At 39.1% G+C, this 104,313-nt stretch overlaps 9 protein-coding genes and 1 pseudogene across 11 annotated transcripts; 5 read left to right on the top strand and 5 right to left on the bottom strand.

Annotated features, from left to right (window-relative positions):
* Positions 1 to 6,719: 6,719 nt before the first annotated feature.
* On the bottom strand, positions 6,720 to 10,502 carry LOC121754932 (annotated as a pseudogene).
* Positions 10,503 to 15,759: 5,257 nt separating this feature from the next.
* Positions 15,760 to 16,829, bottom strand: LOC121754883 (uncharacterized protein At4g06744-like). The gene is made up of 2 exons (XM_042150174.1): positions 16,302 to 16,829; positions 15,760 to 16,212 (listed from the first exon to the last, which is right to left on the bottom strand). Exons 1-2 carry the CDS (start codon positions 16,827 to 16,829, stop codon positions 15,760 to 15,762), a joined length of 981 nt encoding a protein of 326 aa, XP_042006108.1.
* A 2,708-nt stretch (positions 16,830 to 19,537) lies between these two features.
* On the top strand, positions 19,538 to 22,987 carry LOC121753604 (probable inactive receptor kinase At5g67200). The gene is made up of 2 exons (XM_042148821.1): positions 19,538 to 21,020; positions 22,211 to 22,987. Exons 1-2 carry the CDS (start codon positions 19,631 to 19,633, stop codon positions 22,771 to 22,773), a joined length of 1,953 nt encoding a protein of 650 aa, XP_042004755.1. The 5' UTR covers positions 19,538 to 19,630; the 3' UTR covers positions 22,774 to 22,987.
* Positions 22,988 to 30,416: 7,429 nt separating this feature from the next.
* On the bottom strand, positions 30,417 to 39,198 carry LOC121755241 (kinesin-like protein KIN-4A). Of its 3 annotated transcripts, XM_042150521.1 has the most exons (25): positions 38,940 to 39,198; positions 37,713 to 37,859; positions 37,453 to 37,602; positions 36,734 to 36,987; positions 36,153 to 36,340; positions 35,960 to 36,084; positions 35,703 to 35,739; positions 35,470 to 35,561; positions 35,227 to 35,337; positions 34,547 to 34,660; positions 34,362 to 34,449; positions 34,059 to 34,171; positions 33,514 to 33,612; positions 33,305 to 33,418; positions 33,081 to 33,197; positions 32,908 to 32,976; positions 32,695 to 32,766; positions 32,337 to 32,430; positions 32,182 to 32,219; positions 32,004 to 32,101; positions 31,772 to 31,870; positions 31,468 to 31,689; positions 31,190 to 31,352; positions 30,967 to 31,113; positions 30,417 to 30,870 (listed from the first exon to the last, which is right to left on the bottom strand). In XM_042150521.1, exons 1-25 carry the CDS (start codon positions 39,054 to 39,056, stop codon positions 30,655 to 30,657), a joined length of 3,084 nt encoding a protein of 1,027 aa, XP_042006455.1. In that variant the 5' UTR covers positions 39,057 to 39,198; the 3' UTR covers positions 30,417 to 30,654. The 3 variants fall into 3 exon arrangements, with proteins under 3 accessions (XP_042006455.1, XP_042006453.1, XP_042006454.1); XM_042150519.1 differs by lacking the exons at positions 37,713 to 37,859; positions 38,940 to 39,198 and having other exon boundaries at positions 36,734 to 37,112; positions 37,491 to 37,602; XM_042150520.1 differs by lacking the exons at positions 37,453 to 37,602; positions 37,713 to 37,859; positions 38,940 to 39,198 and having other exon boundaries at positions 34,547 to 34,651; positions 36,734 to 37,413.
* Positions 39,199 to 42,800: 3,602 nt separating this feature from the next.
* LOC121754882 lies at positions 42,801 to 44,128 on the bottom strand. Its single transcript, XM_042150173.1, has 2 exons — positions 43,771 to 44,128; positions 42,801 to 43,132 (listed from the first exon to the last, which is right to left on the bottom strand). The coding sequence occupies exons 1-2, from the start codon at positions 44,126 to 44,128 to the stop codon at positions 42,801 to 42,803; spliced, it is 690 nt and encodes a 229-aa protein (XP_042006107.1).
* Positions 44,129 to 52,606: 8,478 nt separating this feature from the next.
* LOC121754043 (ethylene-responsive transcription factor ERF011-like) lies at positions 52,607 to 53,366 on the bottom strand. Its single transcript, XM_042149371.1, has one exon. The coding sequence runs from the start codon at positions 53,197 to 53,199 to the stop codon at positions 52,786 to 52,788; it is 414 nt and encodes a 137-aa protein (XP_042005305.1). The 5' UTR covers positions 53,200 to 53,366; the 3' UTR covers positions 52,607 to 52,785.
* A 9,822-nt stretch (positions 53,367 to 63,188) lies between these two features.
* On the top strand, positions 63,189 to 65,720 carry LOC121755205. Its single transcript, XM_042150490.1, has 3 exons — positions 63,189 to 63,264; positions 64,667 to 65,509; positions 65,617 to 65,720. Exons 1-3 carry the CDS (start codon positions 63,249 to 63,251, stop codon positions 65,643 to 65,645), a joined length of 888 nt encoding a protein of 295 aa, XP_042006424.1. The 5' UTR covers positions 63,189 to 63,248; the 3' UTR covers positions 65,646 to 65,720.
* Positions 65,721 to 73,475: 7,755 nt separating this feature from the next.
* LOC121754975 (WUSCHEL-related homeobox 4-like) lies at positions 73,476 to 74,615 on the top strand. Its single transcript, XM_042150262.1, has 3 exons — positions 73,476 to 73,703; positions 74,012 to 74,248; positions 74,317 to 74,615. The coding sequence occupies exons 1-3, from the start codon at positions 73,485 to 73,487 to the stop codon at positions 74,452 to 74,454; spliced, it is 594 nt and encodes a 197-aa protein (XP_042006196.1). The 5' UTR covers positions 73,476 to 73,484; the 3' UTR covers positions 74,455 to 74,615.
* A 6,748-nt stretch (positions 74,616 to 81,363) lies between these two features.
* Positions 81,364 to 84,961, top strand: LOC121756459 (polyadenylate-binding protein 2-like). Its single transcript, XM_042152010.1, has 9 exons — positions 81,364 to 81,756; positions 82,093 to 82,211; positions 82,575 to 83,231; positions 83,347 to 83,424; positions 83,513 to 83,602; positions 83,796 to 83,927; positions 84,006 to 84,179; positions 84,257 to 84,454; positions 84,543 to 84,961. Exons 1-9 carry the CDS (start codon positions 81,492 to 81,494, stop codon positions 84,768 to 84,770), a joined length of 1,941 nt encoding a protein of 646 aa, XP_042007944.1. The 5' UTR covers positions 81,364 to 81,491; the 3' UTR covers positions 84,771 to 84,961.
* A 342-nt stretch (positions 84,962 to 85,303) lies between these two features.
* Positions 85,304 to 89,533, top strand: LOC121756458 (polyadenylate-binding protein 8-like). The gene is made up of 9 exons (XM_042152009.1): positions 85,304 to 85,757; positions 86,328 to 86,446; positions 86,889 to 87,545; positions 87,655 to 87,732; positions 87,822 to 87,911; positions 88,245 to 88,379; positions 88,572 to 88,745; positions 88,826 to 89,020; positions 89,098 to 89,533. Exons 1-9 carry the CDS (start codon positions 85,481 to 85,483, stop codon positions 89,332 to 89,334), a joined length of 1,962 nt encoding a protein of 653 aa, XP_042007943.1. The 5' UTR covers positions 85,304 to 85,480; the 3' UTR covers positions 89,335 to 89,533.
* The last annotated feature ends 14,780 nt before the right edge of the window (positions 89,534 to 104,313 follow it).

Raw genomic sequence — 104,313 nt, 5'->3', positions numbered from 1 at the left:
TATAGTGTAGAATTTGTTTTGATTAATTAGTTCCGTATATCACCGACACGAAAAATGAAAATAAGTGAGAATCAATGTTGGGTAGAAGAGTTTGGTTTGCGGAATTTGGAATTTTAGAGACTTCTGATACTGAAGATTAAGAAAATGACTCAGAGCTGATTCTATGCTACTTCATCCAATTTTCTGAGGATTATTTTAAATTGGCTGACATATTTATTATTAGAGCAACTATAATAAGAATAGCCCAGCCACAAATTGCCACATCATCAGCACTAAAACTCCTCCTATCACATCATCAGGACAAATAACTAGACAATCAATAGCCCAGTCACAATAAACAAAATTATTAAAAATAAATAATTAACAATCACACAAAATACGGAATTAAATTTACGACACGTATACGATAAAATTCAATAATTTCATTTAAATTAAAAAAAGTTCATTAAAAAAATTACATAATTAAAAAACTCCTCTTCCACACACGAATTACGGAATTACAAAATTAAAAATTACAATCACGCAAATACAGAATTAAATTTATGACACAGATACGGGAAAATGCAATAATTTTATTTAAATTAAAAAAAGTAAATTATAAAAAAATTACATAATTAAAAAAAAATCGGCTAGCCGATTCCGGGCCTACAATGGTGGCTAGCAGATCGGCTATCGGCAGCTAGAGCCCGCGAATCGGCTAGAGCTCGCCGATCGGCTAGCCGTTTTGCCGCTCGTCGCCTACAATGGTTCGGCTAGCGACCGGCCAGCGCCGGGATCGGCTAGCGATCATTGGAGATGCTCTTACTAGTCCTTATTATAGGTATTTTATTACGATTATCTATGAATTTCCTGAGCGATTAAGTATGCATGTGTGACAACTTAAAATAGATTTCAGTTGTGTGTACATCTATAAATTTGATCAAATTTGTAATATAGTGTAGAATTTGTTTTGATTAATTAGTTCCGTATATCACCGACACGAAAAATGAAAATAAGTGAGAATCAATGTTGGGTAGAAGAAAGTCTGCGACAGCTGCGTTACAGCTGGCAATTAGCTTTCTTTAAAGAGTTGGTATACTTTTTTTTATTTTTCTTTCCATATTATGTTTTCATTCTTGAGTTTGATCTCCTTTCATATTAATCTAATTTCATAATTATTTCGATTCTATGTATTAAAGAGTCCATTTTGCTATTGTAATGTCAATGGATGGTTGAGCAATCAACTTCATTGATCGTTTACCTTTTTAAGTCGATCTTTTTATATTAGAGTACAAATATTATAATATGGAAAGTTGTTACACTAATTTAGGGTGAGAAGAAAAAATTGCAACACATGGAGACACGCGAATCCCAAATTAACGTGTTTTTCATAAAGTTGGAAATATATAAAGAAAAAAATGCTTTTAATTTATTTTCCTTGGGTCTAAAGGCATTAGGCCACCCGCAACGCGTCTCGCGGGTGGCTCGTATCTCGTCCCGCCGAGACGAGACGGGGGCGAGACGCGTTGCAGCGCCCTGTCTCGTCCCGGTCTCGCCGAGTCGCCCATCCCACCGAGACACCTCGCGGGCTGTCACGCCACGTGCTTGCGCGACGTGGCGCGCTCCAGCGCCTTGCGTGACGCCCACTCTCGCCTGTCCGCGAGTGGGCTTCGTCACGCTAACGCAATAAATCATTTTTTTAAAAAAATTGAATTAAATTAAAATAAATAAATAAATAAATAATTGAAAACGGTAATATTACCGTTTTTCGACCGTTTTCCTTTTTTTTATATTTTTTTACTCTATAAATACTCCGATTTCATCCTCATTTCACAAACAAATACACATCAAGTCCTCCAAATCATCTCCATTTCCTCTCCAATTTTCATCTAACTCTCATCACAAAATGTCCGGCGAAGGAAACTCTGGTGGTGGCGGCTCCGGCGGGTTTGACATCAATGTGTTTGGCGACTGGGGGGCATGAACAACGTGTTGGGTGGTTCCGGTTCCGGTTCGTCTACGCCGCGCACCCAGGGCTCGTCGACGCCGGGGGTACCAACCACCCCATTTTGATGTGGATGCATACGCTCGTCCCTCCGCACCGAGGTATTCGCAGGGATTATCCCAAATTCGGGATGATTATCCGGATGAACCCCATCCGGAAGGAGGACGAGATGATGGAAGCTCCAGGGCTTTCGACGCCATGGAGGAAGAGGCGGCCGAGGAGGATGAGGATGTAGGCCGGCATCCGTACAGCCCCAAGGACACGATAGCTGTGTACAACGCCTGGATCAACGTCTAGTACGATCCCATCGTCTGGAATCAACAATCCCAGAAGTGCTTCTGGGAAAAGGTCACCAAGGCCTACAACGAGATCAAGCCAAGAGGGTCCCGCCGCTGCACATTGAAGATGCTCCGCGCTCACTTTGACAGAGTCGACAGGGAGGTCAAAAATTCTGCGGCATCTACAAGAACGAAGCGGCTCATTACCAAAGCGAAGCCACGGGAGCCAACATTCTGAGATCGGCTTTGCGAGTCTACTTCGACGACACTGGCAAAGAATTCAGACATGTCGATGTCTGGGAGCCCGTCAAAGACGAGGAAAGGTGGGTCGACGGTGTGCGGTCCAGCTCGGGCTTGACCTCGAAGCCCACGAAGCACATGGCGGGTGGTCAATACTCGTCTAGTGGGGACGGTTCGGGCAGCGCCGCACAAGAGGCTGCCTCGCAGGAGGTTGAGGGCACGGGAGACGATGCTGGGGGGTCCTCCCGTGTGCGCCGTCGGCCGCAAGGGACCAAGGCGGCGAAGGCAGCTAGAGGGAGGAGGGGTCGAGGCGAATCAAGCCAGGCGGGCTCGGGCTCGAACACCCTATTGTCCATGTACTTGACCGCCACGATGGCGGACACTTCCCGCATGACGCCTCCACAATACCAAGCCCATCTTGCCGGAATTGAGTATATGGCAAGACAAATTGGTATTCCGCCTCCAGGTAGCTTGAGTGCACTGCCACTGCCTTCGGGAGATGATTCGCCGGCGGAGTAGTTTTTTTAATTTCTATAAAATTGTATTTTAAATTATGTTTTTTTAATTTATTTTACCACGGATTTAATTATGTACTCCCTCCGTCCCGTGCTACTCGCACGTTTGCTTTTCGGCTCGTCGCAAAGTCCTTACACTATTTATAATTTAAGTTATAATTAATGCATTTAATTAATATGTTAGTTTAAGTTAAGAGCTCTTTTATTAAGTGATGTCTTATTACACCTAAAATTCTTTTTTAATTACACAAAAAAATCAATCCCAAATTTACGGCCTAAAATGAAAAGTGCGAGTAGCATGGGACGGAGGGAGTATTTTTTTAAAGGATTTTAAGTTGTATTTTTATTTTATTTAATTAAGTGTGTTTTTTATTAATTGAATTTGTTGGAAAAAAAATAAAAAATGAAATTGAATGAATAGTAAGTTAAGAGATGGTTAAGAAACGGATAAGAGATGGAAGGTTGCAGGTTCTGTCTCTTAGTTAAGAGATAGAGTGAAAAGTACAGTGAGACCCATGAATAGTTAAGGGATGAGACGGTTAAGAGACAGATAAGAGACAGCGTTGCGGATGGCCTTAGTATTAATTTATTAGGCCACCCGCAATGCGTTACGCGGGTGGCTCGAATCCCGTCCCTCCGTGACGAGACGGGCGCGGGACGCGTTGCAGCGTCCCGTCTCGTCCCCAGCCCGCCGAGACAGCCCGCTAGCTGTCTCGCCACGCGCCCGCGCGACGTGGCGCTCTCCGGGGCGATGCGTGACGCCCATCGCCGGCCCGCGAGTGGGTTTCGTCAAGCTGACGCAATAAATCATTTTTAAAAATGATTTATTTAATAAAAAAATTAAAATTCAAAACGGTAATATTACCGTTTTTCGACCGTTTTCCCAATTTTTTTATATATTTTTTTATTCTATAAATACTCTTATTTCATCCTCATTTTACACACAAACACACATCTATTCTTCTCAAATCATCTCTCTTTACACTCCAATTTTCATCACAAATCAACTTTTTTATTCTTCCCCCAAAGTTAATCGATCTAATGGATCCATATGAGCAAATGCGTTGAATAATGGAAGAATCACTTGAAGAAGATCGACGCCGGGAGGCGGAGGAAGCCGCCCCACCCCAAAGACGTTCCCGGACTTACATCCATCGTAACCGGGAGGAAGCTGCCGCAAGGTTAGTACTCGACTACTTCTGTGATAACCCGGTTTGGGGAGATACCTACTTCTGTGGTTGTTTCCGCATGCGAAGACCGCTATTTCTCCACATCGCAAATACATTGGCAGCCCGGGAAGAGCTCTTCCAAGAAAGGTTCGACGTCGTCGGCCGTCCCAGTCACACGACGCTGCAGAAATGTACTGCAGCAATCCGTCAGCTTGCGACTGGACAAACGGCGGATGTGTTCGATGAATACCTCCACATTGGAGAAAGCACTAGGAGAATGTGCTTGATCCAATTTTGCAAAGGCGTCAAGACAGCCTTCACCGACGAATTTCTCCGGAAGCCAAGCACGACAGATTGTCAGTTTCTGCTCCACCTTCACGAAGAAGTGCACGCATTCCCCGGGATGCTCGGTAGGGTCGGTTGCATGCACTGGCAATGGAAGAATTGCCCTGTGGCGTGGAGGGGGTCGTACACGAGCGGCCACAAAGGCACCCACCCCACCGTTATACTCGAGGCCGTTGCCGACTACCGGCTATGGATCTGGCATGCGTACTTCGGGGTCCCCGGATCGAACAACGACGTAAACGTGCTCCACCAATCCGACCTCTTCTCCGAAGTTTTGGATGGTAAAGCGCCGGCCATCAACTTCATCGCTAACAACCGATGGTATAAAATGGGGTACTATCTTGCCGACGGCATCTACCCGAAGTGGCCAACCTTCGTGAAGACGTGCAGCAGGCCTGTGAACGCAAAGCGGGCTCTTTTTGCGGAGAAGCAGGAGGCTGCTCACAAGGATGTGGAGAGGGCGTTCGGGGTTCTCCAAGCGCACTTCAACATTATCAAAGCCCCGGTTCGTACGTGGTTTATGGAGAGTATGGTCGACATCATGTATACGTGCATAATCTTGCACAACATGATTGTCCAAGACGAAGGACCTGAGGCGGGAAACTGGTTCGACCCTGAAGCCCCCGGAAGCTCTACCGCAAGTAGTCCGCCTCGCAGTGGAGTGCTTCCGTCTATACAAGAACGGTTGTCTATTCGAGCAAGTCACGTGACTCTACCGCCCACGCCCAACTCTAAGATGATCTAATTGAGCACATTTAGGCATAATTTGGCAACCGGTAGACGCACATCATCACCGTTCTTCTGCTTCTTTGAGCTTTAAAGATTTTGAATTTAGTGAGAGTGAGCGGAAGAAATTAAATTATGTATTTTTTATTTTTTAGGATTTTTAATTATATTTTTTTATTTTTTTAAGAATTTTATGTTGTAAATTTATTTTATTTAATGAAATGTTATTAATTGAATTTGTTGGAAATAAAAATAAAAAATGAAAATGAATGAATAGTAATTTAAGAGATGGTTAAGAGACGGATAAAAGATGGAGGGTTGCAGGTTCTGTCCCTTAGTTAAGAGATGAAATAAAAAGTACAGTGGGGCCTAAGAATAATAATTTAAGAGACGATTAAGGGACGAATAAGAGACAGCGTGGCAGATGGCCTTATGCTTTGGACAACCATAAATGTAATAGACTAATAAGGTTCATGGGCTTTGCCCCTTTAATTTTGGACGTGTGAATCAATTTCTTTTAAACTTAACTAGTACTCATAATTGTGGAAGTACCTTCCTACATTCTTAATCTGATTTGTGGAAGTACCTTCCTACACTCTAATTATGTATGTTTACAATCATATATATTTATTTTTAAAAGATCTTCTAACAATTTAGCAGTATATACGATTGAAATATTGTTGAAAATAGCATTACGTATGTTGTAATTTTGACCTTTCAAAATTATATTCCAAACCACCTACCCATCCCAAAAAATATATATTAAAAAATCAAGATTTTAAGCATCGTTTAACGGGCCTCATTGGAAATTCTATCCATCAAGTTATATGAGTCGAATTAGAACTAGTCCACTTAATCCTTGGCCCATACTATCAACTTTTATAATTTGTTTTCTTGGAAGAAATATTTATTCTTGTTAGTCATATAAATATATGATCCTCCCTCCCCTCCGTTTTATATTAGTTGTTCATATTCCTTTTTACAATGTTGTAAATGAAATGACTCATCTTCCGGTTTAACTTTATATGAAGTAGTACTTAGTAGTACATATTTCAATTTGTATGTCAAATGAAATGTTTTATGTAAATCAGGATGAAAAGACTAATACGGAGTATATTAATTCCCATCACTGACGTTCAACTTTTCCATAACCAAGTACTCCCTCCATCCGTGATTAAATGTCCTATATTTGACCGGCATGGGTTTTAAGAAATTGTTTGATTTTATTAAGTAGAGTGAGTGGGTAGAAAAGTTAGTGAAATGTGAGACATGTTTTTATATATTAGTTTTACAATAAAATGTGAGTGAAATGAGTTTGTGGAATGTAGAGTCCACTTACCAAATATAATAAAATGAAATGAGATATTTATTGGTGGACGGACAAAAAAAATGGGACATTTAGTGGCGGACAGAGAGAGTAATAAAAAAGAAAGCTAAAGTGAAGAGAGATGTGCATATCAAATACTAACAAAGTGATAGGACATGTAATAAAATGATAAGAGGCCATTAAACAATACATACCCTAGCCTTGGTACACCTGACATCAAGCAACCATACATCCAAATAAAAACAAAAGGAGTAATACCATAGAAAATTATGAATAGCAATACTAGTAAAGTAAAAGTAAGCACTACACCTATCTGTGGACTCTACTGATCCCAAATCCCAACTTCCATGAACCCATCCTGATTAGCACACCCTCTAAACATCCCATTGGAATTGAACCCACACGCCACCTCCCCTTTGCTCGACACCGCGATGAGCCCGGCCTGGCCGCCTCCGCTCGAGCCTCCGCTCGAGCACGAAGTCCACCGCCTCCTGCAGCTCCATCCCCTTGTACTCCATCACCGCCGCCACGTCGCGGGCCAGCGTGCCGCGTATGATGGCCTCGCCCTCGCCCGTGCACGAGACCGCGCACACGTCGCAGGCGTACGTGCCCGAGCCAATGAGCGGGGAGTCCTCGATCCGACCCGACATCTTGCTCATCAGCCCGCCCGTGGATGTTCCCGCTGCGCACCGACCCTCCCCGTCTACCACCACGCACCCCACCGTCTCCGGGGCGTACACGCTGATTGGAAGCCCGTTCATCTTCAGCGGCGGAGCGTCCGCCGCTGCCCCGCAGCTGTCCGACCCGGTTAGAGGAATCCGATAGTCGAACTGCCAAAATGTAATTAGCTCAATCCTATCAACTTATAATTGCTTAATTAGTAGCTAGAAATTGGACTTACTATGATTGAATTGGCTTCTTTGGCCAATTTCAGCATTCCGAGGTTGTCCTCAGTGATGAAGTAATCATTGTCAACCAACTCCACACCCTTCATTCACCATTTTATAATCCAAAAACAATTAATTAAACAAAAATGGAAACAAGACAAAAAAGGTGGCTAGGCTAACAATAAAGTATCCTCCATCACGTGTAACAAATTCGGACCCGGCCCACAATTATATGTTACTCAAATTTAAAATTATAAGGAGCTGCTAGTATTAGTTGAAGACAGAACCTGTTGTTTGGCGAAGTCCTCGGCTCCGGAGAAAGCAAGATAGGAATGCGGCGATTTATCCATGACGAGACGGGCGAGCGAGATGGGGTTCTTGACGGTGCTCACGCCTGAGACGGCCCCACACCGCCGCCCGACCCCGTCCATGATGCTCGCCTCCATCTCCGCCGTCCCTTCCGCTGTCAGCGCAGACCCGCGACCCGAATTAAACAAAGGATCACTCTCCAGCTCTCGTATCTACAAATAAAAAACACATGCATCTATTCACAAATCGCGATTTAATGTTGCAATTAGGAATATGCTAATGACCTTAACGTCGATTTCCACACAAAATCAAGAAACGAGATTTCGTCGTTGTCGAGCGCCCAACGTTGGGTCGTGACTTGGACGGCAAAAAGGGGCGGTTGAGCGAGAGATCAGCCTCGTCGGCAACTTAGGAGATGTTTCTTGTTTGCTACTCAATTGAGCCAAAAGAATGATAATTTCATATATTGATTGAATGAATAAAAAAGATGACAGTCTATCCTATTTATAATGCTACTGACTTAATGAACAAGAAAACAAAGATATAGAAAAAGATATGCTAAATCCCTATAATATCTAAACTAAATAATAATAATAGAGGTTCGTATCAACTCCCCCACGGTTAAAATCCACCTTGTCCTCAAGGTGGGAACCACGAAGCAAAAAGGAGAGTTGAAAGCAGAAGCTTCAGCGAGGCAACTCCTCCTGGATCAAACACACACCGAACAGATGAACGTCTCCCTTCTTCACTTCCATAAAAAATCAACAAAGGAGACTCAACTTTGTCGGAAAAATTCCTTGCCAAATCGAAAAGCTTGTCCACGCCTCCCAGAATGCCCAAGCATGGCATGTCATTACTCGGAGGGATCTACCTTGCATCTTTGTCGAACGATGTAGATCGATGATTCATACTTGGAACATCACCGACATTCAAATCCACATAGACACAAGCAATTACGGGCAAATCGGTGTAAGCACCATCTCCTTTTTTGCCCCAACAATTTCCAACAACATTTTGGATGACACTTGAACAACATTGAGTGAGGCGATTATCTTCTCCACTTCACCAATAGAACCATCCTCCTCTTTATTTTCTAGCAATGTCTCCTCCTTTTCACCAATCTTCTTATCATATACCCCAACGAGCACTTGCGGTGACTCATTGTCGTTCTTGACAATCCCTTTGTTCTTGACGAACTCTCCAGGGGACTCGTTGTTTGGAACATCAAGAGGAGCACCATCATTGTGAACATCGGTAATGTCATTGGGAACATCATCACCGAATACTATCGTGGGAGTATTATCAGTTTTCTCTTCGGCTAAATTCTCATCTTGAATGTTCTCCTCAAACTCCTCCCCATCATCCGCATAACAGAGAATGCGTTGTTTACACACATGTCCCCTCACCCATTTCTCGGGGCAGTGCTAGCAGAGACCCAACCTGGACCGTTCTGACTTCTCCGCATGGGAGACCCGTATTAGCGGCAGGCGTGGCTGCTCTGGAGTTACTGGTCACACGCGCGGGCTGACTGTACAGGTCCCGCGTTGGCTTTTCGGTGGAGTAGCGGGGCTGGTGGGAGGCGGGCTGGACTCGCGCTCTCACCTCCTCCCGAGGGCGAGGTCGGTCCCAGCACGTCTCCGAGCGTCGGGGCCAGTCAACGGTCGGATATCCGCGGTCCTGCTGTTGAGCCGGTGGGTCCCAACACGTTGGGCGGTGCCGCTGCGTTGCGGTTGGCGGGTAGCGATCAAACCTTAATTGGGTCTGATGATCTCCGCGATCAGATAGGTGGCCACCCCTCTCGACGTAGCCACCGCGGTGTCGGGGCCAAGCGTCTTGCGCGCGATCGTGGTACCCAATGGGCTGGTATCTCGGCCGTGGGCGACGATCAGGTGGATCCAGGTGGTGTGAGTCGTAGGGTGATTCTGGATCAGGCCACTACGGCGGACGGAGTACTTCCACCCGGCTGCTCGGAGGGTCCCAACTGGTTACACGTCGAGGTTGGGCCGGTTGGTGGGGACGAAATGGCTGTGTGGCCTGAGGGAAGTCGTATTTACGACGGCGATAGCCGGCGTGGTCGTATGACATGTTGACGGACTGAATCGTGGTTGCGGTAGAAATGGTGGTGATTTATTTGGGGATATGGATGAACGCAGACGGAGGATGCTGAGCTCTCAATGAAAGCACCAGTTGTTAAGGACCTAAATCCTTAACGTCGATTTCCACACAAAATTAAGAAACGAGATGTCGTCGTTGTCGAGCGCCCAACGTTGGGTCGTGACTTGGACGGCAAAAAGGGGCGGTTGAGCGCGAGATCAGCCTCATCGGCAACCTTAGGAGATGTTTCTTGTTTGCTACTCAATTGAGCCAAAAGAATGATAATTTCATATATTGATTGAATGAATAAAAAAGATAACAGTCTATCCTATTTATAATGCTACTAATTTAATGAACAAGAAAACAAAGATATAGAAAAAGATATTCTAAATCCCTATAATATCTAAACTACATAATAATAATAGAGGTTCGTATCAGAATACTAATAAAAAAGAAAAAGACATACGACAAGCTCGACGACATAAATGGGAGGGAGAGAGGAGCGGAGGGCGGAGATGCCGATGTCGAGGCAACGAGTGAGGAGTTTCTTGGCCACCTCTTGACGCTCCTTAGGGAGGTTTGGATCCACACCAGCGCCGCCGTGCACCGCTATAGCCCAACCGCCCATTTCCTCTCTCTCTTGGGAGTAAAAATTCCATGATCCTTCCATATCAAGTTGGCATGGTGATTTGGTATACCTCACCAATAATTTATTGACAAATAAAAATAAAAAAGCCTTTCATGCCATATCAATTACACACCAATTCAATAAAACTTAACTGCACAAAATAAACGTCCACTAATCATGGAAAGTAACATTTACTACTATTAAATATTGATACATTCATATAATAGGTCCTACATTATGTAATTATGTATGTATATTACTTCTTAATGTAATAATATTTCACGTAAAAAAGTAATCATATTACATGTCAAGAAAAAAAAAGCACATTACAAGTTTACAACTCTTTGATAATACTATTTTAAGATTTTATTAATGAGACCTTTTTTTCTTATTTTATATTTATGTGTATTCAAAAATTTTACACAAATAAAATTTATGACTATAACTAATATATTTTGTTAGCATATTAAGTAATCAGTTATGATTTTCAATATTTTCTTATTACCATGCAAAAAATATCAAGAAATATATTGAAAGTTATTGAAAATATACTTAATTAGTTACTTAAGACTTAGATTATGATAAGAAAATATAATATTATAGTCAGAGTTGTTATTTGTATAAAATTTTCGAATATATATTTAAATATAAAATAAGAAAAAAAGGTCTCACTAATAAAATCTCAAACTAGTACTATCAAGGAATAATTTCTTTCTTTACATAAAAAATAAGTATAATATGATTACTTTTTTGTGTGTAAATATTACTCCTATTATATTAAGAGGTCAATATACATATATATGTCTAGTAATATTGCACGCCTATTCTATTTGGCAATTTCCATAGTTAATAGTGATATAATGCTACTTTCCATGATTAGTGAACGTTTATTTTGTGCAGTTAAGTTTTATTGAATTGATGTGGCATGAGGCCTTTTTTTATTTCCACTTGTCAATAAATTATTGGTGAAGTATACCAAATCACCATGCCAACTTGGTATGGAAGGATCATGGAATTTTTAGAGCGTCCACTATAACGTGGACGCGGCTATAGCCGCGAGCGGGGCGGAAGCGGGGCGGCTTATAGTGTGAAGGGTGTCCGCCGCGGGGGTGGACGCGGCTGGTGGAGGGAGGGGCGGCGGACGCGGAATCGCCGGGTGCGGGGTGAGGACGCGGCGGGGGGCTATAGCCGCGCCTATAGTGGGGGAGGGAGGCCGCGGCGGCTGCTAAGAAAAAAGAAGAAAGTCTTATTCTTTTGGCTGACGATTTTGTTTATTTAGCATTTGACACTTTGTTTATAGTTTTAGACAATGTATTGGCACTTGTATCAAGATTTTATGTTCACTGTATGCTTCTCCAATCCTTTTGTGGATATCTACTAGAAAATCTATTGACTCATTGATAAAATTCTTCTCTCAGTAGTCAGCTTATGGTTGCTTGTTTTTTTAACAACAATCTTGTTTTTTAGTTTTATTCGTATAGTCGGCTTCTTCTAACTACGTATAGCCCGATAAATTTGTTCATAATTACTTGAAATATTATAAAATGAATGTTGATTATAAAATTTGGGGCTATTGGAGGTGTCCACTATAGTGCCGGACACAAATATTTGGGGCTATGGACAAAAAATTGGGGCTATGGACAAAAAACTGGGGCGGGGCTATTAGGCGTGTCCACCTTATAGTGGACACCCTTACTCCTCTCTTGGATGCCAGCCGGCGCGTCTGTGTTTCTCTTTTTAGGAGAGTTTGAGATTTTCTGCGCTTATTTATAGGCGTGACTGATCCATGCCAAAATCAAATCCAACTGCTTAAAATTAAATTACTTTCATTCATTAATTCCATTTTTTAATTACTAGTATCATATACGAGTATTTTACAATTATTTTTGGATACCGTGTCCAACCTTGTAATTTAATAACACTATTTCATTTTGTATAGGTACTTCAGTATCATGTTGTATAAACCTCCTATAATAACAAAATTAATTATCAAAATGTGAGGACCAGGGGAGAACACATAAATTTGTTTTGGTACATGCCATACATTCCCAATTTTAATACGTCAAAAATTTCGCAGACTATCACGGGGATCTGCGGCATTTCATCTCTCGCTGAGATTCCTCCAATCAATTGGCACCGCGGGCATCTCTTGCAAAACTCATAAGCATCTTTATGAATAGAGGGCCAATAAAACCCGTTGTCAAGCACCTTCCTTGCTGTTTTCTTCGGACCGAAATGACCGCCACAAGCTAGTGTGTGGCAGTGGACCAATACGTCCTCTTGATCCCACTCGGGTATACAGCGGCAGACGATTTGATCAGCTCCCATCTTCCACAAGTAAGGATCATCCCAATAGAAGTAGCGGGAGTCGCTTTTGATTTTTTATGGCCGGCGCGCGCCTAGCACATCTGTACTCCATATCGGGATGTGTGTCAACAAGCCTGTTCAAGCTCCTCGAAAGATAATCTGCAGCAAGCACGAACAGCGATGGCGATAACGGATCTCCCTGGCGAAGTCCCCTCGTAGACTGGAAGAAACCTGCCGGAGCCCCGTTCACAAGCACGGAGAACCAGCATGAAGAGATGCATCGGTCGACCATACTCACCCACCCCGGCGGGAATCCCATCCTCTCAAGCACCAGGAGGAGGAAAGTCCACTGCACTCAATCATAGGCCTTAGCCATATCTAGCTTGAGGGCCAGATTAGGCGAGTTTGCCTTCTTAATGAGCGACCTGCCGATATCGTGAATCAATTCCTGAGCCAAGAGCACATTATCACTAAGCAAGCGACCCTTTACAAAACCGCTCTGGTTCGGCGCCAAAACTTGAGGAAGCAACGGCGCCAAACGCGATGTCAAGATATTGGTGATGATCTTGTTGGTCACGTTGCAAAGGCTAATAGGTCTGTACTCTGCCCAGGTCGCCGGGCTTGCCTTCTTCGGCAAGAGTATGATGGTCGTGGCTGTGAAGCTGCGGGGCATAGGAGCTCCTAAGAAGAAGTCCGTCACTGCTGCCACCATCTCTGCTCCAACGATGTCCCAACAGTGCTGGAAGAAAAGAGACGAGAAGCCATCCGGTCCCGAGGCGCTGTCCCCACTGATACCAAAGACCGCCGCCCTCACCTCATCGTAGTCGGGAACTGCACAGAGGCCCTCGCGGTCCACGGTCTCTGGGAGACTGCGCAAGAGATCAAGGTCCGGCTGCTCCAAGTGCTCAACGTCTGACGTGAGAAGCCGCTGGAAGTAGCCAACCGCCGACTGTCTGATGTCTTCCTCTGCCGTGAGAGTATGTCCTCCTGCCTGAATGGCGTGAATCCGGGACTTCACCCGCTTCTGACGCACCCACCCCTGGAAGAATTTGGAATTTCTTTCGCCTTCTGCCGCCCACCGAATGGCAGCCTTCTGCTTCCAGAAATCCTCCTCCATCCTAGTGCGGAGTACGTAGGGGGCGGTGCAACGGCTAAGCTCACTCCTGTGGGCACTCCATAATTCCATTACATATGAAATTTATCTTTTACCTTCGATCTATATTCGGTAGCAAATTGTGACTTAATCAAGATTAACAATGGTATGGTTTTAGTTATTCTAATGATAGGAACAATGATCCTACCGAGAGTTTAGAGCACACGTTGTAGCACAATTAGGAAGCAAAAAGAACCGAGAGCTTGAAGATGAGAAAAAGTGTTTATTCCTTTAATTCTCAATGACTCCATCTATGGGGGTTCTATGGTATTTATAGAGACCCAAAAGACTTGAATCAATCTTAAAAGGAAAAGGATTAATGAAAAATAAGGAAATAACTCAAAAAGAAATCAAAAGAAATCAAAAAGAAATCAAAAAGAATTCCACGCATGTCTATCTCTAATAGCTGACGAAGTCCCGATACAATGGCGGGCCAAGAGGCTGCCCTCTTTGGTCGATCTTTCTTGGACCATCGGTTCTTGGGTCGGCCTCGTGCCTTCGTCTCCCTCTTCTCTCCTTCTTCGGACTCGTCTAGCTGCATGGGCACATGTAGCTCTGCTTCTTCGTCGTCGAGCGGAGCTCTATTGGCGAGGGTCGTATCAACTCCCCCTCCCTTAGCAACGACCTTGTCCTCTAGGCGTAGATGAGGAAAATGAGAGCGAAGCAGCTCCTGCGCCACCCAAGAGGGGGATCCATCAGCGTCGGACGACCATCGAACCAGCCACTGAACTTGTGGAATTTTATTCACCAAGACCGTAAGCTGACCTGTCACCTCCACCGGCGTATCACATGGCTGACTCCGATTGAACTTCGGCAGTAAGGCTACGCCCACTATTGTGCTCGGGACGAACGCCTTTAAGAGCGAAACGTGGAAAACGTTGTGTATTTTGCTATCGGCGGGGAATTGGAGGCGATATGCCACCTTCCCAATACGCTCCAAAATTTCATAAGGACCATAATAACGACGCGCCAGTTTGTTGGATAACGGTTTCCCCACCGATTTATGCCTGTACGGCTGGAGCTTAAGTAGGACGGAACCTCCTACGTTGAACTCCACATCCTTCCGTTTTCGGTTTGCAAATTCTGCCATGGAGAGCTGAGCCTGGTGAATGCGGTGTTTCAAAGTCCGCAACGTCTCCTCACGCTCGTCCAACATTTCCGTCACCTCTTTATTGTGCGACGGTCGCACATATGTATCGAACAAACTCAGTGGTTCCCGGCCATAAAGAGCTTGGAAAGGCGACATGCCGATGCTGGAGTTGAGGCTGCAACTTAGAGCCAGCTCAGCCCACGGCAACAGAGCAAACCAACACTTGGGCCGTCCATACACGAACGCCCGCAGATACTGCTCCAAGGCGCGGTTCGTTACTTCTGACTGGCCATCCGTTTGCGGGTGGTAAGCGGTAGTAAACTGCAACTTAGTACCACTGAGCGAAAGCAACTCATCCCAAAATTCACTCATAAAAATAGAATTGCGATCCGATAAAAGCTTTTTGGGAAACCCATATAAATAAGGAAAGAATAATTATAATTGATTCCATAATCTTTGCATATCTTCCTTGATTTCTTCTAACAGGAGTAATACTGAAGCGTCAAGAAGGAAGGAGCTAAAGCAGAAGGATGATACTGAGGAATCCAACAAGGAATCTTTGAATACGTGTCCGAATAGGGACAATACTTGGGGCGCGCCATGAATGCGGCGCACTCCGCCACCGGCCTCTGCAACGGCTGGCCGGGAATGCAGTTCCCCCTCACATCCATCACCCCAGCAGCGATCAACCTCATGCACGCCGGCGCCTACCCCATGAAGTAGTTCCCCGACAAGGATACATTCCTCAGATTCGCCAACAAACAGAGTGGCTCCGGCACCTGTCCGTACAACTTATTCCCTGCGAGATTGAGCACCTCCAGCTTGTCCAGACACCCCAGCGAGAACGGCAGCGGTCCGGTAAGATCGTTTCCTCCGACGTCGAAAACCACCGCGTCTTTTAACAGCCCCAACTCGTATGGAAGGCAGCCGCTGAGGAGGTTGTTCAGGAGGAGAATTTCCGACAGACCGGATAAGGCTTTTGCTATGCTGCGCGGGATGGGCCCGAAGAATTTATTGTTTGCCAAATTGAGATACGCCACGTGGGCATCGGCGTCGGCGTTGTCGGGGAGGCGCGTCATGAAGTGTTGTTGTTCAGGAAGAGGAGGTCGAGGTCCATGGTGAATAGCTCTGGCGGTACGGCTCCCGTGAAGGAATTGAACCTGATTAAAATCGTAAATTTGAACTATACACTGTTTTTACTTATACAAGAAAAAACATTTGTGTGACCTGATGTCGAGGAATGATAGACCGTCCATGGCAAGGATGGCAGTGGGGAATGGGCCCGAGAGGCGGTTGTTGCTGAGGTCGAGCTCGTAGAGGTAGGGAGGGCGGTGATGGACGAGGCGAAGGCCCCCGAGAAGTAGTTGGAGTTGGCGTGGAACAGAGCGAGGTCAGGGAGCTCGTCGAGGAAGCCGACCAGCGTTGGGGAGGAAATATGGAAGCCGTTGAAGTCGATGGAGGCCACGGTGGTGGCGGAGCGGTTGTCGGGCGGGGTGTCGCAGAAGAAGCCCTTGCTGCCGGTCCACGTGGCAGTCACGTTGAAGGGGGTGTCAGAGGTGATGCTGTCTTTAAATCTTTGGATCACGGGGTACACCGCGGCGAGCCTTTGATCGGCGAAGACTAGTAGGTCTTGCAGAGGGGGGAGTATCGCAGCGCCGCTGGCGGAGATTGGGAGGTTGTTTTTGGCTTGGTGGTGTGTGGGGAAGAGGAGGAGGATGGTGGTGATGAATAATATGATACTAGTTTGGAGTGGAATTGTGAGTGTTTTTACTCTCATTTTGATTGGGTTTTTTTCTAAGTATTTTTTAATGGCGGGGATGAAGCATAAAAAGGGAGAAAACAAAGTGTATGATGAGATTTAAAGTAGTGTGAAGGTTTTGAATGTGGAGTGTGCATTTGCTGTTCCTTAGGTGGCTAGAAGTGGCTTGGTTGGTAGAAATTGGGAATTTTCATTGTTGTTACTATAAGATGTGTGGAGTAAATTACAAGTTTTTAAAAAATACTACTACAATATAAGGAATTACTCCCTCCATCCCCAAAGTTTGTTCATTTTTTCATTTTCGTCCGTCTCACAAAGTTTGTCCCACTTGAAATCTTAGCAAAAATAGACATTAAATACACTCACAATCTCCTCAATATGAGACCCTTATTCCACTACACACATTCATTTAATACAAAGTCATACAATTTCTTAAAACTCATGTCGGATCAAATTGGGACAAACTTTGGGGATAACTAGCAACTAAAAGATTTTGATTTTACTAGTATGTGGTGAATTGGATTCAGAGTTATAATGAAATATATTTTGTATTTTTAGGGTCAAATATTTTTTTTGAGAAAAAAGTGTCAAATATACCTCTTAATGTTTTTCCAAGATTAAAATACTCCTAGTATATTCATGGGGTCCAAATAAGCTATCACTGGTGACATGCATGTCTCCTCATTAACTACTATTTCCATTTCAAAAATAGTTTTATAACAGGTGTTCTTATATAATTTATCAGCATATTTTCTTTAATTTATATTAGTAAAAGGTTAAGATCATTTAATATATTATAATGATATAATTAATAATATTAAAAATATTTCACACAATGAATATCATGTATTTTTTTTAATAATTATGTATATTTCTCATCATAGAGATTATTATATCCTTTACTAAAATATTTTATCTTTATTGGATTAAATTGTAATATAAATAATAAACTTCTATCCAAAAAATTATAGAGTAGTAGTTATTATCTAAAATTATAATAATATTCAAAATATATAAATTTCTCATAATTCCACAAATATTTCTACATGGATTACATCTACAAATAAATACTACTGCTACTATTTCCTTTAGTTTTGGATGGGCCTATAACTGTGGTTTATTTCCAGTCCCTAATTTACTTTTTCCCCCTTTATTTACTTATTGGAGTCCAATTTCTACATTAGGATTCTATTGGGCCGTTTGTTCTTTTCCCTGTTTTCATTTGCTCTTTTAGGTTTGATTATAATTTATCATAGTTAGTTGAGTTGATATTATATTTATTTCTTTACAATTAACAATTAATTTAATGGATACATATGCATCTACTAAGAAGAGGAGATGGAGACACAAATGCAAACGTGTATAGTATTGAAAACCATAATACCAATATTTGAGCTAAAAAAACAATACTACTAAATAGTTTGAGATTATTTTTAATTTTCATTTAGCAAAAACATTTCTTTCCATCTACGAACGTAAATACAAAGTTTTACTGTATATCATAATCTTTATATTCTTAATAATGTTTTATTTGATAAAGAATAACATTAAAATAGTTTTATATATTAATAATTTAAAAAGAAACCTTTAAACACATTAATAATAATATTGTTCGAATAAAGCATTCAATATTTCGCCGTAGAATTTTAGATCTCTCAAGAAGTTTAAGAAACATTTAGTACAATAATAAAGTAAGTATAAATGTATTGATTGAAATGTTAAATTTTATTAATTACTGAAATTATGTAATAGTATAAATATGCTAGTATTATAATAAATCATTTTAGTAAACCAGTAGTAGTAGAATTTCTAATTCGTTTGTCACTTTTCATTCATTTTCTGCACTCGTTTTAAAAAAAACATACTCCCTTCGTCTCGGCTAAGATGACATATTCCTTGGTCGGCAAAAGATTTTAGAAATTACTCCTATTAGTTAATGTGTTTAATTAGAGAGAAAAAATGTGAGTGCAAGTATTAAAATAGAGAGAATGAGAGATGAATATTTTAATAGGAGTGAAATAAAGTGGTTGGGTGTATTAATTGGAGAAAGGAAGTTTCCAAAAAAGGAAATGTGTCATTTTAGTTGGGACAAACTAAAAAAGAAAATGTGTCATCTTAAGTGAGATAAAATGAAAAATAAATAGCTAAGTGAAGAGAATGTAAAGTAACGTAGATGAGAGTCTTCTCTATATTATTTATTTTCTTACTTTATTATTTCTCTTCATTTTAACTATTTATTATTATTTTTTAAAATGAATGAAAAAATGAAATGTGATAAATTTTCAGGGTGGGGTATTAATCAAATAAGGATAACAAGTTTACGACTCCATTTAGAATGTAAAAAAGCATTATAGGTATGATATTTTTGCATCATATTATTTGAAAGGGAAAGAGAGATTCAAAATTCCCCACCTCTGTTTTCGCTTCCTTTATTTGTCACGTGATTACTGACTCTGTTTCCTCATTCCACTCCGACAACTGCCTTTTTCTCTCATACCTTGCATGCTTGTGTCACCGTCCCTTTTTCTTGGTTTTTTATATCTAAATAAACACCCTCTTTAATTCATATTAATACCATATGCTATAATAAATTTATTTATCCTTCATCATACCTCTAATTTAAGTTTAATTTCATAAAAAAATAATAAAAAAACGAAGTAGCAAGTGCACGTGACGAGACTCATACTATACCATAATCCAAAACGGTACGGCCCCAAAACGAAGAGTGTGACCTGTCAACATAAATCTGCTGCTTCTACTTTTTAAACACAAACCTCCATTAACTTCTTCCTCCAAATTAGGTTCCATCGAAGAAGACGATGAAACTCAAACCTCTTCTTCTCATTTTACTATTCCTCGCATTAACTTCTTTCTCCTCTTCTGCTCCCCTTCCTAACGATGCTGCTGCATTGCTCCATTTCAAATCCAAAGCCGATTTGAGGAACCAATTGAATTTTTCGCCTAAATCTAGCTCCGCATTTTGCAAATGGAAAGGAGTCGAATGCTCCGATTCCAGAGCGATTCGACTCATCGTCGAGGATGTACAACTCGGCGGCGTTTTCGCCCCGAACTCGCTGAGTCAGCTAGCCGAGCTCCGAGTCCTCAGCCTGCAGAACAACTCGCTCACCGGTCCAATCCCCGATCTCTCCGGTCTGGTCAATCTCAAAGCGCTTTTTCTCAACCGGAACTACTTCTCCGGCGCAGTGCCTCCCTCCCTCTCCGCCCTCCACCGCCTCAAAACCGTCGATCTCTCCTACAACATGCTCGCCGGCTCGATTCCGGCCTCTCTCAACGGTCTGGACCGGCTCTACTACCTCCGGCTCGATTTCAACCGGTTAAACGGCTCCGTCCCGCCGCTGAACCAGTCCTCGCTCCAGATCTTCAACGTCTCTCACAACGACCTCACCGGCGCGATTCCGATCACTCCGGCTCTGTCGCGGTTCAATTCGTCGTCGTTTTCGTTGAACTCCGGCCTATGCGGCGAGATCATCAACAAGGAATGCCGCTCCGAGCGGCCGTTTTTCGGTTCTCCTGCGAATGCGAAGGCTGCGCCGCCGCATTCGCACGTGGCAGCGCTCGGCCAGACCGCGAAATTGGACGGCGCAGGCAGCGTGATGCGGAGGCATAAGAGAGCGGCGGTGGCGATCGGATTCACGATCGGAGCGTGCATTTTCGCGATTTCGGTGATTTTCGTGGGGATCGCGGCGAGGAGGAGGTGGCGGAGGGCGGCGGGGAAGGGCGAGATGGCGAAGATCGGGCTGGAGCCGAGCGTGACGGGGAACGCGGAGGCGGTTATGAGGATCGAGGAGGAGAACGAGGAGCTTGCGGAGAAGGTGAAGAGAGCGCAGGAGGTGAAGCAGCAGCAGATGATGGTGGGGAAGAGCGGGAGCTTGATGTTCTGCGCCGGCGAGGCGGCGGTGTACACGCTGGACCAGCTGATGCGCGCTTCGGCGGAGCTGCTGGGGAGGGGGACGATGGGAACCACCTACAAGGCGGTGCTCGACAGCCGCCTCATCGTCACGGTGAAGAGGCTCGAAGCTGCGAGGTTTGCCGCCGCCAAGCAGGAGGTCTTCGAGGGGCATATGGGAGCCGCCGGAGGCCTCCGCCACCCCAATCTGGTGGCGCTCAGAGCATATTTTCAGGCTAAGGAAGAACGCCTCTTGATATATGATTATCACGCTAATGGCAGCCTCTTTTCCCTAATCCACGGTAACTACTCTAATCCCATTTAATTCATTACACTCTGACTTAAATTTTGTTTCGAATTCTAAATAGTAGTACTGGAGTACCTTTCTAACTGATTTAATATAATAGTAGTATTATGAATTATGTACGAATGATTAGTCAGTTTAACTTAATAGTAGGTCTATCATAGTTTAAGCTAAATATGTTGAGAATATAAAAAGAAAATACTACTCGATGACTCAATTACATTTAGATCTGTAGGACGAGGATGTAGTAAAATTCAAATTATTGACTCTTTTGGATATGGGCAGCTATGAATTATTGGTGTATGGGTAATGTGAAATTGAAGGGGACAGTAGTAAATTGATGTAACGTATTGAAGCATTTAATAATAAATTGTAAATTGGGCATGGGAACTATAGCATTTGCAGTATGTGGCAACGAATGCCAAATAGATTATGGTATGGAATAAGACATAATAATGTGTTAATCTAGATTGCTATAGTATCTTCTCTCTGGCTTAAGAGAATCTAACAGACCACTTTTAGTTCTAGGGAACTGACACTCATTAATTTATTTATTCATTTTGGGACATAGTTCTAGACTTCTAGGTTTTTATTAATATATTCACTATGCTTAATAGATTATTTTCCATTTAAAAGCTGTATTTTCCATTTTCTTTTCATAATCACATCATGTATATCCAGTCAATACAATGTCTTCCTAGAAAGACCCAATATCCCATGGACCAAATCATTGATTGCAATGTCACGCAATATCCTCTATTGATTGACATGAATCTAAATAACTCAATAACTTCACAAACATTGGAGTATAAAATTTTGCAATTATTTATTCATACCGACAAACTTCTATAAACAAATAGTCTGTTTAAAAATGATGAAGTTCTCATGCAACTTCTTTTTTAAAAAATATTCGTATGAAGTTCACATGCATTTATCTATTTTCTACTGTATTAGTAAGTTTCTCATTTCTTCTTTGAACAACGTGGTTATGATATGATTAAGTTCTTATTAACTGGGCTACACTTTGTAACTTTGATGGTTATGCCTAAGTTCTCATGCATCTTCTCACTCTGATGGTTATATTGTCTTTATACTAGAACATTGAATGAGCTAATCCTATTACTCCTATTATAAAATAAATAAGAAATTTGTTGAAACGAGTTAATTATGGGTGGCAACATTGTACAGGTACGAAGTCAGGAAAGGCCAAACCACTTCACTGGACATCATGCTTGAAAATAGCAGAGGACACAGCTCAAGGCCTCTGCTACATCCACCAAGCCTGGAGGCTCGTGCACGGCAACCTCAAGTCGTCCAACGTGCTCCTCGGTTCCGACTTCGAGGCCTGCCTAACGGACTACTGCCTCATGGCCGTGGCCACCCCGGCCCCTGACGAGGATGCCGACTCCCTGGCCTGCAAGGCCCCGGAGACCCTCCGGGCCCGCCACGGGGAGGCCACTTCCAAGTCAGATGTGTACTCGTTCGGGGTCCTCCTGCTGGAGCTCCTCTCGGGTAGGCCTCCGTCTCAGCACCCGAATCTGGCCCCTGACGAGATGATGAGGTGGCTGAGGTCTGTGAGGGGCGAGGAGGGTGGGGAGAGCCGGCTGGAGATGCTGCTGGAGGTGGCGCTGGCGTGCAGCGTCGCGTCCCCGGAGCAGAGGCCGACGATGTGGCAGGTGCTGAAGATGATACAGGAGATCAAGGAGATGATCTTGATGGAAGATAGTGAGTTCAACCCTAACCCTAATTAATTGCAAATTTTTATGCTATAAATGTGAAGTAAAAATAGGCCAACAACAGCTTAGATATTGTGGTATTGGTGGTCCAATTATGGTTAGCTTTTTGCAATTGAGTTAGAGGATATTAGGTGTTTCCCTATTTAAGACCTAAGACTTTATGCCACCTACAACTATATAAATGAAATTTAACTGCGATATACTAACTCATAGAGGTTGATAGTCATTAGATATATATCATATTAATTCTAAGAAAGATTTACTCTTTCATCTATGGAGCCCAAAGCACACGACGCAATGCAACTAAGCACGCAAGTCAATATGTACTTAGTCCGTGCTCTTCACTGTAATCTTTTTTCATCCACATATATATATATAGTAGTGATCAATGTATAACTAATCTTAAGTGTATAACTAAAGAACAAATCTCAGCCACACATTTTAATGGAACAAATATTATTTAGTTTAATAATATAAAATAGGCCAAGGGTATTTTTTGAAATTAGATCGTTGGGGCGAGGGAGCTCGCAGCGCCTCTTCGCGGAAGCGGCGTGGACGATGTACTGCAACGGGAGAAAGTGCGGCTACGCGGCGGCAAATGACTGAACGGACTCCGACCGCCACGTCGATGAAGGATATGATGGAGCTCTCAAAGTGGAAGGGGATCACCGTGTAAAAGTCCCGCATGCGGCGGAGGGCGCCGACGAGGCGTGGGAGGCGTCGCCGCCACTTGGACCAGGTGTTGAGGTGGCCATGATGGATGAGAATGTGGGCGATCTCCTTGCAGCGGCGGAGGAGGGCCTCCTGGAGGGCATTCCACCCGACAACATTCTGGAGGTAGATGTTGCCCCCCGCTGCAGCGAGGATGCTGGCGGCTTCGACGTCGTTGAGGCGGACGACAATGTGGAGGGGGGTCTCCTTGAGCGGGTTATCGCGACCGTCAAGGGCGGCAGAGATTTTCTCGGCAAGGCGCTTCTCCGCAATGGATTCTGCCTCGGTGTCAATCGAGTTGGCGTCGGAAAGCTTCGGCAGGGTGGAGACGATGTTTGCTGCGGACGGTGCAGAGTGTGTCAGTGGGAGCCGGAGTGATTCCGGTGGAGGACGACGGGAGCGCGGCGGAGAGGGATCTGCTCTATATGAGGGCCCGCTTCGAGAGGGTGGTTGGCAGCCGTGACTCCGAAGCTTTCTACATGTTGAATCTAGATGGAAATGGTGGCCGTGAGCTTTCTCAAATAGGACTACACAAATATTTTGACGATAATTATGTGGAAATGCCAATAATTTCTTTAATTTTAAGGTTAAATATGTACAAATTTAATAGAGGTTGAATACAAACACTATAAACTTATCACATGGGGATAAGGTTAAATATGTACAAATTTAATAGAGGTTGAATACAAAAACAATACACATCACTCTTATTCTGATTTTATTTCACTCTTGTTCACAAAACACATCACTCTTAATTTGATTTTACTTCACTCTTGTTCACAAAACGCATCACTCTTATTCTGATTTTACGTCACTCTTGTTCACAAAACACCTCACTCTTACTCTGATTTTACTTCACTCTTGTTCACAAAACACATCACTCTTATTCTGATTTTACTTCACTCTTGTTCACAAAACACATCACTCTTATTATGATTTTACTTCACTCTTGTTCACAAAACGCATCACTCTTACTCTGATTTTACTTCACTCTTGTTCACAAAACGCATCACTCTTAATCTGATTTTACTTCACTCTTGTTCACAAAACACATCACTCTTACTCTGATTTTACTTCACTCTTGTTCACAAAACACATCACTCTTACTCTGATTTTACTTCACTCTTGTTCACAAAACACATCACTCTTATTCTGATTCTACTTCACTCTTGTTCACAAAACACATCACTCTTACTCTGATTCTACTTCACTCTTGTTCACAAAACACATCACTCTTACTCTGATTTTACTTCACTCTTGTTCACAAAACACATCACTCTTACTCTGATTTTACTTCACTCTTGTTCACAAAACACATCACTCTTAATCTGATTTTACTTTACTCTTGTTCACAAAACACGTCACTCTTACTCTGATTTTACTTCACTCTTGTTCACAAAACACATCACTCTTATTCTGATTTTACTTCACTCTTGTTCACAAAACACATCACTCTTATTCTGATTTTACTTCACTCTTGTTCACAAAACACATCACTCATATTCTGATTTTACTTCACTTTTGTTCACAAAACACGTCACTCTTATTATGATTTTACTTCACTCTTGAAATCACCAAATTGCGTTGAAATTCGTAGCTATGAAATCACCAAATTGCGTTGAAGTGTGACGAGTTCTCACATTTAATCATGCTGTAAGCATTGCTTCTGCTAGTTTCCACTCTCACTGTGTGATTACTGTGTGCCTTTGTGGATATGGTGTTTGATGCTGATTTTGAAGGTGGATTGCGCTGATCGCCGACACGTTGCAGTTATCCTGCAGCCGGAACTTCCTAGTAAGCTTCTGCGGCGACGTCCTCTCCAGCCGTATATACTTGCAACCTTCCTCCTCCTCCCCTTCCTCTCTCTTCCTCTTCCCGTTCCTCTTTATCACCATAGTGTTTTCTTCCTCTACCGTCACCTGTAGCAATTCCGCACCAATTTCATAAATACCTTCAGCTCGAGCGAGCTATTTCGCATCAATTTCATGAATTTCTAAAGAAATTTCATTTCAATCAAGCAACTGAGCTTAATTTCTGGTTAATTTCCAGAGCTGAGAAGAGGAGAAGAGAGAAGAATAATCGCGGTTCTTCTTCAAATGAATTCAAATTGCCGACATAATCTAATTTTGGCTATGCAATGACTATTATACCCCACCTTGTTATTGTGGAGTAAATTTGTGAGTGAGGGGACTAATTTCTCCTTAAATTCAAAAATTACATGTATTAATAATAGCCCTTGATTTTCTTGATCTTGTGGCTCTGATTTGTTCTCTAGTTATGTAGTTAATGGGCACTTGCCCTAGATTACTACTCTATATATATATATATAGGATTGTATTCAAATCCTTTTCCCCTTATTAATCCAATCTCCTTCTTAATCTCATGCGTTGATTTAGGCTGATCCAATGGACTACATTTTTAATTGGAATTATCAGATTTCATGAGTTTTTAACGTGAGAAGGGCATAATAGAGAATATCTATTGTAGTTGGTTATGGAATGCTCCATGATTTCCTCCGTGGAGGATTATTGCAGTTTTTCATCAAAATTCATTCAGATTTCGTTTAATACTTTCTGCTTCAAACCGCGTTTTATCAACATTCGGCCACACGGCGCATAATTGGTGTTTAATAGCTTTATCGAATCTAAATCGAACGCATACAGATTTTCCACGGAGAGCAAGCTCTACGATCTGTTCAGCCACGTTGCGCTCGTCGCCTCCGTCAGGATTTGCAGAGATGTGACGCGTCGATCGTCGCTCGGATATGCCTACGTCAATTTCAATTCTTTGATCGACGGTGATCGTGATTCATTCTGTTTTTTCATTAGCATGCATCTCCAATTCATTACGCCACATATTTTTTTGTTGGAATATCATTGAATTAATAGTGATGATGGCGTGATTTGATTATTTAGGTCCCCAATCTGAATGAATTGTGTGTGTACAATTTTCCAATTCGTATTTCCTCATGAATTATGATTCTCATTTAGCAGCTTATAAGTGATGATAGATACAATTCCTGAGTGAAATGTTTTATGCTTGATGGCTTAAAATTGTGATAATGTGCAGGTTCTAATGCAAAAGATGCTTTGAATTTCACTCATGTCAATGGAAAGCCAATCCGGATCATGTTCTCTCACAGAGATCCTAGCCTCCGGAAAAGTGGATATGCTAATCTCTTCATCAAGAATCTGGATCAAGCAATCGACACAAAGGCGTTCTTCGAGACCTTCTCTGCCTTCGGAACTGTGCTCTCTTGCAAGATCGCAGTCGATCACAACGAGAACTCGAAGGGCTATGGCTTCGTGTAGTTCGACAGGGACGAAGCCGCGCAAAACGTACACATAATGTACATATTGTATAGTATAATGCGTAGTTTAGTTTCTGTAATGCATTATTTGTGATATGTAATGAAGCGATTATACTGACGCGTTTAATTTAAGTTGTGTCGTGTTTCGATGTTTGGCGCACGTTTCTTGTTTTCCCCAAGGGTTTAACAAGCCTAGGGGCTAGGGTGTAGTACGTTCTAAGTCTAAAAAACGTTGTCCAAATACACGAGCTGCGGTAATTCGTCTTGGGTTGCACAAAATGTATATTTTGTATAGTATAATGCGTAGTTTAGATTCTATAATGCATTATTTGTGATATGTAATGAACATTTATCCTGCCCCGTTTAATTTAAGTTGTGTCGTGTGTCGTTGTTTGGCGCACGTTTCTTATTTTCCCTAAGGGTTTGACAAGCCTAGGGGCTAGGGTGTAGTATGTTCTAAGTCTAAAAAAAGTTGTCCAAATACACGAGTTGGAGTAATTCGTTTGGGGTTGCACATGCATAACGCGTAGGTATATTTTAAAACAGATATACATAATGTACATATTATGTAGTGTAATGCGTAGTTTTAGTTTATGTAATGCATTATTTGTGATATGTAATGAACATTTATCCTGACCCGTTTAATTTAAGTTGTGCCGTGTTTTGATGTTTGGCGCACGGTTCTTGTTTTCCCTAAGGGTTTAACAAGCCTAGGGGTTAGGGTATAGTATGTACGACAACAACCACGTGATGCATAAAACAAGATAAATAATGCATTCAAATAGCCGAATAATGTACAGAATCACTCAAGTAATGAACATACAAAGAGTGCATTCATTCTTAAACTCATGTACAACAGCAGTCTAATGATGCATAAAACAGGATAAATAATGCATAGAAATAGCTTAATAATATACAACGGTCAGAAATTCCAATCCCTAGAGATAGGCGACGTTACAACCTCGTATTATGTTGTATGCAATAGGGAAGGCAAGAAGAAGTCGAACGAGGATGACCAATTGAATACCCGAGTTTCACTTATTCATCTAGGGTTCAGATATCATCTCGGCTAGAGAGTAGTTTTTACCTATACACATAATGTACATATATTACTCTGTAATGGTTTTTTTATTTTCAGTTATGGACGATTATGATCTGTAATGTAAATGTTTGCTGAGCACGTTTCATGTATTCCCCAAGGGTTTAGCAATCCTTGAGGCTAGGGTGTAGTATGTATTAAGTTACAAAACCGCCGCCAAAGTCCACGTGTTTCAGTCATTCATCTAGGGTTTATATATCGTCTCGGGTAGGGAAGTAGTTTTTACTGATACATATAATGTTCATATATTACTCTATAATGGTTATTTTAGTTTCTGTAATGGACTATTTATGATATATAATGTAAATGTTGGCTGAGACGTTTTTTTTGGTGATTTTAAACAGTGGTGGTTGTACCAATGTACACACACAGTCAATTAATGCATAATACTCGGTAAATAATGTGTAATACTTGATAAATAGTGTACAGAAGCAATGAAATAATGCACAAAGAAATATGACTTTCACCCATTCACCTATGTACACAGCGGTCAAATAATGCATAATATTTGATACAAAATGTATACTACTAGTTTAATAATGTAAAGATTCATCTACATCCATCTGCTTTCACAGTATTTATCTGGGACTTTTTTCACTTCATTGCTCCTGAATCTCAGCTGCTTCGCTGCTGTCCAACATACAACATCAGAACATTATTTAAATGGGAAGCTATCAATATTGTGTCGCATTGTCATTATATAAGGCACAGTTCACACATGTACACAAGCAGTCAATTAATGCATAATACTTGGTAAATAATGTATAATACTCGATAAATAGTGTACAGAAGCAATCAAATAATGCACAAAGGAATATAACTTTCACTCATTCACATATGTACACAAGCAGTCAAATAATGCATAATATTTGATACATAATGTATACTATTAGTTAAATAATGTACAAATTCAATCAGATATGCACAAAGGAATATTATACAAGCAGATTTGGGAATTCTGGTTTTCACTCATGCACCTATGTACACAAGCAGTCACATAATGCCAATTACTTGATAAATAATGTAAACTACTAGCTATATAATGTACAGTTTCAATCAAATAATGCACATAGGAATATTGCATTCACCCATTCACCCACGTCCCTCAGCAAGCAGTCAAATAATGCCTAATAATTGATAAATAATGTATTCTACTACATAAATAATGGACAGATTCAATCCAATAATGCGCACATTAATATTGCATTCACCCATTTACAAAAATTGTCGACGAATGCGCAAATGAAGACTACTTGATGTAGATCCTAGCCAATGCCATAAGCGAAGGCTCAATGATACCTCCCCTAAGCCTCAATACCAAATGCAGAGTCGGCTCTACAGAATTATTCATCACTCCGCTAATCAGAATACAGAGTGTAACAACATAACTAAATCTAGAAATGGAGAGAGAGAATTACCTTTCTGTATGTTGTAATCAGCAATTGTTAGGCCATCTTCACGCTGCTTTCCGGCGAAAATCAATCGCTTCTGATCCGGTGGGATTCCTATACATAATTTCAAACGTAAATCACATCAATTTACCATCAACAATTCTTCACACCCCATTTTCTTCAAATTAACATCGAACACCATATAAACCTTTTGCAACCCTACCTTGTCGACGCCTTCAACAATTTGTTCGCGCGCTACCGGAGTGAGAGTTGGAGAATGGAACCGACAAAAACGATCACTTTCTAGAGATACCCGACAAAAAACGGTGGCGGCTAGGGCTTGAAGGGTGGTAGAAAATGGGAAGACGAATTGCAGAGACGTGGAGAGAGGGATAGACGTTTGGAGTGGGAGAGAGTGTGAGTAGATGGAAGGTTGTGTCAAATTTCCGCTGAAAATTCGCTCATTCTGTTTTGGGCGTTTTCAATTTAGTTATTTTACTAGTTTACCCTTATAATGCACAAAATCCACCATATAATGCAACACGGGAGTAAAAAATGGGATTTCATCTGGTCCCTCCATCCACCAAATCCAACGACCCAAATTAAGAAGGAACTTAAATCTAAGAGAGGAAAAGGAGATTAACACTACCCTATATATATATATATATATATATATATATATATATATATATAGGGTTTTGATCTATATAAAACTAGATTTAATACAGAAACGCAGAACAATATCATACGCAGGGCACTTTTAGGTCATAGTTAGTTAGTTTTTAGGTCATGCTAACAAAGCATGACCTAAAATGATCTTAGCATGACATTAAACTCAAATATTATAATATGACCTAAAATTGCTTAATTATGACCTTCCGTGTTTTTGGTTAATTATTGACCATTAGATCATCTAATCCTAGGGCCAAGATTTGGGCTGCATTTCTGGATTTAAATGCATTTTTATTTTGATCATTTCCCTATATATATATATATCCATTCACTTCCTACAGTTCACATTTTAATTTTTCACTCCATATTATCAAATTCTCAAGATTTAAATACAATTGCTAGAGATAAGCATTTAGGAAGTTTGCGTGGTCAAATTGGGCTTTTTTTCTTAAAAAATGGAAAGAATCATCCTTGCTAGCATTTGAACTAACCTCTTTTAACAAAATGAATACAATATCCACAAACCTAAAACTATGTACAAGAATGGGGATCTGACACCAGATGCTTCGAGTTGAAGAAAATGGTGAAGGTGAGATGTATTTAAATGTCAAAGGAATAGAGAAAGAATGAATTTCATCTCTACTTATTCCATTGCACAGCCTTGCACCGTGTGTTGTAGCTGGAGCATATATACGTCATTGGGATATACAAAGCTAGCGGCCATTTCTATACACAGCATCGGAGGGAGCTGGACGGGGCCTGCCCCTCGCGATCATCTCATCATTGCGTTTGATTGATTCTGAAAGTCTCCATGGTTTCTGCCACCTCCACTTGAACTGTAAGAGCCACTGATGATGACTCCTTTTCCATCTCCATAGTTTCCCACCGTGTCCCACGACTGCTAGTTTCTTCGTAGACAACTGATCCGTCTGCACTTGAAGCAACAATCTATTGTATTAGAAAAGTGGATGCTGTACTGTAACCTGTAAGCAATGCCGATTTAGAGGTGAGGTGTAGGATTTAACCTTTAGTGATTGACCCGTGAATGCTGCTATTTCCCTCAGCTTCCCATTAGCGATTCCTGCTGTGTATTTGAGCTGTTTTTGTGCCGGAGCTGAAACTGGGGACAGCGGAGCACTCATCTCATCGGCAGTGTGTTTATGAGACTTCACCTGAACCAACAGAACAGTCAAGACACGTTTTGCTCGTAGAGGAGATCGTTTTAAGACAAACAAAAGGAAATCATACTGAGGGAGTTGTCGCCATTGCAACAGGCGCAGCTTGATCTTTGTTTTTCAGGTCCTTTTCAACTTCCTTTCGTCTGAGTTCACTTTGCCGTAATAAGACTACGAGTTCCTTGATCTGCTCTTTCATCTCTTTCGTTTCTGTGTCCTTTTCCCAAAGTTGGCACCTATCAATTCACATAATAATCCACAAAGCTGATTAATTAAGAGCACATATAAGAATCATAATACAGAACAAAATCAGAAATTCTCATCGGGGCGAGGAAACTTGAGTTCACCTACCTTGCATCACTGAGATGATTGAACATATACTGGAGTAGGTTCTTGGCATCCCCTATAGAACGGAGCTGGTTCCAGCGTCCACGGCTACTGATGCTATGCTCACGTTCTTCAGCTTCTGATAGCTGTGAAGCCATTGCAACGAGTGAATTTGATGAAATACTCAGCATGCTTTCAAGAGATGCAATTCTTGACATTCTTGCAGTTGGTGACATCAAAGATACCCCTGATTCAAGAACAATAGTATTATTTTCTAGATTTCTCAGTGCAGTTAAATATATAGTGCAAAAATACGGTTATAGCTCACCTGGAAGCACCATTTTTTTGTCTAGAAGGGCTGACACCCTTGGAAACAATTTCGCCAACTTGTCTCAAAACAGCCAACTCTTCTGCCAATGCAGCTTTTCTGGACATGAGACGAGCAAGGCTTAACAAAATAATGCCGTATTTGGATGTCAAGGACACTCCAGAGGTGTGCTTGAGCCAGGCAAGAATATCCAAAAACTTAAGTGATTAAAAAGAAAGTTAGCATTGCATACACTTGACTTTGTTTGTCATATTCGTGACGAACTTGATGAACATTGACCATTACTTCTAGTTCATGATCAAGCCATCGCTGTGAGGGTTTTTCATTGCTCTGGAAATAAAACCTTATATTAATAGTCTGTTATAATGGTAGAAAAGGAGAAGATACCTAATTTAAGAAAAGTAGTATACCTGCCCACTCATTCCATTTCCATTTCCATTACCATTAACTGCAAAGAATGTCATATTGGTAAGAGGGGACAAAAACAAAAAGAACTAATTTGCTGGATTTTTTTTAAGTTGTACTTATGAAAACATAAACTTATGTATCCAAGAAAAATACCTACCAAAGTTTTCCCGAGTTGAGCATTTACGAACTTCGAGCAATTCTTTTAACCTCTTTGTAGCCATTGCAGCTTCCTCAGTTTTTCTTTGGAGAACCTGAAATAAACGGGTTAGCAAGCTTCCATAATAGGTACAATAATTACTCTTTAGATTTACAGGTAAAAAGTTGATCTTTGGGGACAATACATTACTTAGACTAAAAAAGTAATCTTATTTGCAAAGTCAAACAATAGATGTATAAATTTATGCAAATATGCATTTATCGAAATTCAAGACTTTGGGGAAAAATTCTATTAGCAAAGAGGTTCGAAGCTAGCAGTTATGGGTCCAGGGACACATAAGTCCGACAATTATGCTCACCATTTTCTGGCACTGATTGAGAGCTTGCAATTTATGTCTCTCGTACTCATTTCTTCTGCCCACCTTCTTTAACTGCATACAAAACATTTCCATGCCTAAGTAATAACTAAAAAGATGGTAAGAAGTGGTTCGAAGGAAACATCATCCATGGAGTTTATCGTAGGGGTAGTGCAGCGGAAAATGTACTCCTAAAATCCAGAGCAAGCTGAACACCTGTAGTAATTCCTTTTCTCGAGTTGCCTTCCACTGTCTAAAATTCTCTGCTTCTTGCTTTATCTTATGCTGCAATTGAACTTACGACAGTCAAAATATCAAGAATGTGAATGGAAGAATCATACTAATAAACAATAGAACCCATAATTTTATCTCGAACACCAAAATATGACCTTTTGTGCCTTCATGCATTGTATTTCCTCCTTTAACTTTTTAGCCGCATCGTCACTCTTCTGTTTCTGTTTTATAAGTTGAACCTGATTCTCTTGTTTCTTCTTAAGATCTTGTATCTGATTTGCACATTATGTCATATATATGGGAATTAAATATACAATCACAGTGTGACAAGGTGATGGTTTATTATAAGTTTATGTTGTGAGAGAAAAATGGCCAAAACCTGGTTTTCAAGCGCTTTTAGCTTCTGGGCATGAGCGTCTCGCAGTTTTTGTGCATATCCGTCAGAAGTAGCTGAAAGATTTTCTACTTCTGCCAACAGATGATCCCTCTCACGCTGCAGCCGTCACATACGTTGAAATCATCAAAGACTTATAACAGAAAACAAAAAGATCAAAAAACATAAATACAGTAACTTGTTTCTTGCAAGACCTGCACAGTCCTTTTCTCTTCCTCAAGTTCCAAAATTTTCTTTCCAAAGTGTTGTTTTAGAGCCATAGTGTCGTAGGCTCCAAAAAGTCTCATCTGTGACTGCAATATTGTTATAGTATAACGGTAGTGAGTTACATTCGATCTCGACTCACAAAAAATGGGTACTTCCTACGACTGCTATTAGAAGTCTTACTTTTTTCCAGCACGGGTTATAAGTAAAATGTGAGTTGTAAAAGTTAATGGAATGAGCTTCACACTTTTACATAGTAGTATTAGTTTTATAATGAAATGTGCGTAGAATAAATAAATGGAATGTGGGGCCTACTTAAAATGTATAGTAAAAGTACAATGAGACTTCTATGGCTTACGGACCAAAATGGCAAATTGAGACTTCTATTGGTGGACAGAGGGAGTAAAATGTATGAATAGAATGCTACGTTAACTCCTCTAAACTCAGTTTACTACTCATGCAACTAATGGAGTTATCAGAAAAGAAACAAGAAGTTCTCATAGAGGTTACAACATGAATTGGGAATGGAGAGCACCTCTTTTTGCTCTAGTTCTCGATTTAACTTGTTCAATTCTTTATCCATATTATTCTGAAAGTAGGTATGATCCAATTCTTTTGCTGTGTCTTCATCGACATCTCCAGGATCACCTGCAAACAATATCATTTGAGTCTCAAAATATAATTCCTAAAGTGATTTTATTCTCTCAATGGACATAAAATTTGACTAATAAATAATACAGACTATTCACTTTCTCTATCAATAACTTTAGCTATGTTTCACTGATATGAAAAGAAATAACATCCAGCCGGAAGCTACTTCTAGCAAAGAGAAACATACTGCTCTCACTCATTTGATAATCACAGGACTCCATAGTCTGCAACCCCCTCTTGAGACCTTCGTTTTTGGTGGCACCACTTTTGCGGACCTGAGGATTTGAGTTAGTTTTACTTTTTACACACTAATTTTGTGCTTCTATGTACACATGAAGAGTTTGACATTGCGTGTTTAAGACATTAACTCACTTTAGTTCTTGCTTCACGTTGCTTAACATGACCATCTCCATTACGAAACTGGCTAAGTTCCTGAGACAACTCCTCATTAATGGACTCAAGCCAAGCAATCCTATCCTTAAGAAACTGCATGTCTCAGTCTTAGCACAATTAAAGCTCTACCTGTAGTCTATGGATTTCTCAAATAAATAGATTATTTAGGTGGAAACTTACAATCAAGATAACTCTGATCCCGAATATCACTGGGATAATAAATAACACATATTTTTAAAGATAGTTATCCATTAATCTAAAATTTCTGCAACTGTGGAGAAATATAGAAGTTTTATTGATAAATCAATTTAAATGGAACTATACACTCTTTAGTACAGCCAAAAACCCATCACATAGAACTTAATGTGAAATAAAGTGAACTTTGGTTGAATAACTGAATCCAGAATTAGATGAAAACAGAATATCATAAATTCAAAGTTCTTGAAAGATAAAAATATTATGTGTACTTTTCTGTTATTTAAAGGCATGAGTGGCGGAAAATAAAGAACTGTCTTCTAATTATTAAGTATAAGGAACACAAGAAAATGGTAGAAAAGAAACAAATATAAGCTTTAGACTGGTGGGTCATCCAGTTAGGGAATTTACTTCTCCTAGAAGTCCATACAAAGAAAAAAGTAAAAACTAGATGCTGCACTAACCTGTAATTCATCAAATGAAACTCCACCCCCATGTGCATTGAGTTCTGCATGCAGATATTCTAACTGTTGACGCATCTTCAGCATTTCGCTGGATACTGGATCTCTGTTAATCTGGTAATCGAGAACCAAATGATCACTTGGACACAGCAAACTTCTTCTTGAAAGTATTTAAGTATCCATCTCTATACAGTGGAAATGCCAAACCAAAATATGAGCAGCTTCAAGCAAGAGATATCAACTTACAACAGGTTTGTTTTGGACATTACGAGCACGGTTAGCATACTTGAGAGTGTTGAGAGTTTCTTCCGCATTTATATCTGCGGGGCTGATGCATGCTGTAAAAATGGGTAAACACTGGAGTGAGAAAAAAATGTATAGAAGTGCACCAGATAAGTAAGCCTTAACTAATATGAAATGGGACCATATAAGATTATAACGAACATACTCCTTGAGAACAACTTATAAAATAATATTACCTAGCATTATTGTTCTGCTGTTCCCACCAAGAGAATCCTGCAGATAACCAAATATCTAAGCAACTTTAGCTTAAAAAAGGTTCATGTTGTAGGCACCAAGTTTATATCATATATGATAAACTTGTTATAGAGAAGAACATAAGATTACAGATTTTGAAGCAACAAGAGATGGAGATAGTTTCCTGAAAAAGTTCTTTAAAATATACAGCTATAGTAACACTCTTTTCCTTTGGTAACTGAATCTAGATAGACCAAACCTGCAGAAGCCGCGTAAGTTTGCTGTCTCGATACGGCACATGAAGACCTTCTTTCCGTTTTTTATCATCGCCGAGTGCACTTATAACATTGCCAAGCGCAAGAAGACCTTTGTTGATGTGAACTCCTGTATGTAGAGTTTGCTTCAAAATAAAAGCACATATATTTGCAAGGCATATTTCAAGGGATAGTTACCTTCCTTAAAACGTTGACCGCCAGAGCCTGTTCTCTTGGCACGCTCTGATCCAGCAAGATCCACCAAATGCAACTTGGCACATAGATATTCTTCTGTCATACAATCACTCAGATTGCTGGCACTAGAATCGCCCGGATGAAGCCTGCGCATCTGCTCCATTGTAATGGTGAAGATGGCATGAGAGCGGCTGTGTAAGAGTGTGAAAGAAAGAGAAGGAAAAAAATTATTACTCTCAGAAACTGCTTAAAAAATCTAGGTTAACGGATCCAGCATTAGTTTTCCAAATATATATTGAATGCTAAAGATTTTTGAACATGTCTGAGAATTCCCACTTATGAGATGAAGTTTAGGTTTACTAAAGTAAATTTAAAGACATGTCATGATAGAGCCGCATAAATTTTCATGACTTCGCTTGCATGGACAAATCATCTCATTCAACAACTGAGTATGATTTTCATCTAGAATTTCCACCGTAGCAACTCAAGATAGATTTACTGCTTACTTATTATGAGGTTACAGAATAAGAATAGGAAAAGGCTGATGTGTAGGCGTAACATGAGAAAACAAAATAAATGTATACCTCGATTGGTTATTCATGTTTGTACTCCCAGTTGCCCTGCTTAGTGATCCTTGCTCCAGACAATCAGCCATTTCTTTGAGAGTTTTCACACTGCATTCAGTTGATCCTGCTAGTGTAATCACACCATTTGACGTTTCACGAATTTGAATTGGCGGTTTCCCAGTGGTAGTTATTTTTGCAGCATTTCCATTTGCTGTCTCTTGCTTGCTGGAAGAACTAGGGTCTAGGAGATCTCTTACTTCCTCCTTGTGAATCTTGTATTTAAATAATGATAGTGTCCATCAGAAATCTTGTATTTCTAATGTTGTGTATATCCAAGTGCCATGTATAAATGGGGTGTCAGTATACACCAGGAACAACATAAGACATCCCGACAAGTCTGCACAAACACAAAAGACTCACTTACAAGAAAAACATTGCCATCATTGGTTTTTAGACAAAGTAACTGTATCATTCACGAAACTTCAAGAATATGAACATCAGAACATATATGACTGAGACAGTATAAGTAGAAATCATGAAATCAGAAATCCTAATACAAAAGGTTCAGACAGAGAGGCAAGAAAAAATCATACACTGGTCTAAATGAGATAATCCTAACACAAAAGGTTCAGACATCTGTTAAAAAGAAATGATGTGAAACTGAGCCCATGCCCGTAAACTGACCTGTCCGTACCCGATCAGCTATAGTACAATCTGGAAAGGATTATTGGACAAACCTCAATGAAGGAAACATGCAGTTGAAATTCAGTGTCACCTTTCTGGCTTTCAATCTTGCGGAATAATGCATTCATAACTTTGGGAATTAATCCTGTTTGACATCCGTCTTTGAGACTAGCACCCATGGTATATGTTTTCCCAGACCCCGTCTGCAACATATAGCATTTCAGGAAACTAGAGATTACAGACTAATTGCAGCGACAGGGCATCGTAAAGTTGATTCTCATTCATAAAAAAGTTACACCAGATCGTGACGCACCTGTCCATAGGCAAGAACAGTAGCATTATAACCTTGAAATAGACCATCAACCAAAGGAGCTACGCATTCTTCGTACATTGCCGCTGCAGGAGAACCAGTACTTCCATAAACATGATCAAATGTAAATGAATGGGAGCCAATTTGGACCTACAGCAACCACAAAACCATATTTTTTTAACCAGACAGATATATAACATGTCTTTGTGTTCTTGTATATAGTCAGCAAAGTGAATAAGCAAAAATGTAAAACTACGAATAAGGCACCCAATGTACTAAAGGGGAAACAGAGACAGATACGTCACTAACAATAAAGGGGAAAATAGAGACAGTTACATCACTAACAAGACGGAGAATGGATTAATATAGCTCAAAAGTACCAAGAATACTTATCTCTTGATTTTTACAATACTTTCTATGGATGCCACCTCTAAGAAACTATTGCTTGCCCTTTCTTCTTATTTTCTTATATCACAAAAAACAAAAAACACTTAGTATTATGGGTGAATATGACAAAACAATCCCACCCACACATACATGGATCTAGTTTCTTTCCCACATAAGCATTGAAAAATTTTGCATGAACAAAATGATCGTAGTGTTCCCTCCAGGAAGGGTATGCTTGTAAAACAATAAACAAAGAAAAACGAATGCATAAAATACAAAAAAAAATCTTGTTTCTTTAGTAACATGATAGACATACATTAATCTCAGACTAAAAGAAGACTTTTTTGTGGATAAATTCACATTCTTGCAGCTTAAGTGAAGCATCATATACTCTGAAATTTCACAGCAGAAATAAAAGCAAGATTGCAAGAATAAGCTAAAGGCTTACTGTGTCAGTGTAAACTAGATGTGGAGAGCATAAAGGAACTCTAAACCACATTCATACTAACCCAAAACCGAAATCCTATGCAACTTAGAACAAAATTGGGTGCCAAAATCCAAATTTACTGGTGCAGCTTTTTGTAAAAATTGTGAATTCGAAGAAACAGAACTCTAGCATCATAAAGAGCAACATGCATATCCCATCAAACACTTCCAAAATCGAGAAAAAGCTGAAAATCAGCGTTTCAACAAATCGTGATTTCCAGCATCATAAAGCTGGCCCCATACTCATAGAGCAACCAACAAAGGATCAAATTCATAGCATCAAAATCGCAATTTATTTTCCTCCCGGTGAAAGTGTTGGAAAAAAACCCCAAATTTCATCGAGAGCGATTGTAGTACCTGCGGCTTCCCGGGTAGTACGGAGACACAATCGTTACAACCCTGTAGCTTCTCGAGTCCGATGAGCGGCCTGACGTGGACTGCGACTTTGACACAGCAATCTTCGGCAGCTGCCATCGACGAAGCAAAAATGGTGTATGAATTCAGTTATCAGAATCGCGCGAGTGATTCTCGCAGCAGAAAATGACACAGCATCTATAGACTAGAGAGAGAGAGACAAGTGTTGAAGACAGCCAAATTACACTGTTTACTCTTTAGAGAGAGAGAGATTCTTCATTTCGCGCTTTTGTGTAATTATTTTCTCTTTTTCTTTATTTTGAGTAATTATTTTCAATCAATTACAAAGAATTACTAGTATTTGTTAGAAAATTCGTAAACGCAGACTTCACATTTTTTCTAGTACTTTTTAAAGTTATACTAGTACATAACATTAGCAGACTTTCACTAATTTTATTTTTGGTGATGTCGTAGCTCTGGCTCACCATTTCGATGGTGTAATTTTTGTTTTATTACATTACATAAATTGAAAAGAGAAGTCAACGTTGAGTCTTGAGAATTAGTTAGTATAATGACTTGGCTTACAAAAATTGTTATAAATAACTTACCTTATAATATTAAACGGACAAAAATATTAAACGGTTAGTAGTCTCGACCCCGCTAGCTAGACGACCAGTGTCCACTTTAATAGTAGTATGTTATAAATGCATCATTTATCCTACCTAATTAATGCACCTACTCTTATCTTAAATAATTATATATTGAATCCAATTTGGTCAAAACTTTATGTTGCAATAACGATTTTGAAGCAAAATTTAAAGAAATTAATTGTTCACTTCTTTGTTGAAATTTGAAAATGCAAACCCTACATAATTATGGTTGTGAACTTATGATTTAGGAAGGAAATTTATGGTTTTGAATGTTTCAATTAGAGAAAAAGGAGTAGTAATTAAGATGAAGGAATGCATCTGGATGACTGGATGCATAATGCACATCGGCGCATGTACTAATTATGTATAACATGTTTAACAAATCTTTCTCGAATATTAATTAATTCAGCTGTAATGAAAGTTAGGTGATAAATCCAAATTAAAATCCATCAAGAATATAGAAGTTCTAAATCTTCATCGACTATAACACCTAACTTCGGACTTCAATTGAGAGATCATGACTTATTAATAAAGTAGATAATGGTCATTTGAGTAATCAAATTATTTCGAATATTTATATGTCATGTATTCATAATTTTCTGTTTACACACACATAATCTCATTTTCCTCTCTTCAAACATATTACAAAATGCATTCATTAATGAAAAATAGAAGTTAACCAACGAAATTAAAATTAAGAATATCTTAATTAATTTTCGATGAATTTCTTGGACGGTGCTTTATCGTCTAGTGAATTAAAATTATAGTATATGTAAATAGAAATATTGCTTAATTTTGGATGGTTGGACTTGGAGGGAAGTCAATTCATGACAACAGTAGTTTGAGATGTCGGCACACAAACAATAAATTTATTGATGAATGACACAGTTTTAAAGTGGAATTGGTAAAGTGGGAGAAAAGGGAAAAAAGTAAGAGAGAAATAGTGTTAGTAGAAATGTGGGGTCCATATTATTAGTAAGAGAGAAGGGGAAAAAGTAAGATATAAGAAAAAAATTTATTTTCTTAAATGTGCTCTATTTTTCGTTTAAGGATGAAGTATTTATTAATATGAGCAACCTGTTACATGCATTATGGTGTACGGTTAGTTAATTGCGTACAACCTAAGACTAATTTGTTGGAAATACTAGCAAACAAAAATCAGTAATGATTGATGACTGGTACTCCATAATTAATTAGTTTCTTCCAACTTACATACTTTGTACATACATAATTTCTAGTATCTTAAATTATCAAATGCATCCACCCACAATTTCCATATATTTCGATATGATAATATATATAGTTAATGAACCTAATCTTCAAAACTGCACAACAATGGGAAAATCATATGGAATGTAAGTTTTGGCTCTAAGCATTTTTGGTACTATAAAAATAAAACCATATGGTATCATAATATCTATCACAGTTTCTATCATACACACAGCACAACACAACAATGGATCACTCCTAATTGAAACATTACTAATCCTTTTTCTCTATTTCCCTTTACATATTTCTACCATTTACAACAAGCTTTTTATTGGTTATTTTACATAAATATAAGTTACATACTTACAGGGACGGATCTAGCTACTAGTTAGCATGGGCAAATGCCCCACCTCAAATTTCATCACATATACATAAACTATACATGTAAAATATATTTGTTTTAATTTCTTACTAATTGCCCCTCTTTAAATCTCTTAAATTTTGTGAATACATATTTTTGTCCCTCTTCATATAAATTCTTGGATCCGTCCCTGCATACTTACATATAGCCAGCAAAGCATTATGATTAGACCATGAAGAAAAACCACATGATAACTGATGTGACTAAAATTCTTGAAACAGTGCCATCACCATTACCATTGCCAAATTCTATGATTGGCCACCACCTTTTAGCATGCATGAAAATGCTTTATTCCAACATTCCTAAAACTATAATACCCCTTTTGGCATCACATGATAGTTTTGTTTTCTAATTTCATGGTTAGGATTATGTCTTGCTTCATAATAGGTCTACTTTTGTGAAAACTAATGATTTCATAACATTTAATGTCAACATATATAGTGAAAACTGATATATTAGATCACGCACACAATTAAAACAAAACGAAATGATGATTTAAGATCAATATAATTACATATCCGGTTGTCATAGCTACTTTTTAAAGCAATATATATTGAATTTTGATTAAAGATCATCTCTTTATCATTATTATTATTTTTTTTTTTATATACAAATACTTAGTGACTTACCAATTTAGTCTATACGTAGTGACTTAGTGACTTACCAATTTAGTCTATACTTAGTGATTTTATACAAATACTTACTACATTAGTTTTTCGCCTGGTCTATGGTTTATAAACCTAACAAATACTATAAAATCTCGGTGTTGAACGATTATAATGATATTTGATAGGAGTATTAGATTTTTGGATTTTGGTATTAGATTTTTAAAAAAATTTGTATTTTTGGTGTTGGATTTTTAGGTTTCTTATATATTAATTTTGGAATTTTCAGATCAGATTTCATAGTTTGGATTTTTCAGATTTTCAAACAATTCATACCAAATTAGATTTAGTTTTTATAAAATTTTGGTTTTTGGATCGGATCGGATTTGGCAAGAATCCGAGCCGAAATCCAAATGTTCACTCCTATTCGTCATGCACTCATGCCAATTAATTGATTGTAAAAATATCTTACTGAATAAGTTGCTCAATGATCTAATTAAATTGTCAAAGGTTGCAAACCAATATATTATCCATTACTTGAGAATTTCATATCATAACCCAATCCCTTTTATTTTAATAAATAAAAACAAGCCCAATACTTGGATTTGTTTTAAAGCCTAATCCTATTCTTTTATAGAAATAGAGCCCAATTCTCAGTCTTACCCAATATATATGCATGCGTTACATATAAGCCTATATCCACTTTAATCATTTTCCTTCGAAATACTGCATTTAGAATCAGCCCATACCAATTATATTATTATTATTATTATTATTATTTAATTTCAAATGTTCTGATTTATTTTATCTTTGACAAGTTCACCAACAACATTTAATTTATAACAATTGTAATATGTCCCAAACGTAATAGTAGAAGAAAAATATTCAACATTTACAAAAACGTGGAAAAATAAAATTATTTGGTAACGATTTCAAAGAGATCAGCTTCAGACATCTGATCACATTCTCTTTTATTGTATTATTCGTTACACCATTGCTTCCATTTGCCATCGATTTTTCCCATGGAAAAGAGCTCTTGACTATCCAATTCATTGAACGGCGCCGTATTTGTGCTTGCATTCTTGTTCATGAAGCATGGGTTCTGAATTCTGCGCGAATTCGCGGGATCATGTTTGAAAGGGCTCTGACCAAGATTTACCACGACTGAAACGTCGCCGTTTGCAGTGACCGTCGGATATAGCGGGTGTCCGAATTCCTCCTCTCTTTTATGGTTTGGATCGAAACCACAACCAATCACGTTTCCTGTCCTGCCCCATTCTCCATTTTCGGATTTGCCCACGAGCTTCGTTCCTGTAGGTAGAGAATACTTAGAGGCGCAATTCAATTCTCTTTTAAGAAAAACTCAGCGTGTAACTTCGAGAGAAGCGGTGCCTTGTCACAAAACTTCATTTACAAACTGCGAATTTTAATAGCTTACAAATACTATATACACATTTGGCCCATTTTGTTATTGTAAAGATGATAAGTAATCATAAAAATATAAATGAAAATATTTAGAGTATGGTCAACGAATAAACTAGTTTCTCCTAAAAATTTAGTACGTAGTTGTGGATTGCAGGAAAAAATATGATCAGTTCACAAGCAAAGAGTTTCATGGTTATTCATAATAATGTAAGAGTAACTTTTTTAATCATTTTGCAAATCTTAATAGCCATTATTTACTTTATAATAACAACAGAAAATTTATATTAATTCCCTTTTTCAAATTAGTCAAACCAGATTTTGAATTTCGTAATCTACTCAGCAATAAATTTGACCTAATTCTCCAAGATTTACTATATCAAATGATGATAAATAAAGTTTGACCTAAATGAATAATGTCTCTAACAATTAAAATTCATCTAATGTTTTTAACATAAACCCTCTTTTAATGCAAATAAACCAAAAAAATATTTAAAAAAATAATGTAATCAGGATTGAAGAATTACCATCAAGATAGACTGAACCAGTAGAATCAAAGCCAACAGATCCCAGAAAGCTGCCTGGATTATTCAATGGGAAATGTGAATCACTTCCTCCAATCAAACCTATAGCCACCAAAAAACTCTCATCTTCGACCTCAACCTCTTCCAATTTCTCTTGTGTAATCTTGTTTTTCACCTCCATTTCTTCACCATGATTAGGCAAAACCCTAATCTCAAAATATGCTTCCTTTGGGAAAGATGTATTTGCAAACTGTGGGCCCGGAAACGGCAGTGCTGCGCGGACCAAACAAAACGACGTCGTTTGGGCCAGCCTTATTTTCTGCATATAATCTACGGATTCATCGAAAACCTCCCAACTCATCTCCACATTGCTTCCCTCTCCGTCATCACCTGCAACCAAAGCGAATCTCTGCCATCCATTTTCGACGGCTTCGGCCGAGAGAGAAGGATGGTCGGACCAACTGAAAAACCGTTTCCTTTGTCGGACAACACATGATAGGGTTGCGTTAAAGATAGAACCATTCTTAAGTGTAGAACCTAGAACTCTACATATTTTATTCATTGGATGAGGAAAAAATGACGGTCAAGATTAAAAATCATACATATTAGACTATGTTTTCACGATATTCCGGACTCAACATGTGAAAAAACCCACATGTTGATGGAAGAATGAATGAAACGAAGAAGAGTCCATGCATGCTTTATTCTTTGGCGTGATTTATGGCCTATTTAAAAGGACTAATATACACGTACAAATAGTAAGAAGGCATTCTTTAGGATCAATAAATAAATAATAATCATTTAACTTTGATAAATCGATTTGATCCCTTCATTCATCCTTGATTTCTATTTCCATACTAGCTTTATGAAACTTTCCAACATCCATCACATTGTAGAAAAGGAATCCTGAGATTTTACATTAACTTTCCCTAACATTGAAATTGGAAATTCCGATTATTTTCATTTGAATAATCTGATCTCTAGAAGGCCCATCCCATCAGCCACAAACACTGTCCCTATTCATACATAATTATACCATATTAATTTAGGATTAGGATTTGTTTATCGATGAACCTATCTGTCGCTCTTCTCAGGTTTTTATCGAATTCTTACATCATGTCTATGCAATTTTTGTATGACTTTTGTGAATATATTATTTTAATTCTGTTATCTTTGTTACATACATTCTGTGTGAAAATTAGTTAGTTTTTGTATTGGAAATGAGTTAACCAATCCTTCCCTTTTCTAAAAATTTATGATTTTGTGTAGAAATTGATGGATGGAACCAACTCAAACCAGCAGGAGCCTTGCAAACAACACAAGCATAAGAAAAGAAGTGTTGAATATACGTTGGTGGACATTTATTTGGGCTGTGATTTAATTCTGGCCCAATGCAGAATTGTTTGGGCTTGACCCAAGTGACCGAGCCCTTTAGCCCGTGACTCTTCCTCTCCACCGTTGGATGGCTGCCACGTCGCTCCTTCACTGGGATCATGCTCCTGCATCGTTGGATTGTGAAGTTGTTTGTTATGTGTGATGTGTATGGTTGTTTGCCTCTCACTTTTCACTTGGCTCTCTCTCTATTCACTCGATTTAGTGAATTCTCTCTCTTCTCTCTTCTTTTCCGATGACTTCTCCGCCGGTTTCTCTTGAGTCCTTCACTGTTCCGTGGTGTGATTGACTTTGGTTTTGACCGGTGAAGGCAACTGCTTCGGTTGACGGTTGCGTTTGTGAGACCTAGGGTTTTGTATGGAGAGAATAGGTGTGAGGCTGTGTGTTGCGGCACTAGATCCGGTGTGAAGGGGCTGCGGTGAGTCGGTATTGACGGTGAGAGGTGAATCTCTGGTCAGAGTCGACGATACTCCTTTGGATTTAGGGTTCTGGTGAATAGATCTGGACTATAGGAGGGTGGCTGAGCCATTTGTTGTGATCTATTCAGTTTTCTCTGTGTTTCTTGTTCATTTCAGTTGTAATATCTTAGATCCGAGAGGATCTTGTTTGTTATTACTAACTGGTTTCTTTAAGTGTGCAGGCGGTGATTTCTTAAGGAACTAGCTAGGGTTTCTGTCAAGACTTGTAATAGCTAGGTTATATTACTTGTAATCAAACCTATAATATTGGTTAAATCAGCCGCGTGGTTGAGAGTTTGGCTGAGCTCTTTTGTACAAGAACAAAGAGCTATCGGTAATTAGTAAATCCGGACTAGTCCGATCTCTACAAGAAGGATAGAGGTTAGCTTTCTATTACTAATTGTAGCTGAAATATATGTATAAAAAATGTTGATGATTGTTGATATATGTATTTATATTGTGATAAGGGAGTGGTTGATCGGATAAGTGAGTTACCTGATGAGATCATACAGAGCATACTCTCTCTCCTACCCTTGAAATAAGCTGCTTCCACTAGCCTTGTTTCTCACCGATGGCCGGATTTGTGGAAGCACACTTCTAATCTCGACTTTGTCGACACTAATCGTCATCACAACATCAAAACCACTGAAATCGAGCACGATTCATGGGATGCTTCGACGTGCAAGAATGTCAAAATGGTGAATTCGGTCCTTGAATCGCATCAAACCCTTTTCCTGAAAGAGTTCAGACTCCAATTTTACATAAACAGCTCAGCACACGGCACAATCACCAAGTGGCTCGAATTCGTGTGGTCGAGACAAGTCGAGAGATTGACCTTGAAGTTCATATGTTGCAATAGCCTAAAGCATATGTTAGTGTTGGGGGATTTGTTGGGAGAGATTAGACCTATGCAACATCTCAAGACTTTGTCTCTAAGAAGTGTGAAAGTGAGTGGTGAAGACATCTCCTTGTTCCTAAGAAATTGTCCTTTGTTGAGGGAACTGTCTATCGTAAACTCATCTTTAACGTCTGATGTTCATGTATCCGGTGCAACCCTCATGTTGGAGGATTTTTGGATAAGTGAATGCAGCGTTAACGGAATCCGTTATTAACATATCTGCTCCAAATATTTCTATAGTTAGTGTCGATGCAAGACCGGGGAAACTATGGTTCAAGAATGTTCCAAGACTTAGTGAGGCAACTTTTGGAATTAAAAGTTCAAGATATATTATGCTCCATTTTGCTTCTGCAGTGTCTTGCATTACTTCCTAACTCCAGAAGCTTAGCTTTTCTCTCACATTATACCCTAAGGTAACAAAGACATCACTCACTCACAGATTAATTGTTTATTCTTGTATACATTGGTTGTCTTATTTTGTTAGAAGCTTTTGTGGGGAGGGTTTCCTGAAATGCCTAATCTCAAGGAGTTGGTCGTTAAAGATTGTTAGAAAGGAAAATATGTAAGTAAGGAAAATAGGTAAGCAAGGAAAAAAAATTAATTAGGGAATGAGTATTTTGGCAAATCTTGCCAATTTTATGTAACCCTTGGCCTATTTAAAGGAGGCGTACCCATTGTAATTATATGAACAAGTTGAATGAATAATACTCATATCTTTCAACAAAGATAGCTCATTGTATGAGCACGGCTGTCTCTTGCCACTAACATCTGTAATATCGGCATGCCCTTGTCTTCAGGAGTTCATGTTCGAGGTAGGTATATTCGGAATTTGGTCAAATTCCAGCCTATCACGCAAAGGTTTTAGTAAACTTGCTTTTTTAATGTATGAATGTATGCAGTTTTTTGACAACGTTGAAAATGCAACACCAAATGTTGAAAGATGTCCACACCAACATCTCAAAATGCTAAAGTTTCAAGGGTCTTGTGCGACCGACATCATCAAATCAGTGACCTATATTTCAGATTGTTGCGATGCATTTCAAAAAATAAAAACTTGTACTCCGCTTATGAGTAAGACTGATGTGCAAGCTCATAGGGAGCATATGCATCATCTTCAACTCGAATTATCTTATCAAGTTCAACTCAAGTTTTTTAAGTTCATTGATAAATAGTGAAGAGAGAATTCCCATTCACTAACAATATGTTTATGCTGTGATAATAATTTGTGAAAACATAATTTTCATTGATATACAATTAGTACTTGATGTTCGATTTCCTTGATTAAAATTTCTACAATTCCTCGATTGATATACAATCACATTATAATCCTTTGCAATTCCTCAATTAGTGTGTCTCTATAATTAGATTACAACATGATGTTTTACACGTTGTTTTCCATTCTCATTAACAAATAAATTTGGTACCCCTCCGTTCCCCACTCAAGATGTCCACATTCTCGAGTGACACGAGATTTTAGAAGCCTTACATAGAAGTTAGAGAAAGTTGGGGAAGATAGGGTTAGAGAATAACAAAGAAAAAGGAAAAATAAAAGGAATGTGAGAAAGCGAGTGACGTGTAGGGGTGAGAAAAAAACCGGAAACCAAATATCCGAACCGAACCAAACCGAAATTTTGAAATTCGGTTCGGTTTTTTCAGTTTTTCGGTTCGGTTCGGTTCGGTTTTAAAAATAAACAAAATTCGGTTTTTCGGTTCGGTTCGGTTCGGTTTGGGCGAAGAAAAAAACCGAAAAACCGAAAAACCGAATTATATATATATTCTATTAATTTAATATATTATATTATATTATATTATATATAATATATATATTCTTTTAATATATTCTACTATATAATATATATTATATGTATTATTAATTTTATATTATATATAAATATTTTATTAGTATATATAAAATAAAATAAAATACACATATATAAATATATATTTATATTATATTTAATTTTTCAGGTTTTTCAGTTTTTTTCGGGTTTTTTCGGTTTTGTTCGGGTTTTTAGGTTTTTTAAGTTCGATTTTCGGTTTTTCGGTTTCGATTTTTCGGTTTTTCGGGTTCGGTTCGGTTTGGATTTCGAACTAAATTCGGTTTTTTAGTTTTGGTTCGGTTTTGGTAAAAAATCGAACCGAAACCCGAATGCACACCCTTAGTGACGTGGCTTGTCACCTAAATTGGTCGCTCAGTCTAGGCGCCTAGCAAATCATTACTCACATACTTCAACAAATGTTAAAATTTAATTACACAAAATGATAGTGTTCGGGTGATGGTATTCGTGGATAAGATTGTGACAAAATAAAATTAAGTAAATAAATTATATGTTGTATTAAGAAGATTGATAAAAACATGATCATGATGATGATGATAATAATAATAATAATAATAATAATAATAATAATAATAATAATAATAATAATAATAATTATTATTATTATTATTATTATTATTATTATTATTATTATTATAAAATGCTCAATATATAATTAATTTAAAATCAAAATATTTTGAAATATTAAAATCTTAGTATACACTAACCAATTAAATTATACTCCCTTCATTTGAAGGTAGTTGATTTTTATTCCTACGGACTGTGCCAAGTAGTTAAGTCTGTTTAATTTTTTTGGCAACATATTCTATCCTCTTTTTTATTTTACTCTTTCTTTTCCCCTCGTACTTTTATTATAATACTATATGATAATCATTTATTGAAAAAATTAGTTTGTTAAAAAAAATTATACTTTGAATGTTATGGACTATTTGATTATGCTTTCATTAATCTTCTGAATATATCTATAATTTATTATTTTATAAATATTATTGTTATTAATTTTTTTTATTTAAAGATAATAAAATTGAAAATAAATTCATGTCAACAAACAATACTAATCAACAATTTTTATTTCTTTCGGGTTGTGCCAAAGTAGTTGAGTCATTGTAATAAATACTTATATAATTTAGACTTTAAAGGTATACTACTTTTTAAAAATTGGTTTGTAAATCAAATTTACTGTGGTATAATTAAATTTTTGTAATGAATATTTATAGATACAATTATTTATGCAATTAAATTATTAATCATATTTCTAATACATTCCTTTTTTTTGGGAAGTGCATATAATAATATTATTTTCTTAATTCTTTTTAATTATTTTAAATAATCATATGGCCCATGTCAGTTATAATATTCATTTGCTGATTCGCCACTCCTATTATTTACATTAGGAAATAAATCATTGTTTTGATCCTAAAAACTAACCACTATAATTATTCTTCACATATTTGCAAATAAAATATTTTTCCAACCCTAATACACGAATTCACTCCTTTCCCCCCAAATTTCTCCCTAGCTGAGCCATTGGGGGGTCGTGTATATTTTGCACCACCAATCCCAAAATCATGCTTTTCGGATTTCTTTACAAGTTCTTTTACCCTTTTACATTCAAGGATCGAATCGAATCAAACCAGCAACCCTGTACGAAGAAACAAAAGAAAGAGGTTAGCCTTTTGTAACTCAAAATAAAAATATTCTATAGTTAGTTATAACATTCCATTGCTGATTTTCCTCTCCTATTTTTTACATTAGTAAATAAATCATTGATTTGATTCTTGAAAATCACCAATATAAATAATCTTCACAATTCATACTTGCAAATAAATTTTTATACACGAATTCACTCCTTTTCCCTCAAATTTCTCTATAGCGCTGCGGCTAGAATCAGGAAATTAGGTCAAATATATAGGTAAATTAAAATGCAGATTTAGAGTTTAAGTTGTTACTACGTGAGTTTAGATCCTATATTTTTTTCCCAAAATCATGCTTTTCAGTTTTCTTTACAAGTTCTTTTACCCTTTGGCGTTCAAGGATGGAATCGAATCAAACCAGCAACCCTGTACGAAGAAGCAAAAGAAAGAGGTTAGCCTTTTGTAACTCAAAATAAAAATATTCATGACTAGTGTTAAATTAAGGTGTTTGATTGTTTTGATATATATTGTTGTTTAGGGTTTAGTGTTTGGGGATGACAGGATAAGTGAGTTACGTCATCCTCACTATTCTCTCATTCCTATCCTTGAGAGATGTTGTGTCCACTAGTCTTCTTTCATCCCGATGGAAGCACACTCCTTATCTCGACTTTTTTGACGCTGATGATCTCTACCGAATAAGGAGTTATACAGGGCACGATTCGTGAGATGTGGGGGCGTGCAAGTATTTCAAAATGGTAAATTCAGTTATTGAATCGAATCAAGCCTTCTTCCTGAAACATTTCAAGCTTAATTTCTATGTAAACCAGTCAGCACAAAGCGTAGTCGCCAAATGGCTTGGATTTGTGTGGTCGAGACAAGTCGAAAGCTTGGATTTCAACTTCCGGTGTGAAAGTGTAAAGCATGCGGTTGTGTTACAAGATTTGGTGGGAGAGATGAGACCAATGAAATATCTCCAAAATTTGTCTCTAATGATGATGAAATTAAGGGGTGAAGACATCTCCTTGTTCCTAACAATTTGCCCTTACCTGAGGAAACTGAGAATTCAATTTTGACGTCTGATGTTCATATCTCCGGGGCAACCCTCGTGTTGGAGGATCTTTGGATACTTGCAAGCCACTTTTCGGGATCCGTTATCATTAACATTTCTGCTCCAAATCTTTCTAAAGTTAGTGTCGATGCAAGACTGGGACAACTATGGTTCAAGAATGTTCCAAGACTTGCTGAGGCATGTTTAAGAATATCAGGTCCAAGATATCCAATGCACCATTTTACTTCTACCTTGTCCTGCTTGACTTCCCAACTCCACAAACTTATCTTGAATGGTCCCGATGCCAACAAGCTTTTGGGGAAAGGGTTTCCTCAACTGCCTAATCTCAAAGAATTGTTGGTTGAGCATACCTGTCTTTTGCCAGTGACTCATGTGATATCGGCATGTCCTCGTCTTCAGTGCTTCTTTTTCAAGGTTGCTATATATTTTTAGTACTACTTATCTTCTCAATGTCATATTTTCTGACATACGGATAAATATATATATTTGCAGTGTCCTTATGAAGCCAAAGATGCAACAACTGATTACTCAAAACGATACAAAACGTTAACTTTCAAGGGATCTTGTGCGGAAAATATCATCCAATCGCTGACGTATATTGAAGAAAGCGGCTCACTTCAAAAAATTAAAAATCCTACTTCGCTTATGAGTGAGGATGACCTGAAACAGTTTCAAGCTCAATTATCTCTACAAGTTCGACTCCAGTTTCAAGTTCGACTTTGGTTTCAACTTATTAGCCACTTCATTAGGTATTTATAATACTAGTACTATAATGCATTTTTATGTAATGTTATAGTATAGCATTGAATTTTTGGATTTTTGTTGATGTGATATTTGTTTTTATAGTAATTTTATGTTATATTTAACAATCATTTAAATCGTGAAATTTTATCAAATTTTGGTACTATCTATTCTTTTATTTTCTTATTTATTTAAAACAAGGTTGCTTTTAACAACACATACATCAAAAAAGATTATTGTATGGTAAAATAAACGTACGACGTCTCCTTTTCCACTAACATATAAAGAGGATAGGCCATCTTCAGATTTGCTTTTGATTTCAATTTACAATTTCAAAATAATATAAGTCATATTTATTGTATTATCCAATTATTATAAATTTCAAAAGATTAATGTTTCGAGGCCGAAAAATAGTGTGGCTTATAAATTTAAATTCATTCATCCAAATTTTTATGAGTTGACCAAGTGATAGAGAGGTTAATGATAGTGCTGCCTATAATGTTATTACTATCAGCCATTTTTTTATAATAAAAATAAAAGCAATAATTATTGATTAGTCGTGTCATGCCATACTATTCCCTAATACAACATCATTAGGCACTCTAAATCACAATTTAATTTATCTTAAACTCGCATATTGTGTCAATCACTTTTTCTTTATAGTTCTATTATTATGGAATAGAAAGGAGTATAATATTACTAAAAATTTTGTCTAGCTTATCCTCTCATCAAGTTGCAATCCACAAAAGTAGGCCATCACACACTGAATGGAACAGAGAATTCATCCACATACAAAATATTCCCGTGTATTCATCATAAAATAGCCCATACTATTATTGATCAGAATTTAAATAATTTGGACGCATCAATAATTATTTCCCTACGTACAACCTTTTATACAATTATCTTTTCTTTATATAAATCGAATTCAAGAAAATACAGTTAATTTTCCCGCGAATATTAAAAAAAATCCCATAATCAGACTAATTCAATTTTCCTCCGAGGTCTCCGGGCAGGGAAACTCATTCAAGTCGGGCTTCTCCGAGGCCCGGCCCGATCCAGTTTGCATCGCGTCGACTCTTGCGCCGACCTCGGTGGCTTTTTTCCTGATCGCGGCGGCGGATAGGCCGTCGGCGGCGTCCTTGGAAACGAACTCGGGGAAATTGAGGCGGGCGGAGGGGCCGCGGAGGTGGAATAGGGCGGTGTCGTAGGCACGCGCCGCCGCGACGGGGGAGGAGTAGGAGCCGAGCCAGATTCTGGAGCGCTTGTTCGGCTCGCGTATCTCCGCCACCCACTTCCCCCACTTGCGCATCCGTATGCCTCGGTAGGGCTTCTCCGGCTGCCGCTTCGGAATCTCCGGCGACGACGTTGGGGAAGAAGCTGTGCAGCATGCTCCGTCCATTGATTTCAATCTATTTTAAGGGTAAAGGATGATTTTGTTTTTAGGGAGATTTTCGGGGAAGAATTTATGATTATGGGATTGATTTTAATATTTTTGTGGGAGAGGAAGAATGTAAAGAGGAATTCATTCTGGAAAAGAACTCTTGCTCTTTAATGCGATGCGTCACAACTCACAATATTTATATGGAGGTGCAGGCAGGGATTGGATTTTGATTTTTTAATTATTTAAATATTTATGGAGTAATTAAAATATATACTTTTTGTAGTACTAAAAGTTTTATTAGTTCATGGTGAATGGTGTTTAATACTAGTAATATCTAACAACTATTATACTTATATTACCATATAAATTTGAAAGTTGGGATTTTCATTAAGAATAAATTTACTAGTACAAATGTTGGAGTTAAGAAAGCAATCCGATAAATTTATATAAAAAAAATATTGCAGCAATATAATGTATAGTGAGATGCTACCACTTTTGGATTTTATCTGAAAATAAATATACGATGAAGTAAAGCAATATAATGTATAGTGAGACAATTCTCTAAAGCTACCACTCTGGATTTAAACTAAAAATATATTTTCTAGAGTTGTCCGAAAGGAAATTTTAGACTGAAAATAAATACTAGTAGTAGTACTACTATTTTTAATTTTTCTGTTGAACTCAATTATTTAATAAATGTAATATTTAAATGATAATCAATAAAAATATATTAATTAATTAAAATAAAATTCCACCTGAATGAAATTATTGATTGATAATAATAATAATAATAATAAATCACCATAATTAACGATAAATTTATAATAATTATTATTATACTAATCTGTAATCAAGTCAAATTTTGTGTTGTTTAACATAATTATTTTATTTTAGAGTAAAGGCCAAAATTGGTCCTGAACATATAGCCATTTTACGATTTTGGTCCTAAACATTATCTTTTGGATTTTTTGGTCCTGCACATATGGACATTTGATCATTTTGGTCCTCCGTCAATATTTCCGTTAAAAACTAACGGTCAACATTATCTTTTGGATTTTTTGGTCCTGCACATATGGACATTTGATCATTTTGGTCCTGCACATATGGAATTTTGATCATTTTGGTCCTCCGTCAACATTTTCGTTAAAAACTAACGGTCAACGGCCGATTTTTGACTAAAACAATGGGTTGGGTCGGGTCGTGTTTGGGTCGGGTTTGGGTTATACGTTAAGAAAAAAATAATATTTTCTTAAAATCTAAGCATAATATTTTCGTTAAAATCTAAGCATAATATTCTTAAAAAATTAATTAATATTTTTTAATTAATAAAATTAAAGTATAGTATTTTTTAATTAATTTTTTCATGAATTTGAAGAAAATATTATGCTTAGATTTTATTAAAAATAATTTTTTAATTATTTAATTTTATTATATAGATTTAATATTAATATACTTTAATTTTATTATTTTGATTAAAAAATGATTATTTTAATTTGGTAATTTTTTATTTTATTGTGTAATATCATGTTTAAATCGTATAATAACATCATGTTTTAGTCGTTATAATATTTTTAATCAACAAAAATAACTAAAAATTAAAGTTTTATAATTTTTTAATTAATAAAAAATAATTATTTTTTTTCTTAACGTGTAACCCAAACCCGACCCAAACACGACCCGACCCAACCCATTGTTTTAGTCAAAAATCGGCCGTTGACCGTTAGTTTTTAACGAAAATGTTGACGGGGGACCAAAATGATCAAAATTCCATATGTGCAGGACCAAAATGATCAAATATCCATATGTGCAGGACCAAAAAATCCAAAAGATAATGTTGACCGTTAGTTTTTAACGAAAATGTTGACGGGGGACCAAAATGATCAAATTTCCATATGTGCAGGACCAAAATGATCAAATGTCCATATGTGCAGGACAAAAAAATCTAAAAGATAATGTTTAGGACCAAAATCGTAAAATGGCTATATGTTCAGGACCAATTTTGGCCTTTACTCTTTATTTTATTTTATTTTATTTTATTTTATTTTATTTTATTTTATTTTATTTGTGGAAAAGAATGAAATGAGTTAAGAGGGATACCATACCAACCAACCGTTGTTCGTGATAAGCTGTGGTGGACTAGTGGTGGTGGTGGTGGTGGTGGGGAGGGGAGGGGAGGGGAGGGAATTGGCTGGCTGCTAGCGTGTCATCCATGAACGGTCGACACGTGTTGTGTGATATTAGAGATAACTACTACAACTTCAGCCGACACCACACATCAAATCCAAATATCCCAACTGTTCCGAATAATGTCCTCCAACACAAATTGGACCATGCCATCATCAACAATAATACTCATCCCTTTGTGTACACCCAATCGTTATTTTCGGTTTCTTTTGGATAAATTATCATTTAATTCTTTGATAAATTTCTCATTTAAAACTCTTATTGGACTAAACAACTTTTCTCTTATATATTTATACTGATCAATAACTCTAGGTTCATTTATTTATATTCTATACACCCCCTCTTAAAACAAATTGTCAAAATATATGATAAATAATTGCTCATCATGAAAAATACTTTATCTTTAACAAAAATGAAGGAACATACTAATGGTTCTTTTCTCTTAAATAAATATAATTAATTCTTATAGTCTAGAGGGTATATTAGTTTAAAAAATACAAAAATTCTTCTACCGATATTATATTAATGTCTACAAAATATCTTGTGATAATTTTAGAACATACGAACAACGGATAATATTACTATAATGTCCAAAAACTTAAAATGTAATTCCCTCTTATACACGTGTATGGATATACACTATAGATAAAAAAAATGTGTTTATCCTATTTATTGTAAAGCCCTGTTTTTCGGAACCCTAATTTTCGAACCCTAAAGTACTTGCATTTAATGTTTTCAATGTCGCGAAGTCCGGGGATTAATTGTCGAGTGGAATTGTTGTTGGATACTTTTCGTGACCTAATTTTGAGTTGGAATTTTGACTGGGTCAACTTTGTTGAATATGTGACGTGACTGCTTTGAATAATTGATCATTTATTATTAGAGCTAGAGATTTGTGAAATAAATGACTGCGCGAATTTAATTAATTTCTGTCCGCGAGGAATATTTATTGGACTCAATTCCGTGTTGGATCCGATAAATTAAATAAATATTATAAAAAATCCAGTCCGTGATAAATAAATTGTGGACTGCACAATTTAAAATAATTATAAAGGACCGTGAATTATTTTCCCAGTTGATTTGATCGTCAATCAGCTGTAATTTTATTTAATTAAAGATTCTGTAAAGATATTCCTCCTCCGTGATCTGCAAATAAATACCAAATAAATTCAAATTAATTCAAAGAAGAAAAAGAAAGAGGAATTTCGAATCCTTCCTCCCCTTAACACACGTCAAAACCGTTCTCCCCTCTCTCCCCACTTCTTTAAATCTCTCCCACATCCAAACCACCCATCCCTCTAATTTAATCACCAAATCAATTCAGTCTGCCTATTCTACACGTCCTCTGCAGCAAGAAAACCAAGCCTTCTTCTTCACAACTTCAATTCAAGGTAAACTCTGCAGAATTTTTCTCTCTATTCTACATGCTCTGAAATCAACTCATTCACTGTTCTCTACAGTCAACCAGAACTAAAATCGGGAAAAGATTCATCATCTACTCTTTCAAAATCCGTCTGCAAATCGAAGGCATACCCCTCTCCCATCCAAATTTCCAATGTCATACTACTGCATCCATATATATTTCACCCTACTGTTGCCACAATCTGCGATATATCTCCTAATCGAATGAATCGAAGCAAACTAAACTAAAGAAACAAATTTTAATTCACGAAATCAAATAAAGGACTTACCATCGGGGAGGAATCGGGGGCTGACCGGAGGCGGCACCTCCCGGCAGCGACGGCGGGTACGCGAAAGCAGCGGCTCCTCCCGGCGACGGCTGCACGAAATCAAACAAATTTTGAATACATGGAATTTTACCAGTTTATGTCACACTCTTGGTCGTTTTCTTTGAATATTGATTGTTGGTCAAGCTCGTTATTGAAACACTAGTTCATTTCAACGGTTTATTAATTTCTCTTAATTACGATCGCTCATATTTATTGACCCTAAAAGGGCGATCGTGACATTTATATTTGTGATTCTTATGCATTTACTTCACTATATAACTGTGAATTATATAGCCTGAATTTTGTTAAAAGGCCTTAGTGATATAAGTGGTTTATCATTTGGAAACATTAGTTTGTTGTAGTAGTAATAAGTAATAATACCGACTTTGATTATAATAATAGAAAGTTTGACTATTTATTTTTTATATCAATTATTTATAATATAAATATTCATTGCATAATAATAGTAAGTCCACGTCCACTAATCGATCACTCTTCAGTCTTCAGTTCGCAACAACTGAATGCAGAGGAGTTGTTGCAGAAAAGAATGATAATTTAGCTCTTCTTTTGCTTCTCATTTAAAATTAAATACTACTCCTCATATTAAATGTTCATTTGGTACAATCCCAGGCTGACGACTGCAATGTGGTGAAAGTATTAGTGCACAATATATCTCACTATAAAAGAATTATTTGTTCCCCTTCTTTATATTATAGGTTGAAAATATTAATGCAAAATATATTTTTACTATAAAGGATTCTTTTGTTTATATTTAAGGGTGAAAAAAATACTACTAATATATATACATAGCATATAATCAAATGCAAACTCTAAATATTGTACAAACTCCAAACTATAATTTGGACTATTAGAAAATGTCAACAGATAACAAAATAACAGCAACAAAAAATGTCAACACAGTGTCAACGGTTGACGTTGTATTGATAATGTGTTGACATTTTTTGTTGCTGTTATTTTGTCATTTGTTGACATTTTCTAACGTTCCAAATCATAGTTTGGAGTTTGTCAATATTTAGAGTTTGCATTTTATCACTACCCTCGTATATATAAACATTTATGGTAAAATATATTGTGCATTAATATATATATATATATATGTATAGGGGTGCATTATAATGATAACCCCAATTTCCGTAATAACCCTATAACTAAATCTGGACCACACATTTTTAAAATAACGTGGTCTAGATTCCAACTTAGCTTTCCTTCATAAAAAAGGCGCAGAGGGTAAATATGTCATTTCGCTTATTTAATTTTTGAATTTCGCTCATGATAAAATTTATGTATCCAGATTTCGCTCATTTAAATACGTAAAATCTTATTTCACATGATATACAGATGTATGAGGTTCAGTTACACGTATGTATGAGGTTCAGTTATATGTAAAATCTTATTTCCCATGATATACAAGTTTCGCTCATTTAAATACGTAAAATCTTATTTAAGTATCATTTTATCATTTTATCAGTCAAAAGTATCATTTTATCAACTCAGAGTATCATTCTATCCGGCAAAACTATCATTCTATGCAATAAACCTAACATATATCATTCTATGTTTTCAATGCATAAGATCGGGCATTAAAATACAGATAAGCAGAGTACAACTATGTATTTTTTGAAATGCTTTGTAACTACCTGAAAATTATGTCACCGATTTGATGATATTGGCCGCACAAGACCCTTCAAACTTTAACATTTTCAAATGTTGGTGTGGCCATCTCTCAACTTTGAATTCTTCTAATTCGTCGAGAAACTGCGTATATGTAAGAAAAGCATAAAATGGCAATTAAGTAGCAACGGAAATAGTACTATACGACAATGTCATGCTATTGCTACTCTACTAAAAATATATACCAACCCTGAAGGTGAAGTTTTGAAGACTAGGACATGCCGATATTATGCAAGTAGAAACTCCGGCAACGAATCATTGTTGTAAAGAGCAAACGAAATTGTAAATAAAACCTTACAACTCACGTTAGAAGAAGAAGTAGTTAAAGCTAAACCCTAATTTTGCTTCATCGAAAAAAGAGAAGACACCTTAATGTATACTATCACATTATCACATTAATTAGAAGAGAATAGAACATAAATCGAGAGTTATTTTGAGATAAACGTAAACTCGTAACTGCACGGAAATATATCTTGTGATTTAAAAAATCAAAGGTGTTCTCCCGAAAAATACTTAAGGAAAGTTAGGTTATACTAAATTTATTGGAAAATATAAACATAAAGTTAAAATATATCTTGCGACTTAAAACGGTGTTCTCACGAAAATGTGTATGGAAAGTTAGTTTATATAAAATTTATTTATTAAAGAGAATGAAATATATAAAAAGAACTAATGTCCCAAATTGGAACTTTTTTTTTTATAATAGACAAAAATTTAAAAGTCGTGTTATAATAAACTCAAATCCGAAATACCTAATTGGAATTCTTCATGTTGGTTAACAATTAAATGTGTATAGCTAAAAGTACTACACATGGGCCCCTTAAGCCCAAATGTGGATCCGCTAGTGATCTATAGATTTTTATTTGTTTCCATTATTTATATATATTTTAATCTGTGGTTTATAATTTCGTGGATTCAAATTCGAGATTCTTAGTTTTGAATATTAATCATTTTATTGCTAGATTAACGTATGACATGCTTTGTTTAGTATCTATATTTAATTTGGAACCTTAGATTTAATTTAACGAAAATTATCGATCATTTTCTTAAGAGGAATGCTTTAGATTTTTTTTAAGAAGAAATAGAAAAAGATAAAGAATGGGGATTTCAACATAAAGTCAAGAAGCTAGAAGACGCCAATCTAAATTTATTTATGAATAAATATTCAACCAAGGCTATAATTGCTACTAGTACATTTTTACTTTATCATCCACTAATCCTTTACCATTGCAAACACCAAAGCTTGGCCTACAAATATAAAGTAGGAGTACAAAATAAATGGTGAAAAGAGTCCGAATGTGACAATATTTTATACTACTAATATAATTTGCAACACAAATAGGGATTTTAATTGCAATTTTCGTACATTTAGACCTTTCCTTTTGTATTTCTACATTACATTTAATTTAATAGCAATAGAATGATACAGTATATTACTGTGAGATATAACAAAAATCATATGAATATATTTAATTGCGAATGCATATGTACATACCTTTTGCTAGTCTTAAAATATTAGGGTGTAGGGGTGTGATCAAATACTAACTTTTTACAGTAATAATTAATAACTAAATATCAATTTTGTATGTTAAAAATATCAACACAAAGACACAAATTTATCAATCTTTCTTGTGTTGATAAATTATGTCTTTGTATTTATATTTAAATTTACATGTTGTATTGATATAATTATGTCTTTGTGTTGATAATTTTAATACACCGAATTGAAAGTAATTAGTTATTACTGTAAATTAGTTAGCACACTAACGCAACCCGTAGGTCGTATGTATATATATTTTACTAATTTTTATTTTGTACTACTCTCTCTATATCAAAGTAGTTGAGTTATATTCTTTTTTGATTTATTTTAAGGTAGTGGAGTCATTTCTTTTATTATAAAACTTTATTCTCTCTATTATTTTATTTTCTTTTCATTTTTTTACTTTATTCTATCTATTACTTTACACTTTCTACTTTAACTTTTAATAAATCAGTTTCTTAAATTCTATGCTCAAAAGAAATGTTAAAAATACCTTGGAACGGAGGGAATATAGTTGTCCATTTACTATATTCACACTCATTGATTCTATTGTGTTAATTCGTGTCACTTTTATATTTTTGTTTCAATATATTCTTGTACTCAAATTTCACTTTTTGTTATTCGATTAATAAATTAGATATTCAAGTTATTTTAAAAGAATAATATTCACTTCATGCCTTAAAATAAGAACTATTGAAACAATATGGATTTTAATGTAAATTTATAAAGTAAGATATAAAGAAAAGTGTGCTTAGTGGAAAATAAATTTTATTTTATTACAAAGAAATTAACTTTTTTAAATAAAAAATTTATTTATAGAGAACAAACTGAAAAGGAAATATATTTTAGTTTTAAGAGACAAAAACAATAATTTGCTAGTTGTGACCAAAAAAAATATACTATAATTTGCTAGTGATGGGACCGACAGACACGTGCATAAGAAGGGAATGTGATGTGGTGGAAAATGGTAAATGATGAAGTTCCACCGTTTTGTTCCATTTTGTGGGCTCAACTAATTATCATGCCATCCAACCTTTTTCTTTGACCATCAAGTGTATATTACCACCTCTTATCCATACAATCGTACTAGTCTCATTCTTGTATAGATATTCCATCAACGTGTTTTTCTATAATTTGTATCGAAAATCGAGCTTTCATTAAATTCACTATTCCTACATCAAAACTATAACTAAATTGTGTGCGTTGTTGGCCGTGTTAGAAACTTAGAATAGTTAATATTCTCGGTCGGTCAAAAGTATCAAGAGTACACTATATACGATCTATCTCAAAGAATTAGATCTTCTAGATTTCATTTTAACCAAGACTTATTCTTACAAGTTTGAGATAATCAATCTCATCGATCTACGTATATATTAAAAGATGATCAAATTATAACTAATATTAAATGCATAATTAGAGAATAAATCTCAACCATTACGATCTAGTTCACTATATGGGCGTTTTAGTTCACAATATGAATTTGAAAACAAGGAGTGAACCAAAACACCATTATAGTGAAGTATTTACTCCGTGAAGTATTTAGTTCATTGTAATGACGTTTTGGTTCACTCCTTCGTGTAGTGAACTAAATTCATGTTCTTTAGTTATACATTTAAATAGTGGTTTTCCTAGATCACTACTCTTATATAATAGTATAACGACAAATGATATGCACATTATTGTTCCCAACAAAACAATCAAGGGTTAGGTCTCCACAAAATGCTCCCTCCGTTCCATGTTAATAGAGTCATTTTTCTATTTTGGGAAGTTCCAAGTTAATTGATTCATTTTTATTTTTAGCAAAAAGTAATTCTCACTTTTACTTTATTCTCTCTTACGTTATTCTCTCTTACTTTTTCCACCATCTATTTAACACACTATTATTAAACTACGTGTCGAAAAGAAATGTCTCTATTAATAAGGAACGGATGGAGTAACATATTGCGGTACAAATATACAGTAACAATATCGAGGTAGACAAAATCAAAGGTTTGGATGTAGCACGCCACAAATCTATCACAACCACTCTCTTTTACCAAAGATCGCAAATATCAAAAGACAAAGATACAAATTTTGCTTTGAAACCTAAAACCCTTACCTAATTGCCAAAACCATCTGAGCACAAGCAATGCTCTGGCCAAAACACTCAAACCTAAAATAGAATTGGGACTCAATAATCTTTATAGTCTCATTTGCTAGATCAAAGCGAAGATAACATTAGTGAGCACATATTTTGTGAAACTGTTGTGCCCATAATCAAGGGACAGCAAAGTCAAACTTAGATATAAAAAAAGTCACACTAAATTGTCAAATTCTTTGCATCTCAAACTGCTATAGTTTGAATAGAGATAAATAAGAACACACATTTTTCCATGGAGAACATATATCGTCAAATCTATCATATGATATGTTCCCTCAATAGTTCCCAATCAGAAGACTTGAGAATCATTCAATTTTCAAATATTTTTTTGGTTTTTCCAAATGAAGGGACAACTAACATGGATTTAGGAGAAGAGAATAATGGCCTCTATGAAACTAGGCATGTTGGAACATTTTAATATGGTCCAACATAATAGTCTTAAAGATTGTATAATATTTATGACTATTTATTGAATGACCCGATTACGTGATCTACTAAGTTAATATAACTTATAGGGTCAAACGATCATCTATAAAAGTATGAGGACTATTGTGCAGATACTACTTTTGATAGCTTTAATTTTATTATGGGTGAAATTAGAGTTATAATGAAGTTAGGGACTCGTTCTCTAAATACGGGGTTATGGTCCCCAAGTGCAACATAATAAATACATCGATAGATTCCCATTCCTATCAATGTTACAGAATACAGAAAACATATTCTCTGTAAAAGCGTTGACACTTGGAAGACCAACTTCACGAATCATCAAGAACATCACATCATGAATCCGAATCCATGTACGCTTCCGCTTGTTTATCAATCTTATTCAACTTGTATGATTTATGTGTGAATCATTAATTTGATTCCAACAATTGGTATCAGAGCCAATACATGTTGGAACGAATTGATAATTCGTTGATTTATAATTTTGTTTTGGATTCGATAACTATGTGATCTGTTCGGATGAAAATTCGAAACTGTGTTTAAATTTGTTCAATTCATCCGAAATTGATTGATTCAATTCATTCAATTTTACTGCACGCAAATCGAGATATGATAAGTATAGTTAAGGAATTCTTGTTCTGTGTGCGATTATTTAATCAATCAAATTGAATTTTAATTGTCGGTGGAATTCTTCTTCATCAAATTTCATGTTGGATTCTTAAATTTCTGCATTCGAGAACGGGCCTGAAAACTGATTTCTGTCAAAATTTGAATCTGTCAAATATATATATATATATATATATATATATATATATATATATATATATATATATATTTTTGCTGGAGCATTCCTGTTTCCAAAATTCTCTGACCGCCATTCTTTTATTCCGACGAACGGAGAGTCGGCAAGTCCCGACGATGTCGGAGCAGTTGACGGCGGTTGAGGCGGTGAAACGTTGGCCCTGTTTTGTGAAACAGCGCGTCTGTTTACTTTTAATTCAGTTTCTTGGGGCTGAATAGTTGTGATGTTTTGCAACGAAAGTGATTTGGTCGTTTTCTAAAATATAATTGGCCAACAAAAGTTTATTTATTTTTTCAAATGCATTTTAATAGCCGACAGTTGCTATTACGTTTTGTAACTCAATTATTTAACAATTAACTTAAATTGTTGATTTCTTTTCAATTGAGAACAGTAGCTAATGTTTTCCTTTTGGGCTTATTTATTATGTTTAGAAAATAGCCCAAAATTAAAACTGTAATACAATTAAAGTAATTAATTGTTTTGGTTTTTAAGTAATTAATTAAATAATGACTTAAGTTTTTGTTGTCTATTATTCTAAATGAGTTAATTAAAGCATTAACTCGCCAAAGTGGGCTCTGATGTGTAGATTAATTTATTTGGAATGTATAGGTTATTTGTATACTTGAAATACATGCGAATAGTTAATCGGCCCAAAGGAAGATTGTTATTTGGCCGTGTTTCTTGTGTACTTTGTGGTAATAATATGAGATTATCCTTAAGTCATTGTGGACACTAAGTCGGCCCAAAGGAAGACTTATTGTTTGACAGGAAATGATTATCTATACTTGATTACTATGTATTAAGATGTCACTTGCGAGTTATTATTTTGTCCAAAGATGAAATATTAATGTTGTGCCGACATCTTGAAATGGGAATTGTCATTATTTAATTTATTTACTTATTATTTCCGTGAGCTAATTATTGTCCTACTTGTTATATTTGTTCTTTGCTAGCTCAAGAATCTGCTATTGGTTTTCTAAATTCCATTCCTGTACTTAAAGGCAATACCTATGCATCATGGAGAAGCAAGGTATTGATTGGTTTGGGGATTGCAAATTTAGACTATGCACTTCGAACGGAGCAACCCGCCCCTCTTACTGATGAAAGTTCCGATGAGGATAAACGGAATTTTGAGAGGTGGGAACACTCCAATCGCATGAGTCTTATGATTATGCAACATGCCATCCCTGAAAACTTTCGCGGTACTGTCCCGAAAGAAGCAACTGCTAAGGAATTCCTCGAGGCCATTGATATGAATTTCGCAAGCAATGAAAAGGCCGAAACGGCTTCATTGATGCATAAACTTGTGACTATGAGGTATAATGGCCGAGGGGAAATTCGGGAGCACATTATGGAAATGTCAAACACTGCTTCAAAGCTTACGGCACTTAATTTGACGATCAGTGATGATCAATTAGTGCATTTGGTTATGATATCTCTTCCTCATCAATTTGATCACTTCAAAGTTAGTTACAATACTGTGAAGGATAAATGGTCATTGAATGAGTTGATTTCTCATTGTGTTCAAGAGGAAGAGAGGTTGAAGCAAAGTAAGACAGAAAGTGCTCACTTAGCAACAAGCTATAGGGGTAAACGAGGAAAGGACAAAGGAAAGAGGATTCTTTCCGAGTTCGCTAAGGGGAAGAGGATTCTTCCCGATTCCTCCAGAAATGTTGCGGGTCCATCTGCAAAACAGTTTAAGAAGGAAAGATCAGGTTCAGTTTGCTTCTTTTGCAAGAAAGATGGACACAAGAAGAATGATTGTGAAGAATATCACGCTTGGCGCGTGAAGAAGGGTACATCTTTCACTTATGTTTGTTCAGAAGTTAATTTAGCTTCTGTACCTGGACATACTTGGTGGCTAGATTCTGGTGCTACTACTCACATAAGTGTGTCCATGCAGGGTTGCCTCCAGTGCCGAAAGCCGATTGATGCTGAAAGATTCATCTATGTGGGCGATGGCAAACAAGTTGAAGTGGAGGCAATAGGCACATTTAGATTATTACTAAAAACTGGTTGTTATTTGGATTTAGAACAGACTTTTGTTGTACCGTCATTTAGACGGAATTTAATTTCTATTTCTGTATTGGACAAATTCGGTTATACTTGTTCATTTAGAAATAGTAAATTTAGTCTTTATCTAAATTCAACTTTGGTTGGCACTGGTTCTCTTTCTTATGGTGATAATCTTTATTTGCTTAATACTATTACTTCATTTAATGAAGCCCTGCATGTGAACTCACAAGGTACAAAGCGTAAATTAATGAGTGAGAATTCTGCCACAATTTGGCACAAACGTCTGGGTCATATCTCCAAACGGAGAATAGAAATACTTGTGTCAGATGGAATTCTTACCATTCCCAATATGCCAAACTTTCAAGTCTGTGTTAAGTGCATTAAGGGGAAACAAACAAACATTAGGAGATTTGAAGCCAATCGAACTACAGACGTCTTAGAACTTATCCATACAGATATATGTAGACCGTTCCCTACTGCTTCTTGGAATGGACAACGATATTTTATTACGTTCATAGACGATTATTCCCGATATGGTTATTTATATCTCATAAGTGCAAAATCTCAAGCATTGAATACGTTCAAGAGTTATAAGGATGAAGTTGAAAATCAACTTGGCAAGAATTAAGAACGTCAGATCTGACCGTGGTGAGAATACTATGGTAGATATGACGGCTAAGGTGAACAACATCCAAGACCCTTTGCTAGATTTCTTGAGGAATGTGGAATCGTCCCCTAGTACACAATGCCTGGTAGTCCTACCATGAATGGTGTTGCTGAAAGACGAAATAGAACCCTCAAGGATATGGTTAGAAGCATGATTAGTCATTCTACTTTGCCAGAATCCCTTTGGGGAGAGGCACTTAAGACCGCAACATACATCCTAAACCGTGTACCTACTAAAGCAACTGCCGTAACCCCTTATGAATTATGGACGGGCAAAAAGCCCAGCTTAGGTCATTTACATGTTTGGGGTTGTCCAGCAGAAGCTCGGCCTTATAGGCCACACGAGCATAAGTTGGACTCTAAAACGGTAAGTTGTTACTTTGTAGGTTATCCTGAGCGGTCAAGGGGTTTCAAGTTCTATGATCCCACAACTAGATCATTTTTTGAGACGAATAATGCAAGGTTCTTTGAGGAAGTTGAGTTTGGGGGGGAAGATGGTATGAAGAATGTTGTCTTTGAAGAGGAAGTAATTTCACTTCCCTTCATTCCAGAACAAGACGAGACTCTTGTAATTCCTGTTCCGCCTCCCGAACTACAACATGAAGAACAACCTCAACCTCCTCAAGAACATGACGAAGCAGTGCTACTAAGAAGATCCACTAGAGTGAGGAGACCTGCAATATCTACAGATGAATATATTGTATATCTCCAAGAGCATGAGGTAGACATTGGAGTGATGGAAGATGACCCAGTCACTTTTCGTCAAGCCATTGAAAGCCCTAATGCTCAAAAGTGGATCGATGCTATGATTGAAGAGATTAAGTCTATGCAAAGCAATGACGTTTGGGATCTTGTCCCATTGCCTGAAGGTGCAAAACCCATTGGTTGCAAGTGGATTTTTAAGACCAAACGGGATTCGCAAGGCAATGTGGAAAGATATAAGGCTCGTCTTGTAGCAAAAGGCTTTACTCAAAAAGAAGGCATCGATTTTACCGAGACTTTCTCTCCAGTTTCAACGAAAGACTCATTCAGAATAATCATGGCACTAGTGGCTCATTTTAATTTGGAGCTACAACAGATGGATGTAAAGACAGCGTTTCTTAATGGCGACATTACAGAAACGATTTATATGGTGCAACCTGAAAACTTTGTGTCTGGTGACCCAAAGAAGATGGTATGCAAACTTAAGAAATCCATCTATGGTCTTAAACAAGCGTCTCGTCAATGGTATGTTAAATTTCATCAAGTTGTCGTCTCATTTGGTTTTGAGACGAATCCTGTTGATGAATGCATATACTATAAGTTCAGTGGGAGCAAATTCATTTTCCTAGTTCTATATGTCGACGATATTCTACTTGCTTGCAACGATGTAGATTTATTACATGACACCAAGAAATTTCTTTCAAGAAAATTCGAAATGAAAGACCTTGGTGATGCTTCTTTTGTATTAGGAATCCAAATACATCGGGATCGTTCCCTAGGTGTACTTGGATTATCACAAAAGAGCTACATCGATAAAGTGTTGGCAAGATTTGGCATGAAAGATTGTAGACCAGGAGATACCCCTGTGGCTAAAGGTGATAAATTCAGTTTAAATCAATGCCCCGAAATGAGCTTGAAAGAAAGGAAATGGAATTACATCCCTATTCATCTGCTGTGGGAAGTCTTATGTATGCACAAGTATGCACGCGTCCGGATATTGCGTTCATAGTAGGCATGCTAGGCAGATATTTGAGTAATCCCGGTATGGATCATTGGAAAGCAGTCAAACGTGTTTTGCGGTATCTGCAAAGAACAAAGGATTATATGCTCACTTATAGGAAATCGGATCAGCTTGAGATCATTGGGTATTCTGATTCGGATTTCGCGGGATGCCAAGACAGTCGTAGATCCACGTCAGGTTATGTGTTCATGCTAGCCGGAGGGGCTATATCTTGGAAAAGTGTTAAACAAACATTGATAGCCACCTCTACAATGGAAGCAGAATTCATAGCTTGTTTTGAGGCATCACAACATGGAGTATGGCTGCGAAACTTTATTCAAGGACTGCAAATTGTGGATAGTATTGAAAGACCACTCAAGTTATATTGTGACAATAAGTCCGCAGTCATGTACTCCAACAACAACAGGAGCTCGTCGAAGTCTAAACACATTGACATCAAGTTCCTTGCTGTTAAGGATAGAATTCAGAGTAGACAATTGCAAATTGAACACTTAGGTTCGACTTCCATGCTTGCGGATCCTTTCACTAAAGGTTTACCGCCTTCGGTCTTTCATGAGCATGTATTTCACATGGGTGTTCGACCTTGTGATACTTTGGTTTAGTGGGAGTTTATGTTCATATATGTAATGATATTGAATTTCAATTATTAAGTGCACACTTCAGTTACTTTGGTTTAGTTACTTTGAATTATGCTTTGGTATTTTCTGATCTCACTATAGTTTCAGAGGACCAGTTGGAAATAGACATGCAAAAGATCACATAGCATGTAATTTTCATGCTGCACACTCATATTTTGATTTGTGTTGCTGGATGTGTTGATATTTGTGATCACTGATGAGTTTAGTCATGTATACGTGTTGTGACTTAAACTTCTTTGGTTCTATATTAACATGCTTAGTAGACCGGATCGGTAAAGATGATTAATATAAATAGTAAGCGCGCAACTTTAGTAATGTACAATCATTTGGTGACTTTTATGTTGGCCCAAGTGGGAGATTGTTGGAACATTTTAATATGGTCCAACATAATAGTCTTAAAGATTGTATAATATTTATGACTATTTATTGAATGACCCGATTACGTGATCTACTAAGTTAATATAACTTATAGGGTCAAACGATCATCTATAAAAGTATGAGGACTATTGTGCAGATACTACTTTTGATAGCTTTAATTTTATTATGGGTGAAATTAGAGTTATAATGAAGTTAGGGACTCGTTCTCTAAATACGGGGTTATGGTCCCCAAGTGCAACATAATAAATACATCGATAGATTCCCATTCCTATCAATGTTACAGAATACAGAAAACATATTCTCTGTAAAAGCGTTGACACTTGGAAGACCAACTTCACGAATCATCAAGAACATCACATCATGAATCCGAATCCATGTACGCTTCCGCTTGTTTATCAATCTTATTCAACTTGTATGATTTATGTGTGAATCATTAATTTGATTCCAACAAGGCAAAGATAACAACTTCGTGATTGATGGGAGGGAGCCTACTTATAACAATAAAAGCTACAGTTATATTCTTCTCTTATTGTAAACAAGTCTTCGGACAAGTGCCATGATCACGTTGTATAATCTTCAAATTTCAAGATTTGTATGATTATTCCACATAATATGTTGACCCTTTGTATCTGGGATTTTAGAAATTTAGGACTTTGATTGATGTAGACTTCAATATTTGTAGAACATACTACAAAGTGCACAACTCTACACATGATTGGAAGCTCGGGAAGAGACTACTGTTCTAGCTACTCGGTATTGTTGGAGTATGAAACTCGAAAAGAAGTGAATCAGTCCATGATCATGTGATACAGACCAAACAGGAGAACTCATCCCAAAAGACTAGCCTGTTAGGAGAGAGAGTCCATTTAATCTATATACCCCACATCAGTTGTTCTCACAACCGATGTGGGAATTGAGTCCGTAACATACGACCCTCCTTTAAGGGCCAACGTCCTCGTTGGTCACGGCCACGTTGGTCACGGCGGATTCTTTGCCCGGCCACCACTCCGTGGGTCACCACTCCGAGCGGCCCCAAACGTACTCGTTGGTCACGGCGAGTTCGTTGTCCGGCCACCACTCCGAGCCGTTTGAGCTCTCAATGAAAGCATCAATTGATACAGACCAAACAGGAGAACTCATCCCAAAAGACTAGCCTGTTAGGAGAGAGAACCCATTTAATCTATATACCCCACATCAGTTGTTCTCACAACCGATATGAGAATTGAGTCCGTAACATCATGATATAGACTTGTAAGGTCGTACATATATATTTAGGCATAACATGATTCCTATTGTATTCGAAAATTAATGTTGAAATCTCTGATGTGACATTCCTCCATACTTAGATACATACCGTATTAAATTGGTAAACAATTCTTGTATGTTGTCTTTGTTATATTCGTGATTATTTGTGTGTTTAGATTATAACAAATTTGTAGGTAAAAGGATAGTGTTTGAAGTTCCCCTTCTCTTGTCGAGTCAAATAATAGATAACTTGAGTGACATTAGATTGAACGGGCTCAAAGAAGTAGAAGAGAGACAACTCTTGTTGATTTTGCTAATTTAAGTCATTTTTCATCAATGTTTGGTTGAAACTCTAATTTACAAGCTACTATTACTAAAAACCTTGGGCGGAACCACTAAAAGCTCAGTAGGAGCGAGCTTCAAGCCTTTACTATTTAATTTTCTTGTAATTTATGATTAAATCTGTATAAATTATTAAAAAACTATGTTTAACTCAAATCAAATTAGTAGTAATATTTTTTTAAAAAATGTTGTATAATTAGTTCAGCCTCTACTAATCTTTTGCTGCCACCGCTAAAAACTAGTACTACTTGATTGAATATTGTTTAAGTTTTAAAAAAATGTTAGAACATTCTTTATATACTCTTTTCTGCCCCCATGCCGTCTACGTACCATTTAATCACGAACTGCACTTTTTAAGTTTCCCAAAAACTTTCCTCACTTAAATTAAATTATTTATTTATGTGATGATAATATCTCTCTCTTAACGAAAAGTAAAACAATAGAATTTTAATTTTGATGGATAGATTGCAATATTAAACGAGAGTGGAGTATCTCTTTAGTGCAATAATTTATTTATTTCTTTAAAAAATGTGATAAAAAAGTTAGTTGGTGGAATTACACTATTTGGGAAACTCAACGGTTCCCAATAATACATTCGTTTCATAATTCATTCATGCATGTAGATTTTGTTGTTTGGAATATATTGTAATTTTATTTTATACTAATAGTACTCCATTATTTTAGCATTTTGTTATGTATATTTATATTCTTTTATTTGAAAGTTTCAACACACTGATAAAAAAGAGTGCATTGAGTAGGTGTGAGGCGACACACCACATCCGCATTTTTGCTGCAATGAAAAGGAAAAAGTGTGTTTGCATTTTCATGTTTTGGGATTGGAGGAGCTTTGTTTTTAGCTTCTTAACATTCTTTTCTCTCTCCTCTTTGTAGAGAGAGAGCCACCGAAAAGAAAAGCATATAAACGACGACAAGTTATCATGAAAGCAAGAAATTTAAGCAGTTTGATTAGACTACCCAACCATACGCATGAATTTATATAAATATGTGTGTGTGTGTGTTATTGATTTTTGAGTGAATTTAAATCACATACTAGAATATTATATACCACTCCAAAACTGCTTCGATTTATTAATATTTTATTTAATAAAATTACACCCCAAAAGCTAGAGGGATGATTAATTAATTGATTTTTTAAAAATATGAATACATCTAAATCCATTAAATTAAGGTGTTCGAGCTTGAAAATTCTAAATCCGATAAATTTACGGCCTATTAACTCGCTTATCGAGTAGGTCTCGATTGACATGTATATGATATATGTGACAAAGTGGTTAGCACCATTTACGTGAAGACCATTGGCATAACGTATGACACGAGAAATAAGAGTCACGATATTTATGAATCCAACCGATATACCATCCAAAAAATACAAGAAAAATTAAATATTAGGCAGTTACGACTCATCGAAATAACGACTCTCATAAAAGCCACAACTGAATCATCACTAATTAAAAAGTTCAATATTAAGAAGTCGCATATATTCAATTAGTAAAAAATTTACCCTTCAATTAATAAATTAGATATTCGAGTCATCATAAGAGTCAATGATATTTGAGCACCATTAATGATCAATCTTAAATAAAAGCTCATATAAATAAAAATTACTACTATCTAGCTGGTATAAAAGAAGGAATCAAATGAAAATGAACTAGGTAGTATATCATTAAAGCAAATACACTAATTTTGCTTTTGTGACCTAGAATAGAGAAGGGTATCACTTTCCCATTTCTCTTTATAAGATAGGAAAAATCTCAAGTCAACCTCACCTCATCATTTGGTCTTGCTTAATTAATCTACTACCCATACTCTTAACTTTATTTCCCTCTTTATTTTCTTTTCCCCTCTTCTCATCAATGTCACCACCTTTCTAGCCCATACATATATATACAGAGGTGTGATCAAATACTAACTTTTTACAGTAATAACTGATAACTAAATATCAATCTTGTATGTTATAAATATCAATACAAAAACATAAATTTATCAATCTTTTTGTGTTGATAAACTTATGTCTTTGTGTTGATATTTAAATTTACATGTTGTATTGATATAATTATATTTTTGTGTTGATAATTTTAATATACAAAATTGAAAGTTATTAGTTATTACGGTAAATTAGTTAGCACACTAACGCAACCATATATATATATATACATATATATATATAGGTATATATATATATATATATAGGGTGTGATAAAATACAAACTCTCTAAAATACAAACTATACAAACTTTAATCATACTCACTTAATATAATTAATCAACGGTTAATATAAGAGATTTTTCTAATGTCAACATTTTGACATCGAAAAATCAGAATTTGGACACCCCCGTCGACAGAATTTGTACACTCCGTACATCCCCGGTGACATAATTTGTACATTCTGTTGACATCGACCCCCGGTGACAGAATTTGTACAGTCCGTTGACATAATTTGTACACTCCGGTGACAGAATTTGTACACTCTGGTGACATAGTTTGTATAGTTTGTATTTTAGAGAGTTTGTATTTGATCACACCTCTATATATATATATAACCACCACAACCTTTCCAAAAAAAAAAAAAACTGCTTTACAATGACCCTCCGTGTTTTTGTTTAATTATTGGCCATTGGATTGTCAAATCTCATGGTCAGGATTTGGTCTGGATTTTGTATTGAGATCAAGTTTTGTATTGATCATTTTCCTATATATATATATATATATATAAAACCACCACAGCCTTTCCAAATCAAAAAAATGTCACCCGTGCGAACCCAAGCCTCCATGAAAGTCGCACGTGGGTACGAGTCGGCCACCCTCGCCCTCGCCCTCGCCTGCAAGCGCCTCCGCCCCCTCACCCCCACCTCCGCCTCCACAGCCGCCGTGTTTGATATCAAGAGCTTCATCAGACCGGAAAGTGGTACTAGGACTAGGAGACATGGAACCTCGGATTATCAGAAAAGAGAATCAGTTCAGGTGACATGTCCATACAAAATTAAATCTCTTATTTTTCTAATTAAATATTAATGATACATATGATAAATGCTGATTTCCACCAAACCTGCTTGAGTTAAGCTGTGTATGTCATTTCAAATGGTATGGAAGCTAGATTTCCAAGTCAGAAATTGCAGTTCACATTATGCAAATGTCACTATTGCATGCAATAAAACACACACACACATGGAATTTTGAATGTGAATGTACCTACTTATAGGATATATATCCTTAATTCACACATTTTCCAAATCCAACAACAAAAAAAGAAACTTGTGGTGTGAATGCAGGCCGGTGGGACGAGGTGGAGTCCGGCACAAGAGCAGATGGAAATACTCGAGAGGCTTTACCAAGGCGGCATGCGAACCCCCAACGCCCAGCAAATCGAGCAGATCACGGCGCAGCTGGCCAATTACGGCAAGATCGAAGGGAAAAACGTGTTTTACTGGTTCCAAAACCACAAGGCGCGTGAGCGCCAGAAGCAGAAGCAGAAGCTCGGCCTCAGCCCCCTGCCTCCCTTTACCGCGGTAAATAGTACTAGTAACTTTATTGAATTTGTTCTAAAATTTTACTTGGTCGGATATTTGAGCTGCAGGGAGGAGAGGAGTTGGATTGCGGAGGTAAAAAACGGAAATGTCGCGTTGAAGTAGATTATAGATGTATACAAGGAGGAGACGGAGAAGATAGAACCCTCAAGTTATTCCCTTTGCACCCGGAGGGAAGATCTTCATAATTAATTAATTAATTAATTATGGTTATTTGTAGTCGAGTTTGAACTGTAGACTCTTTTTTATTTTGTAGTACGTATGCTTTTGATTTATTAATGCTATGCAGCTGCCAGTCCAATGTTTACTTTCCTTTTTTTCTTGGTTTGAACAAGGGAGAGGAAGAAAATTAGTTGTATATGGGCAACTTTCTCATCATATTTTCTGTTATACAGTGAATTGTTTGTAGATGTGACGCCTATTTGGAAGCGTTACTTTTGACTATACAAATATTTACTTTTTGGTTGGAAAATGGTTCAATTGCTGAGAATGGTAGGACACTGAAGTCCATGCACATCTACAAGTTCCTTTCTTTCATGTGCAATTTTGGTGTTTCGAGTAGTATCTGTGTACTATAAATTTGTTTTATGAAAATTTGTGAGGTAGTGGTTGGTGGGTCCCCTATGTAACTGATTGGGACGAGAGAGTTTGAGGGAATGATTTGAAAATATTTAGGATAATTGTATATTTTTTGGATATTAAGTATACCTTCCTCCCTCCATTTTATAATAGTAGAGATATTTCTTTTCGACACGAAAATTTAAAAAAAAGTGTGTAATGTATTAAACAAAAAAGATACTCCCTCCGTTCCATGTTAATAGAGTCATTTTACCATTTTTGGAAGTTCCAAGTTAATTGAGTCATTTCTATATTTAGTAAAAAGTAACCCCCTCTCTTACTTTATTCTCTCTACATCTCTCTTACTTTATTCTCTCTTACTTTATTCACCAACCACTTAACACACTATTCTTAAACTCCGTGCCGAAAAGAAACGCCTCTATTAACAAGGAACGGAGGGAGTACCTAATAAAGTATGAGAGATGAAAAAGTAGAGAGAATAAGTAAGAGATAGGGAAAAGTAAATGAGAACGAATGTGTTGATTTTTACTAAAAGTAGAAATGACTCAATTATTATGGAACGTATCAAAATGACAAAATGACTCTACTACTATGGAACGGAGGGAGTGTGAACTTTGCATGCAAATTTCATCTTTTAAACTCGAATTGAATAAGAAGGTTTGTGTGGTTATTGTATGTAATCTTTGTATAGAGTTCAATTTTACATGAAAGAAGAAAGAACATACTCCCTTCGTCCGCCATTAGGAGTCCTATTTTTTGGCGGCACGAATTTTAAGAAATGTTAAGAAAAGTGGGTGGAAAAAAAGTTAATGGAATATGAGTCACATTTGTATATATTAGTTTTAAATTAAATGTGAGTGGAATAAGTTAGTGGAATGTGTGACCCTATTACCATTCTTGGTAAAAGTGAACCGGGACTCCTATTCGCGGACGGACTAAACTGAAAAAACAGGACCCCTATTCGCGGGCAGAGGGTGTAGTTTGTTATAGTGTAAAACCGTAAATTACAAGTTAATTCCAGAATATTCTAATTCATTAATTTTTATTTTAACATTTCCCTCAAATCTTGATACTTGAATTGTCTAAAACTGATGTATAACCTTATGGAGTTATTGGTGTCTAATCTAGCATTTAATTTTTTTCATATATTGTGATTTGAATTGAGGAACAAGGAATAATAAATCCGTCTCAAATTACTTGAATTGTATTCCATTTGAGATGTACCCCGAATTACTTAAAAAAATATTAACAATGATTCTCCTTTGCCTTGTAATAACTTGAATTTTCAATCTTTAAGTCAAGGAGAAGTAAGTGTCTTATCAACTGCACTTTTCTTCTTAATTTTTTAGTACCATTCACTCATGTACATATATCTCATATTATTGGGAGCTAGGCAAAAGTAAAATTGAAAGGAGACGGATGAAGTATATTGTCACTAACTTTCTGCACAAAACCCTAAAAACCAATAAAAATTATGGGATCTCTTATGCATGATTCTCTTTGCTAATGTAGTAGTATAAATTTTTGTATAAAGAAATTGTTACTTTATTAAATGGACCACAGCCATCAAGCTTTTCCAAAAGACGTTTTAGCCCATATTTCAAGTATATGGGCCTCAAATTTTCTAAATAGTAGTACTAAATTATTAGTACATTTTATCACGGGCCTTCATACAAAATTCGGGCTTCTTTAGTTTTCCCCATATTTCATTTTGGCCCAATATTCTTTTTATGGGTGTTGCCCAATTTGTTTTCAAGTGAAAGAAAAAAAATATCATACTTATATTTTTTAAGTACACTATATATAATACAAATCAATAATTGTGAAAAATACTTATTGAAGTTCATATAAGAGCAAATGATAGTTGACTCTTGAAATTCCAAGATCACAAATATTTTAAAATCTGATTCAGTACAAATTAATATTATTATATTCTTACTAACAATATTTTTTTTCCTGAAACGGAACTATTTATAAAATTTATAGACTTTAATTTTCAAGATCACGAGTATCTTAAAATGTTACACGGTACAAATAATTCAATTACCTTCTTAATGACAATATTTGTTATTTTAAAATGGAAACATTATTTATAAAATCTACTTGACTTTGAAAAATCCAGGACCACAAGTCCTTTAAAAACTTATGCGATACAAAATACTCCCTCACTTTTCTATTAATTATAATCGATTAACTCCACACAGATTTAAAGAAATGTAGTGAAAAAAATTAGTGGAATATAATTCATACTACATATTAATTTTATAATAAAATATGAGTTGATTGACTAAGTGAAATGTGTGGTCCATTACTAAAATAATATAAAAGTAAGGATGTCAATTAGTTGGACAAGGACGAAAAAATCAATCAGTATCAATTAATGAGGGATGAAGAGAGTATCTAAATGGAAAACTTAATATTTATAGTAGCACTCCCAACGGAGCTCTTGGGGAAGGACGCCGTCCGTGCCAACGGCGCTGCACCCTGCTGTCCGCTGCTGTGCTCTTGCCGACGCCACAGCGCGGCTCGATGTATCGAGCACGTCCGTGCCGCTGAGCAGGGCAACGTCCGTGTCGTTGGAAAATTCTATTTTTTTAAATCGAAAATAATATTAAAAATTTTAAAAAAATATTTTCGGATTCTTAAAAATATAGTCGTTTTATTACCGTATTTTTGATTTTTTTTTTGAATTTTTATTAAATTTTTTTAATCCCAAAATCATCTATGAATACACACATTCATCACCCATTTTTCACATCAAATTATATTTCATTCATATTTTTCATACAACTCGCCTACATCTTCCTATTTCACTCAAACACTCTCTAAATTCAAAAATGGATATGAACGATATCATTGCGGAAGCGGATCGCGAAGAACAAGAATACTATGAACAATATCGTGCCGCCTATGAAGCCTATGTCGCCGCCGCTACCCCCGCCCCTCCTCCTTGACCAACTAGATCAAATCGCCGCTACATCCCTCGTGACCGGGAGGGAGCCCACGAAAGGCTCGTTGCTGCCTATTTTTTTGACTCACTGTGGTTTCTGGAAGATTACTTCCGGCGACGTTTTCGCATGTCAAAACGGTTGTTTATGCGTATTGTCAACACATTGTCCGTCCGTGTTGAATACTTTCAATCACGTAGAGACGCAACCGGTCGACAAAGTCTCTCGGCGTTGCAGAAGTGTACTTGTGCCCTCCGACAACTTGTTACTGGGCAAACGACTGACCTCTTTGATGAGTATTTGCATGTGGGTGAGTCAACTGGAATCGAATGCCTCAAAATTTTTTGCGACGACGTTCGTTTGGCTTTCGATGAGGAATTCCTTCGGGCACCTACCCCCGAAGATTGTCAATAGTTGCTTCATCTTCACGAAACAGTCCACAAATTTTCCTGTATGCTTGGTAGCATTGACTGCATGCATTGGAAGTGGAAGACTTGCCCGAATGCTTGGAGGAGGCAACACTTAAGCGGCCACAAAAGCGACGGCCCAACGCTTATCCTTGAAGCGGTCGCCGACTACCGCCTATGGATTTGACATGCATATTTCGGTGTTGCCGGATCCAACAACGACTTGAACGTGCTCTATTCTTCACCACTCTTCAATGATGTTTTGAATGGTGTAGCACCGATGATCGACTTCACCGTCAACGAAAATCCATACCACATGGGTTACTATCTCGCCGATGGTATCTACCCAAGGTGACCGCCTTTCGTGAAGACGCTCAACAATCCGCAAGGCCCGAGATGGGTTCTTTATGCGCAGCGTCAAGAGGCTGCTCGGAAAGACGTCGAAAGAGCTTTTGGGATCCTTCAAGGCCGATTCAACATTGTGAGTGCCCCGTCTCGACTGTGGTACTTAAAGAATATTGCCGACATCATGTATACGTGTATTATCTTGCACAACATGATTATGGCTTACGAAGGACCGATGACGGCTAACTTTTACGACGAGGATGAAGCGCACAATACGCGATACCAAAAGCCACACTGAGCTACAAGAAGACCTAATCAAACACATTTGGGCGAAATTCGACAACGAGTAGTGGGTTTTTTTAATTTTATGAATTTAATTATGTAATTTTTAATTTCTTAGACTTTAATAATGAAAATTTTAATTTTTAAGCTTTTAATTATGTAATTTTTAATTTTTTAGTAATTAGTAATAGTATTTTGGATATTTTTAATGCATTTTAATATTGTGGAAATGTATTTATTTAAATTGAATAATAGAATGTTGAGACTTTGAACATATCCTTGTAGAATAGCATAGATGTAGGTGTTGTGCTTTTGGGAAACAAGAATGAGTAAAAATTAATAAATGTGGGTCCGAGCCCACATCTATACTCTTTGCGAGAGCTCTAAGGCCATCCACTAAGTTGTCTCTATACCGTCCCTTAAACTTTCCCTTAAATACTATTTGACCTTTATTTGAGGGCCCCACTGTCCTTTTTTCCTCCATCCCTTAACTAAGGGACGGAACTTGCAACGCTTCGTCCCTTAACCGTCCCTTAATCACTATTCATTCAATTTCATTTTTTATTTTTTTTCCCAACCCAATTCAATTAAAACAAACACACTTTATTAAAAAACACACTTTATTAAAAAACACACAACATAAAAAAACACACAACATAAAAAAACGCACAACATAATTTAAAATACAAATTTAAAGAAAAATAAAAAAACTACTCCGCCGGCTAATCATCCTCCGGAGGCGGTCGAGGTTGAGGGGGAGTCGGAAGGCCAAATTGTGCTGCCATATGCACAATTCCGTTCCACCAGGCCGTGAATTGGGCGTACGAGAAGCGGGAAGTGTTCGCCATTGTGGCGGTCATGTACGCCACCATAAGTGTGTCCGAGCCTCCCCGCGAGCCCGATCCCGAGGCCGGCTAGCTTGATTCGCCTCGGCCCTTCCTTGCTCTAGCCGCTTTCGCCGCCTTCGTCCCTTGCGGCCGACGGCGCACACTCGCGGATCCTCCAGCATCACCGACCGTACCAGCAAACTCCTGGGATTCAGCCTCAGGTTGGCTGATGCCCTCAGCGGTGTCACCACCAGACGAGTATTGGCCACTCGCCGTATGCTTCGTGCGCTTCGAAGTTGAGCCCGAGCAGGAGCGAAAACCGTCGGCCCACCGTTCCTCGTCCTTGACTGCCTACCAAACATCAACAAATCTGAATTGATGACGTTCGTCCTGGTAGTAGGCGCGCAAAGCGAACGTCAAAATGTCGGTTGTCGTGGCGCCGCTTTGGTAGCGCGCCTCTTCGGCCGAGTAGATGCCGAAGAATTTTTTGACCTGTTAGTCGACTCGGTCAAAGTGAGAGCGGAGCATTTTAAATTTGCGCTTGCGGGAGCCTTTCGACTTTATCTGGTGGTAGACCTCGCAGACCTTTTCCCAGAAACACTTCCGGGATTGTTGATTCCCGACGATGGGATCGTACGAGACGGTGATCCAGGCGTTGTACACCGCCAGCGTTTCGAGGTTGTTGTACGGATGCCGGCCTAGATCCTCTTCCTCTTATTCCTCTTCATCCTCGTCCTCGCCCGCCTGGGGTTGTACACCGCCTCGGCCACCTCCACCGCCTCGGCCTACTCCCGGCGTGGGATCAACGGGAAAATCCTCCCAGATCTGGGATAATCCCTGCGAATACCGCGGGGCGGAGGGACGAACATATGCATCAAGGTCAAAATTGGGTGGTTGGGTACCCCCCGGCGTCGTCGAACCCTGGGTCCCCGGCGTTGACGAACCGGAACCGCCCAATGTGTTGATCATGGTCTCCCAATCGCCGAACGCGTTGAGATCCCACCCGCCGGAGCCGGAACCGCCGTAGTTGCCGTCGCCGTCGCGGGACATCTTGAGTTGTTATATGAAAATTTGAGAAAAAATTTGATAGAAAATTTAGATGATAGGAAGAATAGATGTGTAGTTGTGTGTGAAATGGGGATGAGTTTAGGAGTATTTATAGAGTAAAAAAATTAATTAAAAATAAAAAAAATTAAAAAAAAAACAAAAAAAAGTATTATTACCGTTACAATTTTTTTTCTTTTATTATTATTTTTTTATAATTCAAATTTTTTAAAAATATTTATTGCGTCAGCACGTGACGATGCCCACTCGCGGGCCGGCGAGTGGGCGTCACGCACGACGCCGGGTCGCGCCACGTCACCTAGGCGCGTGGCGAGACAACCCGTCTCTTGGCTCGACGGGACGAGACGCGGGAAGGCGCGGGACAGGACGGCGAGCTGCAACGCGGCGCGCCGGGGTCCCGTTTCTCTGGGACGGGACGCGAGATGCCGGCAAGACCCGTAGTGGATGGTCTAAAATTCTTAATTATTTCGTCCGAAATTTGAGAACATTGAGAGAATAAATTTTACCGCGTCATTAGTGGTAGGTACACGTGGCATCATGTATGCTCCTACATCGCAGATGTTCAATTTCAACGGCCGCGATTTAACCAGTTTCATCAATTAGGGTTACACCACAATCGCTCATATATATCGCCACCTATTCATTCTCCTCCGTGAGTGCGGTGCAGTTCCCTGCTCTCCCGAAAAACCCAAAAAAATAACTTTGTTCCATTTTCTCTCTCGATCAGTAACGAGGAGGGAGGAAACATAATAATCCAGCTAAAATTGAAGAAATGGCGCAGGTTCAGGCACAGCACCAGAATGTGGCGGCGTCTGCCCCCGGTGGAGTGACGGCGGCTCCTAGTGGTGCGACGGCTGGGCAGCTTCAGGCTACCACCTCTCTCTACGTCGGTGACTTGGATTTGAACGTCACGGATTCGCAGCTCTACGATCTGTTCAATTCGACCGGCCAGGTTGTGTCGGTTAGGGTTTGTCGCGACATTGGCACTCGCCGCAGCCTTGGCTATGGCTACGTCAACTTTAGCAACCCCCAGGAAGGTTAGAACTTCGAAATTTATGATTTTTATCTCCATTTGCTGCATTTAGAGCCTTTGTTTGCGTGTGCTTGTATATTTTGAGACAAAATGTTTTTTGCTTTCTGACATTATGTGTTTAAAGAGATTGTAATTGATAATTCACTTGACTCTAAAAATCTTCCTCGCTTTCGAATATTTAGTACTTTGGTTAAGAAGATATGTCAGTTTTTTAGCTCTTCTGCGTTGTCTTTAGTTTTATATCATCATATCTTGTGCCTTTAGTGTATGCATATTTCCATATAAATAAACGAATGTTGTTGTGCACTGTCTGATGTTTTCCTATCATTTGAACTAACAGCCGCTAGAGCTATGGAAGTCTTGAACTTCACACCCCTGAATAACAAGTCTATCCGGGTTATGTACTCTCACCGGGATCCCAGTACTAGAAAAAGTGGAACTGGAAATATCTTTATTAAGGTAATGTTCAGATCATGTGTTTGATTTGTTTATATCACATCTATTTAATGCTTATGATATTGAGTTATTATCTTGATTCATCTATGTAGAGTCTTTTACTGCTTTGTTCTTAGTTGTGCCAAAATATAAAATTAGCTCTGTCCTTTATTATGATACGCAGCTATTGGAGTGTATAACTGTCTAGCTATTCGGTTATGTATCCTGATTATTTAGATGAATATTGGTGCTGCTCTTTCATTCACTAGTTTTAATATTATATCTGACTATCTGTATATATGATACCTACTCACTTTTTTACGGTATTCTCGTTAGAGCTATGTTTATCTTTTGCTTTATGCGCTTCCTAATGAACTTCCTTTGCAGAATTTGGACAAGTCAATTGATAACAAGGCACTGCACGACACTTTCTCTAGCTTTGGAAACATCCTTTCTTGCAAGATAGCAGCCGATGCTAATGGCCAACCTAAGGGTTACGGTTTTGTGCAATTTGAGACTGAAGAAGCTGCACAAAATGCTATAGATAAGTTGAATGGCATGCTCATGAATGATAAGCAAGTCTATGTTGGGCATTTCCTCCGCAAGCAAGAGAGGGATACTACTCAGAACAATATCAAGTTCAACAATGTTTATGTGAAAAATCTGGCTGACTCTACTACAGATGATGAGCTGAAAACAATTTTTGGCGAATATGGCGGGATAACTAGTGCTGTAGTGATGAGAGATGCAGAGGGAAAGTCAAAAGGTTTTGGTTTTGTCAATTTTGAACAGGCTGATGATGCTGCTAAAGCTGTTGAAGCTTTAAATGGAAAGAAATTTGATGACAAGGAATGGTATGTTGGCAAAGCACAGAAGAAGTCGGAGAGAGAGAATGAACTTAAAAGTCGGTTTGAGCAGACTACCAGGGAAACTGTTGACAAATTTCCAGGAGTTAATCTATATGTTAAAAACCTAGATGATAGCATTGATGATGAAAAGCTGAGAGAACTTTTTTCAGGGTTTGGCACCATCACCTCTTGCAAGGTATTTTACGTAGTTCGATTCAGGACTAGAGTGGATTTAGACTAACGACTATAACTTATTCTTCACTTTTGATGCATGTTTACTAGTTATACTGATATAATATCTTTGATTGCAGGTTATGCGAGACCCCAGTGGAATAAGCAGAGGATGTGGATTTGTTGCATTTTCAACTCCTGAAGAAGCTTCCAGAGCTGTGAGTTTACACATTAATGACATCCTTTTCATTGGTATCTAATTGATTTTGTTCCCGGACGAATTATATCCTTTGTTTTTCATTCAAGCTTTTCGAAATGAGTGGGCAAATGGTAATCAGCAAGCCCCTTTATGTTGCTCTGGCACAACGCAAAGAAGAGAGGAGGGCCAAGTTACAGGTACATTCTTTTTTACAATATCTTTCTCTTGTCTACTTATTAAATCTGAAACATGCATTCATGAGGATTCTCCAACACACTTTTGTTTCAAGTACGCTTATGCATGATGTTGGACTGCATTACCCTATTTTACTCCCTTGTGTTGTCTCTTTGAATTATACTCTAATGTGTTCCGAAACCAATATTAATTTAGGCCCAATTTATGCAAATGAGGCCTGTAGCAATGCCACCTTCTATGGCTCCTCGCATGCCTATGTACCCCCCTGGTGCTCCTGGTATTGGGCAACAGATGTTTTATGGACAAGGTGCTGCTATGATTCCTCAGGTATTCTTTTCTGAAATTTTTATTTTTTTATTGTAGTGCTTGTCGAGTGTTAAGTTCTAACTCTATTAAATGTTCTAGGCTGGTTTCGGTTATCAACAGCAGCTTGTTCCTGGAATGCGTCCTGGGGGCGGCCCGATGCCAAATTTCTTCATGCCACTAGTCCAACAGGGTCAGCAAGGCCAACTGCCTGGTGGCAGACGAGGAGGTCCACCTCAACAAAATCAGCAACAAGTGCCTATGATGCAGCAGCAAGTTGTACTTCAGTTCCTGGATTTTCTAATCTTGTTTATAAAATATTTTACTCCTAATCATTATTGTTTTTTGTTTAGATGATGCCAAGAGGGAGGATGTACAGGTATCCTCCTGGTCGTAATGCACCAGATGGTTCCATTCCTGGTGTTGCTGGAGGAATGCATTCCGTTCCATATGACATGGGTGGCATGCTTCCTCGTGATTCTGCTGGTCCACAGCCAGTTACTGCTTTGGCTTCTGCCCTTGCTAATGCAACACCCGAACAACAGAGAACGGTAAGCAGACTGCCCGAAGTGTACACATTCCATTTATTTTAGTCTCGTAGTAGCGTTTTTAATAATGTCAATACTTCTTTTGCAACAGATGTTGGGTGAGAATTTGTACCCGCTCGTTGATCAGCTGGAGCACGAGCACTCTGCGAAGGTCACAGGCATGCTTCTAGAGATGGACCAGACCGAGGTTCTTCATTTGCTCGAGTCCCCTGATGCTTTGAAATCTAAGGTTTCTGAAGCAATGGATGTGCTGAGGAACGTCCAGCAGGCTGGCAGCCCTGCTGACCAACTCGCTTCGCTGTCGCTCAACGATTCTTGAGAGTGATGTAGACATGGTCCTTTCCTGCCTATCTGAAACATCTTTTTGCTAGTGAGGGTAGTACTTATTTGGGAGCACATTGTCTAGGAATTTTCATTTGAGATTATTGTTTAAATTCCATTTTGTTTTGAATTTTGTTACAGTGGTTGGTTTCTGGAGTTTTAGCTATTCATTTTGTTTGCAATTTATAATTTGTGGCGATGAAGTCCAATTACTTTTTGTGGTTTTACTATATTCCTTTATCGAAAATAGAAAAATTGTTTCATGAGTACTTATTTTAAAACAAATTCTGAACAAATATGTGAATAAATCGCACAAATTTCTTAATTGAAATGCCGAATAAATGATGAATATGTGAATAAATACCGCAATTTTCTCAACTGGAAAATTTGACTACGTCACGAACTCACAATTCCACGGTGCACGTGGCGTCATCATAGATCCCCATAGACCAGAAAATCGTATCAACGGCTGTGATTTCACCTCTTTCCTCCAGCTAGGGTTTCACATTGTTCATATTTATACCGTCACAGTTAACTGTATTCACCGAGTGCGGTGCAGTTCCCTGCTCTCCCGAAAAAACCCAAAAATTTTCTCTCTAAAAGCTCCATATCGCTTTCCGTATCCCAATTTATCCCCAATTTATCATTACACCCAGCTGAAAACCTTATTCTAGCCCTAGAATCAACAATCTCCCTGAAATTCGAGTGATGGCCCAGATTCAGGTGCAGCACCAGAATGTGGCGGCGGCGGCTGCCCCAATTGGAGTGGCGGCGGTGGCTGCGCCGGCGCCCGGTGGAGCGGCGGGAGGACAGTTTCAGACGACCTCTCTGTATGTCGGTGACTTGGATTTCAACGTAACGGACTCGCAGCTCTACGATCTGTTCAATTCGGTCGGGCAGGTTGTCTCGGTTAGGGTTTGTCGCGAGCTTGGCACTCAGCGCAGCCTTGGCTATGGCTATGTCAACTATGCCAACCCCCAGGATGGTTAGCGCTTTAAAATTTTATTGTTTTGTATTACCGATTGCTGAGTTTTAGAGGTTTTCTTTGCATGCACGAGCAACCACATGATTTAATCGCAGAATAGTAGGGTGTTAAGCATGGTTCTCATGTTGAATCCTTCAGATTTGAATGTTGAGTGTGTAAATATTTTAATAGAATGGCAGTATGTGTTAATTTTGAGAGAATAATTTGTAATAGGAATGGAGATGGTGAATTTGCAAAAATTAAAAATAAAAATTTGAGCTTATAAAAATTTGTCATCAGGTTGTTTTTGCATGCAAATGCTTGAGAAAGATGGTCGTTCTAAGTCCTGAAACTTGTTGCAATATTTTTTGCTGTTTTGGCATGTATGTGACTTCTTGCCATCTGTATAACATATTTCCTTATTTTGTTTGCTACTGTCTGGCACTGTGACCAATCATTTCACTTCTAATCTTTCTGCTCTTGTTACTGCTTTAATTTGGTGATTTTGTTGCTTTGCGTATACTCTTTTCTAGCTAAACCATAGCTGTGGTTTGTCACTGGCTAATATTATTATGTCATCTGTGGTAACAGCTGCAAGAGCTTTGGAATTGTTGAACTTCACTCCTCTCAATAGCAAGTCGATCCGAGTGATGTATTCTCACCGCGATCCAAGTGTTAGAAAAAGTGGAATGGCAAATATCTTTATCAAGGTAACTTCTCGTTGTTTGATTATATATATATTGTGATTGGTTTTTAATTTCTTCATTATAGAGCCTTTTTGGATTCTTTCTAGTCATTTTTTTTGAGATGTTTTGATCCACGGCTACATCACACCTTTTCATTGTTGACAAAATGTGGTTGACTGCCTCTCTTTCTGGTTGAGCAAAGATCTGAAATCAATTCCATTTGCTAGTGTTATAGTAATTGGCAATTTGGTGAGCTGAACTGTCAAGCAACTGAGTCTTAAATTTATGTTGAGAGGAAATGAGGAATAACTCCTGCTGTTTCATTCCTTAGTCATAATTCTACATACATGCAGTTTATCTGTTCTACTCACCCCTTTTTTGTATGCTATTCTTGTTAGAGCTGTATTGTTATGATTTTGTACCTAGAGTTTCTGCATGTACTTTTCTCATGAATTTTCTTTTGTAGAATCTGGACAAAACAATTGACAACAAAGCTTTGCATGACACGTTCTCTAGCTTTGGCAACATCCTTTCCTGCAAGATTGCGACAGACCCCCATGGTCAGTCTAAGGGTTATGGATTTGTTCAATTTGATACTGAAGAAGCTGCACAAAGTGCTATAGATAAGTTAAATGGTATGCTTATTAATGATAAGCAAGTCTATGTCGGGCATTTCCTTCGTAAGCAAGAAAGGGATACTACACAGGCCAATGCTAAGTTCAACAATGTGTTTGTGAAAAATTTAGCTGATACCATTACAGATGATGATTTGAAAACAACTTTTGGTGAATATGGAGTAATCACTAGTGCTGTAGTGATGAGGGATGCTGATGGGAAGTCGAAATGTTTTGGATTTGTAAATTTTGAGCATGCCGATGATGCTGCTAAAGCTGTTGAAGCTCTAAACGGAAAGAAATTTGATGACAAGGAATGGTATGTTGGCAAAGCACAGAAGAAGTCGGAGAGAGAGAATGAACTTAAAAGTCGGTTTGAGCAGACTACCAGGGAAACTGTTGACAAATTTCCAGGAGTTAATCTATATGTTAAAAACCTAGATGATAGCATTGATGATGACAGGCTGAGAGAACTGTTTTCAGGTTTTGGTACCATCACCTCTTGTAAGGTATTAAATATTCGTTTCTTACACGGGATTCAAATAATGCTGTCATGTCCATGTGATACCAATTGTCTCCAATTCTACTGATGTGATGATGTCTTGTCTTGGGTTGTAGGTTATGCGTGATCCTAGTGGAATAAGCAGAGGATCTGGGTTTGTTGCCTTTTCATCTCCTGAAGAAGCTTCCCGAGCTGTGTGTATTGATACTATAACTACGACTTTCTAGATGAAATATCAATATTATGTGCTTGAACTAATCGTGTTGTTGGTTGTCATTGTTAGCTTACTGAAATGAATGGGAAAATGTTAATTAGCAAGCCTCTTTATGTTGCATTGGCACAACGCAAGGAAGAGAGGAGAGCCAAGTTACAGGTATATGCTTCTTATTTGTAAAAGCATGCATGGCTGTATTTGTTAATGGATTTGGTGGAACACGATATATTTTCCTTCTCTTGATGACCCACTGTTCCACAAAGGAGAATAAAATGGTGGTTTAAATTAGTTTCCACTTTCCACCAGTGTTGTTTTTACAAACTTCAAAGACATGATACCTGCATGTGCGTAACCATTTTTGAACTAATTGCCCAGATCTAGTTTCCTTTTTTCTGATTTACTGCAATAACTTTTTGATATTTGCACATGTTTTGATTATCGTGTATAATGACTTTATTTGTTCCGAAAACTGTGTTACACTGCTACTTCTAGGCCCAATTTTTGCAAATGAGGCCTGTAGGAATGCCACCTTCTATGGCTCCACGTATGCCCATGTATCCCCCTGGTGCACCTGGTATCGGGCAGCAGCTATTTTATGGACAAGCCCCTGCTATCATTCCTCCTCAGGTGATCATTGTCTGAGCTTAATAGTTTATTATTATGTGAGGTTGTTTTCATATTATTGGGATCTGGAGGTGAGTTTTGGTGGTAAATTTTTATACTTGTAATATGTGAATAGGACATGCTACATTCGACATGTGACACCTTTGTAGTTTTTAATGATTATTAGATAATTCTAACTACTGCAAAATGTTTTAGGCTGGCTTTGGTTATCAGCAGCAGCTTGTTCCTGGAATGCGCCCTGGGGCTGCTCCCATGCCAAACTTCTTTATGCCACTAGTCCAACAGGGTCAGCAGGGCCAACGACCTGGTGGCAGAAGAGGAGGTCCAGGGCAACAAAATCAGCAGCCTGTGCCGATGATGCAACAGCAGGTTATACCAACCTTTCCGATGTTTTTTGATCTTACACATGGTTCGCTGTTGTGCTAATCATGATGTATTCTTTTGTTTAGATGATGCCAAGGGGGAGGATGTATAGGTATCCTCCTGGTCGTAATGTGCCAGATGGGCCCATTCCCGGTGGAATGCTTTCTGTGCCATACGACCTGGGTGGCATGCTTCCTCGCGATTCTGCTGGTCCACAGCCTATGCCGGTTACTGCTTTGGCTTCTGCCCTTGCCAATGCAACACCTGAACAACAGAGGACGGTAAGCAGTCTTCCCCAAGTGTACAATTGCATTCATTTCTTGTCTCATCCAGTGTGTTTAACATGTAAACTCAACAGATGCTGGGTGAGAACTTGTACCCGCTCGTTGATCAGCTTGAGCACGAGCATGCTGCGAAGGTTACAGGAATGCTTCTGGAGATGGATCAGACCGAGGTTCTTCATTTGCTCGAGTCGCCTGATGCTTTGAAATCAAAGGTTTCTGAGGCAATGGATGTCCTGAGGAACGTTCAGCAGTCTGGTAGCCCTGCCGACCAACTTGCTTCGCTGTCGCTGAACGACAACCTTGTTTCTTGAAAGTGATGTGGACATGGGTCATCTTGTCCTGCCTATCTGGAACAACTTTTTGGTAGTGAGGGTTTTAAATTTGGAGACAATTTAGGATTTTGCGTTTGGGATACTTTCTGTTGGTTTGCAATTACTCTTCTGGATTAACCTAAAGTTTTGGTTTTTGGAATTTAATTGCTTATATCTCTACAGTAGAATGTTATTGCAATTTGTGTCCGGTAATTTCCTGTCCACTTTGAATGTGATATATTTACTTGGATATAATACTCTCACATACCCTCCCCAGTGATTACACATCTTACTATTTAAGAAGAAGATAGTAAAAAAGTAGGAGTAATTCTTTATTCCAAGAGTTATCTTCAATTAAAGCGTCTTACATTTCTGAGATATCTACCGCACAGGTCAAAACAAACGAAGAAGTCACTTTTGTGTGAATCACACTGAAATCCATAAACCTTCCTCATGCCACAAATGCTACAGCCCAACTTGTTGGTTAGTTGATACGCTACAGGGTGTTGGTGAAGCGTCATGCCATCATATCGATGTCCAAACTCCCTTATTTTCTGAGACCAGGCCGACAAGATCCGCTCCCGTCGAGGATAGCTTGTAGAATACCCAAAATCGTGTTTGTGAAATGCCCCGATATTATATCGCTGCCCAAACTTAATGTTCCGACTCCATCCCAGCACGGTTGGCAAGCATGCAGGATGGATCGCAGCCTCGGCAGTGATACATCCAAGTCTTGGGATTCATCTCCCCCTCACAGAGATCGCAGTTGAATTCACTTGGATGGTTGGCGCTAGCATCGTACGTCAGTGGCAGCGGGTGCTTATCCCATCTACAATTATTCACTTGTGCCGGCAGCAGCGCACACCGTGACTGCAATATGATATCTCAGGCATCACCACTTGTAGGATTATCACAAGCCCAGCACATGCGCGGAATGTTCCTTTTCGCCTTCGTCATCACTTCCATGAGCTGAAGGTTGAGATTGTGGTACGGGTGAGCTGCGTGTTTTATGGTGTCAGGCAGACAAAAGCACTTTATCAATATACGAGTCCATTAGTAAAGAAGTTACAAATGTTGCAGCGAATAAAGTTGAGTGTGGGACACATTTGAAGGGTTAGGGTGTGATAAGGTTGGGGGTGGAGTGGATACAAAATGGTAATTGGAAGCAAGCTAAGTGGAGAAAGTATTTGCATTCACCACAACTTATGTATTCACTTGAGGAGGATGAAATTGGTGCGGTGCATCCATCACATACCAATTTGGACTTAAACCCGTACTTAAGATCATTATCATTATCATCTTCATCTTCATCTTCATCTTCCTTTCCTTCTTGTTGATGACATGGTGATGATGAGATTAAACGAAGTTGATGATCAGGGTTATGGAGTTTATATTTGCATTTGACGATCTCATCAACATTAGAGATGGTCGGGGGTTATTCCTAATTTCCTAACAAATGGTCCAATAGCCTCTCCGCTATGTCATTTATGGGACACACAACCACAGCCGGATCCACATCAACAGTGTTCCTAAGGAAAAATAATTCAAATAAATAACTCTAATTTAAAGAAATTAATCAAATTTACGAAGAAATCATTTTGGACTTTGCATGTAATGAATTGAAAGCTTTTTTTTATCTCATCTCTCATCTACCACACTAAAGTTCAAATTGACAACATTAGAGTGCAACCCAAACCTTAAAAGCCCTCAATTGATTTTCATCAACATTCAGATTTTGGAATTAGTTAAATAGTAATTACATATTTTATCATTTAAGATGTTTAAAAAGTGATTAATGTCTCTACTTTATTCTCTATTCATTTAATTAATATACTATACCATGTAAATACTAAACAAGAAATGTGTAGGTTTTGAGTGATATAGATAAGAAGAATGAGGGATGTTAGTTGATGAGGGGAGATGTTGTGGTGGCACAATGGATATGGGCAACATATCTGCAAATCCTACAATGATAGACCCAATAATCAGGGGACAAGATCTTGAAACACACATCACACTTGAAATTGTACTTGATATATTCAAGTGGGAGACGATAAGCAAGGGAGAGCTGGTGGCCGTGGAGGTGGCAGCAGGCAAGGCTGCACAGCTCTCGTTGATGCAGTACGGACAGACTGTGCAGATATAGGAGTTCCCTCTGTGTATGGTGCCACAAGCATCACACCTCACCAAGGCCTTGGCCCTCCGCAGCAGTATAGGGTCGTGGTGCGGATGGCTAGGATGTTTGGTGAAGCTGGGCTCGCCCATCACATCCATGCTCCCTATATGGATGTGGAAATCGCACGAGGCCGAGCAGCTGTACTGTTAAGAGCACTATTCTCTCAACAAAGAAATCTTGCTAACGTCGTACGCAACACCACAAATCCGGCGCCCCGATCGTTGGGGTCGGCGGTCAGACTCGCTCTGGCGCGGAGATTCTTCCTCCGTCGGCAGAATTATGAATTCCTTAGAGTATTGCACAAGATACGTGGGCAAAATATTTCTTTATTGATTGCTTGAAAGAATAATGAATGGTCATATTTATAATAATCTAAACCCTAACTTATGGAATAAGAAAATAATATATGAAAAGATATGGGGATTGAAAAGATAACTAAATATTTGGAGAATCCTAAGATATAGGGATCGTAACAACTCCCCCACGGTTAAAATCCACCTTGCCCTCAAGGTGGGAACCACGGAGCAACAAAGAGAGTTGAAAGCAGAAGTTTTGCCGAGGCATCTCCTCCTGGATCAAACACACACCGAACAACTGAACGTCTCCCTTCTTTACCTCCATAAAAAATTAGCAAAGGAGGACTAATGTGGTCATCAAAAGGTGAACGTCTCCATTTGCACACTTCTGCATCCGGAACTTGCAAACACTTGAAATCCCCATCCGGAACGTGCAAACACTTGACATCCGACAATAATGCAGCAGCAGACAGTGGCAGTGATGTTGAGAGGATGCTATTCATATCGGAGATGCACGACCAATATATTTCTTTAGAAGCCGAAACTTGGTGGTATGTATGGCTTACAGCTCTGTCCTCCTCAACTCCATGCTTTTCATCAAGCAGGGCAATAGACGAAATATATGCCCCAGTCGCATTCGAATTAGAAGCATCAACGCCACATACTTCTTCCACTTTTGTCTCGGATTTAGAGTCCATTAAAAGCATATTGCCCAGGTATTCACAATGCTCCTCTTCCACCAACCTGCGATTAGAATAATAGTCAAAATCTCTTGTATTCTCACATGTATACCCAATCGGCACAACTAAACTCGAAGAAGAAGAATCGTCTTCAACTTGGTCTCTCAATTCATGTACATATCCACACACTTAAATATCCAAACACTCGTCAAGTTTTGGTGAATGTGTATGAGTAATGACTTCTCCAAGGCATCTTCCCTCATCTTCTGCATTCCGCACATTACTAAGTACTATCAACTTCTCTTCCCCCTTCTCTTCACCATCGTCCGAATCAATTTTCCACTCATTTTTTCTTGAGCTTGACACACCCGCTTGCGGTTGACAAGGAGAGGCGCATAATGGAGCGTTCACGGACATCGATAGCAAGGGCTGGCAAGGGCTCGGTGCGGCGTAGGGCGGAAGCTCAATAGTCGATGTTGTACTTGGCTGCTGTAGCTGACGATCTGACGGAGTCAGCTGTGGCGTATGTTCTGGCAACGGGGGAGCGCGAATCTTTCCAACACGGCGACTGGACGTTTGGGAGGGCAGATCCCAGCAAGTCTCGTTTTTTCGCATGCAGAAACGGCTGCTGGTGCGATTCTGACGAAGACCAACCCAAGTTTGGGCTTTGGCGCGTGCAATGCGGTTGTCGGAGTGGTCGTTCCTGCTCCGCGAACTGATCCCCAGAGTTGAAGGCGTTGCGCGGAGGCCGGTAGACATTCTGTCGGGCAAAATACCAGCTGGAATTAGAGCGCACGTGCGGCGGCTCGTAGTAGTCGCTAAGCTCTCCAGATGGCCGGTAGGCATTCCGTCGGACGGAATACCGGCTAGAATTAGAGCGCTCGTGCGGCGGCTCATAGTAGTCGCTGAGCACTCCAAGTTGTTCCCAGTCTGAACAAGAATACGGCTGCGGGCCGTACATATCTGGGGTGAAATAGGATGACGACCCAGCGGTGTAAGGAGGTGTTCTAGGCCGCGACTGACTGTGGGGCGGATAGCGGCGGGTTCGCTGCGAGTACATAGGGTCTGGAGTCTGATGAGGAGGTGGCTCCGGCAGCGGAGGCGCACGAAGTTTGCCAATGCGTCGATTGGTTGCGTCCAACCGGGTCTCCAGTTTGTCAATCGCAGCATGTATGCGATCAAACAACTTGGTTGTATAGGAGGATTCGAAATTTGGCATCTCAAAGTCTTTTACGGATGCAAGAGGCGGCAATGGTGATGATGGATGAAGAAGACGGAGGATGTTGAGCTCTGGATGAAAGCACCAGTTGTTAAGAGCACTATTCTCTCAACAAAGAAATCTTGCTAACGTCGTACGCAACACCACAAATCCGGCGCCCCGATCGTTGGGGTCGGCGGTCAGACTCGCTCTGGCGCGAAGATTCTTCCTCCGTCGGCAGAATTATGAATTCCTTAGAGTATTGCACAAGATACGTGGGCAAAATATTTCTTTATTGATTGCTTGAAAGAATAATGAATGGTCATATTTATAATAATCTAAACCCTAACTTATGGAATAAGAAAATAATATATGAAAAGATATGGGGATTGAAAAGATAACTAAATATTTGGAGAATCCTAAGATATATGGATCGTAACATGTACCCTATCCCTCCTTGGATCATATGTGTGCACACTACACTGCACATGGTCGGGGGAACAAGGGAGTTGTTTTTGGATGAGGGAGTGTTGAGGGTGGGAGGACAGACTGATCTCCAGCGGCATTTCTGCGCATTTTTCGTGTAATGTTAGGTTGTCGCCACAGTTGTCATCGCTGCATCTGTAGACAAGCTCTCCGGAGAAGATGTAGTCATGGCAGACTTCACATATTGGTCCACTGACTTTGGCTACGGTGAGCTTGAGTGCGTGTGGATGACCAAATGATGAAGAAACACCCCTTCGCTCAATATCACTCTTCTTCTCTCTTTTTTTTTCCTTTTTTTTTCTTTTTTCTTTTCCAAACTCCAATTTATAATGCTACTGACTTAATGAACAAGAAAACAAAGATATAGAAAAAGATATGCAAATCCCTAATATATCTAAACTAAATAATAATATTATAAGACTCGTATCAACTCCCCCACGGTTAAAATCCACCTTGTACTCAAGGTGGGAACCACGAACCATGGACGAGAGTTGAAAGCAAAAGCTTTAGCTAGACGTCTCCTCCTGGATCAAACACATATCGAACAGCTGAATGTCTCCCTTTATCACCTCCAAGAATGCTCAAATATGGCGTGTCATTACACGGAGGGATGAATCGTGTATCGACGTCGAGTGATATCGAACGATGAACAATACTTGGAACATCGCCATCAAAGAAATCCACATAGCATAGGTAGTTATCCTTACGCCAGTGCAAGCACTTCCTCTCTTAACCCAATAATTCGTAACATCCGTCTATGACATTTGAGCAACATTGAACGATGCGATTATCTTCTCCACTTCACCAATAGAACCATCCTCCTCTTTATCTTCTAGCAATGTCTCATCCTTTTCACCAATCTTCTCATCATATACCCCAACGAGCACTTGCGGTGACTCATTGTCGTTCTTGACAATCCCTTTGTTCTTGACGAACTCTCCAGGGGACTCGTTGTTTGGAACATCAAGAGGAGCGCTATCATTGTGAACATCGGTAATGTCATTGGGAACATCATCACCGAATCCTATCGTGGGAGTATTATCAGTTTTCTCTTTGGCTAAATTCTCATCTTGAATGTTCTCCTCAAACTCCTCCCCATCATCCGCATAACAGAGAATGCGTTGTTTACACACATGTCCCATCACCCATTTCTCGGGACAGTGCCAGCACAGACCCAACCTGGACCGTTCTGACTTCTCCGCCTGGGAGACCCGTATTAGCGGTAGGCGTGGCTGCTCCGGAGTTTGACTGGTCACACGTGCGGGCTGACTGTACAGGTCCCGCGTTGGCTTTTCGGTGAAGTAGCGGGGCTGATGGGAGGTGGGCTGGACTCATAGTCCGCGCTCTTACCTCCTCCCGAGGGCGAGGTCGGTCCCAGCACGTCTCCGAGCGTCGGGCCCGGTCAACGGTCCGGTAACCGCGGTCCTGCTTTTGCGCTGGTGGGTCCCAGCACGTTGGGCGGTGCCGCTGCATTGCGGTTGTCGGGTAGCGATCAAACCCTAATTAGGTCTGATGATCTCCGTGATCAGATAGGTGACCACCCCCCTCGACGTAGCCACCGCGGTGTCGGGGCCAAGCGTCTTGCGCGCGATCACAGCACCCGATGGCCTGGTATCTCGGCCGTGGGCGATGATCAGGTGGATCCAAGTGGTGTGAGACGTATGGTGATTCTGGATCAGGCCACGAGGGCGGGCGGAGTACTTCCACCCGGCTGCTCGGAGGGTCCCAACTGGTTACACGGCGAGGTTGGGCCGGCTGGTAGGGACGGAATGGCTGTGTTGCCTGAGGGAAGTCGTATTGTCGTATGACATGTTGACGGACTGAATCGTGGTTGCGGTAGAAAAGGTGGTGATTTATTTGGGGATATTGATGAATGCAGACGGAGGATGTTGAGCTCTGGATGAAAGCACCAGTTATTAAGGACCTAATTCGTTAACGTCGATTTCCACACAAAATCAAGAAACGAGATGTCGTCGTTGTCGAGCGCCCAACGTTGGGTCGTGACTTGGAAGGCAAAAAAGGGGCAGTTGAGCGTGAGATTTACTCGTCGGTAGCCTTAGGAGATGTTTCTTGTTTGCTACTCAATTGAGCCAAAAGAATGATAATTTCATATATTGATTGGATGAATAAAGTGATAACAATAACTCCTATTTATAATGCTACTGACTTAATGAACAAGAAAACAAAGATATAGAAAAAGATATGCAAATCCCTAATATATCTAAACTAAATAATAATAGTATAAGGTGGGAACCACGAACCATGGACGAGAGTTGAAAGCAAAAGCTTTAGCTAGACGTCTCCTCCTGGATCAAACACATATCGAACAGCTGAATGTCTCCCTTTATCACCTCCAAGACTGCTCAAATATGGCGTGTCATTACACGGAGGGATGAATCGTGTATCGACGTCGAGTGATATCGAACGATGAACAATACTTGGAACATCGCCATCAAAGAAATCCACATAGCATAGGTAGTTATCCTTACGCCAGTGCAAGCACTTCCTCTCTTAACCCAATAATTCGTAACATCCGTCTATGACATTTGAGCAACATTGAACGATGCGATTATCTTCTCCACTTCACCAATAGAACCATCCTCCTCTTTATCTTCTAGCAATGTCTCATCCTTTTCACCAATCTTCTCATCATATACCCCAACGAGCACTTGCGGTGACTCATTGTCGTTCTTGACAATCCCTTTGTTCTTGACGAACTCTCCAGGGGACTCGTTGTTTGGAACATCAAGAGGAGCGCTATCATTGTGAACATCGGTAATGTCATTGGGAACATCATCACCGAATCCTATCGTGGGAGTATTATCAGTTTTCTCTTTGGCTAAATTCTCATCTTGAATGTTCTCCTCAAACTCCTCCCCATCATCCGCATAACAGAGAATGCGTTGTTTACACACATGTCCCATCACCCATTTCTCGGGACAGTGCCAGCACAGACCCAACCTGGACCGTTCTGACTTCTCCGCCTGGGAGACCCGTATTAGCGGTAGGCGTGGCTGCTCCGGAGTTTGACTGGTCACACGTGCGGGCTGACTGTACAGGTCCCGCGTTGGCTTTTCGGTGAAGTAGCGGGGCTGATGGGAGGTGGGCTGGACTCATAGTCCGCGCTCTTACCTCCTCCCGAGGGCGAGGTCGGTCCCAGCACGTCTCCGAGCGTCGGGCCCGGTCAACGGTCCGGTAACCGCGGTCCTGCTTTTGCGCTGGTGGGTCCCAGCACGTTGGGCGGTGCCGCTGCATTGCGGTTGTCGGGTAGCGATCAAACCCTAATTAGGTCTGATGATCTCCGTGATCAGATAGGTGACCACCCCCCTCGACGTAGCCACCGCGGTGTCGGGGCCAAGCGTCTTGCGCGCGATCACAGCACCCGATGGCCTGGTATCTCGGCCGTGGGCGACGATCAGGTGGATCCAAGTGGTGTGAGACGTATGGTGATTCTGGATCAGGCCACGAGGGCGGGCGGAGTACTTCCACCCGGCTGCTCGGAGGGTCCCAACTGGTTACACGGCGAGGTTGGGCCGGCTGGTAGGGACGGAATGGCTGTGTTGCCTGAGGGAAGTCGTATTGTCGTATGACATGTTGACGGACTGAATCGTGGTTGCGGTAGAAAAGGTGGTGATTTATTTGGGGATATTGATGAATGCAGACGGAGGATGTTGAGCTCTGGATGAAAGCACCAGTTATTAAGGACCTAATTCGTTAACGTCGATTTCCACACAAAATCAAGAAACGAGATGTCGTCGTTGTCGAGCGCCCAACGTTGGGTCGTGACTTGGAAGGCAAAAAAGGGGCAGTTGAGCGTGAGATTTACTCGTCGGTAGCCTTAGGAGATGTTTCTTGTTTGCTACTCAATTGAGCCAAAAGAATGATAATTTCATATATTGATTGGATGAATAAAGTGATAACAATAACTCCTATTTATAATGCTACTGACTTAATGAACAAGAAAACAAAGATATAGAAAAAGATATGCAAATCCCTAATATATCTAAACTAAATAATAATAGTATAAGACTCGTATCAACTCCCCCACGGTTAAAATCCACCTTGTACTCAAGGTGGGAACCACGAACCATGGACGAGAGTTGAAAGCAAAAGCTTTAGCTAGACGTCTCCTCCTGGATCAAACACATATCGAACAGCTGAATGTCTCCCTTTATCACCTCCAAGACTGCTCAAATATGGCGTGTCATTACACGGAGGGATGAATCGTGTATCGACGTCGAGTGATATCGAACGATGAACAATACTTGGAACATCGCCATCAAAGAAATCCACATAGCATAGGTAGTTATCCTTACGCCAGTGCAAGCACTTCCTCTCTTAACCCAATAATTCGTAACATCCGTCTATGACATTTGAGCAACATTGAACGATGCGATTATCTTCTCCACTTCACCAATAGAACCATCCTCCTCTTTATCTTCTAGCAATGTCTCATCCTTTTCACCAATCTTCTCATCATATACCCCAACGAGCACTTGCGGTGACTCATTGTCGTTCTTGACAATCCCTTTGTTCTTGACGAACTCTCCAGGGGACTCGTTGTTTGGAACATCAAGAGGAGCGCTATCATTGTGAACATCGGTAATGTCATTGGGAACATCATCACCGAATCCTATCGTGGGAGTATTATCAGTTTTCTCTTTGGCTAAATTCTCATCTTGAATGTTCTCCTCAAACTCCTCCCCATCATCCGCATAACAGAGAATGCGTTGTTTACACACATGTCCCATCACCCATTTCTCGGGACAGTGCCAGCACAGACCCAACCTGGACCGTTCTGACTTCTCCGCCTGGGAGACCCGTATTAGCGGTAGGCGTGGCTGCTCCGGAGTTTGACTGGTCACACGTGCGGGCTGACTGTACAGGTCCCGCGTTGGCTTTTCGGTGAAGTAGCGGGGCTGATGGGAGGTGGGCTGGACTCGTAGTCCGCGCTCTTACCTCCTCCCGAGGCCGAGGTCGGTCCCAGCACGTCTCCGAGCGTCGGGCCCGGTCAACGGTCCGGTAACCGCGGTCCTGCTTTTGCGCTGGTGGGTCCCAGCACGTTGGGCGGTGCCGCTGCATTGCGGTTGTCGGGTAGCGATCAAACCCTAATTAGGTCTGATGATCTCCGTGATCAGATAGGTGACCACCCCCCTCGACGTAGCCACCGCGGTGTCGGGGCCAAGCGTCTTGCGCGCGATCACGGCACCCGATGGCCTGGTATCTCAGCCGTGGGCGACGATCAGGTGGATCCAAGTGGTGTGAGACGTATGGTGATTCTGGATCAGGCCACGAGGGCGGGCGGAGTACTTCCACCCGGCTGCTCGGAGGGTCCCAACTGGTTACACGGCGAGGTTGGGCCGGCTGGTAGGGACGGAATGGTTGTGTTGCCTGAGGGAAGTCGTATTGTCGTATGACATGTTGACGGACTGAATCGTGGTTGCGGTAGAAAAGGTGGTGATTTATTTGGGGATATTGATGAATGCAGACGGAGGATGTTGAGCTCTGGATGAAAGCACCAGTTATTAAGGACCTAATTCGTTAACGTCGATTTCCACACAAAATCAAGAAACGAGATGTCGTCGTTGTCGAGCGCCCAACGTTGGGTCGTGACTTGGAAGGCAAAAAAGGGGCAGTTGAGCGTGAGATTTACTCGTCGGTAGCCTTAGGAGATGTTTCTTGTTTGCTACTCAATTGAGCCAAAAGAATGATAATTTCATATATTGATTGGATGAATAAAGTGATAACAATAACTCCTATTTATAAAGCTACTGACTTAATGAACAAGAAAACAAAGATATAGAAAAAGATATGCAAATCCCTAATATATCTAAACTAAATAATAATAGTATAAGACTCGTATCAACTCCCCCACGGTTAAAATCCACCTTGTACTCAAGGTGGGAACCACGAACCATGGACGAGAGTTGAAAGCAAAAGCTTTAGCTAGACGTCTCCTCCTGGATCAAACACATATCGAACAGCTGAATGTCTCCCTTTATCACCTCCAAGAATGCTCAAATATGGCGTATCATTACACGGAGGGATGAATCGTGTATCGACGTCGAGTGATATCGAACGATGAACAATACTTGGAACATCGCCATCAAAGAAATCCACATAGCATAGGTAGTTATCCTTACGCCAGTGCAAGCACTTCCTCTCTTAACCCAATAATTCGTAACATCCGTCTATGACATTTGAGCAACATTGAACGATGCGATTATCTTCTCCACTTCACCAATAGAACCATCCTCCTCTTTATCTTCTAGCAATGTCTCATCCTTTTCACCAATCTTCTCATCATATACCCCAACGAGCACTTGCGGTGACTCATTGTCGTTCTTGACAATCCCTTTGTTCTTGACGAACTCTCCAGGGGACTCGTTGTTTGGAACATCAAGAGGAGCGCTATCATTGTGAACATCGGTAATGTCATTGGGAACATCATCACCGAATCCTATCGTGGGAGTATTATCAGTTTTCTCTTTGGCTAAATTCTCATCTTGAATGTTCTCCTCAAACTCCTCCCCATCATCCGCATAACAGAGAATGCGTTGTTTACACACATGTCCCATCACCCATTTCTCGGGACAGTGCCAGCACAGACCCAACCTGGACCGTTCTGACTTCTCCGCCTGGGAGACCCGTATTAGCGGTAGGCGTGGCTGCTCCGGAGTTTGACTGGTCACACGTGCGGGCTGACTGTACAGGTCCCGCGTTGGCTTTTCGGTGAAGTAGCGGGGCTGATGGGAGGTGGGCTGGACTCGTAGTCCGCGCTCTTACCTCCTCCCGAGGGCGAGGTCGGTCCCAGCACGTCTCCGAGCGTCGGGCCCGGTCAACGGTCCGGTAACCGCGGTCTTGCTTTTGCGCTGGTGGGTCCCAGCACGTTGGGCGGTGCCGCTGCATTGCGGTTGTCGGGTAGCGATCAAACCCTAATTAGGTCTGATGATCTCCGTGATCAGATAGGTGACCACCCCCCTCGACGTAGCCACCGCGGTGTCGGGGCCAAGCGTCTTGCGCGCGATCACGGCACCCGATGGCCTGGTATCTCGGCCGTGGGCGACGATCAGGTGGATCCAAGTGGTGTGAGACGTATGGTGATTCTGGATCAGGCCACGAGGGCGGGCGGAGTACTTCCACCCGGCTGCTCGGAGGGTCCCAACTGGTTACACGGCGAGGTTGGGCCGGCTGGTAGGGACGGAATGGTTGTGTTGCCTGAGGGAAGTCGTATTGTCGTATGACATGTTGACGGACTGAATCGTGGTTGCGGTAGAAAAGGTGGTGATTTATTTGGGGATATTGATGAATGCAGACGGAGGATGTTGAGCTCTGGATGAAAGCACCAGTTATTAAGGACCTAATTCGTTAACGTCGATTTCCACACAAAATCAAGAAACGAGATGTCGTCGTTGTCGAGCGCCCAACGTTGGGTCGTGACTTGGAAGGCAAAAAAGGGGCAGTTGAGCGTGAGATTTACTCGTCGGTAGCCTTAGGAGATGTTTCTTGTTTGCTACTCAATTGAGCCAAAAGAATGATAATTTCATATATTGATTGGATGAATAAAGTGATAACAATAACTCCTATTTATAATGCTACTGACTTAATGAACAAGAAAACATAGATATAGAAAAAGATATGCAAATCCCTAATATATCTAAACTAAATAATAGTATAAGACTCGTATCAAACTACGGCTGTCGTGTTCGCCGGCACTTCCACAGTGACATTATACGTGGCGGCGCCATTCCCTACATTCGTCACTCGTCTCTGGAACCTCCGAGTTAAAGTCCTCCCTATCTCCGCCACCCGAATTAGAGGCACGAACGACGGTCGGACAACGGATTCGAGCAGTTGTAGCTCGACCTTATGATGGTCAGAGTGTGGTTGCGAGTAAAGTTCATGGAACATACCAGATTCACCAGGTCTTGCCCAGAGGGGAGGCGACTGAGCCGTCCTGTGCCCTGATTGGCTGATTCGTGATGTCCAGAGGATTGGCGGTGGTCATCATCGCAGACTGTATTGCTGCCATCGGGGTGTGCGGCTTTTAAAAGCGCCAAGACCCCGGAGATGTTCGGGCACGCCATCGACGTGCCCGATAGGAGATTGTAGTCAGCGGAGAGGTCAATGTTTCTGCCGATCCTCGCCGCGGGGAAATGGGGCTGGAAGGTCGCCAGGATTAACACGCCCGGCGCCATCAGGTCGGGCTTCAGGATGCTCTCGGCCCCCTCCCGAGAATCGTTTGCTGAAAATCGATGCTCGCGGTGGGGGAGGTGCTGCTCAGCGCATAATCAGCCACTTGCTGTCCCTGCGCCGCCGTGATCACGACTCCGGGGTAAGGAAACGTGCTGAATCGGAAGATGGAGGTTTCTTCGGCAATGATTATAGCTGCTTTGACGTTGGAATTGGATAAGCCTCTCATCAATCATCATGGTGTCGAAATCCGTGTTCCCGATGGTGGTGTTGCTGGATTATAACGTCTTTGCCGTAGCTGGAAGCACTGCTGAGGCCAAGGAACTTGGTGGAGTGTGTCGTGTCGTGTCCGGCATCACGACACCATCCTTGTAGGCGGAGATGAAGCCGGCAGAGTTCTTCAAGGCTTCGACTTCGTCTTCCGACAGAACAGCGCTGAATCCATGGAAGGCGTGTGATAGGATAAACCCCCTATCGGGTTGATCGGCGTCCGTAGATCGGCGATCGATAAATGTCTGTCGCGGGCAAGTGCCCGTCGAGCAAGACGGGTTTCTCACTTTGGAGAAGAGAATGAACGATAATATTGATATTCTCGATTGATTTCTCAAATGATTACAATAACTCCTATTTATAATGCTAATAATAACTTAATGAACAAGAAAACAAAGATATGGAATAGATATGCAAATCCTAAGTTATCTAATTAATAAGGCTCGTATCAACTCCCCCACGGTTGAAATCCACCTTGTCCTCAAGGTGGGAACTCGGCAACCAAATCTGGTGCTGTGCGCGGAACGTCTTCCGTCGGGCAGCGGCGCAACTTTGGTTCGAGATGGTGGAATGCATAACTAGTTGCTGTGCGCGGGTGGATTCCCGTCGGGCAGCGCCGTAGTTATGGTTCGATCGGTGTGGCTAGTTGCTGTGCGCGGTGGATTTCCGTCGGGCAGCGACATAGCTGTGATTCGATCGGTGTTTTGGAGGGTGAGATCGTGATGAAAGCACCAATTTGATAGGATAAACCTCCTATCGGGCTGATCGGCGTCCGTAGATCGGCGATCGATAAATGTCTGTCGCGGGCAAGTGCCCGTCGAGCAAGACGGGTTTCTCACTTTGGAGAAGAGAATGAACGATAATATTGATATTCTTGATTGATTTCTCAAATGATTACAATAACTCCTATTTATAATGCTAATAATAACTTAATGAACAAGAAGACAAAGATATGGAATAGATATGCAAATCCTAATTTATCTAATTAATAAGGCTCGTATCAGCGTGGTCGTAGGTGTAGATCAGCTTGGGCTCGGATTTGTCGGACACTGATCTTTTTGATGATGTAAGAAGGGAAGAATACCAAAAATGGTGACTGGAAAATGCCTTAAGTGGATCTTTGTGATGAAACATGATGAACAAGCAGAAACAGTGAGAGGAGAAGCTGAACAGCTGAAGTTGAAAACTCCATTTTCTTTTGGCTTTAAGGCACAAATAACTCTCAGCTTGCCTTCTAGTAACTAGTCTTCATTTGTATTTGAATGATAAAAAAATATCTTCTCCCCAAGTGGCTGTTATTATCAATATTATTGTCGGTAAGGGACACCATTTGTGTGTGTCTGTGGTCGAAAAGTGACTTAAAACAATATATTTAGCTGTCATCTTTATTTTAGGAAGGACGAAGCTGAGGTGGCAGACAACGTAGATGAGTAGCGATCAGACAGTATATTAATGTTGATATGATAATGTAGTACTTGATTCAAAAAAAAAAAAAAATGTAGTACTTGAGTCATTAGAGCACCCGCAACGCGGTGCCGTCGCCGTTCCTATGCCGTTCCGGAGGAACGGTTTCGCGGCGGCACGCGTTGCAGCGTGCGTTCCGTCGCCATTCCGTGCCGCCACCGTTCCCATGCCGTGCCGCGTTTCGTTCCTCCGGAACGCGGAACGAAACGTTCTGCC

This window comes from Salvia splendens, chromosome 11, assembly GCF_004379255.2.
Source record: "Salvia splendens isolate huo1 chromosome 11, SspV2, whole genome shotgun sequence".
Classification (NCBI taxonomy): Eukaryota; Viridiplantae; Streptophyta; class Magnoliopsida; order Lamiales; family Lamiaceae; genus Salvia; species Salvia splendens.
The sequence above is the reverse complement of the archived record's forward strand: the minus strand, read 5'-3'. Positions and strand labels throughout refer to the sequence as shown.

Bases quoted from the DNA above. Each gene is read 5' to 3' on its own strand.
- LOC121754883 (XM_042150174.1), bottom strand. From the start codon at position 16,829: ATGAGAGTAAAAACACTCACAATTCCACTCCAAACTAGTATCATATTA. The intron at 16,213-16,301 runs GTCTATCATTCC...GATTTTAATCAG, and splicing joins TGCCATCCTTGCCATGGACG to GTTCAATTCCTTCACGGGAG.
- LOC121753604 (XM_042148821.1), top strand. From the start codon at position 19,631: ATGAAACTCAAACCTCTTCTTCTCATTTTACTATTCCTCGCATTAACT. The intron at 21,021-22,210 runs GTAACTACTCTA...AACATTGTACAG, and splicing joins CCTCTTTTCCCTAATCCACG to GTACGAAGTCAGGAAAGGCC.
- LOC121755241 (XM_042150521.1), bottom strand. From the start codon at position 39,056: ATGGCAGCTGCCGAAGATTGCTGTGTCAAAGTCGCAGTCCACGTCAGG. The intron at 35,740-35,959 runs GTTTGGTCTATC...GGTTATCTGCAG, and splicing joins AACTTACGCGGCTTCTGCAG to GATTCTCTTGGTGGGAACAG. The intron at 32,102-32,181 runs GTATACTACTTT...TTTTATTTCCAG, and splicing joins GAAATGGAATGAGTGGGCAG to AGCAATGAAAAACCCTCACA.
- LOC121754882 (XM_042150173.1), bottom strand. From the start codon at position 44,128: ATGAGTTGGGAGGTTTTCGATGAATCCGTAGATTATATGCAGAAAATA. The intron at 43,133-43,770 runs GTAATTCTTCAA...CTCTACCTACAG, and splicing joins TGGTTCAGTCTATCTTGATG to GAACGAAGCTCGTGGGCAAA.
- LOC121754043 (XM_042149371.1), bottom strand. From the start codon at position 53,199: ATGGACGGAGCATGCTGCACAGCTTCTTCCCCAACGTCGTCGCCGGAG.
- LOC121755205 (XM_042150490.1), top strand. The intron at 65,510-65,616 runs GTACATCTTTCA...GTGTCCATGCAG, and splicing joins CGCTTGGCGCGTGAAGAAGG to GGTTGCCTCCAGTGCCGAAA.
- LOC121754975 (XM_042150262.1), top strand. From the start codon at position 73,485: ATGTCACCCGTGCGAACCCAAGCCTCCATGAAAGTCGCACGTGGGTAC. The intron at 73,704-74,011 runs GTGACATGTCCA...GTGTGAATGCAG, and splicing joins AGAAAAGAGAATCAGTTCAG to GCCGGTGGGACGAGGTGGAG. The intron at 74,249-74,316 runs GTAAATAGTACT...TTTGAGCTGCAG, and splicing joins CCCTGCCTCCCTTTACCGCG to GGAGGAGAGGAGTTGGATTG.
- LOC121756459 (XM_042152010.1), top strand. From the start codon at position 81,492: ATGGCGCAGGTTCAGGCACAGCACCAGAATGTGGCGGCGTCTGCCCCC. The intron at 83,603-83,795 runs GTACATTCTTTT...ATATTAATTTAG, and splicing joins AGAGGAGGGCCAAGTTACAG to GCCCAATTTATGCAAATGAG. The intron at 83,928-84,005 runs GTATTCTTTTCT...TAAATGTTCTAG, and splicing joins GTGCTGCTATGATTCCTCAG to GCTGGTTTCGGTTATCAACA.
- LOC121756458 (XM_042152009.1), top strand. From the start codon at position 85,481: ATGGCCCAGATTCAGGTGCAGCACCAGAATGTGGCGGCGGCGGCTGCC. The intron at 86,447-86,888 runs GTAACTTCTCGT...TTTCTTTTGTAG, and splicing joins TGGCAAATATCTTTATCAAG to AATCTGGACAAAACAATTGA. The intron at 87,912-88,244 runs GTATATGCTTCT...TGCTACTTCTAG, and splicing joins AGAGGAGAGCCAAGTTACAG to GCCCAATTTTTGCAAATGAG.